General features: G+C 48.4%; 2 protein-coding genes across 5 annotated transcripts; one reads left to right on the top strand and one right to left on the bottom strand.

The window, feature by feature from the left end:
- Positions 1 to 18,455: 18,455 nt before the first annotated feature.
- Positions 18,456 to 22,094, top strand: LOC142251855 (uncharacterized). The gene is given in 1 exon segment (XM_075324902.1): positions 18,456 to 22,094. A coding segment is annotated over 1 exon segment (3,639 nt).
- A 13,230-nt stretch (positions 22,095 to 35,324) lies between these two features.
- LOC142250600 (uncharacterized) lies at positions 35,325 to 99,407 on the bottom strand. Of its 4 annotated transcripts, none has more exons than XM_075322783.1 (7): positions 99,330 to 99,407; positions 76,935 to 76,992; positions 62,930 to 63,118; positions 54,901 to 55,059; positions 48,405 to 48,532; positions 48,237 to 48,314; positions 35,325 to 36,738 (listed from the first exon to the last, which is right to left on the bottom strand). In XM_075322783.1, the coding sequence occupies exons 3-7, from the start codon at positions 63,105 to 63,107 to the stop codon at positions 36,568 to 36,570; spliced, it is 714 nt and encodes a 237-aa protein (XP_075178898.1). In that variant the 5' UTR covers positions 63,108 to 63,118; positions 76,935 to 76,992; positions 99,330 to 99,407; the 3' UTR covers positions 35,325 to 36,567. The 4 variants fall into 4 exon arrangements, with proteins under 4 accessions (XP_075178898.1, XP_075178902.1, XP_075178901.1 ...); XM_075322787.1 differs by having other exon boundaries at positions 62,960 to 63,118; XM_075322786.1 differs by lacking the exon at positions 76,935 to 76,992 and having other exon boundaries at positions 99,330 to 99,398.
- Between the last annotated feature and the right edge of the window lie 44,772 nt (positions 99,408 to 144,179).

Below are 144,179 nucleotides of genomic sequence, written 5' to 3'. Positions count from 1 at the left end.
TGCGCAAGCGCACTGCTGCTGACCTCACTTCGCCTCCTTCCCATCTTGCCCCGAGGCAGGAAATAGATGGGAAGAGCGCGGAGCAGTGACTACACCGAAAGCGCGGTCCCGCGATTATGGGCGGTTGCTTAGGAATAAACATCACAGCACCGCCCATAATCTTAACCCTGCGTGCACGTGACGCTGGGCACAGTGCTCATCCCCGAGAGATGGGCACTGGGCATGCGCGGGGATGGCTGGAGCAGTGGGCGGCGTCCAGAAGTATTGAAATCAGCGATGGGGGCGGCATACAGGACCAGGGGGCAGAATAACGGCCATCAGGCAGCCCGCCCCCGTGACGGATTTACAGAATCAGAAGCCAAAAAGGTACAACTTTATAAACACTTTTTTTCGGTCAGAAAGTGGGCACAATCATAACAGGGACCTTTATAGAATGCAGCCCAGGAGCTGCAGAGGGGGAATCTGTTGGGTTTTAGGGGACATTTCTGCTGACAGGTTCCCTTTAAGAACCTTCCCAAACTTGTGAACAGCACTCATACATGGTCAACATGGGAAAGACAAAGGAGCATTCCAAGGCCATCAGAGACAAGATCGTGGAGGGTCACAAGGCTGGCAAGGGGTACAAAACCCTTTCCAAGGAGTTGGGCCTACCTGTCTCCACTGTTGGGAGCATCATCCGGAAGTGGAAGGCTTATGGAACTACTGTTAGCCTTCCACGGCCTGGACAGCCTTTGAAAGTTTCCTCCCGTGCCGAGGCCAGGCTTGTCTGAAGAGTCAAGGCTAACCCAAGGACAACAAGGAAGGATCTCCGTGAAGATCTCATGGCAGTGGGGACATTGGTTTCAGTCAATATCATAAGTAACGTACTCCACCGCAATGGTCTCCGTTCCAGACGAGCCCGTAAGGTACCTTTACTTTCAAAGCGTCATGTCAAGGCTCGTCTACAGTTTGCTCATGATCACTTGGAGGACTCTGAGACAGACTGGTTCAAGGTTCTCTGGTCTGATGAGACCAAGATCGAGATCTTTGGTGCCAACCACACACGTGACGTTTGGAGACTGGATGGCACTGCATACGACCCCAAGAATACCATCAACAAGACAACGACCCAAAGCACACAGCCAAGAAAACCAAGGCCTGGTTCAAGAGGGAAAAAAATCAAGGTGTTGCAGTGGCCTAGTCAGTCTCCTGACCGTAACCCAATTGAAAACTTGTGGAAGGAGCTCAGGATTAAAGTCCACATGAGACACCAAAAGAACCTAGATAACTTGGAGAAGATCTGCATGGAGGAGTGGGCCAAGATAACTCCAGAGACCTGTGCCGGCCTGATCAGGTCTTATAAAAGACGATTATTAGCTGTTATTGCAAACAAGGGTTATTCCACAAAATATTAAACCTAGGGGTTGAATAATAATTGACCCACACTTTTATGTTGATAATTTATTAAAATGTAACTGAGCAACATAACTTGTTGGTTTGTAAGATTTATACATCTGCTAATAAATCCTGCTCTTGTTTGAAGTTTGCAGGCTCTAACTTATTTGCATCTTATCAAACCTGCTAAATCTGCAGGGGGTTGAATACTACTTGTAGGCACTGTATAGTTTAGTATGCCTTCAATTTTGAATAAATCCCCAACAGTGTCCCCAGCAAAGCACCCCCACACCATCACACCTCCTCCTCCATGCTTCACGGTGGGAACCAGCCATGTAGAGTCCATCCGTTCACCTTTTCTACAAAGACACGGTGGTTTGATCCAAAGATCTCAAATTTGTACTCATCAGACCAAAGCACAGATTTCCACTGGTCTAATGTCCATTCCTTGTGTTCTTTAGCCCAAACAAGTCTCTTATGCTTGTTGCCGGTCCTTAGCAGTGGTTTCCTAGCAGCTATTTTACCATGAAGGCCTGCTGCAGAAAGTCTCCTCTTAACAGTTGTTCTAGAGATGAGAAGGTGTCCAAACTTTTGGTCTGTACTGTAAATATATATATACATACATACATACATATACACACACACACACACACACACACACACACACTAGCTGTACTACCCGGCTTAATCTGCACACAAAAACCACAAAACAAATAGATAGAAATGTAATATAAGCTTCTTATACTATGAATGTCTTTTGTTCCTATAGCAACGAATCACAGCTCCTACTAATAACCTGTAGTTCCAGGCTCCATTTACTTTAATGGAGGCATGTTTTTTGGAGAGTAACTGTAAAGCGCGGGGTTGAATTTTCCTGTCAAAACATAGTCTACGATGTTCCCTGGGTCACATGAGGGGTCTGTGCAAAATTTCGGGATTGAAAATGCGACGGTGCGGATACACTTTATGTTTCACTTTATCCCTATTATGTAGATAGGGGCAAAATTGATTGGTAAATTGGAACACGCGGGGTTAAAATTTCACCTCAAAACATAGCCTATGATGCTCTCGGGGTCCAGACGTGTGAGTGTGCAAAGTTTTGTGGATGTAGCTGCGACGGTGCAGATGCCAATCCCGGACACACACACACACACACACACACACATACACACACACACACATATTCAGCTTTATATATTACTAGCTGTACTACCCGGCTTTGCCCGGGTTAATAACTGCTGTTAACAAAATAGAATGTATTAACAAAAATTTATTCTGCACACAAAACAAATAGAAGTGTAATTATTAAAAGGCAAATACTAAGCTAATAGAAGCATTTCACAACATATATTTCAACACCACAGATATTCCACACAGATTTAACTAAATTGGCCAAGTAATGTGCTGCGTTCTGCCTCTTTCCCGGTCTGTCTCTTTCCCGGTCTGTCTCTATCCGTCTCCCCACCGACATCTTATTACCTCACATATAAGCTTCATATACTATGAATGTCTTTTGTTCCTATAGCAACCAATCACAGCTCCTACTAATAACCTGTAGGTCCAGGCTCCATTTACTTTAATGGAGGCATGTTTTTTGGAGAGTAACTGTAAAGCGCGGGGTTAAATTTTCCTGTCAAAACATAGTCTACGACGTTCCCTGGGTCACATGAGGTGTCTGTGCAAAATGTTGTGATTGTAAATGCAACGGGGTGGATACACTTTTCGTTTCACTTTATCCCCATTATGTAGATAGAGGCAAAATTGATTGGTAAATTGGAACGCGCGGGGTTAAAATTTCGCCACACAACATAGCCTATGACGCTCTCGGGGTCCAGCACCTGGCGCTTCCCGGGATAGTAACTGTCTCTCTCCCATTCTCTGTCTGTCTCTTTCCCCGTCCTTCTCTCTCTTTCCCTCTGTCACTTTCCCTGTGTCTGTCTCTTACCCTGTCTTTGCCTGCCTCTTTCCCTGGCTATTATCCTCCTCTCTCCCCAGGACTCCTCCTCCTCCTATTATCCTCCTCTCTCCCCAGGATTCCTCCTCCTCCTATTATCCTCCTCTCTCCCCAGGACTCCTCCTCCTCCTCCTATCCTCCTCACTCCCCAGGACTCCTCCTCCTCCCATTATCCTCCTCTCTCCCCAGGACTCCTCCTCCTCTCTCCCCAGGACTCCTCCTCCTCCTATTATCCTCCTCTCTCCCCAGGACGTCTCCTCCTCCTATTATCCTCCTCTCCCCCCAGGACTACTCCACACACACACACACAAACCTCCCCCCAAAACACACACACCCCACACAAACCGCGCAACACACACAGCACCACACACACACACAAACAACGCTACACACAGCGCTCCAGAAACACAACACAACACACAAATAACACCGCTCTCACACACCACCACACCCAGACAGCACACAGAACATTTGCAGCGCCCTACTACACAAACACTTGGCAACTACACACAACGACATCTATCTATATATACACATCTAATATATCTATATATCTATATATATAATTGCCTTATTCTGTCTGTCTGTCTGTCTGTCATGCTTCAAAATTGTGTCCTTCCGGTGACATTGTGTCCTTACAGTGACACAAAGCTGATTGGCCGCTGGCCTCGCCATGGCCCCGCCCCCCCACACGGATTGGCCGCTCGCCCAGGCTGCGCCCCCACACAGATTGGCCAGCTGCTCGCCCAGGCTCCGCCCCCCCACTGACACGGTCACGGAGCCACGAATCCTAGGTGAGTACTGTACACCCCCCCCAAGCCCCCCCAAGCACCCCCCCCCCCGGGAGCCCACATCAGCGTGCGCCACCGCCGTATGCTGCTGTGGGCTCCCGTGCGAGCGGGGGACGGGATACGTTGGTAACTATTAGTTACCAGCACATCAAGGTCCTGCAGCGGCCGGAGATCCTCACGCAAACACATAACAGCACACACACACACATACACACACATCAGATCACACTCACTCTCACAAACACCTCACACACACCTCACACACACCTCACACACACATCGCATCCACATACTCACAGCATCCGGTGATATCGCTTGCTTCTCGGCGGCGATACTGTGCTGTGAGCTTCCAGGACCTGACGGAGGATCACATGGCCAGAAGCATGTGGTATCTCCGGATGTTGTGACTGTGAGCGCGTATGTGCGTTATCGTCAGTGTCTGTGTGTGTGAGTGTATGCGATCGGTCGGGTGTGTGTGAGTGTATGCGATCGGTCGGGTGTGTGTGAGTGTATGCGATCGGTCGGGTGTGTGTGAGTGTCGGGATCGGGTGTGTGAGTGTCGGCAGAGGAGCACGGCGTGCTGGAGGAGGCACGGAGCAGAGAGACTGATCTTGGGGAAGGCTAGGAGGGGGACGCTGATGCTGGGGGAGACTGGGAGAGGAAGGCTGAGCTGATGCTGGGGAAGGCTGGGAGGACGGAGGCTGGGAGGAGAGAGGCTGAACCTGGGGAAGGCTGAGCTGATGCTGGGGAAGGCTGGGAAGACGGAGGCTGGGAGGAGAGAGGCTGATCCTGGGGAAGGCTGAGCTGATGCTGGGGAAGGCTGGGAAGACGGAGGCTGGGAAGAGAGACGCTGATCCTGGGGAAGGCTGGGAGAGGGAGGCTGATGCTGAGAGAGGCTGGAAGGAGAGAGGCTGATGATGGGGAAGGCTGATGCTGAGGGAGGCTGGGAGGGGAAAGCTGATGCTGGGGAAGGCTAGGAGGACGGAGGCTGGGAGGAGAGAGGCTGATCCTGGGGAAGGCTGGGAGAGGGAGGCTGATGCTGAGGGACGCTGGAAGGAGAGAGGCTGATGATTGGGGAGGCTGGAAGGAGAGAGGCTGATGCTGGGGGAGGCTGATGCTGGGGGAGGCTGGGAGGAGATAGGCTGGGAGGAGAGAGGCTGATGCTGGGGAAGGCTGGGAGGAGAGAGGCTGATGTTGGGGACAGAGAGGAGAGGCTGATGCTGGGAGGAGAGAGGCTGATGCTGGGATGAGAGAGGCTGATGCTGGGAGGAGAGAGGTTGATGCTGGGGGAGGCTGGGAGGGGGAGGCTGATGCTGGGGGAGACTGGTATGAAGGAGGCTTGGAGGAGAGAGGCTGATGCTGGGGGAGGCTGATGCTGGGGGAGGCTGGAAGGAGAGAGGCTGATGCTGGTGGAAGCTGATGCTTGGGGAGGCTGATGCTTGGGGAGACTGGGAGGGGAAGGCTGATGCTGGGGGAGGCTGGAAGGAGAGAGGCTGAGGCTGGGAAGAGAGAGGCTGATGCTGGGGAAGGCTGATGCTGAGGGAGGCTGGGAGGGGAAAGCTGATGCTGGGGAAGGCTGGGAGGACGGAGGCTGGGAGGAGAGAGGCTGATGCTTGGGGAGGCTGGGAGAGGGAGGCTGATGCTGAGGGAGGCTGGGAGGGGTAGGCTGAGAGAAGAGAGGCTGATGCTGGGGAAGGCTGGGAGGAGAGAGGCTGATGCTGGGGACAGAGAGGAGAGGCTGATGCTGGGAGGAGAGAGGCTGATGCTAGGATGAGAGAGGCTGATGCTGGGAGGAGAGAGGCTGATGCTGGGAGGAGAGAGGCTGATGCTGGGAGGAGAGAGGCTGATGCTGGGAGGAGAGAGGCTGATGCTGGGAGGAGAGAGGCTGATGCTGGGGGCAGAGAAGCTGATGCTGGGGGCAGAGAGGCTGAGGCTGGTGCAGCATGGGGGATGGAGCACGATGGGGGGGTGCGCAGCATCGGGGATGGAGCACGATTGGGGGGGTGCGCAGCATCGGGGATGGAGCACGATGGGGGGGTGCGCAGCATCGGTGATGGAGCACGATGTGGAGTGCGCAGCATGGGGGATGGAGCACGTTTGGGAGTGCGCAGCATACGGGATGGAGCACGATGGGGAATGCGCAGCATGCGGGTGCACACAGCTACACAGCAAGAGATCAACAAGCAAAAAATAAACCACCACTGTCAATTTGCATAGTTAGCCAATTTGCACTCTGGTTAGCAGCTTAACGACTTACGCAGGTAACAATGGTATACAATCCTGTAACTATGCAAAGCATTTTCAAAAACCAAGTAACTTCAGCTCTCCCCTCTTCACTCCCAAATCTTACCTCCGGTGCACGGAAACACCCTGGACCTGGGTGAGAACACATGAAGAAAAGGAGAAATTCCATCAACTCCAGGAGAAAGTAGAATTTTCTTTAAAAATGGATTATTTATTAATAATAAAAATATTCCTTCTATGCAAAACAAAAATATTTTTAGTGAGGCAAGACAAAGGAGCCATTTCCTACGCGTTTCAACCTAGATAGGTCTTAATCATGGAATGCCATGATTCCAAGTAGAATTTTCTTTAAAAATGGATTATTTATTGATAGTAAAAATATTCCATCAAAGCAAAACAAAAATATTTTTAGTGAGGCAAGACAAAGGAGCCATTTCCTACGCGTTTCAACCTAGATAGGTCTTAATCATGGAATGCCATGATTCCAACCGATCTACGTTGAAACGCGTAGGAAACGACTCCTCTGTCTTGCCTCACTACTTTTTTTTTTTCTTGCTTAGATGGAATATTTTTATTATCAATAAAGAATCCATTTTTAAAGAAAATTCAACTTTCTCCTGGAGTTGCTGGAATTATGTCCCTTATAAAGCATGTTACCAGCTTACCCCTGGCTTACCAGGTACATCAGCTACGTCGTCGGTGACCGTCGGCCGTACGCTGGTAACTATGGTACACATTGGGTAAATAAGCAAAGCAATTTGCATAGTTATTCCATTGTGTACCATGGTTACCAGTCTACGACAGTTTCCTGCACATTTAGATCGATGGTCTTCTGCTGTCAAACACGCTGATGCGTGCTGCACAGCCGAAGACCATCGAGCAAAAAATGGAACATCATTATTCAAGACTTTAACTCACACACACACTGCTAAATACCTTGAACAAAAATCATACAAAAAAAAAAAAATACAGGCCGCTGAATACATACTTCTTGCCTGTAGTCTACCATATCATTTATCATCTCTTGCAATTTTCGTGTCTTTTTCAGATTACGTCTAGCACGATTTACACTGATTGCCTTATAATGGGGCCGAAGCGCAAGTACACCACCGACCAGGAACGAAAAGCAGCTGCAGCAAAAAGAAGGCAACTACAACGTCAAAAACAAAGGCAAATACAACAAGAGGTCAACAGACAACGATGTGATGCCAACGCTAGCACACAGCCTCCAGAACAAGACACACGTAAACAAACTGCCTGCACAATAACCCACGAGGGTACGGCTCACACACAACAGCTACACCAAGATAATCTTCAAAAAAAGGACAACAGACAAGCCTTGGAAGTATCACCTCCCGCACTTCCACCACAGCAGGAGACACCACAAGAAATTAGAAATGAAGAGGTAAGTCAAAAGAAGAAGAGAATGGACACACCCAAAATACACATAGTAACTACCAAAATCATCCCACATCACTAACATGTTTTGCCTCCATTGGCTCCAGTTTGCATCTGCCTGCGCAGATACATTAATGCCCCAATGCATTCTCTATAAGCCAACGCCCCCTTAGCAACAGGACAAGTACTGTCACATCAACTGCCTTATATTACAAATGGAATCAATTAACACCTCTAAAAAGTAACGAGATTTCAACCCATCTCATGCTTTGCTGTATCGTAGCCTCCAAAGAAGCTCACTACACAACGATAAACACTTCCACACCTCTAGCGTTTTGTGCTTTGCATACTTACCTGATCGTTTACCATACTTACCAGTTTATGCCGGTTCCATGCCCATTCAGATCGATGATCTTCCGCTGTCAAACACGCTGATGCGTGCTGCACAGCCGAAGACCATCGAGCAAAAAATGGAACATCATTATTCAAGACTTTAACTCACACACACTGCTAAATACCTTGAACAAAAATCAAACAAAAAAACAAAATTACAGGCTGCTGAATACATACTTCTTGCCTGTAGTCTACCATATCATTTACCATGTCTTGCAATTTTTGTGTCTTTTTCAGATTACGTCTAGCACGATTTACACTGATTGCCTTATAATAGGGCCGAAGCGCAAGTACACCACCGACCAGGAACGAAAAGCAGCTGCAGCAAAAAGAAGGCAACTACAACGTCAAAAACAAAGGCAAATACAACAAGAAGTTAACAGACATCGATGTGATGCCAACGCTAGCACACAGCCTCCAGAACAAGACACACGTAAACAAACTGCCTGCACAATAACCCACGAGGGTACGGCTCACACACAACAGCTACACCAAGATAATCTTCAAAAAAAGGACAACAGACAAGCCTTGGAAGTATCACCTCCCGCACTTCCACCACAGCAGGAGACACCACAAGAAATTAGAAATGAAGAGGTAAGTCAGAAGAAGAAGAGAATGGACACACCCAAAATACACATAGTAACTACCAAAATCATCCCACATCACTAACATGTTTTGCCTCCATTGGCTCCAGTTTGCATCTGCCTGCGCAGATAAATTAATGCCCCAATGCATTCTCTATAAGCCAACGCCCCCTTAGCAACAGGACAAGTACTGTCACATCAACTGCCTTATATTACAAATGGAAGCAATTAACACCTCTAAAAAGTAACGAGATTTCAACCCATCTCATGCCTTGCTGTATCGTAGCCCCCAATGAAGCTCACTACACAACGATAAACACTTCCACACTTTTAGCGTTTTGTGCTTTGCATACTTACCTGATCGTTTACCATAGTTACCAGTTTATGCCGGTTCCATGCCCATTCAGATCGATGATCTTCCGCTGTCAAACACGCTGATGCGTGCTGCACAGCCGAAGAACATCGAGCAAAAAATGGAACATCATTATTCAAGACTTTAACTCACACACACTGCTAAATACCTTGAACAAAAATCAAACAAAAAAAAAAAAAAAATACAGGCCGTTGAATACATACTTCTTGCCTGTAGTCTACCATATCATTTACCATGTCTTGCAATTTTCGTGTCTTTTTCAGATTACGTGTAGCACGATTTACACTGATTGCCTTATAATGGGGCCGAAGCGCAAGTACACCACCGACCAGGAACGAAAAGCAGCTGCAGCAAAAAGAAGGCAACTACAACGTCAAAAACAAAGGCAAATACAACAAGAAGTTAACAGACATCGATGTGATGCCAACGCTAGCACACAGCCTCCAGAACAAGACACACGTAAACAAACTGCCTGCACAATAACCCACGAGGGTACGGCTCACACACAACAGCTACACCAAGATAATCTTCAAAAAAAGGACAACAGACAAGCCTTGGAAGTATCACCTCCCGCACTTCCACCACAGCAGGAGACACCACAAGAAATTAGAAATGAAGAGGTAAGTCAGAAGAAGAGAATGGACACACCCAAAATACACATAGTAACTACCAAAATCATCCCACCTCACTAACATGTTTTGCCTCCATTGGCTCCAGTTTTCATCTGCCTGCGCAGATAAATTAATGCCCCAATGCATTCTCTGTAAGCCAACGCCCCCTTAGCAACAGGACAAGTACTGTCACATCAACTGCCTTATATTACAAATGGAATCAATTAACACCTCTAAAAACTAACGAGATTTCAACCCATCTCATGCTTTGCTGTATCGTAGCCCCCAAAGAAGCTCACTACACAACGATAAACACTTCCACACTTCTAGCGTTTTGTGCTTTGCATACTTACCTGATCGTTTACCATACTTACCAGTATATGCCGGTTTCATGCCCATTCAGATCGATGATCTTCCGCTGTTAAACACGCTGATGTGTGCTGCACAGCCGAAGACCATCGAGCAAAAAATGAACCATCATTATTCAAGACTTTACCTCATAACCACTGCTACATACCTTTGTCAAAATCCTTTAAAAAAAAAAAAAAATAACATGCTCCTGAATACATACTTTTTGCCTGTAGTCTACCATATCATTTGCTATGTCTTGCAATTTTCGTGTCTTTTTCAGATTACGTCTACCACAATTTACACTGATTGCCTTACAATGGGGCCTAAGCGCAACTACATCATCGACCAACAACGAAAAGCTGCAGCAGCAAAAAGAAAGCAAATACAACATCAAAAACAAAGGCAAATACAACAAGAGGTCAACAGACAAAAATCTGATGTGAACACTAGCACACAGCCTCCAGAACAAGACACATGTAAACAAACTGCCTGCACAATAACCCACGAGGGTACGGCTCACACACAACAGCTACAGCAAGATACTCTTCAAAAAAAAGTCAACAGACGAGCCTTAGAAGTACCACCTCCTGCACTTCCACCACAACAGGAGACACCACAATAAATTGAAAATGAACAGGTAAGCCAGAATAAGAAATAAATGGACACACACAAAAGACACATAGTACTTACCAAAATCATCCCATCTCACAAACATGTCTTGCCTCCACTAGCTCCAGTTTGCATCTGCTTGCGCAGAAAAATTGATGCCCCAATGCAACCTCCATAACCCAACGCCCCCTTAGCAATGGCACAAGTACTGTCACATCAACTGCCTTACATTACAAATGGAGGCAACTAACAACGCAAAAAACTAACAAGATTTCTACCCATCACATATCTTGCTGTATCGTAGCCCACAAAGAAGGTCACAACACAACGATAAACACTCCCACACTTCTACAGTTTTTCCACGTGGAACACACACATAATGTAAACCATGTAGTAACATACTTTCAGCAACATTTGTAAAGACCTGCTCACTAACACAGTGCAACATAGCTCTCACAAGTCAACTCAACACCTTCTCTCATGTACAGTACTCTAACAAAAAAATCCTTTACTTGACTCAACAATCTAACTGTATTATTTCGTCTATCTGTCTGCCTTTTACAGCTTCACTCAAGAACACTTGACGAGCTCTGTCTTACAAGGGGGCGTAAGCGAAAATACACCAGCAAACATAATAGAAAAATAGCAGCAGCATCAATGCGACAACAACGTCGCAACATCGAGACACTTCAACAAACTACTGAAAGACAAGCCAGAGAAGCTAATTCTCAAAGACTATGTCGACACAAAGCCTCACCTAAACAAACTTCCGATAGACAAGCCCATGATGCTCAAGCTCACACACAACGTCGAAAAAAAGAGACTCTTCAACAAACTGTGGACAGAAAAGCACAAGATGCCACAGCTCACACACAACGTAGAAAACAAGAGACTCTTCAACAAACTGTGGACAGACAAGCACAAGATGCCACAGCTCATAAACAAAGTCGCCTACAAGAGACACCACAACAAACTGCTGCAAGACAAGCTCAGGATGCAGAAGCCCACAGCCAACAACGGAGACAGGAATCCCCACCTTCCAAACTAAAAAGACAACAACATGATCGCTTAATTCATCACAAAAGAATGCTCTACCATCTCAGCCAAACTCAACACAATATTCAACTTTTTACAGCCAGCAGAACACATAATGAAAATACAATTATTCAGCATTACTGTGGAAAGATGAATTCACTCTGCTCCAAATGCAACTCGCACAATTTTACCGATGAAAAACCAGCAGACAATCTGTTCACTCAATGCTGCCAAAAAGGGAAAATTCAGTTGCCCATACCTCAATATTCAGATCTGTTAGAGCAATTGATGAAAGGAAGTCATCCACACAGTAAAAATTTTATGGACAATATCCGAAGCATCAACAGTTCACATGCATTTGCTTCATTTGGAGCCAATATTGCACCGCCGCCAGGATTTGGCCCGTATTGTTTTAAAATTCATGGTCAAATTTACCACCGCACAGGGACACTTCATCCAGAAATGGGCCAAACTCCAAAATATGCTCAATTATACATTTTGGATCCAAATGAAGCAACAGAACAACGGCTGACTGTTCACGAAAACAAAGAAGGGAATTTTGTTACTTACCGTAAATTCCTTTTCTTCTAGCTCTTATTGGGAGACCCAGACGATTGGGGTATAGCTACTGCCCTCCGGAGGCCACACAAAGCACTACACTAAAAAGTGCAAGGCCCCTCCCCCTCTGGCTATACCCCCCCGTGGTATCACGGGTTCTCCAGTTTTAGTGCCAAAGCAAGAAGGAGGAAGCCAATAACTGGTTTAAACAAATTAACTCCGAATAACGTCGGAGAACTGAAAAACCGTTCAACATGAACAACATGTGTACCCGCAAACAACCAAGAAATCCCGAAGGACAACAGGGCGGGTGCTGGGTCTCCCAATAAGAGCTAGAAGAAAAGGAATTTACGGTAAGTAACAAAATTCCCTTCTTCTTCAGCGCTCTATTGGGAGACCCAGACGATTGGGACGTCCAAAAGCTGTCCCTGGGTGGGTAAAGAGATACCTCATGTTAGAGCTGCAAAACAGCCCTCCCCTACGGGGATGTCACTGCCGCCTGCAGGACTCTTCTACCTAAGCTGGCATCCGCCGAAGCATAGGTATGCACCTGATAATGTTTGGTGAAAGTGTGCAGACTCGACCAGGTAGCTGCCTGGCACACCTGTTGAGCCGAAGCCTGGTGTCGTAGCGCCCAGGACGCACTCACGGCTCTGGTTGAATGGGCTTTCAGCCCTGAAAGAACCGGAAGCCCTGCAAAACGGTAGGCTTCCAGAATTGGTTCTTTGATCCATCGAGCCAGGGTGGCTTTAGAAGCCTGCAACCTCTTGCGCGTACCAGCGACAAGAGCATCGGAACGGCGTACGGGCGCCGTGCGTGAAATGTAGATTCTGAGTGCTCTCACCAGATCTAGCAAACGTAAATCATTCTCATACCGGTGAACCGGATGAGTGCAAAAGGACGGTAAGGAGATATCCTGATTAAGATGAAACGAGGATACTACCTTAGGGAGAAACTCCGGAATGATGCGCAGCACTACCTTGTCCTGGTGAAACACCAGGAAGGGAGCCTTGGATGACAGAGCTGCCAGCTCAGACACTCGCCGAAGCGATGTGATCGCAACGAGAAACGCCACCTTCTGTGACAGGCGAGAAAAGGAAACTTCCTTCAGAGGCTCGAAAGGCGGCTTCTGGAGAGCAACTAGAACCCTGTTCAGATCCCATGGATCCAACGGCCGCTTGTACGGGGGTACGATATGACAAACCCCCTACGGGAACGTGCGCACCTTAGAAAGACGTGCTAGACGCTTCTGAAAAAACACGGATAGTGCTGAGACTTGCCCTTTGAGGGAGTCTAGCGACAAGCCCTTTTCTAACTCCTATTGTAGGAAGGAAAGAAAGATAGGCAATGCAAATGGCCAGGGAGACACTCCCTGAGTAGAGCACCAGATTAAGAAAAACTTTCCACGTTCTGTGGTAGATCTTAGCAGACGTGGGCTTCCTAGCCTGTCTCATGGTGGCAACGACCTCTTGGGATAATCCTGAAGACGCTAGGATCCAGGACACACAAGCCACACAGTCAGGTTCAGGGCCGCAGAATTCCGATGGAGAAAACGGCCCTTGAGACAGTAAGTCTGGTCGGTCTGGTAGTGACCCCGGTCGGCCGACCGTGAGATGCCACAGATCCGGGTACCCCGATCTCCTCGGCCAGTCTGGTGCGACGAGTATGACGCGGCTGCAATCGGATCTGATTTTTGCGCAGTACTCTGGGCAAGAGTGCCAGAGGTGGAAACACATATGTGAGCCGGAACTGCGACCAATCTTGCACTAAGGCGTCTGCCGCCAGAGCTCTGTGATCGCGCGATCGTGCCATAAATGCCGGGACCTTGTTGGTGTGCCGAGACGCCATTAGGTCGACGTCCGGCCCCCCCCCCAGCGGCAACAGATTTCCTGAAACACGTCCGGGTGAAGGGACCATTCCCCCGCGTCCATGCCCTGGCGACTGAGGAAGCCTGCTTCCCAGTTTTCTACGCCCGGGATGTGAACTGCGGATATGGTGGATGCTGTGTCCTCCACCCACATGAGGATTCGCCGGACTTCCTGGAAGGCTGCTGACTGCGTGTCCCTCCTTGGTGGTTGATGTATGCCACCGCTGTGGAGATGTCCGACTGGATTCGGATCTGCTCCCTTCTAGCCACTTTTGGAAAGCTAATAGGGTAAGATACCCTGCCCCGATTTCCAGCACATCGAACTGAAGGGTGGACTCCTGCTGAGTCCACGTCCCCTGAGCCATGTGGCGGAGACAAACTGCTCCCCACCCTGACAGACTCGTATCTGTCGTGACCACTGCCCAGGATGGGGGCTATGGCAATGAGGTGGGAATAAGCCACTATTGCAGAGAGTCCTCGGCCGTCAGGGAAAGGGAGACTTCCCGTCCAGGGAGGTTGACTGCCCATCCCATTGGCGGAGAATGTCCGATTGCCGTTGGCGCAGATGAAACTGCGCAAAGAGAACTGCCTCGATGGCTGCCACCATCTTCCTTAGGAAGTGCATGAGGCGCCTTAAGGGGTGCGACTGGCCTTGAAGGAGAGACTGCACCTCTGTCCGCAGTGAACGCTGCTGGTTCAGCGGAAGCTTCACTATGGCTGATAGAGTATGAAACTCCATGCCGAGATACGTTAGTGATTGAGTCGGAGACAGATTTGACCTTGCCAAATTGATGATCCACCCGAAAGTCTGGAGAGTCTCCAGCGTAACATTCAGGCTGCGTTGGCATGCCTCGAGGGAGGTTGCTTTGACGAGTAGATCGTCCAAGTACGGAATCACCGGGTGTCCGTGAGAGTGCAAGACTGCTACCACTGCTGCCATGACCTTGGTGCCCACCCGTGGGGCTGTCGCCAGACTGAATGGCAGAGCTACGAACAGAAGATGTTCGTCTCCTATCACAAAACGTAGAAAACGTTGGTGCTCCGTAGCAATTGGCACGTGGAGATAGGCATCTTTGATGTCTGTTGAGGCAAGGAAGTCTCCTCGAGACATTGAGGCAATGACGGATCGGAGGGATCCCATCCGGAACCGCCTGGCGTTCGCATGCTCGTTGAGCAGTTTCAGAACCAGAACAGGACGGAAGGAACCGTCCATTTTTGGAGCCACAAAGAGATTGGAGTACAAACCCTCGCCCTCGTTCCTGAGGGGGGACAGGGATCACCACTCCTTCTGCTCTTAGAGCGTCCACCGCCTGCAGCAGGGCATCTGCTCGGTGGAGAGGTGGGGCCGTTCTGAAGAATGGAGTCGGAGGACGAGAACAGAACACTGTCCTGTGCACGTGAGCACAATGTCCGTCACCCACCGGTCTGTGACCTGTGGCAGCTAAATGTCGCCAAAGGCGGGGGAGTCTGCCATCAACCGCGGATGCGGAGAGAGAGAGAGAGCTGAGAGTCATGAGGAGACCGCCTTGGTAGCGGTTCCTCCGGCTGCCTTCCTTGGGCGTGATTGAGCCCGGCCGGAATCTGAGCCCGTCTGAGGTTTTGTAGCCCTTTTGCACGAGGACAATTGGGACCTGCCCGAGCTTGGGAAGGACCGAAACCTCGACTGTACTTTTAGGACAGCATTAATAGGGTAAGTCGCAGTGCAGACATTGCGGAGTTACGGACGGCTCTGCGGTACAGATGTACATGTGCTCAAGGCCAGCTGCGCAAGAACAGCTGAAAAGGTTAGGTTGCCTATACGGCTGTGAATGCCGGAGCAACCGACACGCCGATAGCCTCCTAGACAGATTTCAACCAGAGTCCATCTGTCTGTGAATGGCATCTTTAAGTGAAGCCCCATCTCCAGTGCAACTATGGCTCTATATGCAAGCCTGGAGATTGGAGAATCCACCTTTGGACCCTGGGTCCAGCGCTGACCACGTCAGGGGAAAAAAGGGATAACGTGTATCCTAAAAAACGTTTGGAGAAGACGCTTATCTGGTAAGCGTGGTGTTCCTGGACTGCTTCTCTGAAGTCAGCGTGGCCAGAAAAATACTCAATATCTGCGTGAGACACTGAAAAGGAACTTCTCCTGTTCGTCTCCTATCTCCACTGGGGGAGCTGAGGGAGGAAGATCCAACCTTCCATTGGTGGACGGTATAGGATCATTCCGTATGGCGTTACCACCCGGTGTATCCGGATTGAGAGCGATGTCAGTATCAAAGCCCTGAAGAGCTGCCTTTTGTTCAAGTAGATTGCCCATGGGTGCAAGTCTCTATATTATGACTACTCCGTCCCTGTCCATGGACAGGGTTGACAGGAGGTTTCTTTGGCCACAACTAGTAGAGCCCCGGCAGACGAAGTGCTAGAGACCCCGGCAGACGACGTGCTACAGGGGAGCATGCACACAATGGGACGGTGTCATGAACAGCATCCCATGTAGTAAAAACAGCACTGAAAACTGTGTTGCTTTTTTGCCGCTGCCGACTAGCTATCTAGAAGTATATAGCCAAGATTGGTGACCGTACATTGCAATGTATAGCATACAGGCATAAAGTACAAATGACCACTGCAGCACAAGCAATACAAGCAGCATAGAAGCCTGTGCCCTGGCACCCCTGCTCTTCTGCTGCTGTATACTAGTCATCTAGGGGAATATAGCCCAGAAGAGTGACCCTACAGTGCAATGTATAGCATACAAGCACAAGTACAAATGAACACTGCAGCACATGCAATCCAAGCAGCATAGAAGCCTGTGCCCTGGCACCTCTGCTCTTCTGCTGCTGTAGACTGGTCATCTAGGGGAATATAGCCCAGAAGAGTGACCATACAGTGCAATGTATAGCATACAAGCACAAGTACAAATGCACACTGCAGCCCATGCAATACAAGCAGCATAGAAAAAAACCTGTGCCCCAGCACCCTTGGTTTTCTGCTGCTGTAGTCTAGCTATTCCAGAAGAATATAGCTAAGACTAGCGACTGTACAGTGCAATGTATAGCATATCAGCATAAACACAAATGAACACCTCAGTCGTGCAAAACAAGCAGCCTAGAAAGCCTGTGCCTTAGCACACCTGCTTTCCTGCTGCTGATGTGTCGCTCCCCAAGCGGGCATATAGCGACCTATGTAGTTAAAAACAACACATGTATACACTGCAGTTATATCGTGGTCAGCACTATGTGTGCCTCTTACCGCCCGCCTATAAGCGGGTGTATGATCGCCACTGTCCTGCCTTGGTGCCCCGAGCTCTGCAGTAATGGCTGCCGGCTTCTTCCCCAGCTCATGTGAGGAGGGGCGGGCCGTGGGCGTGCCCCCAAGGCAGAGCGGGAATCCGGCGTCCGACAGTGTGCAGTGAGAGGGCTGGAGCATGTAAAAAGGCTCCAGCCCTCGGCGCTGCTGATTGCTCAGCGCCTGTCCCCTTCCCTGAGTGACAGGGAGGGGGCGGGAACGAAGCGGCACTAGGCCGCAGAAGCCGGGGACTGGAGTTATAAGCGCCGCCGCCGTAAAAGCGCGGTCGGCGCCCAGTCCCCGGCGAACTACAAGTCCCAGCCGCGCCGCCGCTCCCGGAGCGTCCGGCGCGGTAGTTCCCAAAACACAAAGTCACTCAGCAAGGCTGCAGTGACTGTAACCCTTTACTGTCCCCGGCGCACTAGCACACCCAGCAAGTCTGGAGTGTGCTGTGCCTGTGTGTACGGGGACACAGAGTACCTGTAATGGTGCAGGGCCATGTCCCTGAACGGTACTCCAGCTCCGTATCCAGCAGGTTCAAATGGGTCTGTGGATGGAGCCCGGCGTCAGAGCTTTGAGGCCGGCAGGATCCCACTTCCTCAGAGCCCCTCAGGGGGATGTGGAAGGAAAGCAGCATGTGGGCTCCAGCCTCCGTACCAGCAATAGGTACCTCAACCTTACAACACCATCCAGGGGTGAGAAGGGAGCATGCTGGGGACACTATATGTGTCCTCTTTTCTTCCATCCGAAATAGTCAGCAGCTACTGCTGACTAAAATCTGTGGAGCTATGCGTGGATGTCTGACCTCCTTCGCACACAAAGCTAAAACTGGAGAACCCGTGATACCACGGGGGGGTATAGCCAGAGGGGGAGGGGCCTTGCACTTTTTAGTGTAGTGCTTTGTGTGGCCTCCGGAGGGCAGTAGCTATACCCCAATCGTCTGGGTCTCCCAATAGAGCGCTGAAGAAAAGTGTAATACTGAAATGATGCATTAAATTGCACAACTTTTACAAGAAATCAATCCATTTGCAGCTGCATATCGCATGCTAAAAGACGTAGAAGCCGAAGAAGAACAGAAGGCTATCACATATGGAACTTCAATGCCTTCTATTGTCATGGCCATTAAACAAGAACGTGGACAAGATCCACGGCGATACAACAAACCACGCATTAGTGAGGTTGCAGTAGTTTTCCAAAATGATGATGGAGAGCCTCCTTTTAACAGGGATATATTAGTTCATCTTCACCCAGACAAAAACAACCCTTTACTTCCTAAAACACAGCGGATTAGCATTTTGCACAGCAACCTTGATGCTCTTCTATATCCGCTTTTCTTTCCAAGAGGTGATCAAGGCTGGCATGAAAACCTACAACAACAAGGTACTACTAGAAGAATAACAGAACTGCAATACTACAGTTTTCAACTCTCTGTCCGCAATCACTTTAATCCAATTTTAAACGGTGGAAAACTAACACAACAGTACTTAGTAGATGCATATGTTAAAATAGAAGCTAATCGCCTGAATTACATAAGACAAAATGAAAAAATCCTCAAAGTAGAAGACTACTGTATTCTTCAAGAACATTTGCTACAAAAATCAATTGAAAAGGGAATACCTATTGGCAAAACAGTTATTCTACCATCGTCATTTGAAGGAAGCCCCCGCAACATGCAATAACGTTATCAAGATGCAATGGCAATAGTCACTAAGTATGGAAAACCAGACATTTTTGTTACCATGACCTGTAATCCCAAATGGGTTGAAATCACAGAGCATCTGGAACCATGGCAACACGTAGAACATAGGCCTGACTTAGTTGCACGCATATTTCGGCTAAAACTAAAAAGCCTTTTACAAGACATCAAAAATGGCCTGTTTGGAACAGTCATAGCAATGGTTCATGTCATCGAGTTTCAAAAAAGAGGTCTACCACATGCACATATTCTCCTTATCTTAGACACCAATTCTAAGATTCACACTGAGGAAGACATCGACAACATAGTATGGGCTGAGATTCCTAACCAACAACAATATCCAGAGCTCTATGACATTGTAGTGTCTCATATGGTTCATGGTCCATGTGGAGTTTTTAATCCAGCAAGTCCATGCATGCAAAATGGAAAATGTACTAAAAAATTTCCAAAGGATTTAAAACAGCACACTGTTAAAGATTTAGATGGCTACCCATCATACCGACGACAAGATATTGAGAACATTGTTCACAAAAATAAACATATCAATAACTCATGGATAGTCCCATACAATCCATACCTACTAAAACGCTACAACTGTCACATCAACGTGGAAATCTGTGGTTCAATCAAAAGTGTAAAATATCTTTTTAAGTACATCTACAAAGGCCATGACAAAGCTAATGTCGAAATCCAACAGAAAACTCTGAACCATGATGAATCTTCAACTTTTGTAGACTCAAGATATGTCAGTGCTCCCGAAGCTGCGTGGCGAATATTTGCCTTTCCAATGCATTCACAGTCTCATGCCATTATACGATTAGCTATTCATTTACCACATCAACAACAACTTTATTTTTTTGAAGATGCTCAAGTCGAAGATGTGTCCAAAACTTTAACCACAACCTCAACATTACTAGAATGGTTTTTGCTAAACCAACGAGATGAAAATGCAAGGCAATATTTGTATCGAGAGATTCCAGAGCATTATGTTTGGAAAAAAACTTGGAATCCAAGACTACGTGGAGTAAGCATAATAATTGGACACATGTATACTGTTAGTCTCAAAGATCAAGAAAGATATTGCCTTCGCCTCTTACTACTGCATGTCAGAGGAGCTACAAGTTATAACCATTTAAAAACCGTTCATGGAGTAGTACATGATACATTTAAAGCTGCAGCTTTGGCTTTGGGACTTCTATTTGATGATACAGTTTGGAAACTTACTTTACAAGACGCAGTAACCCTACATATGCCTAAGCAACTTCGTGAATTGTTTGCCTACATCTGCGTGTTTGGCCCCCCTACAAACCCTGATCAACTTTGGATACTTTTCAAAGAAAATCTAATTGAAGATTACTGCTTACATCTTCACAACCAAACTGGTCATTGTTGCAAATGTGAAGCTTACGCCATACAAGATGTCCAAAATATTTTATTACTACATGGAAAAACGTATGCTGACTTTAATTTGCCACACCCTGAAATACAACTTCCACAAGCTCCGCAGTATAATGAATCTTCAGAATTATTGTTAGCAACAGAGCTGAGAATCTCCTTAAATGAACAACAACAAATTGCATATGACACCATTTTAAGTGCCATTCTTAACCAAGGAAATGCAAACCCTAAATGTTTCTTTATTGACGGTCCCGGAGGAAGCGGCAAAACATACCTTTATGATGTTTTAATACATCACGTTAGAGGGTTGGGAAAAAAAGTGTTGACTTCTGCTACAACAGGTATTGCAGCAAATCTATTAAACGAAGGTCGCACTATGCATTCACTATTTGGCATCCCAGTTCCAGTCAATGAAATATCTGTTTCACGAATCAAACAAGATACAGTTGCAGGAAAACTTTTACAAAATGCAAGTCTTTTAATAATTGACGAATGCACTATGGCCTCCAAATATGCTTTGACCTTAATTGACAGACTTCTACGTGAAGTAATGACCATAAAGGTAGCAGAAAAAAATTTAATTCCATTTGGTGGAAAAGTGTTTGTTATTGGGGGAGATTTTCGACAATGCCTTCCAGTTATACCAAGTGGAACAAGAACAGATATTATTGAGTCCAGCTTAAAAATGTCAGAACTTTGGAAAAACTTTACCAAACTCCAACTAATTAACAACATGCGATCTACTGATCCAGATTACAGCCAATGGCGTCTGAAACTTGGTAACGGTGAACTTACCAATCAATATAACCTTGGAGAAGACATTATAGAAATACCTGAAGACATGTTATGTAAAGACTGCATTGTAACTGAGGTTTTTGGACAACGTTTTAACATTGATATTAACGACAAAAACAATGTTAACAAAGCCTCTTCCTATGCAATTCTCTGTGCCAAAAATGAAGACGTTACTCTACTAAATTCCCGTGTAATGGATCGCATGCCAGGTGAATATAAGTTGTACAAAAGTGATGATTCAATCGATGTAGATAATGAAGATGAACGTGAACATTATCCCGTTGAATTTTTAAACAGTGTAACACCATCAGGAATGCCATCCCACATACTTCAACTTAAAATTGGAACCATTGTTATGTTGCTCCGGAATCTAAATACCAAACAAGGACTATGTAATGGAACGCGCCTTATTGTGACTGGAATGTATTCACACCTTATTCAAGCAAGAGTCATCACTGGATCAGCTAAAGAAAAGGAAGTGTTAATTCCACGCATTGATATATGTCCTTCAGACACTCGCCTTCCATTTAAACTTCGCCGTCGTCAGTTCCCCCTAAAACCTGCATTTGCCATGACAATAAACAAGTCACAAGGCCAAACTCTACACCGTGTTGGCATATATCTACCTGAACCTGTTTTTGGCCATGGACAACTGTACGTTGCGTTTTCAAGAGTGACAATGAGATGCAACGTCAAAGTACAAGTTCTTGACACACCTTTACAAGGAAAGTTACTTAAACAGAGTGAAAAGATCTTTACACAAAATGTGGTGTATAAAAATATTTTTAATTAACTTTACACTGTTCATAACCTTCTTTCATTACAAGCCATGGACATCATTTAACATTAGACTCATCTATTAAAACTGTTCATATTAATCACCGATCATAAAAATATTTAACATGAACTAAATAACCAGGAATGTTTCCACAACCTCTTTCCATAGTACCCACTTATCTCATTGTTCCCCTGCTTTCTCCCCTAATAAAATATTCTTACCCCTCTCATCCCTCCCATCCTTTCATTTTCCTCTCATACAAAAAAAATTGTAATCATTTATAGTATATGAAATATATGTTTTGAAAGTTTGAAACCAATTCATTATTTAATAAATTATTGAAAATAAAATTGTTTGTTCTATTTGTCATTCTTAAACCAATAAACTATTTTAAGAATACTAAATTAAAACTAACCCATCCAAACCATTTATTACATTATTATTCAATCTGCTAACCAACATACACATTCTAGAATACCCGATGCGTAGAATCGGGCCACCTTCTAGTATATCTATAATTGCCTTGTCTGTCTGTCTGTCTGTGTCTGTCTTGCTCCAAAATTGTGTCACCGTGACAGTGTCCTTACAGTGACAACTGTCGGACTGGCCGCTGGGCTCAGACTGGCCCCCCCGCCCCCACCGGATTGGCCGCTCACCTCGGCCTGGCCCCGCCCCCCGCATGGATTAGCCACTCGCCCCGGCCCTCCGCACGCATCGCCCGCTCCAGCGTACACCGGCTCCCGGTACACATGTGCAGGGAGCCGGCATACGCTGACGCCTCGCCCGCTCAGCCCCGCTCCAGCGTACATCGGCTCCCGGTACACATGTGCAGGGAGCCGACATACGCTGACGCCTCGCCCGCTCGCCCCCGCCACACGTTGGCACACTCGGCCCCGCCCCGGCAGACATAACCTTGCGATGCTGGGATCATGATGGAGCAGGTGTACGCTGGTAACCATGATCCTATAGTTACGCGATGTGTATCATGGTTACCAGCGTACACCGGCTCCCGGTACACATGTCCAGGGAGCCGGCATACGCTGACGCCTCGCCCCCTCAGCCCCGCTCCAGCGTACACCGGCTCCTGGTACACATGTGCAGGGAGCTGGCATACGCTGACGCCTCGCCAACTCAGCCCCGCCCCCGACACACGTTGCCACGCTCGGACCCGCCCCCGGCGACCCCAGCATGGGGGATGGAGCACGATGGGGGGTGTGCAGCATGGAGGATGGAGCATGATGGGGGGTGTGCAGCATGGAGCACGATGGGGGGGTGCGCAGCATGGGAGATGTAGCACGATGGGGGGTGCGCAGCATGGGGGATGGAGCACGATGGGGGTGCGCAGCATGGGAGATGTAGCATGATGGGGGGTGCACAGCATGGGGGATGGAGCACGATGGGGGTGCGCAGCATGGGAGATGTAGCACGATGGAGGGTGCGCAGCATGGGGGATGGAGCACGATGAGGGGTGCGCAGCATGGGGGATGGAGCACAATGGGGGGTGCGCAGCGTGGGAGATGTAGCACGATGGGGGGGGTGCAGCATGGGGGATGGAGCACGATGGGGGGTGCGCAGCATGGGGGACGATGGGGGGGTGCGCAGCATGGGAGATGTTGCACGATGGGGGGTGCGCAGCATGAGGGATGGAGCACGATGGGGGGTGTGCAGCATGGAGGATGGAGCATGATGGGGGGTGCGCAGCATGGGAGATGTAGCACGATGGGGGGTGCGCAGTATGAGAGATGTAGCACGATGAGGGGTGCGCAGCATGGGAGATGTAGCATGATGGGGGGTGCGCAGCATGGGAGATGTAGCACGATGGGGGGTGCGCAGCATGGGAGATGGAGCACGATGGGGGGTGCGCAGCATGGGGTATGGAGCACGATGAGGGGTGCACAGCATGGGGGATGGAGCATGATGGGGGGTGCACAGCATGGGGGATGGAGCACGATGGGGGGTGCGCAGCATGGAGGATGGAGCACAATGAGGGGTGCGCAGCATGGGGGATGGAGCACGATGGGGGGTGTGCAGCATGGAGGATGGAGCACAATGAGGGGTGCCCACCTCCCCCCCAAAACACACACACCGCCACACAGACAACGCCGCACACACACAACACCCAACACACAAACACCGCGGCATACATATACGCACATACCGCGCAACACACACACACTGCACAAAACATACCTCCCCCAAAACACAAACGCACTCCACACCCACACAAACCGTGCAACATACACAGCACAACACACACAGCACCACACACACAGAACACTGCAGACACACAGCGCTCCACAAACAACGCAACACACATGCAACACCGCTCTCACACACCCCCACACCCAGACAACACCCAGAACATTTACAGCGCCCTACACAAACACTGGCAACTACACACAACATCTATATTATTATAATATTATATTAATATATATATATATATAAAACAAAAATCATACATTAACTACACAATACGTCAATTCTAGAATACCCGATGCGTTAGAATCGGGCCACCTTCTAGTGTATATATATATATATATATATATATATATACACACAAACATACATATACATACATACAGTGCTTGCCAAAAGTATTGGCACCCCTGCAATTCTGTCAGAGAATACTCAGTTTCTTCCTGAAAATGATTGCAATCAAATTCTTTGGTATTATTACCTTCATTTATTTTGCTTGCAATGAAAACACACAAAAGAGAATGAAACAAAAATCAAATCATTGATCATTTCACACAAAACTCCAAAAATGGGCCAGACAAAAGTATTGGCACACTTAGCCTAATACTTGGTTGCACAACCTTTAGCCAAAATAATTGCGAACAACCGCTTCCGGTAACCATCAATGAGTTTCTTACAATGCTCTGCTGGAATTTTAGACCATTCTTTGGCAAACTGCTCCAGGTCCCTGAGATTTGAAGGGTGCCTTCTCCAAACTGCCATTTTGAGATCTCTCCACAGGTGTTCTATGGGATTCAGGTCTGGACTCATTGCTGGCCACTTTAGTAGTCTCCAGTGCTTTCTATCAAACCATTTTCTAGTGCTTTTTGAAGTGTATTTTGGGTCATTGTCCTGCTGGAAGACCCATGACCTCTGAGTAAGACCCAGCTTTCTCACCCTGGGCCCTACATTATGCTGAAAAATTTGTTGGTAGTCTTCAGACTTCATAATGCCATGCACACGGTCATGCAGTCCAGTGCCAGAGGCAGCAAAGCAACCCCACAACATTAGGGAACCTCCGCCATGTTTGACTGTAGGGACCGTGTTCTTTTCTTTGAATGCCTCTTTTTTTTTTCCTGTAAACTGTATGTTGATGGCTTTTCCCAAAAACCTCTACTTTTGTCTCATCTGACCAGAGAACATTCTTCCAAAACGTTTTAGGCTTTATCAGGTAAGTTTTGACAAACGCCAGCCTGGCTTTTTCATGTCTCGGGGTAAGAATTGGGGTCTTCCTGGGTATCCTACCATACAGTCCCTTTTCATTCAGACGTCGACGGATAGTATGGGTTGACATTGTTGTACCCTCGGACTGCAGGACAGCTTGAACTTGTTTGGATGTTAGTCGAGGTTCTTTATCCACCATCCCACAATGTTGCGTTGAAATCTCTCGTCAATTTTTCTTTTCCTTCCACATCTAGGGAGGTTTACCACAGTGCCATGGGCTTTAAACTTCTTGATGACACTGCGCACTGTAGACACAGGAACTTTCAGGTCTTTGGAGATGGACTTGTAGCCTTGAGATTGCTCATGCTTCCTTACAATTTGGATTCTCAAGTCCTCAGACAGTTCTTTGGTCTTCTTTCTTTTCTCCATGCTCAATGTGGTACACACAAGGACACAGGACAGAGGTTGAGTCAACTTTAATCCATGTCAACTGGCTGCAAGTGTGATTTAGTTATTGCCAACACCTGTTAAGTGCCACAGGTAAGTTACAGGTGCTGTTAATTACACAAATTAGAGAAGCATCACATGATTTTTCAAACAGTGCCAATACTTTTGTCCATCCCTTTTTAGGTTTGGTGTGGAATTATATCCAATTTGGCTTTATGACAGATTTTTTTATTTTTTTTCATTGAAGACAAATTAAATGAAGATAATAATACCAAAGAATTTGTGATTGCAATCATTTTCAGGAAGAAACTGAGTATTCTCTGACAGAATTGCAGGGGGTGCCAATACTTTTGGCCAGCACTGTACATACATACATATATCAGAAATCATACATTGATTACACAATACATTTTAGAATACCCGATGCGTTAGAATCGGGCCACCTTCTAATATTATACATATATATTATATATATATACATACACACACACACACACACTCACTATATACAGGCAGGATGGCAGTATATAGCAGGATGGCAGTATATAGCAGGATAAGGGCATATACCAGGATGGCGCTATATAGCAGGATGGGGGCTATACCAGGATGGGGTACATATACAAGGCAGGAGGATCATTACCAGGATGGGATACCTTAGTAGAGAATTTTAGGACAATACCCTCATAACAGTGTCAGCAGCAGATCTTCGCCCCATAAGTGTGTCATGACCACATTTTTTGTTAAAATTTTATTTTCCTATTTTATTTCTCTAAAACCAGGGTGCGTCTTATAGTCCGAAAAATACGGGTAATCTCTGAACTTGCAGTGGGTGCTCAGCTTTCTATTGAGAGCAGGGGTCCTGCTCAAATGTTTGAGGTTCGAGGTACCCATCATCTTAGTCATTAATCCCTTTGATAATTGAGAGAGGGAGCATGGAGGGCTAGAAAGCATGCTGTGTCATAGTAACAGAGAAGTCATTTGGGTGGGAGCCATTCATGTGAATAGTCATGCAGTCTGCGCTAAATAATTCCCTCTTGTGGCATGATGTCACCAGAGCTGCTCCAGAAATCCTGCACATACTCTAATGACTACTGTTAGTATAGTGTATGTAACATATACTATGAGAACCATCTCTGGCCTTATCTGCGCAGTGTATGTGTTACGGGGGGCTGTCTGATAATAACTGAAAGGAGTATCAGACAGTCAGGGTCCACCGTGCAAAGACTTTGCTGCAGATTATGGCAGAGTGCAATACCTCTGTTAACTCACAGAAGGATATAATAAGTAAGTAAAGCAATTCCTCCCTTACTTGGAGGGTGTGTGGAATGATCTCTGTTAATAATCACAGAGACAAAGGCAATGTGTGCGAAATGGCACCTACCTAGGTCCGCTCTTCTAGTGGTGCAAAAGAGACGAACAGCAGCGTAAGCCGCACAAAGCTCCTACCTGCGTTCGCTCCACTAGTGTGCGAGGACACGAACCACTAGATATGGCACCTGCCTAGGTCCGCTCTTCTAGTGGTGCAAAAGAGACGAACAGCAGCGTAAGCCGCACAAAGCTCCTACCTGCGTTCGCTCCACTAGTGTGCGAGGACACGAACCACTAGATATGGCACCTGCCTAGGTCCGCTCTTCTAGTGGTGCAAAAGAGACGAACAGCAGCGTAAGCCGCACAAAGCTCCTACCTCTGTTCGCTCCCCTAGTGTGCGAGGATACGAACAACTGCCAGACGCAGTATAAGGAACGTTACCCTAGCGGCAACGTCCACCTACGAGTAGAATCACAAGGCCCAGCCAGACCATGTGCCTCAGGCACCTGCCTATGTCCGCTCCCCTAAGAGAAAAGGATACGGACAGCAGCCGAAGCTGTAAGGTATAAGAACGCTACCCTGCCGGTAGCGCTCACCTAGCATAGACAGAGGAATGCCTAGAGGAACGCGCACAGAGCGTCTACTCATATGCATGAACCAAGAGGACTGAGCACCATGCGGCGTGTGTCAGGGTCTTATATAGACTCTGTGCCTCATCCAAGATGGAGGACACCAGAGCCAATCCGCTGCCAGAACGACAGGAGTGACGTCATGCTGGCCTATCACCGAGCAAGACGTCACAAGCACATGACCAGCGACCAATCGGCATAGAAGGTGTCAGAGACATGTGACCTCGTGTCAGCGATGATGTCACCCGCACATGTGCAATGGCTCCAAGATTGGACTTAGTCTCCGGCGCTCGCACATGTGCAGTAGCAAGAAATCTGGACTTAGTCTCCAGCGCTCGCACATGTGCAGTAGCAAGAAATCTGGACTTAGTCTCCAGCGCTCGCACATGTGCAGTAGCAAGAAATCTGGACATAGTCTCCAGTGCTCGCAGCAACCGTAACAGTACCTCCCCCTCAAGGGCCCCCCTCCCGGCGACGCAGGTAATCGGCAACTAAGTCGGGAGCATGGACAGCCTCCTCAGGCTCCCAAGAGCGATGTTCCGGGCCATAGCCCTCCCAATCTATCAAGAAGAACCTGCGCCCTCTAACCATCTTAGAACCAACTATGGCTCGTACCTCATAGCTAGAGCGAGAGGAATCAGAGGCAGGAGAGTGCACTTCACGAGCGTGAGGTAAAATAGCCGGCTTTAGCAGTGAGACATGGAATTTGTCATGAATCCTAAGATGGACAGGTAACTTCAATTGATAGACTACAGGATTTACCTGTCGAAGAACCTCATAAGGACCCAGGAAGCGAGGAGCAAATTTGACAGAGCTCACTCTAAGTCTCACGTGTTTTGCAGAGAGCCACACAAAGTCCCCTGGAGAAAAGACAGGAGCCGGGCGACGAAACCGATCGGACACCGTCTTCATACGGTCCTTAGCTGCTTGGATCGACTCTTGAGTCCGATCCCAAACCTCTCTGGCATTAGTTGCCCAGTCGGCCACAAGAGGAGGAGGTGCAGCAGCGGGAAACGGTACTGGTACCCTAGGGTGTTGCCCATTATTGAGTACGAACGGTGTCTGCCCAGTGGCCTCAGCCAGCGAATTGTTAAGGGCAAATTCTGCCCAGGGTAGGAGGGAGGACCAGTTATCGTGGTTCTCAGCAACAAAGTGTCGAAGGTATATAATCATAGATTGATTGGTACGTTCAACCAAACCATTAGTCTCCGGATGGTATGCCGAAGAGAGATTCAACTCAATTTGCAGAAGGCTACAAAGATCTCGCCAGAAACGGGAAGTAAATTGCGGGCCTCTATCACAAATGATACGATCTGGCATCCCGTGAAGCCTAAAGACATGCTTGAGGAATAGTTTGGCTAGTACCCTGGAAGATGGGATTCTCGATAACGGTACGAGATGAACCATCCGGGAGAAATGGTCCGTAATGACCCACACAAATCTATGTCCCTGTGAACATGGAAGATCACCCACAAAGTCCATGCCTACCACCTCCCATGGTCTATCTGGCACTGGTAAAGGATGCAAGAGCCCAGCCGGTCTCTGCCGTAATGGACGGTTGCGAGCACACGAGTAGCAGGAACCGACATATCTCTTGACGTGGCTGGCTAAGTGTGGCCACCAATACCACCTCTCCAGTAACTCTCGTGTCCGCCTAATACCAAAATGCCCACCCACCTTTGAGGTGTGGGCCCATGACAGTATATCATTCTGTCGATCAGGCGGAACAAAGGTCTTGCCCGGTGGGATTTGGTCTAACGTCACAGGGGAGAGCGTATGAAAAACCCTGGAGGGAAGGATAAGACGAGGTTCGTCAATCTCTTCCTGGGTAGAAAGCATAGAGCGCGACAGGACGTCTGCCTTGTTATTCTTACTCCCAGACAGATAGTTGATGGAGAAGTGAAAGCGGGAGAAAAACAAGGACCAGCGGGCTTGGCGAGGATTCAGACGCTGAGCGGTTTGTAAGTACGTCAGATTCTTATGGTCTGTATAGACCTGGAAAGGATGTTTCGCTCCTTCCAGCAAGTGACGCCACTCCTCCAAGGCTAATCTCAAGGCGAGCAGTTCCCTATCCCCAATGGTATAGTTTCTCTCTGCCGGTGAAAAGGTTTTAGCAAAGAAGAAACACGGCCTTTTTCTACCTGCACCGTTCTTTTGATACAAGACCGCACCAGCACCCACTGAAGAGGCATCAACCTCTAAGAGGAAGGGCTTATTCTCATCGGGTCTTTGAAGAACGGGAGCAGTTGAAAAGTGTCTTTTTACTGCCTCAAAAGCCTGAGATGTCTCAGTAGACCAGGCTTTGGGATTAGCACCTTTCTTAGTCAAGGCCACCAAAGGGGCCACCAAAGTAGAAAAATGGGGTATGAACTGCCTGTAATAATTTATGAATCCTAAGAAGCGTTGCACCGCCTTCAAGGAATGAGGTTCGGACCATTGCAGGACAGCAGAGAGCTTCGCAGGATCCATAGCCAGACCCTCTTGTGAGATAATGTAACCCAAAAAAGGCAATGAGGACTGCTCGAATACACATTTCTCGAGTTTAGCAAACAATGAGTGCTCCCTTAAACGGGAAAGGACACGAACGACATCCTGACGATGAGTCTCCAGATCAGGAGAAAAAATCAGGATGTCGTCCAGATACACCACTACTGAGGATAACAGTAAGTCCCTGAACACATCGTTTACGAAGTCCTGAAATACTGCGGGTGCATTACATAACCCAAAAGGCATGACGAGGTATTCATAGTGACCGTCTCGGGTGTTAAAAGCGGTCTTCCATTCGTCACCCTTTCGAATTCGTACCAAGTTATACGCACCCCGCAGATCCAACTTCGTAAAAACTTGAGCTCCTCTCAGTCTGTCAAAGAGCTCCGAAATTAAAGGTAATGGGTATTTGTTCTTTATTGTGATTGCGTTGAGACCCCTGTAATCTATGCAGGGACGCAAATCACCCTCTTTCTTCCGAACAAAGAAAAACCCAGCTCCCGCGGGAGAGACAGACTTACGAATGAACCCCTTCTCTAAACTCTCTCTTATATAGGTCGACATGGCCTCCGACTCAGGTATCGACAGGGGGTAAACCCTGCCTTTAGGTGGAACCGAACCTGGGATAAGGTCTATGGCACAGTCATACGGCCTATGGGGTGGAAGAACCTCAGCACCCTGTTTGGAGAACACGTCAGCGAAATCCAAATAGGGTGTAGGTATGGGAGAGAGATCAGTTGATGCAACCGCAACGACCTTAGGTGGTAAGGGAAGACATCGGGACTGACATTTCGAACCCCAACTAATAATGCTGTCAGACTCCCAGTCAATGTGAGGAGCATGAGTCCGAAGCCATGGAAGACCCAGAAGGACGTCGTCTATACCCTCAGGCAAAACAAGAAAAGAAATCTCCTCTATGTGACCCTGAGACAGGGAAAGGCGCAAGGGAACTGTCCTCAATGTAATGGAGTCAGACAACATAGTTCCATTAACAACACGGACAGGAATAGGCGCCTCTAACATGATAGAGGGAATATTGTGTCCCTTTACAAATCCTGAGGACACAAAAATCCCGTCAGCTCCGGAATCCACAAAAGCCATAATAGGCCATGTATTCTCAGATAACGAGAGCTGACCTGGGATACAACACTTAGAGGGTGCAGAAGACGTCTCTAGTAACCCCCCTCTAATGGTTACTAGGCCAGGGAGTTTCCCTGACGACTAGGACACTTGTTGGCATAGTGCCCAGCCTGACGACATACGTAACATATAGGAGGACCAGACTTGCGTAGTCTGGAGGACGTATGACCTAACTCCATAGGAGTGGGAGATGTTTCAGATGCTGAGGAAGATGGTAGTGGACCCTCAACAACTGGAATAGCCCGATGCTTAGGGCGTGAGGAAGAGACCTCGAGTCTACGTTCCTTATGGCGTATATCGATCCTCGTTGCTACTGTGATCAAGTCCTCCAGAGAAGCAGGGACCTCACGAGTAGCAAGGGCATCCTTGACATAGCCTGCCAACCCTCTCCAGAAGATAGGAATCAACACCTTCTCTGGCCAATCTAGTTCTGCCACCAGGGTTCTAAAAGCAATGGCATAAGAACTAGTGGATAACGAACCCTGAGATAGATCTAACAGTCTCAGGGCCGCATCATGGGTAACCTGCGGACCCATGAATACCGCCTTAAGAGCATCAAGAAAGTCTTGATGTCTCAGAGTAACCACATCAGAGCGCTCCCATAGGGGAGTCGCCCATTCTAAGGCTTTGTCCTGAAGTAAGGAGATGATAAAGCCTACTCTGGACCTCTCCGTAGAGAAGCGAGAAGAGTTGACCTCTAGGTGTATCTGACACTGACTAATGAAACCACGACATGATCTGGCATCGCCAGAATATCTGTTTGGCAGAGCAAGTCGAGGATCATGTGCAGATGTCACCATGGTCTGAGGTTTATCCTCTATACTCTTGAGCCGTGACTCAAGTACTTGTATGTAACGGTGTAACTGCTGATATTCTGCCATAACTGCCAGACCCTTGGCTCAGTCCTAATGTTACGGGGGGCTGTCTGATAATAACTGAAAGGAGTATCAGACAGTCAGGGTCCACCGTGCAAAGACTTTGCTGCAGATTATGGCAGAGTGCAATACCTCTGTTAACTCACAGAAGGATATAATAAGTAAGTAAAGCAATTCCTCCCTTACTTGGAGGGTGTGTGGAATGATCTCTGTTAATAATCACAGAGACAAAGGCAATGTGTGCGAAATGGCACCTACCTAGGTCCGCTCTTCTAGTGGTGCAAAAGAGACGAACAGCAGCGTAAGCCGCACAAAGCTCCTACCTGCGTTCGCTCCACTAGTGTGCGAGGACACGAACCACTAGATATGGCACCTGCCTAGGTCCGCTCTTCTAGTGGTGCAAAAGAGACGAACAGCAGCGTAAGCCGCACAAAGCTCCTACCTGCGTTCGCTCCACTAGTGTGCGAGGACACGAACCACTAGATATGGCACCTGCCTAGGTCCGCTCTTCTAGTGGTGCAAAAGAGACGAACAGCAGCGTAAGCCGCACAAAGCTCCTACCTCTGTTCGCTCCCCTAGTGTGCGAGGATACGAACAACTGCCAGACGCAGTATAAGGAACGTTACCCTAGCGGCAACGTCCACCTACGAGTAGAATCACAAGGCCCAGCCAGACCATGTGCCTCAGGCACCTGCCTATGTCCGCTCCCCTAAGAGAAAAGGATACGGACAGCAGCCGAAGCTGTAAGGTATAAGAACGCTACCCTGCCGGTAGCGCTCACCTAGCATAGACAGAGGAATGCCTAGAGGAACGCGCACAGAGCGTCTACTCATATGCATGAACCAAGAGGACTGAGCACCATGCGGCGTGTGTCAGGGTCTTATATAGACTCTGTGCCTCATCCAAGATGGAGGACACCAGAGCCAATCCGCTGCCAGAACGACAGGAGTGACGTCATGCTGGCCTATCACCGAGCAAGACGTCACAAGCACATGACCAGCGACCAATCGGCATAGAAGGTGTCAGAGACATGTGACCTCGTGTCAGCGATGATGTCACCCGCACATGTGCAATGGCTCCAAGATTGGACTTAGTCTCCGGCGCTCGCACATGTGCAGTAGCAAGAAATCTGGACTTAGTCTCCAGCGCTCGCACATGTGCAGTAGCAAGAAATCTGGACTTAGTCTCCAGCGCTCGCACATGTGCAGTAGCAAGAAATCTGGACATAGTCTCCAGTGCTCGCAGCAACCGTAACAGTATGGCCATCAGTCTCACCGGGCATGCCCTGGACGTGGTGAAATCATTGGGACATCAATAATGTTGGCATAATTACAGCCTGGGCTACATGACTATGCACAGGGATGGCCCCGCACAGATGACCTCTTGGGGACATTTTGCATAATGCATGCTCGGGCTTCTAATTCATTTTTACAATATTCGTTTTCAGATTATATAAAGTATTCCTGTAAAGCTGTTCAGGAGCTGAAAAGCGTAGTGTTGGATTAGTGCAGTAATCTAAGACATGGGCTAATTTAAAATTTTGTTCAGATGGATTTTTGGAGGCATTTGAAAATTAGGAGGTCTTCCAACAGATACTGTTTTAGGAAATGCTCTTTTTTTATAGGAAACTGTTGGAGTTTTTCTTCTCCTAAAGCGTTTTTTCCCCAGCCTTTTCATTTGACAATGCAGAGTATGGAGTGGATTTCGGCTGCAGTATTGACTGTAGAATTATACAATACAACACAGAGAAAGGTCCGCCTGTGCAGGCCGGGAATGGCCCTGCAAGTGTCCGAGAAAAATTTAAAAAAAACAAAAAACGATTAAAGGGGTACTCCAGGGAGAGAAGACATTTTAATACTGTTCCTGTACACAAACTATAAAGATGAGATGCCCAGTGCAGCTCTATAGTCCTCACAATACCTGTAATTCAATGTGACAGCAGCCGCTCTTCACTGCTCCTCCTCCCCTCTGGGACGTTACATCACACATCAGTGTGAAGCTCCCTGCTGTCACTGTCAGCCAGACTCCTGATATCTGCTTCCCACAGTCAGAGAAGGGACATGGCTGCCTCCCCCTGTTCCCTGCAGAGAAGCAACTATTATCAGGGGATTGGCTGGTAGTGACAGCAGGGAGCGTCACACTCCTGTGACATAACGTCCCAGAGGGCAGGGGGAGCATGAAGAGCGGCTCCTGTCACACTTAATTAGGCTATGTTCACATGATGCATCTTTTCTTAAACCACAAAGATGCTGTGTTTTTGGCCCCCAAAAAAATGCACCCACCGCAAAAACGCATAAAAAAATGCATGCGTTTTGCCCAATGTGTTTTTTTTTTTAAAGTCAAATCTATTGACTAGAAGGGCTCAAAAACACAAAAGAATTGACATGCTGCATCTTAGCGGGATCTTCAAAACCGCAGCCAAAAAAAGATGCACTGTGCGGACAGCAAAATAGAAATCTGATAGACTTTGCTGGGGTAAAGAAATGCATTTAATTAGGTGAATCTTTGCAACCTCAAAAATGCACCAAAAACACAGCAAAAGATGCTGTGTGTGAACATAGCCTTACAAGTGTCTGAAGAATAATAGAACTATACTAGGCATCTCAACTTCATAGGTCAGGAGCAAAGGGACAGTACAACATCTGTTTTTATCTCCTGGAGTAAGTCTTTAAGGTTTCTGTACATTACTATGGGGATCATGGAGAACTGGAGGTAGAAATTTGTTGTATTGTATAATCATAATCTCTACTGCAACCAAAATCAGCTCTGCAGCTACTGACCTCAATAAACAGAATCTGAAAAAGCAAAGAGGCAGTGTAAAGCATAAGGGATGGAAAGAGCAAAAGCCTGAAATCGCTCAGTAGGTGGATTTCAGACTACCTGCTGCTCCACTGGACAATGCAGCTAAGCTCGAGTTAATCACAGCTGTGTCGAAAGAGAGAAGTCCAACAACAAAATTGCAAAGTGATAAAACATCTTTATTTTTATCAATATAAAAAAACTCAACGAGAGCATTAAATTATAAAAAAAATAATTTTTTATGAAGAAACAACTTTCCAACGGGTATAAGAGGCCAACAAACTATAACTCCTCATTGCTACTGACAATGAACACATTTTAAACACTGGAAACACCGGCTTTAGTGCCCCCTTTTGTCTCTAGGACAGAGCTGGCATAACCTCAGACTTAGGCTTTTCTGTTAACAAATGTTTTTTTTAACAAGTTGCATAAAATAACATAAGACCTTAATACAGTTTAAACCAGAAGTTTACTACACAGTATACACTATCTAAAAAAAGACACATCTGCAGTTTTTTCTCACTGACATGAAATTCAGAATAAACCTCTTATTTTAGGTCAAAATTATTTATATTTGCCAAATGCCAGAATAATGAAAGAGGTTTAAAAGGCATTTATATATAAATTCTGCAAAGTCAAAAGTTTACATACTCTAAGAGTACTATGCTTTTAAACAAAATGGGACAGCCCATATGATGGTGTCATGTCTTTGGAAGCTTCTAATAGGTTTATTGGCAACATGTGAGTTTGAGACACACCTTTGGATGTATTTTAATGCACACCTGTAACACACTGCTTCTTTGTGTAGCATCATGGGAAAGTCAAAAAGGAATCGGCCAAGATGTCAGAAAGAGAATCTGCACAAGTCTGAATAATCCTTGGGTGCAATTTCCAGATACCTGAAGGGGCCTCGTTCATCTGTACAAACAATTATACACAAGTACAAACAAGATGGGAATGTCCAGCCACCATACCGCTCAGGAAGGTGTTGGGATCTTTGTACCAGAGATAAACGTGCTTTGGTCAGATCAATCCTATTGAAAATTTATGGGCAAAGCTAAAGGCCGGTGCGAGCAAGGTGAGCTACAAACATGGCTCAGTTACACCAGTTCTGTCAGGAGGAATATGCCCAAATTCCTACCAACTATTGTGAGAAACTTGTGGAAAGATATCCAAAACGTTTGACTCAAGTCATACTAATGAAATGTATGTAAACTTTTGACTTTGCAGAAAGTAAAAAAAAAGAAAAAAAAGCCTTAAAACTGTCATTATTCTGGCAAATATAAATAATTTTGGTTCCTAATAGACCGAAAATGGGAAAGGTTTTTTTCTGATTTCATGTCAGATCATGAGAAAAACCTGCAGATGTGTCTTTTTAGTTAGTGTACATAAACTTCTGGTTTATGATGTTTTATCCCAGCCCATCCTGGAAGCCACGGATTTTTCGGGCAAGCTGCAGCCACGGATTTTTTGGGCAAGCTCCATGTCCTTTGGAATAATTGTTATTCGTTTAGCATGGATGCTGCATAAGTTGGAGTCTTCAAACAGCCGTGCAAGGAAGGCCTCGGCAGACTGCGGAGAGAGGAAATGTATGAGAGTTAAAATATCTGCCATAGACGTGACTGCTAATAATCACATGTCCGGTGTATGTGCAGCAAAAACACTATTTCAGGCCATTATAATAATAATAAAGTTGATTTTTATAGCGCCAACAAATTCCATAGCACTTTACAATCAGGTGGGGGCTTGTACAGACAAAAACAAAATAGCACATAGTTCAGCAGATACAGTAGGAATGAGGGCCCTGCTCAAAAACATACAATCCATGGGAAAATAGGGGGGCACAAAAAGTTGAACTGCAGTTTGACACTTGTGAAACGGACGTCGTCTCGATGTACCCCGCTCCAACCTTACCTGCACCCCGTTCCCCGGTGATTTTATGGATCTTCAATAAAGGACACTTGGACATTACTGGTGAGTGCGGCTGCTTCTTTTCTTCTGATGTTGTATGGAACTTTGCTTGTTGCAGCGCATCACTTCATAGTCCTATCCTGAATGCTTCAGTATCATTGTTACTTGAGTGGAGTTTTCAGTAAGCGGGTGGTGCTAAACCTCTACATTGTAACAGGTCTATCTATCCTGCAATTTCCATAAATCCAAGACTTTTCTTTTTTGTGCTACAGTTTCACGGTTGAGTGTCTAGTGGTTATATTACAAAGCTTTCCATATACACTGTTATTTTGGATTTATGCAAAGGTTGTTGAAATTACCATTTCAGAACAGATTTTATTTGTTGCGGTTATGACTCTTGAAAGAAAAGGAGGGGCAATATAACTTTTTTTATTTTTCCTTCAACATAGCCATAGGAAGGCTTCTTTTTATGTGGGACGGGTTATAATTTTGAATGACACCATTCACTCTACCATTTATTGTACTGAAGAAAAAAAAATCCAAGAAATAAAATTATGAAAATAAAAATCTGCCATTTTTTTAACTCTACAGTTATAATGGCCGGCTACATGAGTCAATGTGTCAGTGCGATTACTAGAATACCAAATTTGTATTTTTATTGTTTTTTTAACCCAAGTTGCAGGAAACCTTCAAGGGAACCCGTTATGTGGAAAAAGCCATTACTCTGCAGATCTGGGGTAAATCTGCAGGATAATAGCACTTGGATCCTGAACATTGGACTTCAATCCTCACAGCAGCGTTCAGGTTTCATTCACAAGGGTGGCGCCGCTGCGGCTTCAGCCTCCGTTCCGTGTATGGAGACTGTAACTGTGTTCCCTGACTGCCAGTTCCAATGATGAGCAGTTGTCAGCCAGTGCGGAGGGGCGGGTGGTGGGAAACAGTTGCCTCTCAGGAAACAGAACGGTGACTGCCAGTCCCCCCATCCTCCCCCGTGACTGAAGTTAATTTCCTCCTGGCCTCAAGTTAGATGTGAAAGCGCGTGGCAGGTACCACGCGCTATTAACCTGTAGATTAACCCCATATAAGCAAGTCAATAGCATTTTATTTCACGTGACAGGTTCCCTTTAACCCCTTCACGACCTTGGACGGATGGATCCGTCATGGTGCCCTGGTACTTAAAGGCCCATGACGGATCTATCCGTCATGGCGAAATCGCAGCACCAGAGCCCCGGTGACTGCGATCGGTTCACACAAACCGCAGATTCGAGAAGGAGGGGACCTGTGCCTGACCTCAGAAGGGGTGGTGCCTCCTCCCCGGACCTACGGAGGCTGTGATTGGCTGACGAACGCCACTCAGTTAATCACAGCCACTGTAATGTTTCAACCATTGAAAGTGGCTGAAACATTGAAATCCATCCCTGATCAGTGCAGCTGTAGCCCTGACCATTGGCTGGAGTTGGGTGACCTCAGCTGGATCACCCTCCCCCTGCTCCAGCAGCTCTGATTGGAGAGACCGGCCTTGTGACCGATCTCTCCAATCACTGTGGACCTGTTGCCGGTGACCGCCCCCCTCAGCTTCACTTCTCGGCCCTGAGCACGCCATTACAGTGAGTGTATACAGTGCAATGGCAGGGCGACAAGCTCCGGTCCCATGCTGTTATGTGACCAGAGCATGGGACCCGGAAGTTGCTGCGCTGCCATTGTACTGTATCAAACCGGCAAAAGCCTCCCGATCCCGCCACCGCCCTCCTCCATCTGCCACTCCTCTCCCCGATCTGCTGCCCGCACCCCCACCTGTCACCCCCGTGATGTGTGCTCCCTCACCTGTCACCCCCCATGATGTGTGCTCCCTCACCTGTCACCCCCGTGATCTGCTGTCCGCTCTCCCCCCACCTCTCACCCCCATGATCTGTGCTCCCTCACCTGTCACCCCCGTGATCTGTGCTCCCTCACCTATCACCCCCGTGATCTGTGCTCCGTCACCTGTCACTCCCGTGATCTACTGTCCGCTCTCACCCCCATGATCTGTGCTCCCTCACCTGTCACCCCCCGTGATCTGTGCTCCCTCACCTATCACCCCCGTGATCTGTGCTCTGTCACCTGTCACTCCCGTGATCTGCTGTCCGCTCTCCCCCACCTCTCACCCCCATGATCTGTGCTCCCTCACCTGTCATCCCCGTGATCTGCGCTCCCTCCCCCACCTCTCACCCTCCCCGATCTGCTGCCTCCTTCATCTCCTGTGATCCTGCTGCCTAGATCCATCCTGTAAGGTAACTATCCTCAATCTCACCTCCCACTCCCCAATTTTGTTGTAAAAATGAGAAATTGCTCATAAACTTTGAACCCCTATAACTTCCTCAAATTTTTTTTTTTCCCCCCCAAAATTGTTCTGATGTAAAGTAGACATGTGGGAAATGTTATTTATTAATTATTTTGTGTCATATATCTAGTTAGTTTTAGAGCATAAAAATTAAAAGTTTGAAAATTACAACATTTTTGCGGAATTAGTTTTTTTTCACAAAGAAACACAAAACATATCGGCCTAAATTTACCACTAACATGAAGCCCAATATGTCACGAAAAAACAATCTCAGAATCACCGGGATCCGTTGAAGCGTTCCAGTTATAACCTCATAAAGTGACACGGGTCAAAATTGCAAAAAGTGGCCGGGTCTTTAGGGTTAAAATAGGCTGGGGGCTGAAGGGGTTAAAAGAAAAAAAAAGAAAAATATGACATTTGCCATTTTCAGAGCTTTTCTTACTTCGATGGCACTGAGCGAGGACTTGCTTTGTGAGTGAACGGCTCTTCTTCTTGGTACCACTTTGGTGAAGGCACAGTGACAAAATATGACAATGCTGCATTTTTTTTTACTTTTCTTTATGGGAATATATATATATATATATATATATATATATATATATATATATATATATATATATATATATATACATATAACATTTTTTTTTTTCCAAGTATTTCTACAGATCCTTTATCATATGCTAATAAGCGTGGGGACTAGTACCAAGGGTGTTACATCCCCCGCCTAGCCGCCCTCTTAGCATGTTCGTACACCCACAGGGGCGTACTAACATGTTAGTCAATTCTGCATCACCAGCGGTGCCGCTCGTATCTGTGTTTGCGGTGACCGCTCTTCTGAATGCCGGGCACTTCCGGTCATGCACAATAGACCTCTCTGATGGCGGGTCGCGTACTGCACATGACTGAAAGTGCCGGGCATTCAGAAGCGCGGTCACAGCGAACACAGGTACGCGCTACACCACTGGTGATACTGAATTGAATAACATGTTAGTACGCCCCTGTGGGCATGCTAAGAGGGCGGCTAGTCTGGGGATATAAGGCCCTTAGGACTAGTCCCCATGCTCATTAGCATAAGATAAAGGATCTTTAGAAATACTTTTTCTAAAGATCCCTTTATCTATGCTAGTGTATACAGGGACGGTTAGGCAGGGATTAGCAATATGCACGTGGTTCGGGGTGCATATTGCACCTGACAGGTTCCCTTTAAGAGACCAGACTTTTACAAGACATGATGTGAAGATATTTAATACACTGAACTTTTCAAAATTCTAATTTTTTTCTTTGAAAAATAAAATATATTTTTTTTTATTCCCCTTAGAAGATATGAACCTGCAATGGTTTGTTCTTTTTACCATAAGATATTGTAGTATATAATAAAACCATTAATCTCCAATGAAGTAACAAATCGCTGCCACTGAACCCCTTAAAGGGAATCTGTCAGCAGGTTTTTGCTACCACATTATAGAGCAGCATAATGTAGACAAATAGACCCTGCATCCAACAATGTGTCACTTATTTACTGGGTACAGCGCTTCTGACACAATCAGAGATGTTTAGATTTAGCAATCCAGCAGAGCTCAGATCGGTCCTGCCCACACCAGGCTCTCTGTATACAATGTCAATAGACAGTGAGCAGATAATCACAAAAGGGGCGGAGTCGGAAAAGTGCCCCCACACCATCTAGTCACAGCAATGATAATCAACAGGTGCTAAAGAAGGGAATTTTGTTACTTACCGTAAATTCCTTTTCTTCTAGCTCTTATTGGGAGACCCAGACAATTGGGTGTATAGCTACTGCCTCCGGAGGCCACACAAAGTATTACACTAAAAAGTGTAAGGCCCCTCCCCTTCTGGCTATACACCCCCCGTGGAATCACGGGTTCTCCAGTTTTAGTGCCAAAGCAAGAAGGAGGAAAGCCAATAACTGGTTTAAACAAATTAACTCCGAATAACATCGGAGAACTGACAAACCGTTCAACATGAACAACATGTGTACCCGCAAACAAAACCAAAAATCCCGAAGGACAACAGGGCGGGTGCTGGGTCTCCCAATAAGAGCTAGAAGAAAAGGAATTTACGGTAAGTAACAAAATTCCCTTCTTCTTCAGCGCTCTATTGGGAGACCCAGACAATTGGGACGTTCAAAAGCTGTCCCTGGGTGGGTAAAGAAATACCTCTTGTCAGAGCTGCAAGACAGCGCCCCCCTACTGGGAAGCCACCGCCGCCTGCAGGACTCTTCTACCTAGGCTGGCATCCGCCGAAGCATAGGTATGCACCTGATAATGTTTGGTGAAAGTGTGCAGACTGGACCAGGTAGCTGCCTGGCACACCTGTTGAGCCGTAGCCTGGTGGCGTAATGCCCAGGACGCACCCACGGCTCTGGTTGAATGGGCCTTCAGCCCTGATGGAACCGGAAGTCCAGCCGAACGGTAGGCTTCCAGAATTGGTTCTTTGATCCATCGAGCCAGGGTGGCTTTAGAAGCCTGCAATCCCTTGCGCGGACCAGCGACAAGGACAAAAAGTGCCTCGGAGCGGCGCAAGGGCGCCGTGCGGGAGATGTAGATTCTGATTGCTCTGACCAGATCTAACAAATGCAAATCCTTTTCATACCGGTAAACCGGATGAGGACAGAAAGAAGGTAAGCAAATGTCCTGATTTAGATGGAAATCAGAAACTACTTTAGGAAGAAATTCTGGAGTGGGGCGCAAAACCACCTTGTCCTGGTGGACCACCAGGAAAGGAGCCTTGGATGACAGTGCTGCCAGCTCAGACACTCTCCGAAGAGACGTGATCGCCACTAGAAACACCACTTTCTGTGACAGGCGAGAAAAGGAAACCTCTTTCAAAGGCTCGAAAGGCGGCTTCTGTAGAGCAACTAGTACCCTATTCAGATCCCATGGATCTAACGGCCGCCTGTACGGGGGTACAATATGACAAACCCCCTGTAGAAACGTGCGCACCTTAGACAGACGTGCCAGATGCTTCTGAAAAAACACTGATAGTGCCGAGACTTGCCCTTTAAGTGAGCCAAGCGACAAGCCTTTTTCTAACCCCGATTGTAGGAAGGAAAGAAGAGTAGGCAATGCAAATGGCCAGGGAGACACTCCCTGAGCAGAGCACCATGATAAGAAAATCTTCCACGTCCTGTGGTAGATCTTGGCAGACGTGGGCTTCCTAGCCTGCCTCATGGTAGCAACAACTCCTTGAGACAATCCTGCACACGCTAGGATCCAGGATTCAATGGCCACACAGTCAGGTTCAGGGCAGCAGAATTCTGATGGAAAAACGGCCCTTGGGACAGTAAGTCTGGCCGGTCTGGAAGTGACCACGGTCGGCCGACCGTGAGATGCCACAGATCCGGGTACCACGATCTCCTCGGCCAGTCTGGGGCGACGAGTATGACGCGGGTGCAATCGGATCTGATCTTGCGCAACACTCTGGGCAAGAGTGCCAGAGGCGGGAATACATATGGGAGTCGGAACTGCGACCAATCTTGGACCAAGGCGTCTGCCGCCAGAGCCCTTTGATCGCGCGACCGCGCCATGAATGCCGGGACCTTGTGGTTGTGCCGAGACGCCATGAGGTCGACGTCCGGCACCCCCCACCGGCGACAGATTTCCTGAAACACGTCCGGGTGAAGGGACCATTCCCCTGCGTCTATCCCTTGGCGACTGAGGAAGTCTGCTTCCCAGTTTTCTACGCCCGGGATGTGTACCGCGGATATGGTGGATGCTGTGTCCTCCACCCACGTCAGAATCCGCCTGACTTCCTGGAAGGCTTGCCGACTGCGCGTCCCTCCTTGGTGGTTGATGTATGCCACCGCTGTGGAGTTGTCCGACTGGATTCGGATCTGCCTTCCTTCCAGCCACTGCTGGAAGGCTAGAAGTGCCAGATACACTGCTCTGATCTCCAGAACATTGATCTGCAGGGTGGACTCTTGCTGAGTCCACGTCCCCTGAGCCCTGTGGTGGAGAAAGACTGCTCCCCACCCTGACAGACTCGCGTCTGTCGTGACCACTGCCCAGGATGGAGGTAGGAAGGATCTTCCCTGTGACAATGAGTTGGGCAGAAGCCACCATTGCAGAGAGTCCTTGGCCGCCTGAGAAAGGAAGACTTCTCTGTCCAGGGATGTCGACTTCCCGTCCCATTGGCGAAGAATGTCCCATTGAAGAGGACGCAGATGAAACTGCGCAAAGGGAACTGCTTCCATGGCTGCCACCATCTTCCCTAGGAAGTGCATGAGGCGCCTCAAGGAGTGCGACTGGCCCTGAAGAAGCGACCGCACCCCTATCTGTAGTGACCTCTGCTTGGTCAGCGGAAGCTTCACTATCGCTGATAGAGTATGGAACTCCATGCCAAGAAACGTTAGAGACTGAGTTGGTGACAGATTTGACTTTGCAAAGTTGATGATCCACCCGAAAGACTGGAGAGTCTCCAGCGTAACATTCAGGCTGAGTTGGCATGCCTCCTGAGAGGGTGCCTTGACAAGTAGATCGTCCAGATAAGGGATCACGGAGTGTCCCTGGGAGTGCAAGACTGCTACCACTGCCGCCATGACTTTGGTGAAAACCCGTGGGGCTGTCGCCAGACCGAATGGCAGAGCTACGAACTGAAGATGTTCGTCTCCTATTACCAAACGTAGAAAACGTTGGTGCTCTGTAGCAATTGGTACGTGGAGATACGCATCCTTGATGTCTATTGATGCCAGAAAATCTCCTTGAGACATTGACGCAATGACAGACCGGAGGGATTCCATCCGGAACCTCCTGGCGTTCACATGCTTGTTGAGCCTTTTTAGGTCCAGAACAGGACGGAAGGAGCCGTCCTTTTTTGGAACCACAAAGAGATTGGAGTAAAACCCTCGCCCTCGTTCCTGAGGGGGGACAGGGATTACCACTCCTTCTGCTCTTAGTGAGCTCACCGCCTGCAGAAGGGCATCCGCTCGGTCGGGATGTGGGGAGGTTCTGAAGAACCGAGGTGGAGGACGGGAACTGAACTCGATTCTGTACCCGCGCGACAAAATGTCTGTCACCCACCGGTCTTTGACCAGTGACAGCCAAATGCCGCAAAAACGGGAAAGCCTGCCACCGACCGAGGATGCGGAGGGAGGCGGCTGAAAGTCATGAGGAAGCCGCTTTGGAAACGGTTCCTCCGTTTGCTTTCTTGGGTCGTGAGTGAGCCCGCCATGAATCAGAGCTCCTTTGTTCTTTCTGCGTCCCTTTGAATGAGGAAAATTGGGCCTTGCCTGAGCCTCGAAAGGGCCGAGACCTCGGCTGCCACTTTTTCTGCTGAGGTTTGTTTGATCTGGGCTGGGGTAAGGACGAGTCTTTACCCTTGGACTGTTTGATGATTTCAGCGAGCTGCTCGCCAAACAGTCTATCTCCAGATAATGGCAAGTTGGTTAAACATTTTTTGGAACTAGCGTCTGCTTTCCAGTCCTTTAACCACAATGCTCTGCGCAACACTACGGAGTTGGCGGACGCCAACGACGTACGGCTCGTAGATTCCAGAACCGCGTTGATAGCGTAGGTCGCAAACGCAGACATTTGTGAGGTTAGGGTCGACACCTTTGGCACTGCTGGCTGCATGACAGCCTCTACCTGTGCCAACCCAGCTGAAATAGCTTGGAGTGCCCACACGGCCGCGAATGCAGGGGCAAACGACGCGCCGATAGTTTCATAGATAGACTTCAACCAAAGGTCCATCTGTCTGTCGTTGGCGTCTTTAAGTGAAGCGCCATCCTCTACCGCGACTATAGATTTTGCCGCAAGCTTGGCAATAGGGGGATCCACTTTTGGACACTGGGTCCAGCGTTTGATCACGTCAGGGGAAAACGGATAACGTGTATCCCTAGCGCGTCTGGAAAAACGCTTGTATGGCTGAGCGTGGTGTTTCTGGATAGATTCTCTGAAGTCAGAGTGGTCTAAAAAGGCACTCAATTTACGCTTGGGATACAAGAAATGGAATTTCTCCTGCTGTGCAGCAGCTTCCTCTGCTGAGGGAGCTGGGGGAGAAATATCCAACGCACTATTGATGGCCGAAATAAGGTCATTGACCATAGCGTCACCATCAGGGGTATCCAAATTGAGAGTGGTCTCATGGTCCGAAACCTGACCACTTTCTTCAGTCTCATCATAGAGAGACTCATCCCTGTGAGACCCTGAACAATGTGATGATGTGGAGGGTCTGTCTAAGCGAGCTTGCTTGGGCTGGCTGGGGCCGTCATCTGAGTCAGAGCCATCAGCCTGTGATACATGAGAGCCCCTTGAAGTACAGACTCGCTCCAATTGAGGGGGACCAGGGGGCAAGGACACAGCCGTGTCCGGAGCCTGAGTAATTGGCCTGGTTTGCAAGGCCTCAAGGATTTTTGTCATAGTGACAGCCATCTGACCAGCCAAAACTGCAAAATCTGTCCCTGTTACTGGGGCAGGACTTACAGGCGTCTCTGCCTGGGTTACTACTGCCACCTCCGGCTGACGAAGCGTTACAGGCACGGAACATTGCACACAATGGTGGTCAGTGGAGCCTGCCGGTAGATCAGTCCCACAAACAGTACAGACAGTGTACACAGCCCGCGCCTTGGGACCCTTGCGTTTTGTGGAGGACATGTTGCTGTCTCCTCAGCGCAATATGGGGTCTATAGCCAAGAAGCGCCCTACAGTGCAAATATATATACAATATCTATATGGCACCAGAAGAAAGTACACAAATAGAATCACTGTGGCACAAGAGGGGCTTTCAGCCTGCTTACCGCCCGCCTCAGAGCGGGTGTGTGGCCGCCAGACGCCCTGTCTGAGTCTCCCAGAGCCTGCCTGCCTGTCCCCAGCCGGACCGCATGAATAATGGCTGCCGGCGTCCTGTGAGGAAGAGGGGCGGCTCTGGGCGTTCCTAAACGAAGAGCGGGAAAGCGTGCTCTCACTGTGCCTCGTGAGGGGGCTGGAGCATGTAAATCAAGCTCCAGCCCCCGGCGCTGGCCATTGCACAGCGTCTCTCCTCCGCCCTGATTGACAGGGCGGAGGCGGGAACGAAGCGGCGCTAGGCCGCAAAAGCCGGGAAGTAAAGTTAGGAGCGCCGCCGCCGTAAAAGCGCGGTCGGCGCTCTGTCCCCGGCGCCCTGCATGTCGCAGTTGCGCCCCGCCGCAGGAGCGGTCGGCGCTAGTTCCCAAACACATAACCCGTCACCCAGCCATAACTAAGGTGACACAACCCCATTGCTTATGTCCCCGGCGCACTATAACGCCCAGCAAGTCTGGAGCGTTCTGTGCCTGCCGGGGACACCGAGTACCTGACAGATGCAGGGCCATGTCCCTGACTGTACCAATGCTCGACATCCATCAGGTTCGTTCTGGGTCTGTGGATGGAGCCCGGCCTCAGGGCTTTGTGGCCGGAAGGATCCCACTTCCACAGAGCCCTCCAGGGGGATGTGGAAGGAAAAACAGCATGTGGGGCTCCAGCCTCTGTACCAGCAATAGGTACCTCAACCTTTCAAGCACCATCTGGTGAGAAGGGAGCATGCTGGGGGCGCTATATGTGCCCACTTTTCTTCCATCCGAGTAGTTAGCAGCTACTGCTGACTACACACCGTGGAGCTATGCGTGGATGTATGACCTCCTTCACACACAAAGCTAAAACTGGAGAACCCGTGATTCCACGGGGGGTGTATAGCCAGAAGGGGAGGGGCCTTACACTTTTTAGTGTAATACTTTGTGTGGCCTCCGGAGGCAGTAGCTATACACCCAATTGTCTGGGTCTCCCAATAGAGCGCTGAAGAAAGAAACATTGCAAGTAAACACCACAAGATACCTTGATAAGAGACACATAGCTGAATTTTGTGTGTTATCCACTACATCAGATTACATTGAAAAATCTGCTAACAAATTCCCTTTAAACCTGTCCAGGATTATCAGGAGTACTATGATGGCAGACATGGGGATTTTCAACAGGCCACCCGACTTCTGTGTCAATTAGTGTCTTAAGGCTGCTTTACACGCTTCAATTTCTCGTGCGTTCGCATGTGCAATCGCACCCGCCCCCATCGTTTGTGCGATACGGGCAATTTGTTGCCCGTGTCGCACAAACTCTGTAACCCCCGTCACACGTACTTACCTCCCGAATGACCTTGCTGTGGGTGGAGAACATCCTCTTCCTGAAGGGGGAGGGACGTTTGGCGTCACAGCGAAGTCACACACCAGCCGGCCAATAGAAGTGGAGGGGCGGAGATGAGCAGGACGTAAACATCCCGCCCACCTCCTTCCGCATTACCGGCGGCCGCAGGTAAGCTGCAGTTCATCGTTGCCGGAGTGTCACACGGAGTAACGTGTGCTGCCACGGGAACGATGAACAACCGGAGCACAGACGGACGTTCGATTTTTAGAAAATGAGCGACGTGTCAACGAGCAACGATAAGGTGAGTATTTTTGCTCGTTCACAGTCGCTCATTTGTGTTACACGCTACGATATGTCAAACGAGGCCGGATGTGCGTTACTAACGACGTGACCCCGACGACATATCGTTAGATATATCCTAGCGTGTAAAGCCCGCTTTAAAGGGCTCAATGGGTGCACGTAATGGCACGTCCCCACCTCCCCTTGGATCGCGAGCCTTAAATGAAGCAATCAGCTAATAAGCTGTCTCCATACACCAGCACCCGATATAGGACAGACTAGCACATCCAATGTCAGGAAAGGGTTAAATATTTCCTCATTTTCACTATACAGGTGTGTGCAGGTCTGGTCTCTGGACACCCAACCATATCTATAGGCACGATGGCAAAATAGAGATGTGTCCCACTCAGCCCCCCATTACTCAGCATGTCCTAATATTAGGATAGGATACTGACCTCCTGTAAGGCCATGATGGCCGAGCTCTGCCACGAATACGGCACGCCCTTAGCATATTTCAAACATACTTCTCGGACCTACAAGAATGAAAGGATATAAGATTTTTCCTACTGGTTGCTAAAAACAGAAATCCCAGAGGAACAGTCATCAAAACTAAATCCACTCACAAGTCTAGCAAATGGGGCCTTCTTTATCAAGAGCTCTGTTGACTTTTGATATTTCCGGATTTCTCTCAACGCTACTGTTCCTGGCCGGTAGCGTTTTCTCTTTGGTTCCTCCGGTGTCTTCTTCTTATCTAGTTTGTTTGGGAAAAAGAAGGGAATTTTGTTTACTTACCGTAAATTCCTTTTCTTCTAGCTCCTATTGGGAGACCCAGACAATTGGGTGTATAGCTTCTGCCTCCGGAGGCCACACAAAGTATTACACTTTAAAAAGTGTAACCCCTCCCCTCTGCCTATACACCCTCCCGTGCATCACGGGCCCATCAGTTTTGGTGCCAAAGCAGGAAGGAGGAAACTTATAAATTGGTCTAAGGTAAATTCAATCCGAAGGATGTTCGGAGAACTGAAACCATGAACCAAAAGAACAATTCAACATGAACAACATGTGTACACAAAAGAACAACAGCCCGAAGGGAACAGTGGCGGGTGCTGGGTCTCCCAATAGGAGCTAGAAGAAAAGGAATTTACGGTAAGTAAACAAAATTCCCTTCTTCTTTGTCGCTCCATTGGGAGACCCAGACAATTGGGACGTCCAAAAGCAGTCCCTGGGTGGGTAAAAGAATACCTCGATAAAAAGAGCCGAAAAAACGGCCACTTCTTACAGGTGAGCAACCGCCGCTTGAAGGACTCGCCTACCTAGGCTGGCATCTGCCGAAGCATAGGCATGCACCTGATAGTGTTTTGTGAAAGTGTGCAGACTCGACCAGGTAGCTGCCTGACACACCTGCTGAGCCGTAGCCTGGTGCCGCAATGCCCAGGACGCACCTACGGCTCTGGTAGAATGGGCCTTCAGCCCTGAAGGAATCGGAAGCCCAGACGAACGGTAGGCTTCAAGAATCGGCTCCTTGATCCACCGAGCCAAGGTTGACTTGGAAGCCTGCGACCCCTTACGCTGGCCAGCGACAAGGACAAAGAGCGCATCAGAACGGCGCAGGGGCGCCGTGCGAGAAATGTAGAGCCTGAGTGCTCTCACGAGATCTAACAAGTGCAAATCCTTTTCACATTGGTGAACTGGATGAGGGCAAAAAGAAGGTAAGGAGATATCCTGATTGAGATGAAAAGGGGATACCACCTTAGGGAGAAATTCCGGGACCGGACGCAGAACCACCTTATCCTGGTGAAACACCAGGAAGGGGGCTTTGCATGACAGCGCTGCTAGCTCAGACACTCTCCTAAGTGATGTGACTGCCACTAGGAAGGCCACCTTCTGCGAAAGGCGTGATAGAGAGACATCCCGCATCGGCTCGAAAGGTGGCTTCTGGAGAGCCGTCAGCACCCTGTTAAGATCCCAGGGTTCTAGCGGACGCTTGTAAGGTGGGACTATGTGGCAAACCCCCTGCAGGAACGTGCGGACCTGCGGAAGCCTGGCTAGACGCTTTTGAAAAAACACGGAAAGCGCCGATACTTGTCCCTTGAGAGAGCCGAGAGACAAACCCTTGTCCATTCCGGATTGAAGGAAAGAAAGAAAAGTGGGTAAGGCAAACGGCCAGGGAGTAAAACCCTGATCAGAGCACCAGGATAAGAAGATCCTCCAAGTACTGTGATAGATCTTGGCGGACGTTGGTTTCCTAGCCTGTCTCATAGTGGCAATGACATCTTGAGATAACCCTGAGGACGCTAGGAGCCAGGACTCAATGGCCACACAGTCAGGTTGAGGGCCGCAGAATTCAGATGGAAAAATGGCCCTTGAGATAGCAAGTCTGGTCGGTCTGGGAGTGCCCACGGTTGACCCACCGTGAGGTGCCACAGATCCGGGTACCACGACCTCCTCGGCCAGTCTGGAGCGATGAGGATGGCGCGGCGGCAGTCGGACCTGATCTTGCGTAACACTCTGGGCAGCAGTGCCAGAGGAGGAAATACATAAGGCAGTCGAAACTGCGACCAATCCTGAACTAATGCGTCTGCCGCCAGAGCTCTGTGATCTTGAGACCGTGCCATGAATGCCGGGACTTTGTTGTTGTGCCGAGACGCCATTAGGTCGACGTCCGGCGTTCCCCAGCGGCAACAGATCTCTTGAAACACGTCCGGGTGAAGAGACCATTCCCCTGCGTCCATGCCCTGGCGACTGAGAAAGTCTGCTTCCCAGTTTTCTACGCCCGAGATGTGAACTGCGGAGATGGTGGAGTCTGTGGCTTCCGCCCACAGCAGAATCCGCCGAACTTCTTGAAAAGCTTGACGACTGCGTGTGCCGCCCTGGTGGTTGATGTACGCAACCGCCGTGGCGTTGTCCGACTGAATTCGGATCTGCCTGCCCTCCAGCCACCGCTGGAATGCCTTTAGGGCTAGATACACTGCCCTTATCTCCAGAACATTGATCTGAAGGGAGGACTCTGTCGGAGTCCAGGTTCCCTGAGCCCTGTGGTGGAGGAAGACCGCTCCCCACCCTGACAGACTCGCGTCCGTCGTGACCACAGCCCAGGATGGGGGCAGGAAGGATTTTCCTTTTGACAAAGAAGTGGTAAGAAGCCACCACTGAAGAGAGGTCTTGGCTGCCCGTGAAAGGGAGACGTTCCTGTCTAGGGACGTCGACCTCCTGTCCCATTTGCGGAGAATGTCCCATTGAAGTGGACGCAGATGAAACTGCGCAAAGGGAACTGCCTCCATTGCTGCCACCATCTTCCCTAGGAAGTGCATGAGGCGCCTCAAGGGGTGTGATTGGGCTTGAAGGAGAGAGTGCACCCCTGTCTGTAGTGAACGCTGTTTGTCCAGCGGTAGCTTCACCATCGCTGAGAGAGTATGAAACTCCATCCCGAGGTAAGTCAGCGATTGGGTCGGTGTCAATTTTGACTTTGGGAAATTGATGATCCACCCGAACCTCTGGAGAGTCTCCAGAGCAATGGTCAGGCTGTGTTGGCATGCCACCCGAGAGGGTGCCTTGACTAGAAGATCGTCTAAGTAAGGGATCACCGAGTGGCCCTGAGAGTGTAGGACCGCCACTACTGCTGCCATGACCTTGGTGAAGACCCGTGGGGCTGTCGCCAGGCCGAAAAGCAGTGCTACGAACTGAAGGTGTTCGTCTTTGATGGCGAAACGCAGGAAGCGTTGATGCTCTGGTGCAATCGGCACATGGAGATAAGCATCCCTGATGTCGATTGATGCTAGGAAGTCTCCTTGGGACATCGAGGCGATGACAGAGCGGAGAGATTCCATCCGGAACCGTCTGGTTCTCACGTGTCTGTTGAGCAGTTTGAGGTCCAGAACGGGACGGAATGATCCCTCCTTTTTTGGCACCACAAACAAGTTGGAGTAGAAGCCGTGACCATGTTCCTGAGGGGGAACGGGAATCACCACTCCTTCTGCCTTCAGAGTGTTCACTGCCTGAAAAAGTGCATCGGCTCGCTCGGGGGGCGGAGATGTTCTGAAGAAACGAGTCGGAGGACGAGAACTGAGCTCTATCCTGTAACCGTGAGACAGAATGTCTCTCACCCATCGGTCTTGGACATGTGGCCACCAGGCGTCGCAAAAGCGGGAGAGCCTGCCACCGACCGAGGATGCGGTGTGGGGAGGCCGAAAGTCATGAGGAGGCCGCCTTGGGGGCGGTTCCTCCGGCGGTCTTTTTAGGACGTGACTTAGACCGCCATGCAGAAGAGTTCCTCTGGCCCTTCTGTGACCTGTTGGACGTGGAGGAATGGGACCTGGCTGAGGGCCGAAAGGACCGAAACCTCGGTTGAATCTTTCGCTGCTGAGGTCTGTTTGGTTTGGACTGGGGTAAGGACGAGTCCTTTCCCTTGGATTGTTTAATAATTTCGTCCAATTGCTCGCCAAACAAACGGTCTCCAGAAAATGGCAAACCGGTTAAGAACTTCTTGGAAGCAGAGTCTGCCTTCCATTCGCGTAGCCACATGGCCCTGCGGACTGCCACCGAATTGGCGGATGCTACCGCTGTACGGCTCGCAGAGTCTAGGACGGCGTTCATGGCGTAGGACGAAAAAGCCGACGCCTGAGAAGTCAAAGACACAACCTGCGGAGTAGAGGTACGTGTGACCGCATTAATCTCAGACAGACAAGCTGAGATAGCTTGGAGTGCCCACACAGCTGCGAATGCCGGAGCAAAAGACGCGCCTATGGCTTCATAGATGGATTTCATCAGGAGCTCTATTTGCCTGTCAGTGGCATCCTTGAGCGATGAGCCATCTGCCACTGATACTACAGATCTAGCCGCCAGTCTAGAGACTGGAGGATCCACTTTGGGACACTGAGCCCAACCCTTAACTACGTCAGGGGGGAAGGGGTAACGTGTGTCATTAAGACGCTTAGTAAAGCGCTTGTCCGGAAATGCTCGGTGCTTCTGGACAGCATCTCTGAAGTTAGAGTGATCGAAAAACGCACTCCGTGTACGTTTGGGAAACCTAAACTGGTGTTTCTCCTGCTGTGACGCCGACTCCTCTATAGGTGGAGTTGGAGGAGAAAGTTCTAGCACCTGGTTGATGGACGCTATAAGGTCATTTACTATGGCGTCCCCTTCAGGTGTATCAAGATTGAGAGCAACGTCAGGGTCAGAGCCCTGAGCTGCGACCTCCGCTTCATCCTCCAGAGAGTCCTCATGCTGAGACCCTGAGCAGCGTGATGAAGTCGAGGAAGGTCCCCAGCGAGCCCGCTTAGCCGGTCTGGGACTGCGGTCCGTGTCGGAGTCCTCACCGTGGGACCTAGGTGTCACCTCAGGAGCACTTTGCTGCGCCGACCGAGGGGGGCCTGGGGGCGATGAACGCCCAGTGCCCTGGGCCTGTGTTACCGGTCTGGACTGCAACGCTTCTAGTATCTTAGCAGACCATTTGTCCATAGACTGAGCCATGGATTGTGAAAGCGACTCAGAGAGTTTCTCAGCCAAAACTGCAAACTCTGTCCCTGCCACCTGGACAGTGGAAGCCGGTGGTTCTACCTGAGCCGAGGGTCCCACCAGTGCATGAGGCTCCGGCTGAGTGAGTGCCACAGGGGCCGAGCATTGCACACAATGAGGGTAGGTGGAACCTGCAGGTAACATAGCCGCACAAGAGGTACAGGTTGCAAAATAAGCCTGTGCCTTGGCACCCTTGCTCTTTGCGGACGACATGCTGTTGTCTCCTCTTAGAGTAATCAGTGAGGGTATATAGCCAAGGGCAAATAATGCGGCCGAACAGAGAAAATGTATACAATATATATATATATATATATATATATATACACTTCGGCACCCAAGGGGGCCAGCACCTGGTAACCGGTGCGGCTTACCGACCGCCCAAAGCGGTTGTGTGTCCACCAGATTCCCTGCCTGGGCCTCCCAGCGTTACAGAGCTCGTTCTGTATTCCTCCACCGGCAGAAGTGATTATAACAATGGCTGCCGGCGTTCTCAGAGGAGGAGGGAGCCGTGGGCGTGACTGATAAAGTGCGGGAATCTGGTGCCCCGCAGTGCTCAGTGAGGGGGGAGGAGGATACCTAAGTATGCTCCAGCCCTCACTGCCGACGTCCAGTCGAGCGTCCCGCCCTTACCCCTGACTGGCAGGCCCGGGGGCGGGAGTTATTGTACTAGGCCGCAGAAGCCGGGGACTAAATTTAATAACGCCGGCCGGCTAACAGGCACGGTCGGCGCGGTAGTCCCGGCGTCACAAAAAACACAGCAGCCGCTGCAGTGTCTGTTACACAGGCGCTCCATGCGCCGTCCCCAAGGGGACACAGAGTACCTCTTAGAAGCAGGGCCTGTCCCTGACGATACCCAGTCTCCTGTCCGTCAGATTCCCCCAGGGGCTGCGGAGGGAGCCCGGTCCCATGCATAGTGACCGGTTAGGATCCCACTTCTCCCAGAGCCTCTAAGGGATGGGGAAGGAAAACGGCATGTGGCTCCAGCCTTTGTACCCGCAATGGGTACCTCAACCTTAACAGCACCGCCGACATTAGTGGGGTGAGAAGGAAGCATGCCGGGGGCCCTGTGGGGGGCCCTCTTTTCTTCCATCCGATAAAATCATCAGCTGCTGCTGCTGACTAAAATGTGGAGCTTGCGTGCATGTGTGTCTCCTTCAACACAAAGCATAAAACTGATGGGCCCGTGATGCACGGGAGGGTGTATAGGCAGAGGGGAGGGGTTACACTTTTTAAAGTGTAATACTTTGTGTGGCCTCCGGAGGCAGAAGCTATACACCCAATTGTCTGGGTCTCCCAATGGAGCGACAAAGAAAAGTAATAAATAATACATCACAGCTTAAATGAACCTACCTGCCATGACCACTAGGTACAAAAAAAATAAAATAAAAATGTATAAAAAGTCATGCAGGAGCGCAGTCATCCTGTATACATCAGCATACAGTGTGCTCCCCCTAGTGGCTGGACAGGGCTGCAGAAATGGGTGTATTTGCCTGCATACACATGAGGATTTAATACAAATGTGCACATTTTTCAATCCTCGCCAGGTAAAATAAGTTGATGGCTCTTCAAATTTACCTGATGTATGGAATGACGTACGCATCTTACCCTGCGGAGACCGAGAAGGACCTGCTCCTTTGCTTCCAGGAGATTTTGAAGTTGAAGGCTGTGGGTTTTGCAATGGTTGAGAAGATGAAGGCTTCTTTTGTGGCTGCTTAGTCTTTCTGCGATGTTGAGAGGTCTGTGGCTTCCCCATGATGATAAAGGCTGAGTGACAAAATCAGAGCTTCAAACAAGAGACAACTCAGCAGGATCATGAATGACGTATATTACTATGTCTAAAGATTTGCAGGGCCCTGTCCAGTGGCTTTATCCAAAGCGGCCTCTGGACCATAGCCCTGCGAATTCTCTCCTACATATGACACTCTCTCCTGATTACTCTGCCCTGTGATATCATTACATTATGGTGTAACGTACATGTGACAATGAGGGGTTGTCAGGAATGTCATGAGTAATAGAAGGTTTGCTGCGACCTGGTGCTCACTATTGTGGCCTCTGGACCAGGGTGCCGTGAATCTCTCCAGAACGTCTGGCTCACGTACCTTTGCACAAGTTTTCCGTTCTCCTGTCTGGAGAAGTTGTCGAAAATCTTTGGATTTCCAGTTGGTCCTCTAATGGCAAGCACAGAAGAGGAGAGGAACTCAGGGCAATGTCACATGGGATTCCCTCACTGTAAGGCTGGGGCCACACGGGGATTACTGCGATCCCCTCGCATGACACTCTGCTCACGCTGGCAGTACAGCAGAGCCGAGTGTCATTGCGACTGAGGTCCGATCGTGCGAGCAGACCTCAGCTGCGGGGGCGGGCCGGCTCTGTGGAGGGGCGGGCCAGCGCTGAGGAGAGGAGGGATTTATCTCCCTTTCTCCTCCGTAGCCGGCTATTGCCATTCTCGCCCTGCACTTGTGGTACACCGGTGTACTGCGAGTGCAGTGCGATTTTTCTCTTGCCCCATACACTTGAATGGGTGCGAGTGAAACAATGATCACATTGCACCGCTGCATGCTGCGATTGTTTTCTCGGTCCGATTAGGGCTCAGAAAATAATCACACATGTGTGCTGACACATAGGGTAATATTGGTCCGAGTGGAATGCGATTTTTTTATCGCAATCCACTCGCACCGATTTTCATGCCGTGTGGCTTAGGCCTAATAGAGAACATGAAGTGAATGTGCGATTCTAATACCTGGGAGCCTAGGAGGCTAAATGGAGCACTCTAAAGTAGCCCATGTAAAGTATGGTTCCAGTCCATCTACAGAAATATAGTAAGCTATGTGCACACACTGCGTTTTTTTGACGCTGTGTTTTTGGCCGCTAAAAATGCACAAAAACGCACCCGCGGCAAAAAAACGCAGCAAAACACGCATGCGTTTTTACCGCGATTTGGTGCGTTTTTGGCTACGTTTTGCTGCGTTTTTGATCTCTGCGGTTTTCTGCGTTTTTCCAATGCATTCAATGGGGGGAAAACGCAGAAAAACGCAGGAAAGAATTGACATGTCCATATTTTTATTTTTTAGCTCAAAAACGCAGCTTAAAAAAAAAGTTGTGTGCAGACAGCAAAAATGAAAACTCATAGACTGTGCTGGGGAAGCAAAGTCCTGCAGTTTTGAAGCCAAAAACGCACCCGAAAAACGCGCAAAAACGCCGCGGAAAACGCACTGTGTGAACTTACCCTAAATATCACAAGGAGGAGGGGGATGCAGCTGCAGTTCTGGTTACCCTTGAGGCTACAGAAGCGGTGAGGTATCAGACCAGGTCAGGAGACCATGCGAATATGCAGGAAACTACAGTAATGTCAGAGCAAACTTATTTGAAGATCACCACAGAAATCTGAAGCCGCCACATCCAAGAAATACAGTAGTTCAAGCACTACACATGTCTGACTGTGATGAAGACATTAAAGGGAACCTGTCAGCAGAAATTTTGCTTTAAACCTAAAAGTTTCCCCTTCTGCAGCTCCTGGGCTGCATTCTAGCAAGGTTCCTATAGTTTTTGTGCCCCCTTTTAGACCAAATTAAATACTTTATAAAGTTGTACCTTTTGGTATGCAAATCTTCTAAATTATCCATGGGGGCGGGATGTCTGGTGTCCGTTACTGTCCCTCCTGCCGATTTACGCCGTCCCCCAACGCTCCATTTCGAACTTCAGGACGCCGCCTAGTGCGCCCGTGATCCCGCGCATGCGCTGTGCGACTGTACCGGGACTGTGCACTGTGTGACCGCTGGTGACGTGTTGTGCAGGCACGAGATTATGGGCGATGCCTGCCCATAATCTCGTGCCCGCCCTTTCCCCTCTGCCTCCAGTGTTCTGCGCAAGCGCTGGCCAGATGACCCGACGTCACCTCTTTCCCATCTTGCCCTGGAGCAGGAAATAGATGGGAGGAGCGGAGCAGGACACCACCGGTTACGAGAGGTGACGTCGGGTCATCTGGCTAGCGCTTGCGCAGAATGTTGGAGGCAGAGGGGAAAGGGCGGGCATGAGATTATGGGCGGGCACTTGCTGATGACAATCACAGCACCGCCCATAATCTCGTGCTTGCGCAACACGTCACCAGCGGGCACACTGCACACATTGCACAGTCCCGGTACAGTCGCACGGCGCTTGCGCGGGACCACGGAAGCACTCGGCGGCGTAAATCGGCAGTAGGGACAGTAACGGACACCAGACAGCCCGCCCCCATCCGTGCCTCCGGTACGCGTTTGGCAGTTTTTTCACGTACCGGCGTCACGGAGACATGTGGACCTGTTTTCATTATTGTTTGGACACATGTAAGTATTTTGGAACGGAACATGTGTCCGTTCCGTACTTACGTGCGTCCGTGATTTTCTCACGCTGACATGTCCACGTATTCTCCGGCAGCGCGGGTGTCACACGGCCCGCACCCGTACCACACGGATGTAGTGTGGATGCGGTTCCGTGTGAAACGCGCCGGAAAACACATGTCATTAATTTTAAAATAAAAAAACCCATACTCACCTCCACCAGCCCCGCAGATTCTTCCGCTGCATAATGTTCCTGCCGGCCGACGCTCGTTATGAGCGTGTAAAGGAGGGCGTGCTGTCACGGGCGCTAATCTCCGCCCCTCCGCTCGGCCGGAAGCAGCGTCAGCGGGGAGTGGGCGGCGCTGGAGCCGAAGATCAGAACCCTGGACAGCAGCGCGGACTTCGTGAGTATGCAAATTACCGGTTCTCCGTTTGTTATCGCGGATAGCACACGGAGAACACACCAGGGCTGTGGAGTCGGTAAGCCAAACCTTCGACTCCGACTCCTCAATTTCTCTTGCACCGACTCCGACTCCTACATATATTGCTTATAGTTAGGTGAAAAATGTATTGTAGTACATGAACATGTGTATGTGAACATCAGACATTTAATAATTTTTATGATACAATAATCAAGATATTTGGATAGAACATAAAATATATTTATTGGATACAACTTTAGAACACAAAAAACTGTAATAAATTGTAAATATGTAATACACTATGTAATATACAGTAGATTACATATATATCTTGTGTGTGTATTTATCTTGTGTGTATACAGTGCCTACAAGTAGTATTCAACCCCCTGCAGATTTAGCAGGTTTGATAAGATGCAAATAAGTTAGAGCCTGCAAACTTCAAACAAGAGCAGGATTAACAGATGCATAAATCTTACAAACCAACAAGTTATGTTGCTCAGTTAAATTTTCATAAATTTTCAACATAAAAGTGTGGGTCAATTATTATTCAACCCCTAGGTTTAATATTTTGTGGAATAACCCTTGTTTGCAATTACAGCTAATAATCGTCTTTTATAAGACCTGATCAGGCCAGCACAGGTCTCTGGAGTTATCTTGGCCCACTCCTCCATGCAGATCTTCTCCAAGTTATCTAGGTTCTTTGGGTGTCTCATATGGACTTTAATCTTGAGCTCCTTCCACAAGTTTTCAATTGGATTAAGGTCAGGAGACTGACTAGGCCACTGCAACACCTTGATTTTTTCCCTCTTGAACCAGGCCTTGGTTTTCTTGGCTGTGTGCTTTGGGTCGTTGTCTTGTTGGAAGATGAAATGACGACCCATCTTAAGATCCTTGATGGAGGAGCGGAGGTTCTTGGCCAAAATCTCCAGGTAGGCCGTGCTATCCATCTTCCCATGGATGCGGACCAGATGGCCAAGCCCCTTGGCTGAGAAACAGCCCCACAGCATGATGCTGCCACCACCATGCTTGACTGTAGGGATGGTATTCTTGGGGTCGTATGCAGTGCCATCCAGTCTCCAAACGTCACGTGTGTGGTTGGAACCAAAGATCTCGATCTTGGTCTCATCAGACCAGAGAACCTTGAACCAGTCTGTCTCAGAGTCCTCCAAGTGATCATGAGCAAACTGTAGACGAGCCTTGACATGACGCTTTGAAAGTAAAGGTACCTTACGGGCTCGTCTGGAACGGAGACCATTGCGGTGGAGTACGTTACTTATGGTATTGACTGAAACCAATGTCCCCACTGCCATGAGATCTTCCCGGAGCTCCTTCCTTGTTGTCCTTGGGTTAGCCTTGACTCTTCGGACAAGCCTGGCCTCGGCACGGGTGGAATCTTTCAAAGGCTGTCCAGGCCGTGGAAGGCTAACAGTAGTTCCATAAGCCTTCCACTTCCGGATGATGCTCCCAACAGTGGAGACAGGTAGGCCCAACTCCTTGGAAAGGGTTTTGTACCCCATGCCAGCCTTGTGACCCTCCACGATCTTGTCTCTGATGGCCTTGGAATGCTCCTTTGTCTTTCCCATGTTGACCAAGTATGAGTGCTGTTCACAAGTTTGGAGAGGGTCTTAATTAGTCAGAAAAGGCTGGAAAAAGAGATAATTAATCCAAACATGTGAAGCTCATTGTTCTTTGTGCCTGAAATACTTCTTAATACTTTAGGGGAACCAAACAGAATTCTGGTGGTTTGAGGGGTTGAATAATAAAAGACCCTCTGAATAAACTTTTCACAATTTAAAAAGAAGGGAATTTTGTTTACTTACCGTAAATTCCTTTTCTTCTAGCTCCAATTGGGAGACCCAGACAATTGGGTGTATAGCTTCTGCCTCCGGAGGCCACACAAAGTATTACACTCAAAAGTATAACCCCTCCCCTCTGCCTATACACCCTCCCGTGCCTCACAGGCTCCTCAGTTTTGGTGCAAGAGCAGGAAGGAGGAAACTTATAAATTGGTCTAAGGTAAATTCAATCCGAAGGATGTTTGGAGAACTGAAACCATGAACCAAGAAACAATTGAACATGAACAACATGTGTACACAACAGAACAACAAGCCCGAAGGGAACAGGGGCGGGTGCTGGGTCTCCCAATTGGAGCTAGAAGAAAAGGAATTTACGGTAAGTAAACAAAATTCCCTTCTTCTTTGTCGCTCCATTGGGAGACCCAGACAATTGGGACGTCCAAAAGCAGTCCCTGGGTGGGTAAAAGAATACCTCGATAAATAGAGCCGACACGGCTCCCTCTTAGGCTATGTGTCCACGCTAGAATGTCCCTGCGGATTTTTCTGCCTGAAAATCCGCGACTTTCGCGGCAAATCCGCACCCGCGGATTTGCCGCGAATTTACCGCGGATTTACCGCGGATTTTGATGCGGATTTCATTTTTTTTTTCCCCCATTCAAAACCAAAAATCCGGACCAAATCTGCACCAAACAATTGACATGCTGCAGATTTTTCCGGATCAAAATCCGCGGCAAATCCGCAGCGGAAAAATCCGCAGCATGGACACAGCATTTCCAAAATGCCATTGAAATGGCTTGGAAGTGCTGCTGCTGCAGATTTTCGGGAAATCCGCGGCAAATCCGCGGCAAAATCCGCGCAAAATCCGCGCGAAATCCGCAGCGTGGGCACATAGCCTTACAGGTGGGCAACCGCCGCCTGAAGGACTCGCCTACCTAGACTGGCATCTGCCGAAGCATAGGTATGCACCTGATAGTGTTTCGTGAAAGTGTGCAGGCTAGACCAGGTAGCTGCCTGACACACCTGCTGAGCCGTCGCCCGGTGCCGCAATGCCCAGGACGCACCCACGGCTCTGGTAGAATGGGCTTTCAGCCCCGAAGGAAGCGGAAGCCCCGAAGAACGGTACGCTTCAAGAATCGGTTCCTTGATCCACCGAGCCAAGGTTGACTTGGAAGCCTGCGAACCCTTACGCTGACCGGCGACAAGTACAAAGAGTGCATCTGAACGGCGCAGGGGCGCTGTGCGAGACACGTAGTACCGGAGTGCTCTCACTAGATCTAATGAGTGCAAATCCTTTTCACATCGGTGAATTGGATTAGGGCAAAAAGAAGGTAAGGTGATATCCTGATTGAGATGAAAAGGAGATACCACCTTAGGGAGAAATTCCGGAACAGGACGCAGAACCACCTTATCCTGGTGAAAAACCAGGAAGGGGGCTTTGCATGACAGCGCTGCAAGATCCGACACTCTTCGGAGTGATGTGACTGCCACTAGAAATGCCACCTTCTGCGAAAGACGTGATAAGGAGACATCTCGCAGCGGCTCGAAAGGTGGTTTCTGAAGAGCCGTTAGCACCCTGTTAAGGTCCCAGGGCTCTAGTGGGCGCTTGTAAGGTGGGACTATGTGGCATACTCCTTGCAGGAACGTGCGGACCTGCGGGAGCCTGGCCAGGCGCCTTTGAAAAAATACTGAGAGCGCCGATACTTGTCCCTTGAGAGAGCTTACTGTGCTTTAGTGCCCTTGCTCCTTGTGGACGACATGCTGTAGTGTCCTAGGAGCGTGATCACTGAGGGTATATAGAAAAAAGGGTATACAGCCCGGCCGAACAGAAATAAGTATATATATACGTATCTATACCGGCACCCAGGGGGACCAACACCGAGTGACCGGTGCGGCTTACCGACCGCTAAAAAGCGGGGTGTGTGTGCTCCAGATTCCCTGCCTTGGTCTCCCAGAGCTGCAGAGCTGTTCTCTGTGATTCTCCACCGGCAGAATGTCCGAAAAATGGCTGCCGGAGCTCTCAGGGGAGGAGTGAAGCCGTGGGCGGCGTTAGGAAAAGTGCGGGAATCTGGGGTCCCCACAGTGATCAGTGAGGGGGGAGGGAGCATACAGGATGCCCCGGCCCTCACATCCGACGTCAGGTCGGCTGTCCCGCCCCTATCTCTGATAGACAGGCCTGGGGGCGGGAGTTTTGCCACTAGGCCGCGATGAAGCCGGGGACTAAATTTAATACCGCGGCCGACAAGCAGGCGCGGTCGGCGCGGTAGTCCCCGGTCTTCACAATTCAGCAGCCAGTTGCGGCGTCCGGGAACCAGGCGCTCCATACACATTCCCCATGGGGACACAGAGTACCTCGTGGATGCAGGGCCCTGTCCCTGAGGATAGATAAGCTCCTGTCCAGCAGATTCCCTCAGGGGCTGCGGAGGGAGCACGGTCCCAGAACCTGGATGACCGCTTTGGATCCCACTTCTACCAGAGCCCTAAGGGATGGAGAAGGAAACACGGCATGAGGCTCCGGCCGTCGTACCCGCAATGGGTACCTCAACCTTAACAGCACCGCCGACTTAGTGGGGTGAGAAGGGAGCATGCCGGGGGCCCCGTGGGGGCCCTCTTTTCTTCCAACCGATACAATCAGCAGCTGCTGCTGACTAAAATGGAGATGTGTGAGTGGATGTGTGCCTCCTTCCACACAAAGCATAAAAATGAGGAGCCCGTGAGGCACGGGAGGGTGTATAGGCAGAGGGGAGGGGTTACACTTTTGAGTGTAATACTTTGTGTGGCCTCCGGAGGCAGAAGCTATACACCCAATTGTCTGGGTCTCCCAATGGAGCGACAAAGAAAAGTAATAAATAATACATCACAGCTTAAATGAACCTACCTGCCATGACCACTAGGTACAAAAAAAATAAAATAAAAATGTATAAAAAGTCATGCAGGAGCGCAGTCATCCTGTATACATCAGCATACAGTGTGCTCCCCCTAGTGGCTGGACAGGGCTGCAGAAATGGGTGTATTTGCCTGCATACACATGAGGATTTAATACAAATGTGCACATTTTTCAATCCTCGCCAGGTAAAATAAGTTGATGGCTCTTCAAATTTACCTGATGTATGGAATGACGTACGCATCTTACCCTGCGGAGACCGAGAAGGACCTGCTCCTTTGCTTCCAGGAGATTTTGAAGTTGAAGGCTGTGGGTTTTGCAATGGTTGAGAAGATGAAGCCTTCTTTTGTGGCTGCTTAGTCTTTCTGCGATGTTGAGAGGTCTGTGGCTTCCCCATGATGATAAAGGCTGAGTGACAAAATCAGAGCTTCAAACAAGAGACAACTCAGCAGGATCATGAATGACGTATATTACTATGTCTACTGGAGCTCAGCAAAAAGATTTGCAGGGCCCTGTCCAGTGGCTTTATCCATAGCGGCCTCTGGACCATAGCCCTGCGAATTCTCTCCTACATATGACACTCTCTCCTGATTACTCTGCCCTGTGATATCATTACATTATGGTGTAACGTACATGTGACAATGAGGGGTTGTCAGGAATGTCATGAGTAATAGAAGGTTTGCTGCGCCCTGGTGCTCACTATTGTGGCCTCTGGACCAGGGTACCGTGAATCTCTCCAGAACGTCTGGCTCACGTACCTTTGCACAAGTTTTCCGTTCTCCTGTCTGGAGAAGTTGTCGAAAATCTTTGGATTTCCAGTTGGTCCTCTAATGGCAAGCACAGAAGAGGAGAGAGGAACTCAGGGCAATGTCACATGGGATTCCCTCACTGTAAGGCTGGGGCCACACGGGGATTACTGCGATCCCCTCGCATGACACTCTGCTCACGCTGGCAGTACAGCAGAGCCGAGTGTCATTGCGACTAAGGTCCGATCGTGCGAGCAGACCTCAGCTGCGGGGGCGGGCCGGCTCTGTGGAGGGGCGGGCCAGCGCTGAGGAGAGGAGGGATTTATCTCCCTTTCTCCTCCGTAGCCGGCTATTGCCATTCTCGCCCTGCACTTGTGGTACACCGGTGTACTGCGAGTGCAGTGCGATTTTTCTCTTGCCCCATACACTTGAATGGGTGCGAGTGAAACAATGATCACATTGCACCGCTGCATGCTGCGATTGTTTTCTCGGTCCGATTAGGGCTCAGAAAATAATCACACATGTGTGCTGACACATAGGGTAATATTGGTCCGAGTGGAATGCGATTTTTTTATCGCAATCCACTCGCACCGATTTTCATGCCGTGTGGCTTAGGCCTAATAGAGAACATGAAGTGAATGTGCGATTCTAATACCTGGGAGCCTAGGAGACTAAATGGAGCACTCTAAAGTAGCCCATGTAAAGTATGGTTCCAGTTCATCTACAGAAATATAGTAAGCTATGTGCACACACTGCGTTTTTTTGACGCTGTGTTTTTGGCTGCTAAAAATGCACAAAAACGCACCCGCGGCAAAAAAACGCAGCAAAACACGCATGCGGTTTTACCGCGATTTGGTGCGTTTTTGGCTACGTTTTGCTGCGTTTTTGATCTCTGCGGTTTTCTGCGTTTTTCCAATGCATTCAATGGGGGGAAAACGCAGAAAAACGCAGGAAAGAATTGACATGTCCATATTTTTATTTTTTAGCTCAAAAACGCAGCTTAAAAAAAAAGTTGTGTGCAGACAGCAAAAATGAAAACTCATAGACTGTGCTGGGGAAGCAAAGTCCTGCAGTTTTGAAGCCAAAAACGCACCCGAAAAACGCGCAAAAACGCCGCGGAAAACGCACTGTGTGAACTTACCCTAAATATCACAAGGAGGAGGGGGATGCAGCTGCAGTTCTGGTTACCCTTGAGGCTACAGAAGCGGTGAGGTATCAGACCAGGTCAGGAGACCATGCGAATATGCAGGAAACTACAGTAATGTCAGAGCAAACTTATTTGAAGATCACCACAGAAATCTGAAGCCGCCACATCCAAGAAATACAGTAGTTCAAGCACTACACATGTCTGACTGTGATGAAGACATTAAAGGGAACCTGTCAGCAGAAATTTTGTTTTAAACCTAAAAGTTTCCCCTTCTGCAGCTCCTGGGCTGCATTCTAGCAAGGTTCCTATAGTTTTTGTGCCCCCTTTTAGACCAAATTAAATACTTTATAAAGTTGTACCTTTTGGTATGCAAATCTTCTAAATTATCCATGGGGGCGGGATGTCTGGTGTCCGTTACTGTCCCTCCTGCCGATTTACGCCGTCCCCCAACGCTCCATTTCGAACTTCAGGACGCCGCCTAGTGATCCCGCGCATGCGCTGTGCGACTGTACCGGGACTGTGCACTGTGTGACCGCTGGTGACGTGTTGTCAGGGCTGTATTTTGCCTTCGTGCTGCCCTAGGCACTTTAAGTGGTCGCGCCCCTTAGTGACAACGTAAAACTGAGTTTTCGCACACGACATCTGTTTAAGGCAGATCTACTCTGTAGCACACTTTAAAAAGTATCAATAAGAAACTAACCCCACCAATGGGAATCACCACAGGCACATCAAAACATAGCATGAGTATAAAATATTCCCACCATCCCCAGTTATATACTGTGACTGTCACACTGCCCCTAATAAACTAAAACAGCACTCTGCCCTCCCTTATAAACTACTGTATATCCACCACACCTTCCTCGATTATGAAATATGATCTGTACATTGTGAGGAGGGAGCAGCATGATGTGAGGACAATGTCCCATGCATGCTGCCCCCTCCTCACAATGTCCCATGCATGCTGCCCCCTCCTCACAATGTCCCATGCATGCTGCCCCCTCCTCACAATGTTCCATGCATGCTGCCCCCTCCTCACAAAGTCCCATGCATGCTGCCCCCTCCTCACAATGTCCCATGCATGCTGCCCCCTCCTCACAATGTCCCATGCATGCTGCCCCCTCCTCACAATGTCCCATGCATGCTGCCCCCTCCTCACAATGTCCCATGCATGCTGCCCCCTCCTCACAATGTCCCATGCATGCTGCCCCCTCCTCACAATGTCCCATGCATGCTGCCCCCTCCTCACAATGTCCCATGCATGCTGCCCCCTCCTCACAGTGTCCCATGCATGCTTCCCCCTCCTCACAATGTCCCATGCATGCTGCCCCCTCCACACAATGTCCCATGCATGCTGCTCCCTCCTCACAATGTCCCATGCATGCTGCCCCCTCCTCACAATGTCCCATGCATGCTGCTCCCTCCTCACAATGTCCCATGCATGCTGCTCCCTCCTCACAATGTCTCATGCATGCTGCTCCCTCCTCACAATGTCTCATGTATGCTGCTCCCGCCTCACAATGTCCCATGCATGCTGCTCCCTCCTCACAATGTCCCATGCATGCTGCCCCCTCCTCACAATGTCCCATGCATGCTGCTCCCTCCTCACAATGTCCCATGCATGCTGCTCCCTCCTCACAATGTCTCATGCTTGATGCTCCCTCCTCACAATGTCCCATGCATGCTGCTCCCTCCTCACAATGTCTCATGCTTGATGCTCCCTCCTCACAATGTCTCATGCATGCTGCTCCCTCCTCACAATGTCTCATGCATGCCGCTCCCTCCTCACAATGTCTCATGCATGCCGCTCCCTCCTCACAATGTCTCATGCATGCTGTTCCCGCCTCACAATGTCCCATGCATGCTGCTCCCTCCTCACAATGTCCCATGCATGCTGCTCCCTCCTCACAATGTCTCATGCATGCTGCTCCCTCCTCACAATGTCCCATGCATGCTGCCCCCTCCTCACAGTGTCCCATGCATGCTGCCCCCTCCTCAGTGTCCCATGCATGCTGCCCCCTCCTCACAGTGTCCCATGCTTGCTGTCCCCTCCTCAGTGTCCCATGCATGCTGCTCCCTTCTCACAATGTCCCATGCATGCTGCCCCCTCCTCAGTGTCCCATGCATGCTGCCCCCTTCTCACAATGTCCCATGCATGCTGCCCCCTCCTCAGTGTCCCATGCATGCTGCCCCCTTCTCACAATGTCCCATGCATGCTGTCCCTCTCCATGAGCTCCTAATGCTGCCTTCCTCTTTTCCATAATGAGACCTTCATGTTGCCCCACTCATGCTAAGACCACCACACTAACGCTTATGCTGAGACCCCCCCACACACACTACCCCACTCTTGATATTGACTCCCCTACACTATCCCTCATCCCTTGTCCTCTGTCTCTAGCATTAGCCCCTCTCTCCCACTCCCCCAGCATCAGCCTCTCTCCCCCAGCATCAGCCTCTATCTTCCCTCAGCATCAGCCTCTCTCCCCCAGTCTCAGCCTTTGCCTCCCCCCAGCCTCAACCTCCCTCCAGCCTCCCTCCAGTCTCAGCCTCAGTCTCCCTCAAGTCTCAGCCTCAGCCTCCCTCCAGTCTCAGCCTCCCTACAGCCTCCCCCAGTCTCGGCCTCAGTCTCCCTCCAGCCTTCCCCCAGTCTCAGCCTCCCTCCAGTCTCAGCTTCTGCCTCCCTCCAGCCTCCCCCCAGTCTCAGCCTCCCTCCAGCCTCCCCCCAGTCTCAGCCTCCCTCCAGCCTCCCTCCAGTCTCAGCCTCCCTCCAGCCTCACCCCAGTCTCAGCCTCCCTCCAGCCTCACCCCAGTCTCAGCCTCCCTCCAGCCTCCCCTCAGTCCCAGCCTCTGCCTCCCTCCAGCCTCCCCCAAGTCTCAGCCTCTGCCTCCCTCCAGACTCCCCCCAGTCTCTGCCTCTGCCTCCCTCCAGCCTCCCCCCAGTCTCTGCCTCTGCCTCCCTCCAGCCTCCCCCAGTCTCTGCTTCTGCCTCCCTCCAGCCTCCCCCCAGTCTCTGCCTCCCTCCAGCCTCCCGCCAGTCTCTGCCTCTGCCTCCCTCCAGCCTCCCCCCAGTCTCTGCCTCTGCCTCCCTCCAGCCTCCCCCCAGTCTCAGCCTCTGCCTCTCTCCAGTCTCAGCCTCTGCCTCCCTCCAGCCTCCCCCCAGTCTCAGCCTCTGCCTCCCTCCAGTCTCAGCCTCTGCCTCCCTCCAGCCTCCCCCGTCTCAGCCTCTGCCTCCCTCCAGCCTCCCCCCAGTCTCAGCCTCCCTCCAGTCTCAGCTTCTGCCTCCCTCCAGCCTCCCCCCAGTCTCAGCCTCCCTCCAGCCTCCCCCCAGCCTCAGCCTCCCTCCAGTCTCAGCCTCCCTCCAGCCTCCCCTCAGTCCCAGCCTCTGCCTCCCTCCAGCCTCCCCCAAGTCTCAGCCTCTGCCTCCCTCCAGACTCCCCCCAGTCTCTGCCTCTGCCTCCCTCCAGCCTCCCCCAGTCTCTGCCTCTGCCTCCCTCCAGCCTCCCCCCAGTCTCTGCCTCCCTCCAGCCTCCCCCCAGTCTCTGCCTCTGCCTCACTCCAGCCGCCCCCCAGTCTCTGCCTCTGCCTCCCTCCAGCCTCCCCACAGTCTCAGCCTCTGCCTCCCTCCAGCCTCCCCCCAGTCTCAGCCTCTGCCTCCCTCCAGCCTCCCCCCAGTCTCAGCCTCTGCCTCCCTCCAGCCTCCCCCCAGTCTCTGCCTCTGCCTCCCTCCAGCCTCCCCCAGTCTCAGCCTCTGCCTCCCTCCAGCCTCCCCACAGTCTCAGCCTCTGCCTCCCTCCAGTCTCAGCCTCTGCCTCCCTCCAGCCTCCCCCCAGTCTCAGCCTCTGCCTCTCTCCAGTCTCAGCCTCTGCCTCCCTCCAGCCTCCCCCCAGTCTCAGCCTCTGCCTCCCTCCAGTCTCAGCCTCTGCCTCCCTCCAGCCTCCCCCCAGTCTCAGCCTCTGCCTCCCTCCAGCCTCCCCCCAGTCTCAGCCTCTACCTCCCTCCAGCCTCCCCCCAGTCTCAGCCTCTGCCTCTCTCCAGTCTCAGCCTCTGCCTCCCTCCAGCCTCCCTCCAGTCTCAGCCTCTGCCTCCCTCCAGTCTCAGCCTCTGCCTCCCTCCAGCCTCCCCCGAGTCTCAGCCTCCCTCCAGCCTCCCCCCAGCCTCAGCCTCCCTCCAGCCTCCCTCCAGTCTCAGCCTCCCTCCAGCCTCCCCTCAGTCCCAGCCTCTGCCTCCCTCCAGCCTCCCCCAAGTCTCAGCCTCTGCCTCCCTCCAGACTCCCCCCAGTCTCTGCCTCTGCCTCCCTCCAGCCTCCCCCAGTCTCTGCCTCTGCCTCCCTCCAGCCTCCCCCCAGTCTCTGCCTCCCTCCAGCCTCCCCCCAGTCTCTGCCTCCCTCCAGCCTCCCCCCAGTCTCTGCCTCTGCCTCACTCCAGCCGCCCCCCAGTCTCTAACTCTGCCTCCCTCCAGCCTCCCCACAGTCTCAGCCTCTGCCTCCCTCCAGCCTCCCCCCAGTCTCAGCCTCTGCCTCCCTCCAGCCTCCCCCCAGTCTCAGCCTCTGCCTCCCTCCAGCCTCCCCCCAGTCTCTGCCTCTGCCTCCCTCCAGCCTCCCCCAGTCTCAGCCTCTGCCTCCCTCCAGCCTCCCCACAGTCTCAGCCTCTGCCTCCCTCCAGTCTCAGCCTCTGCCTCCCTCCAGCCTCCCCCCAGTCTCAGCCTCTGCCTCTCTCCAGTCTCAGCCTCTGCCTCCCTCCAGCCTCCCCCCAGTCTCAGCCTCTGCCTCCCTCCAGTCTCAGCCTCTGCCTCCCTCCAGCCTCCCCCCAGTCTCAGCCTCTGCCTCCCTCCAGCCTCCCCCCAGTCTCAGCCTCTACCTCCCTCCAGCCTCCCCCCAGTCTCAGCCTCTGCCTCTCTCCAGTCTCAGCCTCTGCCTCCCTCCAGCCTCCCTCCAGTCTCAGCCTCTGCCTCCCTCCAGTCTCAGCCTCTGCCTCCCTCCAGCCTCCCCCGAGTCTCAGCCTCTGCCTTACTCCAGCCTCCCCCCAGTCTCAGCCTCTGCCTCCCTCCAGCCTCCCTCCAGTCTCAGCCTCTGCCTCCCTCCAGCCTCTCCCCAGTCTCAGCCTCTGCCTTCCTCCAGCCTCCCCCCAGCCTCAGCCTCTGCCTCCCTCAGTATCAGCCTTTGCCGCCTCCCCCCCGCATGCGCAGATCTCCGGTCTGCATTAGAGACACTCCCACGCTCCTTATGAATCCACTTATCTGCTCCAGTGCCCGCCACCATCTTCCTGGCTCACGTGAGTATCCTCTTCTGACACCAGCTTCCATCACGGCGTCATCCGCGGCGTCCTGCTGTGAGCTCTGCATGTGACGTCCACACAGCAGTGGATGCAGCACAGAGGAAGGAGCTGATTGACGCGCGCCTGTGACCCCGGAAGTGCAGGCGCCGGCAGTTCCGGGGTCAATCAGCTCCCTGTGCTCGGCAGCCACAAAAAAAAAAAAATGTAAAAAAAAAAAAAAAAAAAAAATTTTTTTTTTTTTTTTTTTTGCTGTTTGCTGCCAGAAGGTGCCGCCCCTCACAATCTGCCGCCCTAGGCACCGGACCACGGGTGCCTAATGGTAAATACGGCCCTGCGTGTTGTGCAGGCACGAGATTATGGGCGATGCCCGCCCATAATCTCGTGCCCGCCCTTTCCCCTCTGCCTCCAGTGTTCTGCGCAAGCGCTGGCCAGATGACCCGACGTCACCTCTTTCCCATCTTGCCCTGGAGCAGGAAATAGATGGGAGGAGCGGAGCAGGACACCACCGGTTACGAGAGGTGACGTCGGGTCATCTGGCTAGCGCTTGCGCAGAATGTTGGAGGCAGAGGGGAAAGGGCGGGCATGAGATTATGGGCGGGCACTTGCTGATGACAATCACAGCACCGCCCATAATCTCGTGCTTGCGCAACACGTCACCAGCGGGCACACTGCACACATTGCACAGTCCCGGTACAGTCGCACGGCGCATGCGCGGGACCACGGAAGCACTCGGCGGCGTATATCGGCAGTAGGGACAGTAACGGACACCAGACAGCCCGCCCCCATCCGTGCCTCCGGTACGCGTTTGGCAGTTTTTTCACGTACCGGCGTCACGGAGACATGTGGACCTGTTTTCATTATTGTTTGGACACATGTAAGTATTTTGGAACGGAACATGTGTCCGTTCCGTACTTACGTGCGTCCGTGATTTTCTCACGCTGACATGTCCACGTATTCTCCGGCAGCGCGGGTGTCACACGGCCCGCACCCGTACCACACGGATGTAGTGTGGATGCGGTTCCGTGTGAAACGCGCCGGAAAACACATGTCATTAATTTTAAAATAAAAAAACCCATACTCACCTCCACCAGCCCCGCAGATTCTTCCGCTGCATAATGTTCCTGCCGGCCGACGCTCGTTATGAGCGTGTAAAGGAGGGTGTGCTGTCACGGGCGCTAATCTCCGCCCCTCCGCTGGGCCGGAAGCAGCGTCAGCGGGGAGTGGGCGGCGCTGGAGCCGAAGATCAGAACCCTGGACAGCAGCGCGGACTTCGTGAGTATGCAAATTACCGGTTCTCCGTTTGTTATCGCGGATAGCACACGGAGAACACACCAGGGCTGTGGAGTCGGTAAGCCAAACCTTCGACTCCGACTCCTCAATTTCTCTTGCACCGACTCCGACTCCTACATATATTGCTTATAGTTAGGTGAAAAATGTATTGTAGTACATGAACATGTGTATGTGAACATCAGACATTTAATAATTTTTATGATACAATAATCAAGATATTTGGATAGAACATAAAATATATTTATTGGATACAACTTTAGAACACAAAAAACTGTAATAAATTGTAAATATGTAATACACTATGTAATATACAGTAGATTACATATATATCTTGTGTGTGTATTTATCTTGTGTGTATACAGTGCCTACAAGTAGTATTCAACCCCCTGCAGATTTAGCAGGTTTGATAAGATGCAAATAAGTTAGAGCCTGCAAACTTCAAACAAGAGCAGGATTAACAGATGCATAAATCTTACAAACCAACAAGTTATGTTGCTCAGTTAAATTTTCATAAATTTTCAACATAAAAGTGTGGGTCAATTATTATTCAACCCCTAGGTTTAATATTTTGTGGAATAACCCTTGTTTGCAATTACAGCTAATAATCGTCTTTTATAAGACCTGATCAGGCCGGCACAGGTCTCTGGAGTTATCTTGGCCCACTCCTCCATGCAGATCTTCTCCAAGTTATCTAGGTTCTTTGGGTGTCTCATATGGACTTTAATCTTGAGCTCCTTCCACAAGTTTTCAATTGGATTAAGGTCAGGAGACTGACTAGGCCACTGCAACACCTTGATTTTTTCCCTCTTGAACCAGGCCTTGGTTTTCTTGGCTGTGTGCTTTGGGTCGTTGTCTTGTTGGAAGATGAAATGACGACCCATCTTAAGATCCTTGATGGAGGAGCGGAGGTTCTTGGCCAAAATCTCCAGGTAGGCCGTGCTATCCATCTTCCCATGGATGCGGACCAGATGGCCAAGCCCCTTGGCTGAGAAACAGCCCCACAGCATGATGCTGCCACCACCATGCTTGACTGTAGGGATGGTATTCTTGGGGTCGTATGCAGTGCCATCCAGTCTCCAAACGTCACGTGTGTGGTTGGAACCAAAGATCTCGATCTTGGTCTCATCAGACCAGAGAACCTTGAACCAGTCTGTCTCAGAGTCCTCCAAGTGATCATGAGCAAACTGTAGACGAGCCTTGACATGACGCTTTGAAAGTAAAGGTACCTTACGGGCTCGTCTGGAACGGAGACCATTGCGGTGGAGTACGTTACTTATGGTATTGACTGAAACCAATGTCCCCACTGCCATGAGATCTTCCCGGAGCTCCTTCCTTGTTGTCCTTGGGATAGCCTTGACTCTTCGGACAAGCCTGGCCTCGGCACGGGTGGAATCTTTCAAAGGCTGTCCAGGCCGTGGAAGGCTAACAGTAGTTCCATAAGCCTTCCACTTCCGGATGATGCTCCCAACAGTGGAGACAGGTAGGCCCAACTCCTTGGAAAGGGTTTTGTACCCCATGCCAGCCTTGTGACCCTCCACGATCTTGTCTCTGATGGCCTTGGAATGCTCCTTTGTCTTTCCCATGTTGACCAAGTATGAGTGCTGTTCACAAGTTTGGAGAGGGTCTTAATTAGTCAGAAAAGGCTGGAAAAAGAGATAATTAATCCAAACATGTGAAGCTCATTGTTCTTTGTGCCTGAAATACTTCTTAATACTTTAGGGGAACCAAACAGAATTCTGGTGGTTTGAGGGGTTGAATAATAAAAGACCCTCTGAATAAACTTTTCACAATTTAAAAAGAAGGGAATTTTGTTTACTTACCGTAAATTCCTTTTCTTCTAGCTCCAATTGGGAGACCCAGACAATTGGGTGTATAGCTTCTGCCTCCGGAGGCCACACAAAGTATTACACTCAAAAGTGTAACCCCTCCCCTCTGCCTATACACCCTCCCGTGCATCACGGGCTCCTCAGTTTTGGTGCAAGAGCAGGAAGGAGGAAACTTATAAATTGGTCTAAGGTAAATTCAATCCGAAGGATGTTCGGAGAACTGAAACCATGAACCAAGAAACAATTGAACATGAACAACATGTGTACACAACAGAACAACAAGCCCGAAGGGAACAGGGGCGGGTGCTGGGTCTCCCAATTGGAGCTAGAAGAAAAGGAATTTATGGTAAGTAAACAAAATTCCCTTCTTCTTTGTCGCTCCATTGGGAGACCCAGACAATTGGGACGTCCAAAAGCAGTCCCTGGGTGGGTAAAAGAATACCTCGATAAATAGAGCCGACACGGCTCCCTCTTAGGCTATGTGTCCACGCTAGAATGTCCCTGCGGATTTTTCTGCCTGAAAATCCGCGACTTTCGCGGCAAATCCGCACCCGCGGATTTGCCGCGAATTTACCGCGGATTTGCCGCGGATTTTGATGCGGATTTCATTTTTTTTTTTCCCCCATTCAAAACCAAAAATCCGGACCAAATCTGCACCAAACAATTGACATGCTGCAGATTTTTCCGGATCAAAATCCGCGGCAAATCCGCAGCGGAAAAATCCGTAGCATGGACACAGCATTTCCAAAATGCCATTGAAATGGCTTGGAAGTGCTGCTGCTGCAGATTTTCGGGAAATCCACGGCAAATCCGCGGAAAATCCGCGCGAAATCCGCAGCGTGGGCACATAGCCTTACAGGTGGGCAACCGCCGCCTGAAGGACTCGCCTACCTAGACTGGCATCTGCCGAAGCATAGGTATGCACCTGATAGTGTTTCGTGAAAGTGTGCAGGCTAGACCAGGTAGCTGCCTGACACACCTGCTGAGCCGTCGCCCGGTGCCGCAATGCCCAGGACGCACCCACGGCTCTGGTAGAATGGGCTTTCAGCCCCGAAGGAAGCGGAAGCCCCGAAGAACGGTAAGCTTCAAGAATCGGTTCCTTGATCCACCGAGCCAAGGTTGACTTGGAAGCCTGCGAACCCTTACGCTGACCGGCGACAAGTACAAAGAGTGCATCTGAACGGCGCAGGGGCGCTGTGCGAGACACGTAGTACCGGAGTGCTCTCACTAGATCTAATGAGTGCAAATCCTTTTCACATCGGTGAATTGGATTAGGGCAAAAAGAAGGTAAGGTGATATCCTGATTGAGATGAAAAGGAGATACCACCTTAGGGAGAAATTCCGGAACAGGACGCAGAACCACCTTATCCTGGTGAAAAACCAGGAAGGGGGCTTTGCATGACAGCGCTGCAAGATCCGACACTCTTCGGAGTGATGTGACTGCCACTAGAAATGCCACCTTCTGCGAAAGACGTGATAAGGAGACATCTCGCAGCGGCTCGAAAGGTGGTTTCTGAAGAGCCGTTAGCACCCTGTTAAGGTCCCAGGGCTCTAGTGGGCGCTTGTAAGGTGGGACTATGTGGCATACTCCTTGCAGGAACGTGCGGACCTGCGGGAGCCTGGCCAGGCGCCTTTGAAAAAATACTGAGAGCGCCGATACTTGTCCCTTGAGAGAGCTTACTGTGCTTTAGTGCCCTTGCTCCTTGTGGACGACATGCTGTAGTGTCCTAGGAGCGTGATCACTGAGGGTATATAGAAAAAAGGGTATACAGCCCGGCCGAACAGAAATAAGTATATATATACGTATCTATACCGGCACCCAGGGGGACCAACACCGAGTGACCGGTGCGGCTTACCGACCGCTAAAAAGCGGGGTGTGTGTGCTCCAGATTCCCTGCCTTGGTCTCCCAGAGCTGCAGAGCTGTTCTCTGTGATTCTCCACCGGCAGAATGTCCGAAAAATGGCTGCCGGAGCTCTCAGGGGAGGAGTGAAGCCGTGGGCGGCGTTAGGAAAAGTGCGGGAATCTGGGGTCCCCACAGTGATCAGTGAGGGGGGAGGGAGCATACAGGATGCCCCGGCCCTCACATCCGACGTCAGGTCGGCTGTCCCGCCCCTATCTCTGATAGACAGGCCCGGGGGCGGGAGTTTTGCCACTAGGCCGCGATGAAGCCGGGGACTAAATTTAATACCGCGGCCGACAAGCAGGCGCAGTCGGCGCGGTAGTCCCCGGTCTTCACAATTCAGCAGCCAGTTGCGGCGTCCGGGAACCAGGCGCTCCATACACATTCCCCATGGGGACACAGAGTACCTCGTGGATGCAGGGCCCTGTCCCTGAGGATAGATAAGCTCCTGTCCAGCAGATTCCCTCAGGGGCTGCGGAGGGAGCACGGTCCCAGAACCTGGATGACCGCTTTGGATCCCACTTCTACCAGAGCCCTAAGGGATGGAGAAGGAAACATGGCATGAGGCTCCGGCCGTCGTACCCGCAATGGGTACCTCAACCTTAACAGCACCGCCGACTTAGTGGGGTGAGAAGGGAGCATGCCGGGGGCCCCTCTTTTCTTCCAACCGATACAATCAGCAGCTGCTGCTGACTAAAATGGAGATGTGTGAGTGGATGTGTGCCTCCTTCCACAAAAAGCATAAAAATGAGGAGCCCGTGAGGCACGGGAGGGTGTATAGGCAGAGGGGAGGGGTTACACTTTTGAGTGTAATACTTTGTGTGGCCTCCGGAGGCAGAAGCTATACACCCAATTGTCTGGGTCTCCCAATGGAGCGACAAAGAAAATAAAAAAAGAAATAACATTCTTTTTTGCTGCAGTGCATTTCACACTTCCAGGCTGATCTACAGTCCAAATGTCACAATGCCAAGTTAATTCCGAATGTGTAAACCTGCTAAATCTGCAGGGGGTTGAATACTACTTGTAGGCACTGTATATATATATATATATATATATATTGTATTACATATTTACAATTTATTAGTTTTTTGTGTTCTAGAGTTGTATTCTAATAAGTATATTTTATGTTCTATCTAAATATCTTGATTATTGTATCATACCAATTATTAAATGTCTGATGTTCACATTGTACTACAATAAATTTTTCACTTAAATATAAGCAATATACTAAATGTTATTATTTAGTAAAATATTCAGCACATTCTGCATTGCACTACTGTCCCCAATTTATTATATATTTTAGGAGTCGGTGCATTTTATACCAACTCCGACTCCACCAAAATGAGCTCCGACTCCGACTCCACAGCCCTGGAACACACGTGGACCGCACGTACCCGAGACACGTACTTACCACACGCAACACACAGGGAAAAAACGTGTTTCGCGGCACGTGCGTGTTTTTAACGGATGTGTGTTGGAGGCCAGAGAGATAGAGACAGACAAAGATAGACACAGAGACAGACAGCGACACACAGACAGGGACTGGGAAAGAGACAGAGAGACAGTTACTATCCCAGGTAACGCCGGGTACTACAGCTAGTTCTACATATTCCCAAGATGAATACTACAAAAATGCTAAGGAGAATAAAGGGCGATGCTGTAACCCTTTAATAAGCGTATTAACCCCCTCACAGCCAATTCCGTGTGCACCTTCCCTTCTTCCCAGAGCCATTACTCTTATTTTCCTGTCCACAGACATATCAGGGCTTATTTTTGTGGGGTGAGATGTACTTTTGAAAGGTGCCATTCATTTTGTCACATTGTGAACTAGAAATCTGGGAAAAAATTCAAAGTGTAGTGAAATTGTGACAAAGAAAAAAAAATGCAATTCTGAAACAGGTCTTCAGCAGACCCCAAGTTGTCATAAGCAATCCATCAGTACCCTACAATCACGTCACAGCGCCCAGATCAGCGCATGGAATGGCGCCCCCCCCCATGCCAGCGAGTGTTTAATGCTCTGTCAGAGGTTGACAATGACACTTACCAGATGCCACCCACAAACAATTGTTAGAGGCAGACCCTCACTGTCACACAGCCGTTACCTGCCGAGTATAGAGAGATCATCTGTGAGCCTTGTGCTGTATAAGTGCTGCAGGTCAATAGGAATATGGCAATATATAATCAGACTTTTATATATATTTTTTTTTTCTCTATTGAACTTGTGAAAGAAAACAAAAATTAGCTTTGTCAACATTTTCAAAGACCTGAAAGGTTTTCATTTTTCGGCTGGCGCAGTGAGAGGGCTTGTAGTTTGTGTGGCGAGCTCATGTTTTCATTAACGCCATTTTTGGGCAGATAAGACATTTTAATCATTGCTGCTTACAGAATATTTTCTGCCGTCTTCTTCCGGTTTCAGCCACGCTCTATAAGGCTACTTTCACACATCCGGCTTGAGCCCTGCGGCTCAATCCGGCTGTGCAAGCTATGCAACGGATGCGGTGAAAACACCGCATCCTTTGCATAAGTTTTTCCCATGCGGCCCGCCCGGTTTTTGCCGCTTGCGGCATGCTACTGAGCATGCGCAGTGGCAAAAAACGCATGCGGCGGCCGGATGCGGTATTTGCCGCATCGCGACGCATCCGGCCGCCATAGGCATGCATTGAGAGATGCGCCGCATCGGCCGAATGCGGCGCGATGCGTTTTTTTTGCCGCACGAAAAAACGTGCCAGGCAACGTTCCATCCGGCCGCCGCATCGGCTAAATCTGCCGCATGCGGCAAAAACCGGATGGAACGCAAGGCCATGCGGCACAATGCGGCACTAATTAAAGTCTATGCAGGAAAATCGCAACCGGCAGCAAAAAAAACCGGTTGCGATTTTCCTGCAAAGTGCCGGATTGTGCCGCAGAAGAAAAACCGGAGGTGTGAAAGTACCCTAAGCGGTCGGAGCAGTATGTGTAGTGGCAGTTACGCCTGACAATGTAAGTCGCCAAGTCTCCGAATGAGACTAGACAATCTCATAGACCTGCATAAAAACAAAATACTCCTTAGATCAAGCACTTGATATTGACAGCGGCATTTAAAGGAAAGGGGTCATTAAAAAAAAAAAAAAATTTCAATAACTGAAAAAATGTACAGTATTAATGTTTTGTTTAAATATTGATTTTTTTTAATTGAGCAAAATATAAAACATTTTTAAAAGTTTGATATTTTTTACACCGTTAAACACTAGGGGGATCAGCTGTTGAAATCACACTGAAATCCTACTGTAGAACTAGCTTACATTACAACTGCAGTAAAGTGGGCAGAATCTGCTCTCCTGTGTGTGATGTCACCTCCCCTCCCAATCTGGGGGTTTCCATAAAGGATAAAAGAGAATGAAGTTTAGGATCACAGTGCAGAGCCATTTTGTTGGTGACCAGAAATGTCTAAAGTGTCACCAAGGACAGACGGGGTATCACACAGGATAGGATAAGGCTCCTTTCACATTGCATTTTGCCTTACGTTCACAGGTCCCGTCGGGGCATCCGTCCAAACCGCCCCTCCGCAAAGCGTGTTTCGGACACACGCTAACGTAGTGTGCTCAATTACAGTGAATGGCCATGCCAGCGCATGCTTCTGAAACAAGCTTTGCGGGGTGGGGGAGGGGTGGTTCGGACGGGTGCCCCGACGGGACCTGTGAGCATAAGGCAATACGCAATGTGAAAGAAGCCTTAGATGCCGGTGGAGAGGTGAGTGAGATCATCCTCTGACGCTGCACATTCATTAGCATGTTAGCGCACCCCCACTGTGGCGTACTAACATGCTAATGGAGCCGACTAGCCAGGTGAACTAACGTCCAGGGGACTAGTCCCTGCACTCATTAGCATACAATAAAAGATCTTTAGAAATACTTTTTCTAAAGATTTCTTTATCTATGCTGGTGTATACAGGAACAATTAGGCAGGGATTAGCAATATGCACCCATAACATCGCGTGGTTCTGGGTGCATATTGGACCTGACAGGTTCCCTTTAAGGATAACAAAGTCAATGTTTTGGAGTGGCCATCATAATGCCCTGATCTCAAGCCAATTGAAAATGTATGGGCAAAGCGGAAAGGCCGATGCAAGCAAGGAGACCTACAAACATGGCTCAGTTACACTAGTTCTGCCAGAAGGAATGGGCCCAAATACTATTGTTAGAAGCTTGTGGAAGGAGATCCAAAACGTTTGACCCAAATCAGCAATGGTACCAAATACTAATGAAATGTAAACTTTTTACTCTGCAGAAAGTAAGGGGTACTTCACACATAGCGACATCGCTAGCGAGATCGTTGCTGAGTCACGGTTTTGGTGACGCAGCAGTGACCTCATTAGCGATCTCGCTGTGTGTGATACAAAGCAGCGATCTGGCCCCTGCTGTGAAATCGCTGATCGTTACACACAGTGCTGGTTCATTTTTTGGACGTTGCTCTCACGCTGTGAAGCACACATCGCTGTGTTTGACAGCGAGAGAGCAACGATCTGAATGTGCAGGAAGCCGGCGTCTGGAAGCTGCGGACGCTGGTAACCAAGGTACACATCAGGGAACCAAGTGAAGCGCTTTGCTTGGTTACCCGATATTTATCTTGGTTACTAGCGTACGCCACTCTCAGGCTGCCAGTCCTGGCTCCCTGCACATGTAGCCAGAGTACACATCGGGTAACTAAGCGAAGCGCTGTGCTAATTAACCTGATGTGTACCCTGGCTATGAGTGCAGGGAGCCAGCGCTAAGCGGTGTGCACTGGTAACCAGGGTAAATATTGGTTAACCAAGCAAAGAATTTTGCTTAGTTACCCGATATTTACCTTGGTTACTAAGCGCAGCATCGTTTCCACGAGTCGCTGCTGGCTGGTCACTGGTGAGATCTGCCTGATTGACCGCTCACCAGCGACCATGTAGCGACGCACCAGCGATCCTGACCAGGTCACATTGTGGTTGGAATCGCTGGTACGTCGTTTAGTGAGACGGTAGCCTAACAAAAAAAGCCTTAAAACATTCTCTCTCTCATTATTCTGGCATTTGTCAAATATAAATAATTTTGGTTCCTAATTGACCTAAAACGGGATTTATTCTGATTTCATGTCAGATAGTGATAAAAACATGCAGATGTGTCTTTATAGAGAGCGAAGGGAAACCTCTGGTTTTAACTGTATGAGGGAGTCATTCAGTCAGTCAAAATCAGGGAAATTGAGGAGTCGTTATCAGAGGTTTGGCTGACTCCACAGGCCTGTTTGCGACTAGTCCCTGGCCTCATTAGCATACATCTTCTAAAGATCTCTTTATCTATGCGACTAGACGCAGGGATTACTCATATGCTCCTAGAACTGCTCGTGGTTCTGGGTCCATATTGCACCTGACAGGTTCACTTCAAGGGGTTGTCCGGTCTAAATTCTCAAGTCTGCAGTCCCCCTATGTCTACTACGCGACTGCAGACTTGTGAGTCCTCACATCCCTTGCACTTTGAGGATTCTCCGGTATCAGAGGCTGGAACGTGGCATTAAGTATCCAATATACTAATTCAAACGCTGCACTCTCATTCTTGAATAAAGTAGAAAAAAAGAGACTGAACAGATTTGTTTTTTCTTTTGCAAAAAAGAGAATTTTGTTTACTTACCGTAAATTCTTTTTCTTATAGTTCCGTAATGGGAGACCCAGACCATGGGTGTATAGCTTCTGCCTCCGGAGGACACACAAAGTACTACACTCAAAAGTGTAGCCCCTCCCTCCGAGCATATACACCCCCTGGATAACCAAATATAGCCAGTTTAGTGCAAAAGCTGAAGGAGAGTAGCCACCCACAAGTAGAGATAGAGCAAGAACCGTAACAACCGGAACCTCTGTCTACAACAACAGCCGGTGACAACACGCGGAACAAGAAACTGCCAACAGGGAGGGTGCTGGGTCTCCCATTACGGAACTATAAGAAAAAGAATTTACGGTAAGTAAACAAAATTCTCTTTTTCTTCATCGTTCCTATGGGAGACCCAGACCATGGGACGTCTCAAAGCAGTCCATGCGTGGGAATAAACAGAAAACTGAGAAGTAGGCGAAACCTAACTTCGCAAATGGGCGACAGCCGCCTGAAGGGTGCGTCTGCCCCAGCTCGCATCTGCCGAAGCATGAGCATGCACTTGGTAGTGCTTCGAAAAGGCATGCAGACTAGTCCAAGTGGCAGTCTGACAGACCTGCTAAGCCGTAGCCTGGTGCCTGAAACCGAAGAGGCACCGACAGCTCTGGTCGAGTGTGCCTTGATCCCCGGCGGGGGAGGCACTCGAGTACACTGGTAGGCATCGGAAATGGCCGACCCAATCCAACGAGCTAGGGTCGGCTTAAAAGCCAAGAGGCCCTTACGCCGACCTGTGGTCAGCACCAAAAGAGAGGTGCACCGCCTAAGAACAGCGGTGCGAGACACATAGATCCGGAGCGCCCGCACCAGATCCAGAGTATGCAACGCTTCTTCAAAGCGATGAACAGGAGCTGGACAAAAGGAAGGCAGGGAAATGTCCTGGTTAAGGTGGAAAGGAGAGACCACCTTAGGGAGAAAGTCCGGAGTCGGACGGAGAACCACCTTGTCTTGATGAAAAACCAAAAAAAGGTGACTCCGAAGAGAGAGCAGCCAAATCAGAGACTCCCCTGAGGGAAGCTATGGCCACTAGAAAGACCACTGTCTGTGCAAGACGAGACAAAGAAACCTCCGTAAGAGGCTCAAAGGGGGGTTTCTGGAAAGCCGTGAGGACCAGATTAAGGTCCCAGGGATCCAAAGGCCGCCGGTAAGGCGGAATGATGTGGGAGGCGCCCTGCATGAAGGAGCGCACCTGAGCCAGCCAGGCGATACGCCGCTGGAACAACACTGACAGAGCCGAGACCTGTCCCTTGAGGGATAGTCCTAGCTGTAGACCGGACTGTAGAAAGGACGGGAGGGTCGGCAAGGAAAAAGGCCAAGAAGCATGGCCGGAAGGGCGACACCAGGACAGGAAAATTCTCCAGGTCCTGTGATAGATCTTGGCCAAGGAATACTTCCGAGCCCGAGTCATAGTGGAGATGACTTCAGGAGGGATACCAGAAGTCGTCAAGATCCAGGACTCAAGAACCACGCCGTCAATCTGAGAGCCGCAGAATTCTGGCGGAAAAACGGACCTTGTGAGAGAAGGTCTGGACGGTCCGGGAGATGCCACGGCGCCTCTACGGACAGATGGAGCAGGTCTGGGTACCAAGCTCGCCTGGGCCAGTCAGGAGCAATGAGAATGACCCGACGGCCCTCCATTATGATCTTGCGCAGGACTCTGGGCAAGAACTAGAGGGGGAAACACGTAAGACAGACGAAACTGGTACCAATCTTGAACCAGCGCGTCCGCTGCAAAGGCCTGAGGATCGTGGGAGCGAAGATCCACTTCCGGAGTGCCCCACTTGCGGCAGAGTGACCGAAACACTGCCGAATGCAGAGTCCGCTTGCCGCTGTCCACGGTATGACGGCTGAGATAATCTGCCTCCCAGCTTTCCACGCCTGGGCTGTGGACTGCGGATATGGTGGACTTGGAGTCCTCCGTCCACTGAAGGATGCGTTGAACCTCCAACATTGCCAGGCGGTGAGTGTCCCGCCCTGGTGGTTGATGTAGGCAACCGCTGTGGCGTTGTCTGACTGGACTCGAATGTGCTTGCCCGCCAACTTGGTGAAAGGCCAAGAGAGCTAGAAGCACAGCTCTGATTTCCAGCACATTGAACGAGAGGGCTGATTCGGACGGAGTCCAAGTGCCCTGTGCTCTGTGGAGGAGATATACTGCTCCCCAGCCGGATAGACTGGCATCCGTGGTGAGGATCACCCAGGACGGGGCCAGGAAGGAGCGTCCCTGAAGAGAGAGGGGCCGAAGCCACCACTGAAGGGAGCCCCTGGTCTGTGGCGACAGAGCCACTAACCTGTGCAAGGAAACCGCTTCCATTGACGCCACCATCTGACCCAGCACCTGCATTAGGTGCCTGATGGAATGACGGCGGGGCCTCAGCAAAGAGCGCACCACTAGTGAAGGGACTGCTGTTTGACTAAGGGCAGCTTCACAAGTGCCGGCAGAGTCTCGAATTGCATCCCTAGGTACGTGAGCTTTTGGGTCGGAGTCAGAGTGGACTTGGGAAAAAGACAAGCCACCCGAATTGGACTAGAGTGGCGAGAGTGAGCGAAGCACTCCGCTGACGGTCTGCACTGGATGAAGCCTTGACTAGAAGGCCGTCCAGGAAAAAGGGATGCCAACCCTTGGAGGTGCAGAACCGCAACCACAGCTGCCATGACCCTGATGAATACTCGAGGGGCCGTGGCTAACCCGAAGGGAAGAGCCACGAATCGGAAATGTTCCTCTCTGATTGCAAAACGTAGCCAACGCTGGTGTGAAACTGCAATTGGCACATGCAGATCGACATCTCTGACGTCGAGGATGCAAGGAATCTCCTTGGGTCATTGAGGCAATGACTGATCGCAGAGACTCCATGCGAAAAAGCCGCACCTGAACATGCTTGTTGAGAAGCCTGAGATCCAGGATGGGCCGGAAGGAACCGTCCCTTTAGGGGACTAGGAAGAGATTTGAGTAGAAACCTCTGAACCGTTCCCAGGCGGGAACCGGTACAATTACTCCGTTGGCCTGCAAGGATGCCACGGCCTGAGAGAAGGCGGCGGCCCTGAAGCAGGGGGGAGTTGACAGAAAAAATCTGTTTGGCGGGCTAGATAGAATTCAATCCTGTAGCCGTGGGAGATGATATCCCGCACCCACTGATCGGAGACGTGTTGAAACCACATGTCGCCAAGCGGGAGAGCCTGCCACCGACCAAGGACGTTACTGGCGCGGCCAGATAGTCAAGAGGAGGCTGCCTTAGTGGCAGCAGCTCCTGCGGTCTTCTGAGGACGCGGCTTCGTGCGCCAGTTGGGTTTTTGGTCCTTGGCCGAGTTAGTGGACGAGGCCGAGGGCTTAGAGAACGACCAGTTGGAGGAACGAAAGGAACGAAACCTCGACTGGTTCCTGCCCTGGACAGGTTCCTGGATTTGGTTTGTGGCATGGAAGTACTCTTCCCGCCAGTAGCTTCCTGAATAATTTCATCCAGTTGTTCACCAAACAGCCTGGGCCCAGCAAATGGGAGCCCAGCAAGGTACTTCTTTGAAGAAGCGTCTGCCTTCCACTCTCGAAGCCACAAGATCCTGTGGATAGCGAGAGAATTGGCCGAAGCCTCCGCAGTGCGGAGCCTCCAGCCAGACATGGCATAGGATGAAAAGGCTGAAGCCTGGAAGTTAAGGCAACCATCTCGGGCATAGAGTCCCTGGTGAGGGAATGCATCTCCTCTAGAGAAGCAGAGATGGCTTTGAAAGCCCACACTGCTGCAAAAGAGAGGGAGAACGAGGTCCCTGCCGCCTCATACGGTCAGTGGGATCCTTAAGAGAGTTGCCATCAGCCACTGATACAACTTTCCGGGCTGAGAGTCTAGACACCGGAGGGTCTACCTTTGGTGAATGAGCCCACTCCTTGACCACATCTGGTGGAAACGGAAAACGGTCATCAGAACCACGCTTTGGGAAGCGTCTGTCAGGACAGGCTCTGGGCTTGGTCACAGTGGCCTGAAAACTGGAGTGGTTAAGGAACACACTCCTTGTTCTCTTAGGCAAGGTATACTGATGCTTTTCTGCCAGAGAGGGGAGCTCCCCTGATACAGGCGGATTGAGGTCCAGTACAAAATTAATGGACGCAATCAAATCACTAGCATCTGCGTCACTTTCGGACAGATCCATGGGGTACATGGAGGTAGCGTCCGAGCCCCCAGTAAAGGCATCCTCCTTGTCCTGCGAGTCAGCTCGTGAATCAGAGCCACGGGACGAGGAAGGAGAGGAGGGAGAGGGGACCCTGCGTCTCCATTTTAGGAGGACGGGGTCTGAGCCAGATGAAGAATCCTCTGAGCTTTGCTGAGCGAGCCGTAGCAGCAGAAGCGCCCTAAGAAGAAGGGAATTTTGTTACTTACCGTAAATTCCTTTTCTTCTAGCTCTTATTGGGAGACCCAGACGATTGGGGTATAGCTACTGCCCTCTGGAGGCCACACAAAGCACTACATCAAAAGTGCAAGGCCCCTCCCCCTCTGGCTATACCCCCCCGTGGTATCACGGGTTCTCCAGTTTTAGTGCCAAAGCAAGAAGGAGGAAGCCAATAACTGGTTTAAACAAATTAACTCCGAATAACATCGGAGAACTGAAAAAAACGTTCAACATGAACAACATGTGTACCCGCAAACAACAAAAAAACATCCCGAAGGACAACAGGGCGGGTGCTGGGTCTCCCAATAAGAGCTAGAAGAAAAGGAATTTACGGTAAGTAACAAAATTCCCTTCTTCTTCAGCGCTCTATTGGGAGACCCAGACGATTGGGACGTCCAAAAGCTGTCCCTGGGTGGGTAAAGAAATACCTCATGTTAGAGCTGCAAAACAGCCCTCCCCTACAGGGGTGTCACTGCCGCCTGCAGGACTCTTCTACCTAAGCTGGCATCCGCCGAAGCATAGGTATGCACCTGATAATGCTTAGTGAAAGTGTGCAGACTGGACCAGGTAGCTGCCTGGCACACCTGTTGAGCCGAAGCCTGGTGACGAAATGCCCAGGACGCACCCACGGCTCTGGTTGAGTGGGCTTTTAGCCCTGAAGGAACCGGAAGCCCCGCAGAACGGTAGGCCTCTAGAATTGGTTCTTTGATCCATCGAGCCAGGGTGGCTTTAGAAGCCTGCAACCCCTTGCGCGGACCAGCGACAAGGACAAAAAGTGCATCGGCACGGCGCATGGGCGCCGTTCGGGAAATGTAGATTCTGAGTGCTCTCACCAGATCTAGCAAACGTAAGTCCTTTTCATACCGGTGAACCGGATGAGGACAAAAAGAAGGCAAGGATATATCCTGATTAAGATGAAAAGAGGATACGACCTTAGGGAGAAACTCCGGAATAGGGCGCAGCACTACCTTGTCCTGGTGGAACACCAGGAAGGGAGCCTTGGATGACAGAGCTGCCAGCTCAGACACTCGCCGAAGCGATGTGATCGCAACAAGAAACGCCACTTTCTGTGACAGCCGAGAAAAGGAAACTTCCTTCAGAGGCTCGAAGGGCGGCTTCTGGAGAGCAACTAGTACCCTGTTCAGATCCCATGGATCTAACGGCCGCTTGTACGGGGGCACAATATGACAGACCCCCTGCAGGAACGTGCGCACCTTAGGAAGACGTGCTAGACGCTTCTGAAAAAACACGGATAGTGCCGAAACTTGCCCTTTAAGGGAGCTGAGCGACAAGCCCTTTTCTAACCCCGATTGCAGGAAGGAAAGAAACTTGGGCAATGCAAATGGCCAGGGAGACACTCCCTGAGCAGAGCACCAGGACAAGAAAATCTTCCACGTTCTGTGGTAGATCTTAGCCGAATTCGACTTTCTAGCTTGTCTCATTGTGGCAACGACTCCCTGAGATAATCCAGCAGATGCTAGGATCCAGGACTCAATGGCCACACAGTCAGGTTCAGGGCCGCAGAATTCTGATGGAAAAACGGCCCTTGGGACAGTAAGTCTGGTCGGTCTGGCAGTGACCACGGTCGACCGATCGTGAGATGCCACAGATCCGGATACCACGACCTCCTCGGCCAGTCTGGAGCGACGAGTATGACGCGGCTGCACTCGGATCTGATCTTGCGTAGCACTCTGGGCAAGAGCGCCAGAGGCGGAAACACGTATGGGAGCTGAAACTGCGACCAATCTTGAACCAAGGCGTCTGCCGCCAGAGCTCTTTGATCGCGCGACCTCGCCATGAATGCCGGGACCTTGTTGTTGTGCCGGGATGCCATTAGGTCGACGTCCGGCACTCCCCAGCGGCGACAGATTTCCTGAAACACGTCCGGGTGAAGGGACCATTCCCCTGCGTCCATGCCCTGGCGACTGAGGAAGTCTGCTTCCCAGTTTTCTACGCCTGGGATGTGAACCGCGGATATGGTGGATGCTCTGTCCTCCACCCACATTAGAATGCGCCGGACTTCTTGGAAGGCTTGCCGACTGCGCGTCCCTCCTTGGTGGTTGATGTATGCCACCGCTGTGGAGTTGTCCGATTGGATTCGGATCTGCTTTCCTTCCAGCCACTGTTGGAAGGCCAGTAGAGCAAGATACACTGCTCTGATCTCCAGAACATTGATCTGAAGGGTGGACTCCTGCGGAGTCCACGTCCCCTGAGCCCTGTGGTGGAGAAATACTGCTCCCCACCCTGACAGACTCGCATCTGTCGTGACTACTGCCCAGGATGGGGGCAGGAAGGATCTTCCCTGAGACAATGAGGTGGGAAGGAGCCACCATTGTAGGGAGTCCTTGGCCGTCTGGGAAAGCGAGACTTTCCTGTCCAGGGACGTTGACTTCCCGTCCCATTGGCGGAGAATGTCCCATTGAAGTGGGCGCAGATGAAACTGCGCAAAGGGAACTGCTTCCATGGCTGCCACCATCTTCCCTAGGAAATGCATGAGGCGCCGCAAGGGATGCAACTGGCCCTGCAGAAGAGATTGCACCCCTGTCTGTAGTGACCGCTGCTTGTCCAGCGGAAGCTTCACTATCGCTGCTAGAGTATGAAACTCCATGCCAAGATACGTTAGTGATTGAGTCGGTGATAGGATCGACTTTGGAAAGTTGATGATCCATCCGAAAGACTGTAGGGTCTCCAGCGTAGCATTCAGGCTGTGCTGACATGCCTCTTGAGAGGGAGCTTTGACCAGTAAATCGTCTAGGTAAGGGATCACCGAGTGTCCCTGAGAGTGCAAGACTGCTACCACCGCCGCCATGACCTTGGTGAAGACCCGTGGGGCTGTTGCCAGACCAAATGGCAGAGCTACGAACTGAAAATGGTCGTCTCCTATCACAAAACGTAGAAAACGTTGATGTTCTGTAGCAATTGGCACGTGGAGATAAGCATCTTTGATGTCTATTGAGGCAAGGAAGTCTCCTCTGGACATTGAGGCAATGACAGAACGCAGGGTTTCCATCCGGAACTTCCTGGCGTGCACATGTTTGTTGAGCCGTTTTAGGTCCAGAACAGGACGGAACGAGCCGTCCTTTTTTGGAACCACAAAGAGATTGGAGTAAAACCCTTGCCCTTGTTCCTGAGGAGGGACTGGGATCACCACTCCTTCCGCTCTTAGGGAGTCCACCGCCTGCAGCAGAGCATCTGCTCGGTCTGGATGTGGGGAGGTTCTGAAGAACCGAGCTGGAGGACGAGAATTGAACTCGATTCTGTACCCGCGAGACAAAATGTCCGTCACCCACCGGTCTTTGACCTGTGACATCCAAATGCCGGAAAAGCGGGAGAGCCTGCCCCCGACCGGCGATGCGGAGGGGGGGGGCTGGAAGTCATGAGGTAGCCGCTTTGGAAGCGGTACCTCCATTTGCTTTCTTGGGGCGCGTGTGAGCCCGCCACGAATCTGAGTTTCTTTGCGTCCTCTGAGTCCCTTTGGACGAGGTAAATGGTGTCTTGCCCGAACCTCGAAAGGACTGAAACCTCTGCTGCCACTTTTTCTGCTGAGGTTTGGTTGTTCTGGGTTGTGGTAAAGAGGAGTCTTTACCCTTGGACTGCTTAATGATATCAGCCAATGGCTCGCCAAACAGTCTATCTCTAGATAAAGGCAAACTGGTTAAACATTTTTTGGAACCAGCATCTGCTTTCCAGTCCTTTAACCACAAGGCTCTGCGCAAAACTACCGAATTGGCGGACGCCATTGAGGTGCGACTGGTAGATTCTAGGACCGCATTGATAGCGTAAGACGCAAACGCCGACATCTGCGTGGTAAGGTGCGCCACTTGCGGCACTGCTGGATGTATGATAGCATCCACTTTTGCTAAGCCAGCTGAAATAGCCTGGAGTGCCCATACGGCTGCGAATGCCGGAGCAAACGACGCGCCGATAGCTTCATAGACAGATTTTAACCAAAGGTCCATCTGTCTGTCATTGGCATCTTTAAGTGAAGCGCCATCCTCCACTGCAACTATAGACCTAGCTGCGAGTTTGGAAATCGGGGGGTCTACCTTTGGACACTGTGTCCAGCGCTTGACCACCTCAGGGGGGAAAGGGAAACGCGTATCTTTAGATCGTTTAGAGAAACGCCTTTCTGGGTGAGCGTCGAGCTTCTGGATTGATTCTCTGAAGTCAGCGTGATCCCACAAAGCACTCAATTTGCGCTTGGGATAAAGAAAACGAAACTTCTCCTGCTCTGCAGCTGCCTCTTCTGCTGAAGGGGCTGGGGGAGAAATATCCAACAGCCTATTGATGGCTGAGATAAGGTCGTTTACCATGGCATCCCCATCAGGGGTATCCAGGTTGAGAGGGATTCCAGGAATGGATTCCTGATCACTCTCATCAGACACATCACAGGGAGACTGATTGCGCTGAGACCCTGAGCAGTGTGATGACGTCGAGGGTCTTTCCCAGCGAGCTCGCTTAGGGTGGCTGGGGCTATCATCTGAGTCATAATCCTCGGCCTGTGAAGCCGGGGACCCCCCTGTGGGCTGGATTAAATCCAAGTGAGGGGGACCTGAGGACAGAGGCCTCGCCGTGTCCAAAGACTGAGCCCCATGCATAGATTGCAAGGTTTCAAGGATTTTTGCCATAGACACAGACATATTATCCGCAAAAACTGCAAAGTCTGTCCCTGTCACCGGGGCAGAACTTACAAGCGTCTCAGCCTGGGTCACTACCCCTCCGGACTCCGGCTGGCGAAGCAGCACCGGGTCGGAGCATTGCACACAATGGGAGCCTGCTGGTAGATTAGCCCCACATGCAGCACACGCAGCACACACAGCCCTGGCCTTGGCAGCCTTGCGTTTTGAGGATGGCATGTTGCTGCTTCCACAGAGTGATCTGGGAGATGCAGCCAGAAGCGACCTCACAGTGCAAGAAATACAATATTTATATATCTGTACAGTACACCGATACACCGTGAGGCACTAGAGGGACCAGCACAGACAAATCGCTTACCGCCCGCTTAAAATGCGGGTGTGTGGTCGCCAGATAGCCCCTAGTCCAGGTCTCCCAGAGCCTTGCGTCCTTCCTCCAGCCAGACTGCATGTAATGGCTGCCGGCGTCTGAGAGAGAAGGGGGGCGGGCCCTGGGCGTTCCTGGCCAAGAGCGGGAAGCCTGCTTCCCTCTGTGCCTAGTGTGAGGGCTGGAGCATGTAAATCAGGCTCCAGCCCTCGTCGCTGCTAGCGAACAGCGTCTCTCCCCTACCCTGAATGACAGGGTGGGGGCGGGAACGAATCGGAGCTGCCGGCGTCCTAGGCCCAAAAAGCCGGGGACTCAATTTATAACCGCCGCCGCCGTAAAAGCGCGGACGGCGGATCCCCGGCGCACCACAAGTCACAGCAGCGCCGCCCGGTCCAGAGGGGGTCGGCGCTGCGTTCCCATACACAAAAAATCCCCCAGTAATCTGTAGGGACACTAACTCCAACGTTGCGGTCCCCGGCGCACTACAACACCCAGCCAGCCCGGAGTGTGTCTGTGCCTGCCGGGGACACAGAGTACCTGTATGATGCAGGGCCTGTCCCTGATCGTACTCCTGCTCCGTCTCCAACAGGTTCTAATGGGTCTGTGGATGGAGCCCGGCGTCAGAGCTGAGAGGCCGGCAGGATCCCACTTCCACAGAGCCCTACAAGGGGATGTGGAAGGAAAACAGCATGTCAGGCTCCAGCCCTGTACCAGCAATAGGTACCTCAACCTTACAACACCATCCAGGGGTGAGAAGGGAGCATGCTGGGGACACTATATGTGTCCTCTTTTCTTCCATCCGAAATAGTCAGCAGCTACTGCTGACTAAAATCTGTGGAGCTATGCATGGAATGTCTGACCTCCTTCGCACACAAAGCTAAAACTGGAGAACCCGTGATACCACGGGGGGGTATAGCCAGAGGGGGAGGGGCCTTGCACTTTTGATGTAGTGCTTTGTGTGGCCTCCAGAGGGCAGTAGCTATACCCCAATCGTCTGGGTCTCCCAATAGAGCGCTGAAGAAAGGGGCTGATGCATGCTCAGCAGAGTCCGGGACATCTGTCCCCTGGAGAGAGGGATTCTACCCAAGTCGGGGGTTCAGCCACCGGAGCCGGAGCAGCCGGTGGGACCACTGGGGATGAGCCTCCAGGCTGAGGCACCACCATGTTAGAGCAGGCATCACAATGTGGTTATGTGCTCAGTACAGGCAGTACGAGCCTACATGCAGTGCATATTAAGTACAGCCTTGCTCCTCGTGTGAGACATGCTGCTGAAGTGGGGGCTCTGAGCCAGAATGCCCCCCAGCAGAGTATATACTCAGAGTATATAAGCAGGTCCACAACCGGAGGTTGTGGCTTGCCAGACCGTTTGACATTGGGACATCTCTGTGCCCTCCAGATCCCACAGCCCGGACCCCCAGGGAGATGGCCAGCGCCGATCGCTGTCACAATGTGGTTTATGCAGACATGCATAAGAACGCTGATAAAATGGCGCCGGAGCGAGGAGAGGGGGCGGGGCCTACTCTAAGAGCGGGATCCGGAGGGCCAAGGAGATATACAGGGGAGGGAATATTACCTCAGAGAGGAGTGTCCCTCCCCTGTGCCGAACGGCCGCTGGGCGGAGCCGCACTGTCCCTCTGCATGATTAGCATGCAGGGGCAGTGAAAACGAAACTAGGCCTCAGGCGAAGCCGGGGCCTAAATTTAACGATGCGGCCGGCGAGCAGGCACCATCGGCGCGGTTCTCAGGTGAAAACCATTGAACCGGCCGGAAATGTCACAATAAATACACAGCACACTCTCCCCAACAATAAAGTACAAGGGACCCCCGATAATAACGTCTCAGATACTTAGCTTGTGAGACGCAGGGCCAGATCCCTGAGGGATGAGTGCTCCGTCCGGCAGGATCCTGAAAGGGCTGCGGATGGAGACCGGTCTCCTGCAAGGCAGTGAGAACCGTGCTGGCTCCCACTTCAAGCCAGAGCCCGAGGGATGGTGAAGGAGCGCGGCATGTAAGGCTCCAGCCCTGAAATCAACCTTAACAACACCGCCGACACAGTGAGGTGAGAAGGGACATGCCGGGAGTCCAGGCTTGGACCCGCTTTTCTTCAAACTCTTTCCAAAAATCAAAATCAGATGAGAATGCATGTGTGGATGTGTGCCTCCTGAACACAAAGCATTTAACTGGCTATATTTGGTTATCCAGGGGGTGTATATGCTCGGAGGGAGGGGCTACACTTTTGAGTGTAGTACTTTGTGTGTCCTACGGAGGCAGAAGCTATACACCCATGGTCTGGGTCTCCCATAGGAACGATGAAGAAAATCTTAGAATATTTTTATTTATTGTGCAACAGGGAAGGACTAGGGACGTTTCGGCCCAAATATAGGCCTTTTTCACGCCAAGTCACTAGAAAAGGATGAGAAAACAGTAATCACTATTTTACAATATTTTACAAGATTGCCATATTTATAAGAAATATACACATAAAATTAAAAAAGATCCCATGTTGATATTTGGTATATAGATACGTAGCTACAACAGCAAAAAGTACAGGCAACCACAGTGGGGGTATCTCTCTGAGGAACACATGAACAGCAGCAGCAACATAAAAATAAGATGCACATAGAAATAGCATACCTTCACAGAAGAAAATCTATTTTCTCAAGAGAATTTTTCATATAGGTTTCTGCAATTGCAGAGATAGAAATTGCAGAAACCTATATGAAAAATTCTCTTGAGAAAATAGATTTTCTTCTGTGAAGGTATGCTACTTCTATGTGCATCTTATTTTTATGTTGCTGCTGCTGTTCATGTGTTCCTCAGAGAGATACCCCCACTGTGGTTGCCTGTACTTTTTGCTGTTGTAGCTACGTATCTATATACCAAATCTCAACATGGGATCTTTTTTTAATTTTATGTGTATATTACTTGTAAATATGTCAATCTTGTAAAATATTGTAAAATAGAGATTACTGTTTTCTCATCCTTTTCTAATGAATTGGCGTGAAAAAGGCCTATATTTGGGCCGAAACGTCCCTAGTCCTTCCCTGTTGCACAATAAATAAAAATATACTAAGATTTTTGCAAAAGAAAAAAACAAATCTGTTCAGTCTCTTTTTTCTACTTTATTCAAGAATGAGAGTGCAGTGTCTGAATTAGTATACTGTTTGGACCTTGGTCCCCTCACTGGCACCTCAGAAAATTTCCCTATTTTTAGCAGTGTGCACACCATAAATCCTGACTTAAGTATCCGATATGCAGACTCCTGACCAGAATCCGTGCACTGAGCGAGGCTGACACCCTCTAGTCAGATTCTAGCGGGAAGTCTGTATATTGTATACATGTGACCGGCATTCCTAGCTCTGAAACGGACAAGTTCTCACAGTGCCCAGGATTCATAAGTCTGCAGTGACAGAGCGCACCGCACCACACCACACAGCAAACCCCCCACACACACAGCAGACCACACACATAGCAGAGCGCACCACACACACAGCAGAGCGGCCTCCACACACACACAGCAGAGCGCGCGCGCCACACACACACACACAGTAGAGCGCACCCCACACACACGAGCGCACCACACACACACGAGCGCACCACACACACGAGCGCACCACACACACAGCGCCCCACCCACACACACAGCAGAGCGCGCGCGCCACACACAGCGCACCACACACACACACACGAGCGCACCACACACACACACACAGCAGAGAGCACCACACACACACACACGAGCGCACCACACACAAACACGAGCGCACCACACACAAACACGAGCACGCCACACAAACGAGCGCGCCACACACACACACGAGCGCACCACACACATAAACACAGCAGTGCGCACCACACACACACAGCAGAGCGCACCACACACACAGCAGAGCGCACCACACACACACAGAAGAGCGCACCACACACACACAGCAGAGTGCACCACACACATACACAGCATTGCGCACCACACACAGCAGAGCGCACCACACACACAGCAGAGCGCACCACACACACAGCAGCGCGCACCACACACACAGCAGAGTGCACCACACACACACAGAAGAGCGCACCACACACACACAGCAGAGTGCACCACACACATACACAGCATTGCGCACCACACACAGCAGAGCGCACCACACACACAGCAGAGCGCACCACACACACAGCAGAGCGCACCACACACACAGCAGCGCGCACCACACACACAGCAGAGCGCACCACACACACAGCAGAGCGCACCACACACACAGCAGAGCGCACCACACACACACAGCAGAGCGCACCACACACACAGCAGAGCGCACCACACACACAGCAACGCGCACCACACACACAGCAGAGCGCACCACACACACAGCAGAGCGCACCACACACACAGCAGAGCGCACCACACACACACAAAACAGAGCGCACCACACACACACACACACAACAGAGCGCACCACACACACACACACAGCAGAGCGCAACACACACAACAGAGCGCACTACACACAGCAGAGCGCACCACACACACACACACACAACAGAGCGCACCACACACAACAGAGCGCACCACACACACAGCAGAGCACACCACACACACAGCAGAGCGCATCACACACACACTGCAGAGCGCGCCCCACACACACAACAGAGCGCACCACACACACACACACAGCAGAGCGCACCACACACACAGCAGAGCGCACCACACACACACACACACACAAACATGGACAGGAGACTTGTGGATCTATAGACAGGAGAACCATTTATGGTGTTAACAGTGGGTGTCGACTACCAGAAATGTCTCTGGAGCAGAGTCTGCATCACTGGACCCCACATTAGGCTGGTTTCAGACGTCCGTGTTTTAGGCCTACGACACACTCACGTGAAAATCACGCACGAGCCGAGAGACACGTATTTCCCCTGCGTGTTGCGTGCAGGTAAGTACGTGTCTCTGGTACGTGCGGGCAACGTGTGTTCTCCGCATGCTATCCGTGATAACATACGGAGAACAGGTTATTTACATACTCATGTGGTCCTTGCTGCTGTCCGTGGTGCTGATCTTCGGTCTCCAGCCCTCCCGTTTCCCGCTGCTGCCAGGCAGTGAAGTGAATATTAAATGAGAATAATGAGCGGCGGACGGCAGCAAGTGACAGCAGCGGCAGAGACAGGAGGGCTGGAGAAGGTGAGTTAAGGTTTTTTTTTCTTTCTCTGACACGTGTGTTTTCTCCGGCGCGTGTCACACGGGACCGCATCCACACTTCACCCGTGTGGTACGGGCCGTGTGACACCCGTGCTGCCGGAGCAAACACTGACATGTCAGCGTGTAGAAAAACGCACACACATACAAACGCACACGGACACACGTTCCGTTTTACGTGTATGTGCCTGCTACAATAGGGTAGCATTGCTGAACGTGTCTCCGTGCCGCCGGTACGTGCAAAAAATGGCAAACACGTACCGGCGGCACGGATGTGTGTCGGAGGCCTTAGGTACGTGTGACATCCGTTTTTAACACGGATGTCACACGTACCCATGTTATTCTATGATGTGCCTCACACGTCCGTGTTTGCACATGGACCGTGTGACCTTTCATGAACCCGCACACACACACGCAGGCATCTCCGGCAGCACGGATGTCACACGGATCGCACACTGATGTGATCCATGTGACATCAGTGTAAAACATACTGGAGAAAATATGGGTCTTTTTAATAAAAAGATTTTCTATATTTACCTCTCTCCAGCGCTGCTGTCTCCGGCTCTGCTGCCTCACGCTCCTTATCGCCGCTCATTATACTCACTGAATATTCAGTGCCCTTTGGAGCTGGAAGGGACAGCGCTGGAGACGTCAGTGCCGGGGACCGCATCGCTGAGTGAGTTTACAGGTGTGTGATGAGAACATAGAAGCCGGAACATTGCGGGGACAGCATCGGGGACTCGTCACAGTTCCCAATGAACTCTGATGAACCCGTGAAGCTGTAGCACGGGTGTCATCAGGATGTCATCAGAGTTCATTGGGAACTCCGATGACCTCCTGGATGTCACTCTGCTTTGTAAATACTCACCTGTCCCCGCGGTGCTGTCCTCGTGGGGCTGTACCCAGCGCTGTACCCACGATGCTCGGCTTCCTGATCCTGAGTGCGGCGAATAATGATGAAAATAATGAGCGGCAGTCAGGAGCGGCAGGCAGCAGAGCCGGAGAAAGCAGGCAAATATGAAAAATCTTTTAAGTTCATAGACCCGTGTTTTCTCCGGTACCTGTCACACGCATGCAAACACGGATGTCACAGGTGAGACGCACGTATGACACATGTATGACCATAACCATGCGTGTGACTGGTACCTGATTAAACACGGACGTTTGAAACCAGCCATAGGCCTCTTTCACACGTACGTGCCTCCGGTACGTCTTTGGCAGTTTTCTCACGTACCGGAGACACGTACACACGTAGACCTAGGTATTCCTATGGTTTTGGACACACGTAAGTATTTGCGCACAGAACGTGTGTCCGTTCCGTACTTACTTGTGTTTCTCACGCCGACATGTCAGTTTTCTCTTGGCATCACGGGTGTCACACGGAACACAAACGTGTCACACGTAATGCAAACGGACCACATGGATGTGTTCCGTGTGACACGCACCGGAGAGAAGACATGTGTCTGTGAGAAAAAAAAAAAACCTTTGCTCACCTTCTCCAGCCCTCTTGTCTCTGCCGCTGCTGTCACTTGCTGCCGACCGCCGCTCATTATGCTCATTGAATATTCACTTCACTGCGGCGGAAGCAGCAGTAGCGGGGAGTCTTGCAGGACCGAGACCGAAGATCAGCACCACGGACAGTGACGCCAGGGACAGGTGAGTAGAAAGTTCCCGTTCTCCGTGTGTTATCACGGATAACACACGGAGAACACACGTAGCCCATAAACACGGCTCACGGAGAGCAAAACGCACCTCTGACATGTCCGTAAAAATGTGCGTGGTTTTTCACGAATGTGTGAAAGAGTCCTTACACTGAGCCGGGAAGCACCAGACTCTGGTGACCGCACACGGTGGTGTCTGACGAGATATTCCATGTGGAATCACGCGCAGCTAAACTGACAAGAATGGGAGTCTCCTCCACACAACGCCATCACTCCCCGTGCACCCTGAGGCCTCCGACATACTCACGTGCCGCCGGTCCGTGTGTGCCATTTTTTACCAGGACCGGAGACACGTGCACACAGGGACCTAGGTAATCCCTATGGTTAGGAGACACGTATTTTGGAACGGAACGTGTGTCCGTTCCGTACTTACGTGTCGCCCTGTGTTAAAAACGTTGACATGTCCGTGTTGCTCCGGCAGCACGGGTGTCACACGGCCCGCACCCGTACCACACGGATGTAGTGTGGATGCGGTCCCGTGTGACATGCGCCGGAGAAAACACGTCAGAGTAAAAAAAAAAAAAAATCCTTACTCACCTTCTCCAGCCCTCTTGTCTCTGCCGCTGCTGTCACTTGCTGCCGACCGCCGCTCATTATGCTCATTGAATATTCACTTCACTGCGGCGGAAGCAGCAGTAGCGGGGAGTCTTGCAGGACCGAGACCGAAGATCAGCACCACGGACAGGTGAGTAGAAAGTTCCCGTTCTCCGTGTGTTATCACGGATAACACACTAAGAACACACGTAGCCCATAAACACGGCTCACGGAGGGCAAAACGCACCTCTGACATGTCCGTAAAAATGTGCGTGGTTTTTCACGAATGTGTGAAAGAGTTCTTACACTGAGCCGGGAAGCACCAGACTCCGGTGACCGCACACGGTGGTGTCTGACGAGATATTCCATGTGGAATCATGCGCAGCTAAACTGACAAGAATGGGAGTCTCCTCCACACAACGCCATCACTCCCCGTGCACCCTGAGGCCTCCGACATACTCACGTGCCGCCGGTCCGTGTGTGCCATTTTTTACACGGACCGGAGACACGTGCACACAGGGACCTAGGTAATCCCTATGGTTAGGAGACACGTAAGTATTTTGGAACGGAACGTGTGTCCGTTCCGTACTTACGTGTCGCCGTGTGTTAAAAACGTTGACATGTCCGTGTTGCTCCGGCAGCACGGGTGTCACACGGCCCGCACCCGTACCACACGTCAGAGTAAAAAAAAAAAAAAATCCTTACTCACCTTCTCCAGCCCTCCTGTCTCTGACGCTGCTGTCACTTGCTGCCGACCACCGCTCATTATACTCATTTAGGCTACTTTCACACATCCGGTTTGAGCCGTGCGGCTCAATCCGGCTGTGAAACCTATGCAACGGATGCGGCGAAAACACCGCATCATTTGCATAAGTTTTTACATGCGGCCGGTCCGTTTTTTTCCGGTTGCGGCATGCTACTGAGCATGCGCAGTGGAAAAAAACGCATGCGGCGGCCGGATGCGGTTTTTTCCGCATCGCACCGCATCCGGCGTCCATAGGCATGCATTGAAAATGCGCCGCAGCGGCCGGATGCGGCGCGATGCGGGTTTTTTTGCCGGAGCAAAAAACGTTGCAGGGGACGTTCTATCTGGCCGCAGCATCGGCTAAATCTGCCGCATGCGGCAAAAACCGGACCGAACGCAAGCCCCTGCGGCACAATACGGCACTAATGTAAGTCTATGCAAAAAAAACGCAACCGGTGTCACAAAAACCGGTTGCGTTTTTTCTGCAGAACGCCGTATTGTGCCGCAGAGCAAAATCCGGATGTGTGAAAGTAGCCTTAATATTCACCTCACTGCGGCGGCAGCAGGAGACGGCAGGGCTGGAGACCAAAGATCAGCACCACGGACAGCAGCAAGGACCACGTATGCAAATTACCGATTCTCCGTGTGTTATAGCGGACAGCACACGGAGAACACACGTAGCCCGCACGTACCAGAGACACGTATTTACCTACACGCAACACGCGGGGAAAATACGTGTCTCGCGGCACGTGCGTGATTTTCACGTGAGTGTGGTACAGGCCTGATGCAGTGTGCGGGATGTCACCCAGGAAACGGCACCAAAGACCTGCAGGAAGATTTTGGCGCCATTTTCCTGTGGAAACCCCTCAGCAGACATCTCCCCTCAGCCGTTAGGACGCGGCACAGCTCCACTCACTCACAGGGAATATCCTGCGGAGCAGCCCGTGCTCGGTGCAGGGGGAGCGGACACGGGTCTGGAAGTGCCGCCGGGGAGGGCAGCGCTACAGTGACGGCTGCTACACTGAGCGAGGATTCCTCCGCAGCTCCGGTAACCGAGAGGGATATATATATATATATATATATATATATATATATATATATATATATATATATATATATATATATATAAAGCGCCACTTCTCGGTGGCAGTTGTGGCCCCAGCAGCTGCGGGCTGTGGACCGTGTCGGGCACGTACAGGCCGCCCCTCCCGGGAATCCCCGTTACCTCAGAACGCGTCTACTCTCCTCGGCTCCGCGCTTTTAGTCTGAACAATCCAACGGTTTCCACCTTCATAGAGTGCTGTTACCTAGGAAACTGGGCGGGCATTACTGCCAGCCAATGGGCGATGGATTCTTTTCTTTTTTTTTTTCAAATATTAATAAACTTTATTGTACAGGACCTAGTACATTGAGAGACTACAAGTAATATGGTCACTAGGATGTAGGACGCCATGTTTGTGGAGGATGTGATGCTGCTCAGGGGAGTGGGGGCAGGAAGGTTCCAGCTGCTGCCACTGTATTAGGCCTCATTCACACATAAGTATTTGGTCAGTATTTTGCATCAGTGTTTGTATGCTAAAGAAAGGAGTTGGGCTTAGGGTATGTTCACACATCAGGTTTTTGCTGTGCGGCACAATCCGGTGATTTGCGGAAAAAACGCATTTTTTTTTTCCGCCGGGTGTGTTTTTTCCTCATAGACTTTTATTAGCGCCGGATTGTGCCGCATGTACTTGCGTTTGATCCGTTTTTTGTCGGATGCGGCAAAAATCGTCAGTCTGGCGTCCGCACAGTACGCAGAGAGGAACATTTTTTGCCAGCGGCTAAAAACTGCATAGCGCCGGGTGCGGCGCTGTGCGGAATGGTGCATAATGAAAGTCTATGCGCCCCGGATCCGGTGGCATGCATCAAACGCCGGAAGCATGTACCTGATCCGGGTTTTGCTTCTGAGCGTGCCCAGAAGTGATATAAAGTTATTGCTTGTCAGAAAATCAATCAATCACTCACTCACTCTCAGGCCTAAAACACACTTCCGTTAAAAACACGCACGTGCCGCGAGACACGTATTTACCCTAGTGTTGCATGTAGTAAGTACGTGTCTCGGGTACATGCGGTCCACGTGTGTTCTACATGTGCTATCCGCGATAGCACACGTAGAACCGATAATTTGCATACTCACGTGTTCCGTGCTGCTGTCCATGGTGCTGATCTTTGGTCTCCAGCCCTGCCGTCTCCCCGCTGCTGCTGCTGCCGGCCGCAGTGAAGTGAATATTAAATGAGCATAATGAGCGGCGGTCGGCAGCAGCGGCAGAGACAGGAGGGCTGGAGAAGGTAAGTAAATGTTTTGGGTTTTTTTCACTGACGTGTGTTTTCTCCGGCGCGTGTCACACGAGACCGCATCCACACTACATCCGTGTGGTACGGGTGCGGGCCGTGTGACACCCGTGCTGCCGGAGAAAACGTGGACATGTCAGCGTGTAGAAAAACGAACACACGTACAAACGCACACGGACACACGTTCCGTGTGGTTTTACGTGTGTGTGCCTGCTACAATAGGGTAGCATTGCTGAACATGTCTCCATGCCGCCGGTACGTGCAAAAATGGCAAACACGTACCGGCGGCACGGATCTGTGTCGGAGGCCTCAAACTCACTCACTCACTGACTCACTCACTCACCCTCACCCACTCACCGATCACGGGCGCGGTGCTGCACGGCTTTCACAAAGCTCTGGCGGCTTCTCCTGATTTGAAAATGCCGGCCGCCCATTATTCAATCTTGTATTCACTGCTTTCCCCGCCCACCGGTGCCTATGATTGGTTGCAGTCAGACACGCCCCCATGCTGTGTGACAGCTGTGTCACTGCAACCAATCACAGACGCCGGTGGGCGGGTCTATATCGTGCAGTAAAATAATAAATAAATAATTTAAAAAAACAGCGTGCGGTCCCTGCCAACTTTGATACCAGCAAAGATAAAGCCACACGGCTGAAGGCTGGTATTCTCAGGATGGGGAGCCCCACGTTATGGGGAGCCCCCTAGCCTAACAATACCAGCCAGCAGCCGCCCGAAATTGCCGCATCAATTAGATGCGACAGTCCCGGGACTCTACTCGTCTCATCCCGAATTGCCCTGGTGCGGTGGTAATCGGGGTAATAAGGGATTAATCATGGCAGGCGTCTATAAAACACCCCCAATGATTAACCTGTAAGTGAAAGTAAATAAACACATACACCCAAAAAAATACTTTATTTGGAATAAAAGACAAAAAATCACCCTCTTTCACCATTTTATTAAAATCCCCAAATACCCCTCCAGGTCCGACGTAATCCACAGAGGTCCCACGACGATTTCAGCTCTGCTACATGAAGATGACAGGAGAAGCAGTAGAACAACGCTGCTCACTGTGAGCTCCATGGAGCAACTGAAGTGAATCGCGCTGTCAGCGGAGACGTCACTGAGGTAGTGCCGGGACATGTGCGGTGATGATGCGTGCGAGAGTGCCTGCTTGTGCGGTGATGATGGTGGCTGTAGTGCCTGCATGTGCGATGATGATGCGTGCGATAGTGCCTGCTTGTGCGGTGATGATGCGTGCCGTAGTGCCGGAGTGTGTGCGGTGATGATGCGTGCAAGAGTGCCTGCTTGTGCGGTGATGATGCGTGCAAGAGTGCCTGCTTGTGCGGTGATGATGGGTGCGGGAGTGCCTGCTTGTGCGGTGATGATGGGGGCTGTAGTGCCTGCTTGTGCGGTGATGATGCGTGCGGTAGTGCCGGGGTGTGTGCAGTGATGATGCGTGCGAGAGTGCCTGCTTGTGCGGTGATGATGGGGGCTGTAGTGCCTGCTTGTGCGGTGATGATCCGTGTGGTAGTGCCGGGGTGTGTGCGGTAATGATGCGTGTGAGAGTGCCTGCGTGTGCGGTGATGATGCGTGCGATAGTGCCTGCTTGTGCGGTGATGATGGGGGCTGTAGTGCCTGCTTGTGCAGTGATGATGCGTGCGAGAGTGCCTACGTGTGCGGTGATGATGCGTGAGAGAGTGCCTGCGTGTGCGGTGATGATGCGTGAGAGAGTGCCTGCGTGTGCGGTGATGATGCGTGTGAGAGTGCCTGCGTGTGCGGTGATGATGGGGGCTGTAGTGCCTACGTGTGCGGTGATGATGCGTGCGAGAGTGCCTGCGTGTGCGGTGATGATGCGTGCGAGAGTGCCTGTGTGTGCGGTGATGATGCGTGCGAGAGTGCCTGCGTGTGCGGTGATGATGGGGGCTGTAGTGCCTGCGTGTGCTGTGATGATGCGTTTGATAGTGCCTGCTTGTGCGGTGATGATGGGGGCTGTAGTGCCTGCTTGTGCGGTGATGGTGCGTGCGAGAGTGCCTGCGTGTGCGGTGATGATGCGTGCGAGAGTGCCTGCGTGTGCGGTGATGATGCGTGCGGGAGTGCCTGCGTGTGTGGTGATGATGCGTGCGGTAGTGCCGGGGTGTGTGCGGTGATGCGTGCGAGAGTGCCTGCTTGTGCGGTGATGTTGGGGGCTGTAGTGCCTGCTTGTGGGGTGATGATGCGTGCAATAGTGCCTGCTTGTGCGGTGATGATGCGTGCAGTAGTGCCTGCGTGTGCGGTGATGATGCGTGCGGTAGTGCCTGCGTGTGCAGTGATGGTGGGGGCGGTAGTGACGGTGTTTGTGCGGTGATGATGGGGTGTCTCAGCATAGAAAAAAAAAAAAACGGATCAGTTTTTTTACCAGATCTGTCATATCAGTTTTTACACAATCTGAGACGGATCCGTTGCGTCAGGCACAAACCAGATTGTGCCTGATTGGAAAAAACTGATGTGTGCACTTAGCCTTACAGAGAAAAACTATAATTGGCAGACTGACGGCTGTCACTGATGAAATACTGACCAAAAGTCCTGATGTGTGACTGAGGCCTTCTGTGGGCCCCGTCAGTGCACGGTGCTTCTGCCTCTGCCTTATACCTCGAGCCGATGAGCAGGGGTGGGATTCAGCCATTTCTTCCCGGTTGTTAAAATAGTAGCAGCTTCACCGAACCAGGAAGAAGCGGTGCACCGATCCGGTTCCAAATGCCGGTGTGATGTCACCTCCGGGCAGCCGCGCTCTGCTCCTCCTCTCTCTATAAACAGTGAGGAGTAGAGCTGGGGCGGTGCGGAGAATCGGCCTCTGCAGGGCTCTGTAATCATGGCTGTACGAGGATGCTGGAGTCTCATTTCCTCTCACAGCGTCCAAGCTCCGCCGTCCTTACAGAACCTAACGTGTGAGTGTGCCGCTCTGTTTGTGTCTGTATTTTCCAGTGTGTGTGAGCGTGCGTGTATACTTTCCAGTGTGTGTGAGCGTGCAGGTGTATTTTCAGCGTCTGTTTGTAAGTCTATTAAGCAGCAGAATATGTATACATAAAAGAGAACCGCACAAATTCTTATAGAGAGCCTATCATGAAAATTGTATCCCTCAAACTAATTGCTTTCCTGAGAAATCCACCGGCCTCACCTGACCGAGATCTCTCACCAGCACGGTCGGTGCCTGGAGCGGAGCGTGCGCAGTGAGGGCCCCAGGATGGATCTAAACTCAGACACTGACTGTTGTCACAAGATCTTGGTAGGAAAGTCACTGAGAGACCTATCAGTCACACACAGGAGCCCGGCAGGGAACATGGAGGGAGGCAGGAGAGCTGCAAGTGCACGTCCTATCCCAAAGCACTTGCAGGTCATTTGCATATAATTTCCATTGCTGAATTTCTCAAAAACTGTAAAATGGAATTCTGCAAACGATGCAATCCGCATTAAAGCTCCTGCACATACGGTTTTGTTTTTCTCTATAGCACTTTTAGGGGACTTGAAGCCCGCACTGTCTGATCGTTTCTGCTGTTCAGAGCGGTGCTTCAGTGTCCCTCTGAACAGCAGAAATGCTGATGATCTGTGAATGCCGGCGCTCAGGAAATTCGTTATGACAGCGACAGGAGTCATAAGCTGAAAATTAAAGTAATGCGCCCCAACGTGGTACCAATAAGAAGACGCGCTCGTCACTTAAAAAGTAAGTCCTCACTCAGCGCAATCGAATTAAAAATAAATCACAGATGTCAAAAAATGGGAACACACAATTCCATTATTTATTTATTTATTTATGTAATTAATTAATCCTTTTAAATGGAACCTGTCGCGTTAAAACAGCGTTATTGACCTGCAGAAATGGGATTAATCTGCAGGCTAAGGCTACATGCGTACGCTGCCGTTTTTTTTCTGCACACAAACTGTAACCAACACTGCATGTTATCAGAGAGAGCCTGGAACTGTAAAAAAAAATGCTTGTAATGTAGGTGCATTTTTGGTGCATTTTTGATGCGTTTTTCGTGCGTTTTTGGTTCGTTTTTGTTAATGCGTTTTTTTAAAGGTAAATCAAAATACGATAGGATAGGATAATGGATAGACAGCTAGAATAGATGATAGAAAAAAAACAGAAAGATAGATGGATAGATAGATAGATAGATAGATAGATAGAACGAACATATAGATTAGATAATAAAAAAAGAACAGAATGCATAGAAAGAAATAACAGAATAGCTTGATAAAGCTATATCTAGCTTGGCTAGCCGTTTTTATTTTTAATTTTTGGAGGGTAAAAAAAAATAACGAGGGGTCCCCCCTTTTTCATATCCAGCACAAGAACAGCTGCAGGCTGCAACATTCAGCTCTCTGCTGTACCTTGGCTGGTTATGAAAATTAGTGGAGATTCAACGCTTTTTTTATTTTAATGATTTGATTTATTTAGAAAAAAAAAAAAATATATATATGATGTGGGGTACCATCTGTTTTTCTAATACCAGCCAAGGTACAGCAGACAATTGGGGGCTGATATTATTAGGGTGGGAAGGCCCATCGTTATTTGGCCCTTTCCAGCCTAACAATAGCAGCCCAAAGCCTCCCCAGAAGTGGCGCATCCATAAGATGCGCCAATTCTGTCACTGGACCCAGCTCTTCCCGATTGCCCTGGTGTGGTTGCAATCGGGGCAATAAGGGGTTAATGGCAGCCCATAGCTGCCACTAAGCCCTAAGTTAGTGATGTCAGGCGTCTATGAGATACCCCCCACTACTAATCTGTAAGTGAAAGTAAATAAACACAAACTCCCAAAAAAATCCTTTATTTGAAATAAAATAAAAAGCCCTCTCTTTCACCACTTTATTAACCCTCAAACACCTTACCAGGTCCGAAATAATCCACATGAGGTCCCACGGCGATTCAGCTCTACTACATCCCTGTCCTGTCACAGTGAACGTCATAGAATATGACTGCCAGCTGTGAGTGCAGATAGAGAACAGCGATCAGAATGAACTCGGGTGAATCCCTGACGTCACAACTATGTGTACCGCAGTACGGCGTGTGTCGCAGCAGTGACGTCACGGGTTCACCGCTGTGAGGTTTAGGCCGCTACTGAAGTGAGCCGCGCAATTGGCGGTGCTGTAACGCACGTGAGTCCTCCAGCTGCGGCTCACTTCAGTCACGGCCTGATTTGTGCACACAGGTGGAGGTCTCCAGCTGTGACCGCAAATCACTTGAGTGACTGCACCGCTGATCGTCCAGCTCACTTCAGTCACTCGGGTGATTTGCTGTCACAGGTGAAGGACTCCAGCTGTGACAGCGGCTAACCTTAGTGACGTCAGTGCTGATAGGAGCCACTTACTTCAGTTGTGCTGTACGATCTAGACAAGCCCACCGGCGGCTGTGATAAGTTGCAGTCAGACAGCTGTCACTCAACATGGGGGCGTGTCTGACTGCAACTAATCACAGACGGTGGGAGGAGTGAATAGTATGAGCCTAATAAGCGGGTGCAGTGAATATGTTATGAGGCTAATGAGTGGTAGGGAAGAAGAATGAGAGGCCGCGGGAGCAGTGTAACAGCCGTGCGCGCCGGTGATCGGTGAGTATGAAGCGGAGAGAGAGACACAGACATGCCAAAATCACTCCAGCATTGATTTTGTCATTTTGGAACTAAGTTGGTGAGCTGTGTTTTTGTTGACAAAACTGCAGGTAAAACGCATGCAAAACGCACCGATTGGACAGCATCCGTTTTGATGCCCTCATTGATTTCAATGGGTGACAAATGTTGACAAAAACACAAGAAAGAATGAACATGCTGCTTCCTTTTTGTCACAAACTTTTGTAAAAAAAAACGCTGACAAATAAACTGCAACGTGTGCGTAGCAAATCTGACTTCTTATGGACTTTGCTGGGAAGTCAAATGGCAGAAGGTTCTGGCAACAAAACTGCACCACAAAACGTGACAACGCAGCGTGCGCATGTAGCCTAAGGCTATGTGCGCACGGTGCATTTTTCGGGGCATTTTTGCACGTTTTTCAGGTGCGTTTTTGGTCTTAAAACTGCATGACTTTGCTTCCCCAGCAAAATCTATGAGTTTTCATTTTTGCTGTCCGCACAGTGGAGTTTTGTTTTAGGTGCGTTTTTGTGGTGACCACAACAATGCAACATGTCAATACTTTCTGCATTTTTGCCAGCGTTTTTTACCCATGCAATGCATTGGAATAAACGCAGCAACAGAAATGCAGCAAAAATGCGGTAAAACACGCAAAAACGCATGCGTTTTTTTTATGTATTTTTACCGCAGGTGCGTTTTTGTGCATTTTTTTATTGCCCAAAAATGCACAAAAACGCTGCATCTTTGTGGTCACAAAAAAGGCAACATGCGCACATAGCTTAATAGCGTTTGGAACCTGCCTGGCACTTCCACATCAAACCCTGGTGCTGGGAACAAATGAGTTTCAATCCTTCCAGCAGCAATTGGATTTCAGTCACGGGGGTGACGCCGCTGCGGCTTCAGACACCGCTCTGTGTATCGAGAGTGGCGGCTGTAACTGTGCCCCTAACAGCCAGTTCTAATGATGAGCAGGTGTCAGTCACTGTGGGGGGCACGATTGCCGCTCCAGTGCTGCCCCATGACTGAAACCCGAACGCTACTGGGAGGATTGAAGTTCGATGTACCGGTTCCAAGTGCTATTATCCTGCAGATTAACCCTATATCTGCAGGGTAATAGAAGTCTCCACGTAACAGGTTCCCTTCAAGCTCTGCCTCCTGCCACTACTGGCATTTCGATAATCATACTGACCAATATAATCATGTTGCTGGTCATTTTTACTACATAATGAAAAAATTGCAAAATTGATTTTTGATCATTTTATCAGCAACAAAATGAAAAATCCGTTATGTCGTGGTAATTTCAACTAAATTTGCATAAACCAAAAATACCAGTGTATATGGAAAAACGTTGTAATTTATCTTATACAATACTCTCAACAGTGAAACCCCGCACTTAAGCCTTAGCTGGTATTAATAGTTGTCTGAGGAATGTTCTGCCATGCTGAATGCTCTTGGATAAATCATCAAGATCCGCTACTGGCAGCTCCCTGTGCAATTGCCGACCAAGGACATCCCAGATGTGAGACAAGACTGGAGATGCTGCAGGCCGTTTAGAACACTTGGTCTGCTCACTGTAGGATGAATAATGTGGCCTGGCATTGTGTTGAAAAACCGCTCCTGGGACAATTTCACGTTCCATGATGAAGGCCTCTTTATGGCATTGCCCACATCTCAGTCTCCAGGCCAGTCTCGAACTATCATTCCGTCCAAGACCAAACCGGGACTCATCACTGAAGAAGATAGCCCTCCGCTGTCATCTTGCTTTGGATAACAATTGAGAGCGGTGGAATGATATCAATGAGCATGTGGCTATCGCATGAAGAGGATTTCATGAGAGGAAGGTCCCACTGGTCCTATTCCCAGGATTATGGTGTGTGGTGGCATAATGTTCAGTAAGTGGACCTCTTTAGTTTTCATTTTAAGTAACTAATAGCTCAGCGTTACATTGATTTGGTTGTGGAACCAGTGGTACGGCCATTTCACTAAAGTTTCTGAGTAGACAATTTTCAACATAACGCAAGGTTTCAAGGCCTGAACATGCTGCATTGGTCTGCAGCGTCTCCGGACTTGTCTCCCATTGAGCTTATCTGGGCTGTCATTAGTTGGCAATTCAAAAGGGAGTTGCCAGCAGCAGATCTTGATGATTTATTCGTCCGAGTGCACTCCTCAGACCATTAATAACATTTCAAGACTAGAGATGAGCCACCCCCCTAGCGTTCGAGTTCGGAGGAAAAGTTCGTCGAACGTTCGACAAACCGTCGACGAACCAACATATAGAAACACATAGAAAACACCTTCTAGGGTGTCCAAAAGGTGACAAACAACTCCCAAGACACCAGAAACACATGGGAAAGTGACAAGGACATATACTCATGCGAAAACAAAAGTGCTAGACGAGTAAAAGGAGGAGGAGACATATATATACAGATATAGGCATGTCATGCCCTTCTAAAATCATGTAAATCACAGCAAGGGGACTCCAAGCAGAGTCTCCCTTTTCTCCAAAAATTGAGCCACACAAACACCACTTCAGTGGCATCACTTGTGCCCCAGTTGCAAACTTAGCTGTGGAGAGAAAAGGCGCAATAGGTATGACACAAGGGGTGAATGCAAGTAGAAGCACTCACCTGGTAGGGTTGTGCCAGTCACAACCCCTTAGCAAGCATATATGTAGCGTGGAAGGCAGCGGTCCCGCAACGAGGAGGTACAGTCAGGGCCAGAAATATTTGGACAGTGACACAAGTTTTGTTATTTTAGCTGTTTACAAAAACATGTTCAGAAATACAATTATATATATAATATGGGCTGAAAGTGCACACTCCCAGCTGCAATATGAGAGTTTTCACATCCAAATCGGAGAAAGGGTTTAGGAATCATAGCTCTGTAATGCATAGCCTCCTCTTTTTCAAGGGACCAAAAGTAATTGGACAAGGGACTCTAAGGGCTGCAATTAACTCTGAAGGCGTCTCCCTCGTTAACCTGTAATCAATGAAGTAGTTAAAAGGTCTGGGGTTGATTACAGGAGTATGGTTTTGCATTTGGAAGCTGTTGCTGTGACCAGACAACATGCGGTCTAAGGAACTCTCAATTGAGGTGAAGCAGAACATCCTGAGGCTGAAAAAAAAGAAAAAATCCATCAGAGAGATAGCAGACATGCTTGGAGTAGCAAAATCAACAGTCGGGTACATTCTGAGAAAAAAGGAATTGACTGGTGAGCTTGGGAACTCAAAAAGGCCTGGGCGTCCACGGATGACAACAGTGGTGGATGATCGCCGCATACTTTCTTTGGTGAAGAAGAACCCGTTCACAACATCAACTGAAGTCCAAAACACTCTCAGTGAAGTAGGTGTATCTGTCTCTAAGTCAACAGTAAAGAGAAGACTCCATGAAAGTAAATACAAAGGGTTCACATCTAGATGCAAACCATTCATCAATTCCAAAAATAGACAGGCCAGAGTTAAATTTGCTGAAAAACACCTCATGAAGCCAGCTCAGTTCTGGAAAAGTATTCTATGGACAGATGAGACAAAGATCAACCTGTATCAGAATGATGGGAAGAAAAAAGTTTGGAGAAGAAAGGGAACGGCACATGATCCAAGGCACACCACATCCTCTGTAAAACATGTTGAAGGCAACGTGATGGCATGGGCATGCATGGCTTTCAATGGCACTGGGTCACTTGTGTTTATTGATGACATAACAGCAGACAAGAGTAGCTGGATGAATTCTGAAGTGTGCCGGGATATACTTTCAGCCCAGATTCAGCCAAATGCCGCAAAGTTGATCGGACGGCGCTTCATAGTACAGATGGACAATGACCCCAAGCATACAGCCAAAGCTACCCAGGAGTTCATGAGTGCAAAAAAGTGGAACATTCTGCAATGGCCAAGTCAATCACCAGATCTTAACCCAATTGAGCATGCATTTCACTTGCTCAAATCCAGACTTAAGACGGAAAGACCCACAAACAAGCAAGACCTGAAGGCTGCGGCTGTAAAAGCCTGGCAAAGCATTAAGAAAGAGGAAACCCAGCGTTTGGTGATGTCCATGGGTTCTAGACTTAAGGCAGTGATTGCCTCCAAAGGATTCGCAACAAAATATTGAAAATAAAAATATTTTGTTTGGGTTTGGTTTATTTGTCCAATTACTTTTGACCTCCTAAAATGTGGAGTGTTTGTAAAGAAATGTGTACAATTCCTACAATTTCTATCAGATATTTTTGTTCAAACCTTCAAATTAAACGTTACAATCTGCACTTGAATTCTGTTGTAGAGGTTTCATTTCAAATCCAATGTGGTGGCATGCAGAGCCCAACTCGCGAAAATTGTGTTACTGTCCAAATATTTCTGGACCTAACTGTATATCAGACAGCAGGAGAAAAGCAGGTTTAAATACCGCGCCAAACCACAGGAGTCCAGATGGTGTTAGTAAAATTCTTCCCTTTATTTTCACAGGTCTACGCGTTTCGAGGACATGTCCGTCCTCTTCTTCAGGACAATGTACAGAGAATACTATAGCAGAGAGGGGGGCCGCAGGCTCCCATATATATGTTACAAACAAGCCACGTATTCACTACTTGTGTCATCATCCTCCTCGTGACTCACGAACACGTGAGGAGTGGATAAAGTTCTGAATGTTGAAAAAAAGGAAAAAGGAGAAAAAAAGGAGAAAAAAAGGAAAAAGGAGAAAAAAAGGGAGAAAGACAAGAAAAGGGAAAAAAAAACGCCGTGATGGGATTGTACTGATATAAAGGCAAAAAATATATATATGTGGTGGTAGATGCAAGGAAATTGGAAAAATGAGCAGACATGGTAGAAAAGGATAATATGTAAATATGTATGTGAGTGTTTATAAAATGAAATAAAGTAATAAAATAAAACAAAGTTTGGTGATTATTTATATTATGGATATTTGTATTGTCCTGCTTGAAATAGAAACAAAGAAAGGAATTTCATTTAGATTCAATTGAACCCTTGCCATAATATTGGTGGAGGCAAAGGAAGTGTGGAAATGCTGTGATAAATGGACAGATGCAGACATGTAGTGAAGAAACATGATGGGGAAAAAAGGGTATATAGCGGGAGCAGTGACAACCCGCAGGGAGGGTTATTGGAGGTTGACAGCATGGGAAAAAAGTGTGTGTGCCTGCGCGAGGGGTGATCTAAGGTGAATGCTGTGTCAGACCAGAGTGAAAAGCGCCTGCGCAAGTGGGTAACTGGAGGTTGCTACCGTGCGAAAAAAATGTCAAAATGCTAGCGTGCAAGGGGAATAAGGCCGTGTCAGCGGCTGGGGAAGTAGATGTAATTAGAAGTGTAAAAATTTAGAAAACAATGGGAAAAAGGGATTTTAAAGCAAAATGGGCAAGGTTGAGGAAAAATATATAAATATGTGGTGGTGGATAAAAAGAAAATTGTAAAAATGAGCAAACATGGTAGAAAAAAATGATATGTAAATCTGTATGTGAGTTTTTATAAGATAAAGGAAAAATAATGAAATAAACGATCGAGTGAAAAAGCAAGGTTTGTTGGTTATTTGTATTATGGATATTTATATCACCCTGCTAGAAATAGAAACAAGGAAAGGGATTTTAATTAAATACAATTAAACCCTTGCCATCATATGGAAGGAAGCAAGGGAAGTGTGGAAATAATGTGATAAATGAAAAAATGCAGACATGTAGTGAACAAACACGATGGGAAAAAGGGAACAGAGCGGGAGCGGTGACAACCGGCAGGGAGGGTTATTGGAGGTTGACAGCGTGGGAAAAAGGGGTGTGCGCCTGCAAGAGGGGTGAACTTGAGGTGAAAGCCGTGTCACAGCTCCCGCTCTGTGCCCTTTTTCCCATCGTGTTTGTTCACTACATGTCTGCATTTTTTCATTTATCACATTATTTCCACACTTCCCTTGCTTCCTTCCATATTATGGCAAGGGTTTAATTGTATTTAATTAAAATCCCTTTCCTTGTTTTTATTTCTAGCAGGGTAATATAAATATCCATAATACAAATAACCACAAAACCTTGCTTTTTCACTCGATCGTTTATTTCATTATTTTATTATTTTTCCTTTATCTTATAAACACTCACATACAGATTTACATATCATTTTTTTCTACCATGTCTGCTCATTTTTCCAATTTTCTTTTTATCCACCACCACACTGCGACAGACATAAGGTCTCGAAAATCCTCTGTGTCTACCAGGCGGAAAGGCAGCATTTCGGTAGCCAAGAGCTTACAGAGGGATAAAGTCAAACTCTTAGCTTTGTCATGGCTCAGAGGAAATGGCCTTTTATTTGTCCACATCTGAGGGACAGAGATCTGGCTGCTGTGTGGAGACGGTGTTGAGTAGGGTGTCCCTGGAAAACTGCAGGTCTGTGAGGAAAGTGCAGGCAGAGACATGATGTTGCCTTCATCCAAAGTTGGTGCTCTCGATGTCTGAGAGAGCTCTACACCAGCACTTGTTTCCCCTTCCAAACCAACTGACGACCTGCCAAGCAAACTGCCTGTTGTGGTTAAAGTGGTGGAAGGTCTGCGTGGAAAAACAGGTGTGACAGCTGTCCCCACAGTCATAGAAGATGAAGAGCACGTGGAAGAACTTGAAGGGGCAGACGGTGTTTGGCCCGCTCCGCTAGGCCACATTGCAGCACGGTGAGCTTCCCATTGGGACTTATGCTTGTTATTCATGTGACGATTCATGGAAGAAGTTGTCAAAATGGTGAGGTTTTGGCCTCTACTTATAGATTGCCGACAAATTTTACAGATCACATGATTTGGAGATCCTTTGCAAGGTCAAAAAAGGACCAGGCTAGGCACGGCTTAGAGGCCATGCGACCTGCAGAGCCACCCTGACTTGTGCTCAGAGACAGAGTTGTGGCTGAGGATGCAGTTGTAGACGTGCTTCCAGTACTCCGACTCTGTCCAGGAAGGCACAAGGTAACTTCGTCGTCAGTTGCATCCTACTCCACCGCCTCTGGTGACCTCCTCGAGTGCCTGACTGTGGGTTGACAGTAAGTGGGATCTAGAACTTCATCATCAAGCATTGTGTTTGCACTCCCCTCGCCCTCAGATCTAACCTCTTCCTGCCCTGACTGAATAGCTAAGTTGTCATCCCAATCTGGTATCTGCGTCTCATCGTCATCAGTATGTTCCTCATTGTCTCCACCAACAGGTGTTACAGTTTGGCAATGAGGGTCTACACTATGCTCAGAAACCTGGTCATCAGGGCCTGAATCTGACTCAAAAAGCTTCTGGGCATCACTGCAGACCAATTCCTGGTCTGTACTTACTGTAGCTTGGGAGCAGACCTCTGATTCCCAGGCTATAGTGTGACTGAACAGCTCTGCAGACTCGCCATCTCTGTTACACCATACTCTGGAGGGCGGCTGGAGACTTGAGAGCTGGGAGAAAGCAAGTGCGATTGGGGTGACAACTCAGAGGACTGTTGTTTTTTGGATGTTGAAGTTGAGGTGGAGGAAAGGGCACTTGTTGGAGCACTTGAGAGCCATTCAAGCATGTTCTTTTTTTGTGCATCATCTACCTTTGTTAGAGTTGTTCGGTTCCGTTAAACAGGGATCCTATCAGATTGTCCACGGAAAGTAGTAGACATCTTACTTTTGCTGGAAGATGGCCTTTCTTCAGCAGATGTTACTGTAGCTTTACCACCTACCCCATGGACACAAACTTTTTTTCCCTTTCCAACACGCCTGTTCCCCTTTCCACCAGCATCTGACCTTTTGCCACTCATTTTTTTTGTGACCAAATTGGACACTTAATATGTCGTAGCAAAAATGGAGAGGTGGTGTACAATGCAGAGGTGGTCTAGCTTTATTGACAGCTGAAGAACCAACACTGACTATCCCTGACAATGAAACTATGGCCCTAAAAATGGCAGCACTATTTGCAATTTAAAATAGCGTAGCAAAAATGGAGATGTGGTGTATAATGCAGAGGTGGTCTAGCATTATTGACAACTGAAGAACTAACACTGACTATCCCTGACAATGCTGGAGAAGGGGAAACAAAAGGCGCAATATGGTCTTACCCGGTAATAACCGTATGAAGATATAGATAGGTACACTCACCTGGTGAGGTTGTGCCAGTCACAACCCCTTATTGAGCATGTGAGTGCCCGCGTGGTTCAAGCAGCGGCCCCGTGGAGACGTAGTAAAAATATATATATATATATATATATATATATATATATATAGGAGAACGGGTTTTAGCCGCGCTAAAAAAACACTGTTGTCAGGATATTAATAAAAAATCACTTTTATTTCAGCATTACAACGCGTTTCAGAGACAAGGACCGTCTCCTTCTTCAGGGAAAAGAGAAAATATCCCTGACAATGAAACTATGGCCATAAAACTGGCAGCACTTTTGGCAATTAAAATTGCGTAGCAAAAATGGGCAGGTGTGTAGAATGCACAGGTGCTGTAGGTAGCTGGACAGCAGAGGAACACTAAGTTAGTATCCCAGACCATTTTAGTATGCCAATTAAAGTGTCAGCACTGTTTGCAATTAAAATTGAGTAGCAAAAATGGGCAGGTGTGTAGAATGCACAGGTGCTGTAGGTAGCTGGACAGCAGAGGAACACTAAGTTAGTATCCCAGACCATTTTAGTATGCCAATTAAAGTGTCAGCACTGTTTGCAATTAAAATTGAGTAGCAAAAATGGGCAGGTGTGTTAAATGCACAGGTGCTGTAGGTAGCTGGACAGCAAAGACACACTAACTTAGTATCCCAGACACTTTTAGTATGCACACCTCAATCAGGCATGAGGACGGTCTGCGGACTGTGTCTTGGTTTTTAAATGCTAGTGATATGGACGCATCCACTTCTGGTCTCCTGCTAACATTGCTGGAATACATTTTGTATCATAATTTTTTCACATTTAATGGTCGAATTTATTTACAGCAACTGGGTACAGCAATGGGGGCGGCGTGTGACCCCTCATATGCTAATTTATTTTTGGGTTATTGGAAGCGACAGATATTTTTTGGGTGATTTTTTTACCAGCAATGTCGGGAGTCCAGGAGTGGATGCGGTACATAGATGATATTTGGTTTTTGTGGTCAGGGTCCTTGATTGAATTGGAGAAATTAATGGCTGACCTGAATAATAATGAGTTCAATATCAAGCTTACATATAAGTTTGGTAAGCAACTCGATTTTTTGGATGTTAAGATCACAGCTTTGGACAATGTCGATATAGCTACAGACATGTTCCGAAAATCTACGGCAACAAATTCCTTGCTTCACGCAACCTCGTCCCATTTGCCATCAACAATTAACAGGATCCCTATTGGCCAATTTTTAAGAGCCAGGAGGATATGTACACAAGATGAAGATTTTCAGGTGCAGGCCAGGGATATTGCTCGTAGATTTGAGGACCGTGGATACAGCCGTAGATGTATTAAACGTGGCTATAAAAGAGCCCAACACTCTAATAGGGATGATCTCCTTTTTGGCATGAAAAACAGTAGGGAAAAAGACTCTAGAAAACAATGCCTTAAAAAATCTAATCCCATGTCTTGGGGATTTTTTCCGTGTGGCCTTTGCAAGGCATGTGGTAATTGCATTAAGGCTAAAACTTTCAAACATTTTGATGGATCTGTGACATATGACATCCGTAAAACTCTCACCTGTTCCTCCATGGGGATTGTATATGTGGCCGAATGCCCCTGTTCTAAAATCTATGTGGGCCTTACGACACGGGAGATGAAGGTACGACTCCTTGAACATCTTAGGGACATCAAAAATGCTAGCACTGTAGAGGATAACACCTTTCTTAAAAGTATACCTAGACATTTTAAAATGTTTCATCAGTGCAACCCTAATGGCCTGAAATTTAAGGCAATTGATCAGGTCAATTTAGGACCAAGAGGGGGCAATATGGGTCAGGCCTTAGCAAAGGTGGAATGTAAGTGGATTTACCATCTTGGTTCAATGCCCCCATTCGGCTTAAAGGAAAGCCATGGGTATGGGTCTTTTCTGAAGGATTGAAGATGGCAGTCAATATCCTTCACAGTTTTGTTCTCTAAATAAACTAAGTTTCATTAATATTTGATAGATCTTGTAGATTTAGGAAGTTTTTTATGGGTGGGTTGATTTTAATTATTTGTTGTTTGTCTTGTTTTTTATGAGCACTAATATCAATTATTTTTATTCCTAGAAAATTTTCTAATATCGGGTCTGTAGTCACCAACTAGTTAAAGGGATGATGAGAGGATTAGTGAAGAAAAAGTTCGTGATTATAAAATCGTCACACTATTATGAAGAAATTCCGTGGCATTTGGGCCAGAAATTCCTTAAATCATGGAAAGAAATGAAGACTCTGGAATAATATTGTTATTTTATTCATATTTATATATTTATATGTGTATTTATATTTAATCTGTGTTAACATCTGGCGAATAGAAACTGCTTCATGCCTGTTTGATGTCGCTGGTGGTCCAGCGGGCGGTGTGATATGCTCGGTCACTGATGCGACCTGCGGGATCGCACACCTAATAGCCGCTTTAAAAGCGACTTATGTGCGGACCTTATGGATCACTTCTGTGGCCTCGCGTGTCGCGGGTGGCTCACCGGCGATGTTTTGACACTGGTTGGCTCATATGTTTATGGGATGTTACTGCACTGGCAATTTGACATTTTATATAATCAATTTTGATTTAGGGCAGCATATAATTTTGTGACAGTTATGAATATTATTCTGCATTTATGCCCTCAGTTCTAATATGATGGTCATTACCATGTGGTATGAAAATATGTGACAATACCGGCAGGCATGCGGGTGAATTGATCGATACTTTGGATGATATGATAATCCTTTATGAATTTGCCTCTATTTAAATATATTTTGTGCATGTTACAAACTTCCTATATATTCCGGTAATTTTTTTATATATTTGTCTATATAATAGTGAGAATCATCAGCTACGTCTTCATATCAATTTGTATGTGGGTGATGCGCATGCGTGATTCCCGCTCCTCGGACTTTCGACGTGCATGCATTACGGGTTCACGTGTGTTCCACGTATGCATCTCAGCGCGCGCAGTTAGGAAGTTCATTTAGGAGGTAGGCGGTAACACAGTCATGCGCTGTAGGAGCCCTAATACAAAAGTGACGTGTAATTACACGCCTCCATTGTAATACTGGCGTATAACAATACGCCCCCCTGTCACAATATGATTAAACTATTGGTCGCAGACCTGTATATTAGCGGCAACATCCTCCCTACCTGACACGCCCCTCTTGAAAAAGCAGGCGCGAAACGTACATCGGGGAAGAGGAGAGGTTCATTCACCGCCCAGGTAATGTGTCGTCTTTTTGAAGTAATTTTACTTAAGTTTTGAACTGTCACATTTTTTCATTGGTTTAGTGTGTGCCACCAGCCTCCTGCTATTGCGGGTTACTGCCGTGACGGCAACCTTTGATCTGCTACTAATGTCAGTGAATTATTTTGGTGTACGAATCCATCAGCTGATCAGTGAGTTGGAACTGGTCTATCTTTCATTTGTGAAATATACATTTTAAATTCAACCCAATTAGGGGAATTTCTTGGACCCTACTCATTTACTGGCTGATGGGACCAATATCACTGATTTTTGGATATTTTTTCATTCTGCGAATTTTTGGTTGCAGACTTGGCATTTTTTCAATAGAATTATAAGTGGTTATTAGTGATGAGCGAGTACTAAAAAGCTCGGGTGCTCGAAGCTCGGGCCGAGCATCCCAAGATACTCGTGTACTCGGGCCGAGCAACGAGCCCAATGTTATCCTATGGGAGACCCGAGTATTTTTGTGAAATGACCCGCCGGCAGCATGGAGAAACCCTAAAAATGTCACAAAAGTCTCAGAAGAGTGCTCAAATGACATGGCAACAGCATGGGGAAGACCCCTTGAAGCATTTATCACTCAAAAGTCACAGCTGTGAACAATTTTGTCCGCGTTTCACGCCATTTTTACGGACTCACCAGAAAACCTTCCAAAATGACCCCAAAATGATTTTTCATGGCAGAAATGTTAAGGGCACATACCCAATAGTGAGATAGAGCTGGTGTATGTTACTTTTTGAGATTAATACATGAAAGATTTTACGTGAAAACATTGTGTGGCACTCCGATGTCCCTGAGAAGAGACGTACATGAAGGCCTCTTGAGTCTAATGTGCCCATTTTGAGGAAGTGAGTCTTTGTAGTATTTTCCTTTGCCAGGGCAGTCCAAAATTGTGAGGTTCACCAATGCCCCTGCATAGAGACGTGCATGAGGGCCTGTAAACTTGAAGTGCCCATTGTAAGGAAGTGGGTGTATTATAGTATAGCCCTTTGGCAGGGCAGCCAAAAATTGGGAGGCTCCACGTTGTCCCTGGGTAGAGACGTGCATGAGGGCCTGTAAACTTGAAGTGCCCATTGTAAGGAAGTGGGTCTATTGTAGTATAGCCCTTTGGCAGGGCAGGCAAAAATTGGGAGGCTCCACGTTGTCCCTGTATAGAGACGTGCATGAGGGCCTGGAAACCTGAAGTGCCCATTGTAAGGAAGTGGGTCTATTGTAGTATAGCCCTTTGGCAGGGCAGCCAAAAATTGGGAGGCTCCACGTTGTCCCTGGATAGAGACGTGCATGAGGGCCTGTAAACCTGAAGTGCCCATTGTAAGGAAGTGGGTCTATTGTAGTATAGCCCTTAGGCAGGGCAGCCAAAAATTGGGAGGCTCCACGTTGTCCCTGGATAGAGACCTGTTAGGTTCTTAGTGCCTCCGTGCTTGCATTTAAAAACCGCACGTGTGTGCCTGTTGGTGGCAGCTTTCCGCTGCACTTGTGTGCATTTTGCAAAAACTTGGATATAACGCACAAGTCTAGTGAATACACATCAGCACAGCATTGCAAAATGCGCAAGGGCGTTGTCAACGAACAAGGAAGTGGACGTGATGGTGGTGCAGGCAGAGACCGAGGTCGTGTGCAAGCTCTAATTTCGCCACAACAAAGGGCCACATCTACTCGCTCGCACGTCCTGTCCCAAATTCTTGGGGACCGCAGCAGTACACCGCTCTTGAACCAAGACCAGTGTCAACAGGTTGTTAGTTGGATAGCGGATAATGCTTCCAGTCAGATTGGCACCACCACAAACACTCTGTCTTCCACACGGTCAAGTGTCAGTAGCCGTGATACTGCACCGCACATTTTGGAACCTGATCCTCCTTCCTACCACCAGGCCGAATACACGTCCACGGACATTACTGATCCCACACTTGGACACTCGGAAGAGCTGTTCGTTCACGTTTCCATTCACACATTCTGGCCTCTCGCCAGCTCCTGTTGAAGTGGGTCATGAGGAGATCGTATGTACAGATGCCCAAATATTTCAGCAGCCATTTTCTCACGAAGTTGGCAACGTGTCTCAACAAGGGGTGGACGATGATGAGACACAATTGTCAGGAAGTCAGGAGGAGCAGGGTGCGGAAGATGAAGACGACGTGGTGGCTGATCCAGTAACTGACCCAACCTGGCAGGAGGATATGCAGAGCGAGGACAGCAGTGCACAGGGGGAGGGAGGCGTAGCATCCCAACAGGCAGTAAGAAGCAGGGTGGTGGCCCCAGGCAGACGTCAGGCAACTGTTCCCCAGAACAACACGACACAAGGTGCCTGTACAAATGTTAGGTCTTCCCGAGTCTGGCAGTTTTTTAAGTTGGCTCCAGATGATTCTAAAAAGGCCATTTGCAACACCTGCCGTGCCAGCATCAGCAGGGGTACCAAAACTAGCAGCCTGACCACCACCAGAATGATCAGGCACATGTCAGCCAAGCACCCGACTTTGTGGGATGTACAACAGAGTCGAGGAGCAGTGCTTGCTGATGTCACTGCTACATCTTCGCTTGTTGTGCATGCGAGCCAATCCCCTGTCCATGCTGCCCGCGAACAAGCCTCCTCCAGCCCTGCACCTCTGCGTTGCCCACGCAGAAATAACACCATCATCAAGCACGTCCTTGTCCCAGCGCAGCGTTCAGTTATCCATTCAGCAAACCTTTGAACGCAGGCGCAAATACACTGACAACGCCCCACATGCCACACTTCTAAATGCTAACATTTCGCGACTGCTTACGCTGGAAATGTTGCCTTTTAGGCTGGTTGAGACAGAAGCATTCCGCGACCTGATGGTGGCAGCTGTCCCACGTTACTCGGTCCCCAGCCGCCACTATTTCTCCCGGTGTGCCGTCCCCGCATTGCATAACCACGTGTCACAAAACATCACACGTGCCCTGAACAACGCTGTTTCACCCAAAGTCCACCTAACCACAGGCACGTGGACAAGTGCATGTGGGCAAGGCCGCTACATCTCGTTGACGTCACACTGGGTTAATATTGTGGAAGCTGGGACCCAGTCTGAGCGAGGGACGTAACACGTCCTTCCCACACCAAGGTTTGCAGGCCCTACCTCAGTCAGTGTTTCACCCACACTCTACAGCTCCGGAATGTCATGCTCCTCAGCCTCCTCCTCCTCCTGCGCATCCTCATCCACTTTACCCTCCACACCAGTCCCAAGCTGGAATTGTCGCGGGCGGAGGAGGGGACGCTGCGCTCTCCCACTGCTCGGGTCCGGCTGCCGCTGCTCTACGGCTGCTGCTGCTCGGTGGCTCAAGCGATGGCCGGATCCCGGAGGCTCGAGCGGCGCTCCTCGCCCGTGAGTGAAAAGGGGTGGTTTGGGTTTTGGGGATATTGTCCGTGACGCCACCCACGGTTGTGGTGATTGTGTGGACACCACCGCTGCTCTGGACGGGTATCCCGGGAGCCTGTGACAGGGAGCAGCTTTGTTGTTATTTCTCCCCTCCGTGGGTAGGGGGGTTGGTTGTCCCGGGGCCCGGTGATGGGGTAGAGATGGATGACAGGCGGGTAGCGGGGCCTGATGAGGTGCAGGGTCGCAGGGGCAGCGCTGTGCCGCACGGCACGGAGGTACTCACTCAGCCCAATGATGATGACACAGTTCACTGTAAAACAAGTGGCTGGATGGACGGGTCCCTCGGACGGCTGCGGTTGTTCCTCCCTGCAGGTTAGTGATGACTGTCTCTCCCTGCACCTAAGTTCAGTGTTGGTAGTGATGGTTTCCCACCGGTAACCCGCTCCCCGACCTGGATATGGGCCGGAGGAGACCCTTTTGCCCACAGGCGCTGGCCCTGGGAGACGGTTGCCCTTGGCGGTGTCTCCCCTTCACGGTTGGACGGTTGCCTTCTATCGTGACTTGGCTGTTTGGAAACCCTGAGGTCCCCTTCACTAACGGATTTGGCAAATTCACGGCGACACCAAGCCTTGCCGGGATCCGAAAGGCCCCTGCCAATGGTGCTGTCTTCTCTTTGTATACCGGTCCGGTACGGCCGGGTCACCACCCGTCCACGGTCCTTACGGCAGACTCCAATCGGCCTCCACTGCAGACGGTCACCACATCCTGCCAACCTTGCTGTCCTGTCCGGGCCACACACCCGGACCAACTTCAGGCTCTTTGCTGTCACTTTTCTCCTCTCTACTACTTTCCTCCTTCCACTTCCTTAGCTTAACTCTCACTGCCTGTGTTTTCCCTCCTCCTTGGTGAGTGGAGACCAACCGCCTGGCTCCACCCCCTGGTGTGGACAACAGCCCCTGGGGAAGGCAACAAGGATTTTGTGTTTTGACTATGATATGCCTGCAGGGAGTGTGGGGTGTGTAAGTGTTGTGCTCTGTGGCCCCTGGCTTGTCCAGGGCGACACAGAAGCACTGCAGCACTGCCTCGGCGAAGCGGCAACAGGCTGTGCTGAAGCTAATCTGCATAGGTGACAAACCCCACAATGCAGAAGAGGTGTGTACAGCTCTGAAACAGCAGGCAGATCACTGGCTCACACCTCTGAACCTAAAGCCAGGAAAGGTTGTGTGTGACAATGGCCGGAACCTGGTGGCGGCTTTGAGGCGAGGCCAGCTGACACATGTTCCATGCGTGGCCCATGTGCTCAACCTCGTGGTTCAGCGGTTTCTAAAGTCATACCCAGAGCTGTCTGATCTGCTGGTAAAAGTTCGCCGCCTGTCTGTACATTTTCGAAAGTCACCTACTGCTTCAGCCGGCCTTGCCGGCTTTCAGCGCCTTTTGCATCTTCCGGCTCACAGACTGGTGTGTGATGTCCCCACGCGTTGGAATTCAACTCTGCACATGTTGGTCAGGATATGTGAGCAGAAGAGGGCAGTTGTTGAGTACCTGCATCACCTAAGCCGTAGGGAAATGGGTCAAACTCCACACATAACACCTGAGGAGTGGAGATGGATGTCCGACCTATGTACCATCCGCCAAAACTTTGAGGACTCCACCAAGATGGTGAGCGGCGATGACGACATTATTAGCATCACCATACCGCTTCTCTGCCTTCTAAAATGGTCTCTGCTCAAAAAACAACCATGATGCATTTCAGGCGGAGCGCGATGAGTTTGAGCAAGAAACAGTAGTGGGTGTGGGTGATAACACACAGCCCAGCCTCGTCTCATCACAACGTGCAGTGGAGGACTATGACGAGGAGGAGGATGAAGACATGGAGCAACTCTCTGGCCAAATTGAGGATATGACATGCAGTCATATCCTCGGTTCAGCGTGGCTGGCCAGAGGACAGGGTAGATGAGGAGGAGGAGGAGGAGGAGGAGGAGGACAGCATGTTCAGTCATCGTGTTGGTCAGGATACTGAAGTGATGGCTGTTAAGAGTCTGGCACACATGGCTGACTTTATGGTAAGCTGCCTGTCTCGTGACCCTCGCGTTAAGAACATCTTTGCCGACAATCATTACTGGTTGGTAACACTGTTACACCCACGCTACAAGGAGAACTTTATGTCTCTTATTCCCGAGGCGAAGAGGTCAGGCAAAATGCAGCAGTTCCAGAAGGCCATAGTCACGGAAGTAGGCAAAGCATTCCCCTCACAAAACGCTAGCGGCATAGGTCAGGAATCAGTGGACAACCAAGGCGTACAGCCGAGAGGGGCACAAGTCCAATACGCCAGAGGTAGGGGAACAGTCTTTAAGATGTGGGACAGTTTTCTCAGGCCCTCACATACCACAGCCCCTGAGGTGCGGGGTAGTGCCACAAAAAATCCTAAGTTTGCCCAGATGCTCAAGGAGTACCTTACAGATCAAACAACTGTACTCCGACATTCCTCTGTGCCTTACAATTAATGAGTATCCAAGCTGGACACGTGGCATGAATTGGCTCTCTACGCCTTCGAAGTCCTGGCATGCCCTGCCGCTAGCGTTTTGTCAGAGCGTGTTTTTAGTGCTGCAGGTGGAATCATTACAGATAAACGCACCTGCCTGTCAACTGTAAATGTTGACAGGCTGACTCTGATCAAGATGAACAAGGGTTGGATTGGGCCAGACTTCACCACACCACCAGCAAATGAGAGCGGAATTTAAAGTTTGCCATGTACCTACACTCACCCATGGGTACACACTTCTGGACTTTGGCTAATCGCTGGACTGCTCCTCCTTCTCCTCATGCGCCATCATGATGACCGTTACAATAGTTAGGCCGTTGTTTCAGGTATACCCCCAGTGGTAAATTTTTTCGACCATTCTTTCAGAATGGACATTACAACGACAGGCGACCCGCTCCTTTGCAATGGGAACAATGTTTTGAGGCCCTTATGCACATCTCTATCCAGGGACAATGTGGAGCCTGACGCTGCCACCGACTGCAACACACACGTGCGGTTTTTAAATGCAAGCACGGACGCAATAAGAACCTAACAGGTTTTTAGGAGCGACAATTACTGAGAAGTCTGACACTATCAGCCACTGCTGACTGACGTGTATTATACAGTAGACTTGTGCGTTATATAATAGTTTGTGCAAAACGTGCACCTGTACGCTGCCACCGACAGACACACACGTGCGGTTTTTAAATGCAAGCACGGACGCAATAAGAACCTAACTGGTTTTTAGGAGCGACAATTACTGAGAAGTCTGACACTATCAGCCACTGCTGACTGACGTGTATTATACACTAGACTTGTGCGTTATATAATAGTTTGTGCAAAACGTGCACCTGTACGCTGCCACCGACAGACACACACGTGCTGTTTTTAAATGCAAGCACGGACGCAATAAGAACCTAACTGGTTTTTAGGAGCGACAATTACTGAGAAGTCTGACACTATCTGGACTGTTTTAGACTGTGTACACCAGCCCCAGATATGATGAAGGCTGGTATACGGTCACCACTAGGAATGGCTATATACCCTGCCTGCCTGCCTGCCTGTATACTGCTACAATAGTCCTGACAAGGACTCTTCTGGTCACTAAAAACCTATAAAGATGTGAGTGAAAAAGCCAGATAAAAATATGTAGTCTTTATTGAAAGTTGATTAAAACAAACATATAAGAACAAACAATTATTTTAATTTGTATGTTCTTATAATAAACATGTTTTTAATTCCCCCTGTTTTTGTTTGTTTTTTCAGTTTCATCCCTGCTGACATCTTCACAAGTGGATTTCTACTAATCACAATTTGCACTTTTGTATCTTTTTGTATTGTAACTTTTATTGTAATATCTCTGGCACACTTTTATCTTAATTATGTGACCATCTTTTCTATGTGTGTATGTGTATGTTGATATGCACGTATGTGTGTGTATATATATGTATATACATATGTGTACGTATGTCTATGTATGTGTATTTCTATGTATGTGTATTTCTATTTCTTATTCCTACTATATCATTGATCTCTCGATTCCCTCTTTTTTTATGAAATAATAAAGATATCATGTTTTTATATGCCCTTCTGTATCTCTTTATCTGTCTCTCTTTTTCTTTTATATATATTTATATCTTTTTGGCATTGTCCTTATATTGGTTTCGAACACTCTTTTTTGCACAATATGCACCAAGCATTAGTATGGCTGACTTATGTTGTGCGCCACTACACATCACTTTTTATATTCATTTTATTAACAATGTTGAGTCACTTTTGCACTTTATACTTCTACTATCTTGCATTTTTGTGTTAGTATTATATTGCACTATGCACTTTTGTATCGTTATTCTAAATTACAGTATTCTTGATACTATGTTTGCACTGCTATATTCATATTTTAATACATAGGTTATTTTATATTATACTTACGTGAAGAATCCTTGTAAGGACATGCGCGTGTATGCTCACGCATGCATGCTAGTATTAAGATATATATGTGTTTATGTATTGAGATATTTATATATCTGGTCTTTTCTTTTTCATTCACACCTTTTTATATATCTTTTTCTTTCACCTCTATTTTTTAAAAAAAACTATCAAGTCCTTTTAAATAATTAGTGAGAGTTCTTTTCTCTTTATCTTTGTATATTTTTTAGTCTGGAACCTTGCGTGTATTTCTGTGGCTCTTGTTAGCATGGATGGTCTCTAAGTTGCGTGCCACTGACATATTGTTGTTTTTGCTCTGCTTCAATGGTAACATCTCTGTATCTCCCAGTGTGTGTGGAGCGCTCTGTTCTCCGCCCACCTTCTGCGCTGTGGGGCGACGTGTCTTTCTTTTCTCGCCATGCTCCTCCCATGTTATGACGCGTCTGACATGGGCGGACCATGGTGACGTCAGACGCCGGTCCCCATGTGCGCGATAGTGGAGCTGTGATTGAGCGCCGCTGTCACACATCACGCTGGTGAGTGGGGGTATATATACCTGGGTATTGACTATCATTAGCACCCCTTGGAAGAAGCTTTCTGCGAAACACGTGTTGGGGTATTTTCTACCCTTAGGTTAACATCTTGTAGGCGTGTGTCTTTTGTGGGCTTATCACCCAGTGTTAAGGTTGGTTCCTATGGCTGGCTTGGTTTCCTTGTAAAGGCTTAACATTGTTGATATTGCAGCCATGGCCCCTCGTTGGCTTGTTATAACCTTTTCATATATTGCAGCACTGGGAATAAGACTTTTATAGTCTAAGCCCTGATGTTGAAGTGTTATATTCTGGCACCATTTTTGTCTTTATTTCCATATGTCTGGTTGAGATCCCGTTCCTCCTTTTTTAGGATTGTTGGTACTTGGGAAGCATTTTGTGGCTATACCACTTGATCTATTCATGATTGATTTTTATAACCATTATGGTCACATTTTATAGGATTATAATCCTGTTGATATTATAGATATGCTCCTTTTGGTTTCCCTCGATACATGCCACATGTTGTGGCAATAGGAATGTGGCTCTCACACACTTAGCCTCCAGTGAAGGAAAAAGCTTTGTTTGGCATGAATTGATCATATATACTCCATCTTTATATGTGTCAATTGGGACATACTTTCATCTAGCTAAAGACTATTGGTGTCCTAAAGAAATTTTGAAAGCATCTTTTTTTTTTTTTTTTTTGGTGCACCATTATATATGGTGTTTTGACACACGGCTACTACGCACTTGTGCTATTCATTGTTCTTATACTTTGTCTACCTGAGGATAATTGATTGTGTCCTTATCATTGTTTGTTCTTGTATGTTTGTTTTAATCAACTTTCAATAAAGACTACATATTTTTATCTGGCTTTTTCACTCACATCTTTATAGGTTTTTATTATTGAATGAGTGTAGCTACCTTTACATTTTTTGGTCATTTAATTGGTTTTTTTCTTCTGGTCACTAGCCTGTATTCCGACCTGGCTATACCCTGCCTGTATATAGCAACAATAGTCCTGAGAAGGACTCTGCTACTGTACTCCGACCTGGCTATACCCTGCCTGCCTGTATACAACTATAATAGTCCTGAGAAGGACTTCTGGTCACACTGTTTGCAGCCCTGCTCCGGAACTAACTATAAAGGGCCGCAAAGCTTTCCCTGAATCAGCGACACTCTCCCTGCACTGACTGTCTGGATAGCTGTGAGCAGAGCACAGCGCGCCGGCCGATATAAAGGCTCGGTCACGCTGTGCAGGCCGGCCAATCACTGCAATTCCACAACTAACAGGGCTGTGGCATTGCAGTGGTCTGCCAGCCAATCCCTGCATGAGGGCTGGCTCTCAAAAGAGCGCCAACATGCAGGGATGAAGACCACGAGTACAGCACGAGTATCGCGAGATTACTCGGTCCCCGCCGAGCAGCCCGAGTACAGCGATACTCGTGCGAGTACCGAGTAGTTACAAGCATGCTCGCTCATCACTAGTGGTTATATCTCCTCAATTATGAGATGATTGAGGAAAATTTTTTTATTTTTCTATATCCAATGAAAAAAATTATTTTTTTTTGTAATTTTTGGGACGAACTAATAGCGTTTATGCAACCTGAGCGTTCCTTATAGATGTAATACCGACTGTCTGGGATGAATTCCATTATTAGACGACACTTTTGTTGTAGGATCCCTGAGAACTGAGGTGGAAATAAAGCATTCTGGGAGGGAGCGTCCCGGCCCATCCCGGCTCAGGCGTGGGAAAGAGGGCCGCACACATAAGCCTATTATCCCGGGAGGCCGCGGTCCGTGGGACGGCTTCATGTCCAGTCTCAGATGAAAGAAGACGGAACCACACGCCGGAGGGAAAGGGAATATTAGCTTTCATATTTCCCAATATTTCCATTCAAATTTCATCACTGATTTTCTCCACTTTTCTAGAGTATTATCCTTTTTTAGGGGTTTAAGTATTTGCCCCTTATTTAATATATAGTTTTCGGCACCTTTTACGTTGTCTTTAAAGAGATTTACTATTTTTTTTTATCAAATATTGCATTTTTAGGGGCCCCATAAACTACACCTGGGCATGGGAAAATGGCTCACCCCTAATCTATACACACGATGAGAAAATACAGGGCAGGAATAATTGTGTTCAATATTCAATGGCACGTCTTCCCAAAAGAGCAGCTCCCGGCCCCCCATGTGTCTGCCCCGACCCTCCTATGTACAAGAATATAACCACTATAATACTGCCCCCTATGTACAAGAATATAACTACTATAATACTGCTCCTTTGTACAAGAATATAACTACTATAATACTGCCCCTATGTACAAGACTATAACTACTATAATACTGCCCCCTATGTACAGGAATATAACTACTATAATACTGCTCCTTTGTACAAGAATATAACTACTATAATACTGTCCCCTATGTACAAGAATATAACTGCTATAATACTGCCCCTATGTACAAGAATATAACTACTATAATACTGCCCCTATGTACAAGAATATAACTACTATAATACTGCTCCTATGTACAAGAATATAACCACTATAATACTGCCCCCTATGTACAAGAATATAACTACTATAACACTGCTCCTATGTACAAGAATATAGCTACTATAATACTACCCCTATGTACAAGAATATAACTACTATAATACTGCCCCCTATTTACAAGAATATAACTACTAGAATACTACTCCTATGTACAAGAATATAACTACTATAATACTGCCCCTATGTACAAGAATATAACTACTATAATACTGCTCCTATGTACAAGAATATAACTACTATAATACTGCTCCTATGTACAAGAATATAACTACTATAATACTGCTCCTATGTACAAGAATATAACTACTATAATACTGCTCCTATGTACAAGAATATAACTACTATAATACTGCTCCTATGTACAAGAATATAACTACTATAATACTGCCCCTATGTACAAGAATATAACTACTATAATACTGCTCCTATGTACAAGAATATAACTACTATAATACTGCTCCTATGTACAAGAATATAACTACTATAATACTGCTCCTATGTACAAGAATATAACTACTATAATACTGCCCCTATGTACAAGAATATAACTACTATAATTCTGCCCCTATGTACAAGAATATAACTACCATAATACTACCCCTATGTACAATAATATAACTGCTATAATACTGCCCCTATGTTCAAGAATATTACTACTATAATACTGCCTCTATGTACAAGAATATAACTACTATAATACTGCTCCTATGTACAAGAATATAACTACTATAATACTGCCCCTATGTACAAGAATATAACTACTATAATACTGCCCTTATGTAAAAGAATATAACTACTATAATACTGCTCCTATGTACAAGAATATAACTACTATAATACTGCTCCTATGTACAAGAATATAACTACTATAATACTGCCCCTATGTAGAAGAATATAACTACTATAATACTGCCCCTATGTACAAGAATATAGCTACTATAATACTGCCTCTATGTACAAGAATATAACTACTATAATACTGCCCCCATGTACGAGAATATAACTACTATAATACTGCTCATATGTACAAGAATATAACTACTATAATACTGCCCTATGTATAAAAATATAACTACTATAATACTGCTCCTATGTATAAGAATATAACTACTATAATACTGCTCCTGTGTACAAGAATATAACTACCGTAATACTGCCCCTATGTACAAGAATATAACTACTATAATACTGCCCCTATGTACAAGAATATAACTACTATAATACTGCTCCCTATATACAAGAATATAACTACTATAATACTGCCCCTATATACAAAGAATATAGCTACTGTAGTAGGAAGTATTTTACTTGTAGTACTTCTTTGTATACATACAGGTGAGTGTAGTGTCGTGTATCTCAGCCCGTGATTATAGCACCGTCCTTGTTACCTCATCCCTGTGATGTGTCAGATATGTAATTATCTTTCCTGTGAAATATCTAGAAATTTTCCAGCGGCTTCAGTGTTTCTTGTTATAAAGCTCTAATGACAGTGACATCATTATCCTGGCCACGGTCGCACCCTTGCACTGAAAATAGACCCACGCCCTACATGTAGTGAGGGAGAGTCCTCCATGTTTGTTTCCATGGTAACCAAACTCCCCTGATCTACAGTATTCAGGAATGTGTTGAGCGGAGAACAGCGCGGCGTGATGTCAGCACCATGGCGGGAACTACAGGAAGAAAAGCGTATCCTACACAGCTCAGCAGAGCGTATCACACATGATAAGATTAGATACACAGCTCAGCAGACAGTATCACACAGGATAGGATTAGATACACAGCTCAGGAGACAGTATCACACAGGATAGGATTAGATACACAGCTCAGCAACATTATCACACATGATAAAATTAGATACACAGATCAGCAGGCAGTATCACACTTGATGGGATCAGATACAGTGTCTCAGCAGACAGTATCACACGGGATAGGATTAGATACACAGCTCAGCAGACAGTATCACACATGTTAGATACACAGCTCAGCAGACAGTATCACACATGTTAGATACACAGCTCAGCAGACAGTATCACACATGATAGGATTAGATACACAGCTCAGCAGACAGTATCACACAGGATAGGATTAGATACACAGCTCAGGAACATTATCACACATGATAAAATTAGATACACAGATCAGCAGGCAGTATCACACTTGATGGGATCAGATACAGCGTCTCAGCAGACAGTATCACACGGGATAGGATTAGATGCACAGCTCAGCAGACAGTATCACACGTTAGATACACAGCTCAGGAGACAGTATCACACATAATAGGATTAGATACATAGCTCAGCAGACAGTATCACACAGGATAGGATTAGATACACAGCTCAGGAACATTATCACACGGGATAGGATTAGATACATAGCTCAGCAGACAGTATCACACATGTTAGATACACAGCTCAGCAGACAGTATCACACATGTTAGATACACAGCTCAGCAGACAGTATCACACTTGTTAGATACACAGCTCAGCAGACAGTATCACACATGTTAGATACACAGCTCAGCAGACAGTATCACACATGTTAGATACACAGCTCAGCAGACAGTATCACACTTGTTAGATACACAGCTCAGCAGACAGTATCACACATGTTAGATACACAGCTCACCAGACAGTATCACACGTTAGATACACAGCTCAGCAGACAGTATCACACATGTTAGATACACAGGAAAGATGAATAGCGGAGCGCACCACTACTACTGGAACAAAATCATTTGGGTGCACACTGGTGCGGAAAAGAGAATCAAGTGGAACAAGGAAGGGAAAGATTCCGCACAATCAATCAGGGGCACACCAGTAGCAGTAGTATAATATATAAAAGAAAACACCTTTATTTATTGCACAAGAAAGACATCTTAAAACTTATTTAAAAACATACATGGAGACAAAAAACCCACTGAGCGGGACCGAAACCCCAATGTCATAATAGTGGATATGGCAGTACAAATATGAGATACGGTACACTATCAAAAGGAATATGACAGACCAAGACCCATAGATGGTGCAATATCAGATATCAAGTGTCAGGTATTAATCAGTAGATATGTCTAAATCATGAAAATACCTGAAAAGTATCAATCACTGGTACTAGCATGTGTTAGTGCACATATCCCTTGCAGGGACATATTAACTCTGTGATATGTGCACTAACACATGCTAGTACCAGTGATTGATACTTTTCAGGTATTTTCATGATTTAGACATATCTACTGATTAATACCTGACACTTGATATCTGATATTGCACCATCTATGGGTCTTGGTCTGTCATATTCCTTTTGATAGTGTACCGTATCTCATATTTGTACTGCCATATCCACTATTATGACATTGGGGTTTCGGTCCCGCTCAGTGGGTTTTTTGTCTCCATGTATGTTTTTAAATAAGTTTTAAGATGTCTTTCTTGTGCAATAAATAAAGGTGTTTTCTTTTATATATTATACTACTGCTACTGGTGTGCCCCTGATTGATTGTGCGGAATCTTTCCCTTCCTTGTTCCACATGTTAGATACACATCTCAGCAGACATTATCAAACATGTTAGATACACAGCTCAGCAGACAGTATCACACGTTAGATACACATCTCAGCAGATATTATCACACGTAAGATACACAGCTCAGCAGACAGTAGCACACATGTTAGATATACATCTCAGCAGACAGTATAACACTTGTTAGATACACAGCTCAGCAGACAGTATCACACTTGTTAGATACACAGCTCAGCAGACAGTATAACACTTGTTAGATACACAGCTCAGCAGACAGTATCACACATGATAGGATTAGATACAGAGGCTCAGAAGACAGTATCACACATGATAGGATTAGATACACAGCTCAGGAGACAGTATTACACAGGATAGGATTAGATACACAGCTCAGCAGACAGTATCACACAGGATAGGATTAGATACACAGCTCAGCAGACAGTATCACACAGGATAGGATTAGATACACAGCTTAGCAGACAGTATCACACAGGATAGGATTAGATGCACAGCTCAGCAGACAGTATCACACATGATAGGATTAGATACACAGCTCAGCAGACAGTATCACACATGATAGGATTAGATACACAGCTCAGCAGACAGTATCACACGTTAGATACACATCTCAGCAGATATTATCACACGTAAGATACACAGCTCAGCAGACAGTAGCACACATGTTAGATATACATCTCAGCAGACAGTATCACACATGATAGGATTAGATACACAGCTCAGCAGACAGTATCACACATGATAGGATTAGATACACAGCTCAGCAGACAGTATCACACGTTAGATACACATCTCAGCAGATATTATCACACGTAAGATACACAGCTCAGCAGACAGTAGCACACATGTTAGATATACATCTCAGCAGACAGTATAACACTTGTTAGATACACAGCTCAGCAGACAGTATCACACTTGTTAGATACACAGCTCAGCAGACAGTATAACACTTGTTAGATACACAGCTCAGCAGACAGTATCACACATGATAGGATTAGATACAGAGGCTCAGAAGACAGTATCACACATGATAGGATTAGATACACAGCTCAGGAGACAGTATTACACAGGATAGGATTAGATACACAGCTCAGCAGACAGTATCACACAGGATAGGATTAGATACACAGCTCAGCAGACAGTATCACACAGGATAGGATTAGATACACAGCTTAGCAGACAGTATCACACAGGATAGGATTAGATGCACAGCTCAGCAGACAGTATCACACATGATAGGATTAGATACACAGCTCAGCAGACAGTATCACACATGATAGGATTAGATACACAGCTCAGCAGACAGTATCACACGTTAGATACACAGCTCAGCAGACAGTATCACACATGTTAGATACACAGCTCAGCAGACAGTATCACACATGTTAGATACACAGCTCAGCAGACAGTAGCACACAGGATAGGATTAGATACACAGCTCAGCAGTGTAGTGTCAGAGATGCTTGGCCTCGGTGCAGAGCTGTGTTGGCTGCGCGCTTCCTCCGCAGTCCTAATAACTACAATTAGGGGTCTGTCACCTCCCTCCGCACTTGTCTCTTCCAGCACAATACTCAGTTATATTCACACACCCTTTGAGCTTAGTGTGTAACATGGTCACCATTGTGTGCACTTTCCCCTTTTTCTGTTTTTGGGGTTTGCAGTTCGATAGTATAAGTGAAATAACAGATCACAGGAGCCATTATCATGGAGAGCAGCTGGAGGTGCTGAACACTGAGCCACGAGGACACCACCAAACTCCCAATATTATTTGGCTATATAAATGCTGCATGACTCTCTATCGCCCCCTTGTGGAGGAACTATGTACATCCTGCAGCCTAATCTTGTAGAAGATTGCTCATCACTGCCACCTTGTGGTTATATGCTGCACTCACAGTCCTTTTTTTCTGCATTTCTCACAAAATAACAATTCTGAAGCATCTTTTCCCAGAATTGTGTCATCCTACTCTTCTTGGAAATGTAAGAATTAATAGCCATTCGTCCCATGAGTCGGATGTGCCATAGAACAGTCTGACGCTTTCAGCGCCCATTGGACAGAGTCAGAATGAGTAGGGGCACACCACATAGAAAAGGGGAAATGTAACACCAAATGGTGATTTACAAGTACATCTCAATAAATAAGAATATCATCAAAAAGTTAATTTATTTCACTAATTCAATTCAAAATTGAAAAATTCAAAAAGGGAAACACATATATTATATAGAGTCATTACACACAGAGTGATCTATTCCTATATATTATATAGAGTCATTACACACAGAGTGATCTATTCCTATATATTATATAGAGTCATTACACACAGAGTGATCTATTCCTATATATTATATAGAGTCATTACACACAGAGTGATCTATTCCTATATATTATATAGAGTCATTACACAGAGAGATCTATTTCTATATATTATATAGAGTCATTACATACAGAGTGATCTATTTCAATGTATTATATAGAGTCATTACACACAGAGGGATCTATTCCTATATATTATAGAGAGTCATTACACACAGAGGCATCTATTTCTATATATTATATAGAGTCATTACACACAGAGGGATCTATTCCTATATTTTATATAGAGTCATTACACACAGAGGTGTCTATTTCACGTGTTTATTCCTGTTTAGGCCCCTTTCACACGTCAGTGATTCTAGTACGCTTGTACTTTTTTTTCTACGTACCAGAGTAACTGACATACGCAGACCCATTATAATCAATGGGTCTGCGCACATATGACGCCCTGGACTAGCCAGGTAGTCACAGACAAAACAACATACACACCCCCCAGACAGTTACATTAGTCAGACAAACATCCTTGTTGCCTCCCTCCAGAGTCTGATGTCCACACCAGGTGGGCCGGAGCCAGGCGGTTGGCCCCACCCACCGAGGAGTTCACAGGCCTGGAGGCGGGAAAAGCAGGAGATCAGTTTAGGAGGTGAAAGTGAAAGGTCACGAACTGCGAGTGTCTGGGTCGGAGCCCAGGCACTGACAGCAAGGTTGGCAGACGGTGGTGGCCGTCTGCAGGAGTTAGCGGAACTCTGTGGAACCGTAGGACCGGGGCTGGGCGGTGGCCCACCGGTACCGAACCGGGGAGCGGAGTGAAGCTAAGCACACAGGCAGGGCCATCGGACCCCGACCAGGCTTGGAGCCGCCGTCAATAGTCAAATCCGAATGTGACAGGAAGCCCCGGGGTTCCCTAACTACCCAAGTCCCGTCAGAAGGCAACCGTCTGCACCGTGAGGATATACAGCCACCGCCACAGGCTAGAGATCCAAGGGCCAGTGCCTGCGGGCAAACGGGCTCCTCTAGCACCTATACACCGGGGAGCGGACTACCGTTGGGAAGCCATCGGAGTCAACACAGTACACAAAGGTGCAGGGAAAGACAGCCACCATCACCTGTCCGGGGAGAGACACTGCAGCCGGCTGCGGGACCCGTCCAACCAGCCGTTTGGTGCCATCCTGCACCGCGCCGCGCTGTCCCTGCAACCCTGCACCTCACCGACCCTGCCTCCCCGTCACACCACCGGGCCCCGGGACCACCAACCCCTGCCCACGGAGGGGGAAAACAACATCCCAGCTGCTCCCTACCATCACTCCCGGCATCCCCGTCACCAGCAGCGGTGGTGCCCATCTTCACCACAACCCGTGGGTGGCGTCACGGACTAAATCCCCCAAACCAACCACCCCTTTCACTCACGGGCGAGGAGCGCCGCTCGAGTCCCCGGATCCAGCCCATCGCTTGAGCCATCGAGCAGCAGCGCCGGACCCGAGCGATAGCTAGCGCAGTGCCCCGCCGCCCGCGACACACACATCAGTGATTTTTTACTGAACGTGTCTCCGTGTGGCGTACCCGCGTGTCCGTGATTGCCGCACGGAGACATGTCCATTTTTTTCTGGCATCACTGATGTCCCATGGACCACGCAGTGGTGTGGTCCGTGAAACACGTGCCAGAAAAAAACGTGCATATAAAATAAAAATCATTTTTACTCACCCGGCTTCAGCCGCGCTCTCTGCAGCCCGTGCTGCCTGCTGCTTCTGAGCCGGCTCATTACTGTCGTGCATATTCATGAATGCACGACACAGCCGACCCGGAAGCAGCTGCTGCGGGGGTCAGCGCCGGCCGGATGCTGCACCGCGGGAGCGTTCAGCACCATGGAGAGCGGGAGCGCGCACAGGTGAGTTAATCTCTAAGTGCAATCACGGACCACGGAAAACGGAGCCCGGATTGCACTTAGACAACCCACGTGTGCCGTGAATCATGTGTGTGTTTTACACATCAGTGAAGAACGGCAGTGTTTTTCACTGACGTGTGAAACGGGCCTTATGTTGATGATTATGACTTACAGCCAATGAAAACCCAAAAGTCATTATCTCAGAAAATTAGAATATTATATAAGACCAACTGAAAAATGATTTTATACTCGGAAATATTGGCGCCTACTGAAAAGTCTGTAAAGTAAATGCCTCATTATTGGTCCGGACTCCTTTAGCATGAATTACTGCATCAATGCGGCGTGGCATGGAGGTGATCAGCCTGTGGCACTGCTGAGGTGTTATGGAAGTCCAGGTTGCTTTGATAGCAGCCTTCAGCTCGTCTGCATTGTTGCGTCTGGTGTCTCTCATCTTTCTCTTGACAATACTCCATAGATTCTCTATGGGGTTTAGGTCAGGCGAGTTTGCTGGCCAATCAAGCACAGTGATACTGTGGTTAGTAAACCAGGTATTGGTGTTTTTGGCAGTGTGGACAGGGGCCAAGTCCTGCTGGAAAATTAAATTTCCATTTCCAAAAAGCTTGTCGGCCGAGGGAAGCATGAATATTTCCTGGTAGACGACTGCGCTGACTTTGGTCTTGATAACACATAGTGGACCACGCCAGCAGATGACATGGCTCCCCAAACCATCACTGATTGTGGAGACTTCACACTAGACCTCAAGCAGCTTGGATTGTGGCCTCCACTCTTCCTCCAGACTCTGGGACCGCGATTTCCTAATGAAATGCAAAATTTTCTTTCATCTGTAAAGAACACCTTTGACACTGAGCAGCAGTCCAGTTTTTTTTCTCTTTGGCCCAGGTAAGACACTTCTGGCGTTGTCTATTGGTCATGAGCGGCTTGACACAAGGAATGCGACAGTTGTAGCCCATGTCCTGGATACGTCTGTGAGTGATGGCTCCTGAATCACTGACTCCAGCAGCAGTACACCCCTTGTGAATCTCCGCCAAATTTTTTAATGGCCTTTTCTTAACAATCCTTTCAAAGCTGCGGTTATCCCAGTTGCTTGTGCACCTTTTTCTACCACACTTTTTCCTTCCACTCAACTTTCCATTAGTATGCTTGGATACAGCACTGTGAACGGTCAGCTTCTTTAGCAATGACCTTTTGTGGCTTACCCTCCTTGGGGAGTGTGTCAATGACTGCCTTCTGGACATCTGTCAAGTCAGCAGTCTTCCCAATGATTGTGTAGCCTACTGAACCAGACTAAGGGACCATTTTAAATGCTTAGGAAACCTTTGCAGGTGTTTTGTGGTATTTTTCTGAGATAATGACTTCTGGGTTTTCATTGGCTGTAAGCCATAATAATCAACATTAACAGAAATAAACACATGAAATAGATCCTTCTGTGTGTAATGACTCTATATAATATATAGGAATAGATCCCTCTGTGTGTAATGACTCTATAAAATATATAGGTATTGATCCCTCTGTGTGTAATGACTCTATGTAATATATAGGAATAGATCCCTCTGTGTGTAATGACTCTATAAAATATATAGGAATAGATCACTCTGTGTGTAATGACTATATATAATATATAGGAATAGATCCCTCTCTGTGTAATGACTCTATAAAATATATAGGTATAGATCACTCTGTGTGTAATGACTCTATAAAATATATAGGAATAGATCACTCTGTGTGTAATGACTATATAATATATAGGACTAGATCACTCTGTGTGTAATGACGCTGTATAATATATAGAAATAGATCACTCTGTGTGTAATGACTCTATAAAATATATAGGTATAGATCCATCTGTGTGTAATGACTCTATGTAATATATAGGAATAGATCCCTCTGTGTGTAATGACTCTATAAAATATATAGGAATAGATCACTCTGTGTGTAATGACTCTGTATAATATATAGGAATAGATCCCTCTGTGTATAATGACTCTATAAAATATATAGGTATAGATCACTCTGTGTGTAATGACTCTATATAATATATGAATAGATCCCTCTGTGTGTAATGACTCTATAAAATATATAGGTATAGATCCCTCTGTGTGTAATGACTCTATAAAATATATAGGAATAGATCACTCTGTGTGTAATGACTCTATATAATATATAGGAATAGATCACTCTGTGTGTAATGACTCTATATATTATATAGGAATAGATCACTCTATGTGTAATGACTCTATCTAATATATAGGAATAGATCCCTCTGTGTGTAATGACTCTATAAAATATATAGGTATAGATCCCTCTGTGTGTAATGACTCTATATGATATATAGGAATAGATCCCTCTGTGTGTAATGACTCTATAAAATATATAGGAATATATCACTCTGTGTGTAATGACTCTATATAATATATAGGAATAGATCACTCTGTGTGTAATGACTCTATATAATATATAGGAATAGATCACTCTGTGTGTAATGACTCTATATAATATATAGGAATATGTGACGCCCTGGCAAAACCAGGTAGTCACACAGTTTTAGGCCCTCGCATAACACCGCTCCCACACAGGGTTAAATCAGCCGACAAAACCCCAGTCACACCCCCCCAGGGAAGGACAGACACACCAGTGGGGGTTCCAGGCGGAAAGGGAACTCCCACCTAGGGGTCTGGAGAGTCCGGGGCGGGAAAACAATAGATATGTTTTGAGGTTCAAGTTGAGAGGAGTGTGGAGGAGAAGCTGACAGGTGTCAGGGTTGGAGCCCTGACACATTGGCTAGGTGGCAGACGGTGGTCACCGCCAGCAGGAAACGAGAAGACGGCTCGGCAGATCCGAGGTGGACCGGGGCAGGTTTGTAGCCTGCCGGTACCGACACCGGAGAACCGTCCCGGAAACCATGCACACAAGGGGATACTCGGACCCTGAAGCCAGGACCGGCACCGATGGCCTAGCTAATTAACCGATTGAGGGCAGGATTCCAGGTCCTGTCCCAACCTAAGTCCCGAAAAGTAGACAATCACCCACAGAGAAGGATAGGGCATCCACCAGGGCCCCGTAGATCCCACGGGTCAGCGTCTGACGAGCACGGCTCCCAACCGGAGGACCGGGAGCGGACTCCTGTGTTACACACCGGGAAGTCTACACATGAAAACACGAAGTGCAGAGGAAAAGGGCATTGACCACCAGCCCGGGTGTGGGACCAGATACACCCGTCTGCGGCAGCCGGCTACCATCACCTGGGTTTACCAAAATACTTGTGTGATTGATTCAATAGTGAGTAACATCCCCGGCCTGACCGGGTGCGCCGGCCCCTGCCGTTATCATCCCCTGCACAGAGAAATTGGGCCCCGGGGCATCCATCCCTACCCACGGAGGGGTTAACATCCAGCTGCTAGCCCATCGCCCTGGAAGCCCCACAACAGCAGCGGTGGTGCTACATCTCACCACACACCATAGGTATAGTCCCTCGAGCCATATCGCAGATCCGGATCCGAGCAGCACGGCTGCTGGCACGGGGGCGGCACAAATAAATCACTCTGTGTGTAACGACTCTATATAATATATAGGAATAGATCCCTCTGTGTGTAATGACTCTATATAATATATAGGAATAGATCCCTCTGTGTAATGACTCTATATAATATATAGAAATAGATCCCTCTGTGTGTAATGACTCTATATAATATATAGGAATAGACCACTCTGTGTGTAATGACTCTATATAATATATAGGAATAGATCCCTCTGTGTGTAATGACTCTATATAATATATAGGAATAGATCCCTCTGTGTGTAATGACGCTATATAATATATAGGAATAGATCCCTCTGTGTGTAATGACTCTATATAATATATAGGAATAGATCCATCTGTGTGTAATGACGCTATATAATATATAGGAATAGATATCTCTGTGTGTAAATGACTCTATATAATACAGTGCCTACAAGTAGTATTCAACCCCCTGCAGATTTAGAAGGTTTACACATTCGGAATTAAGTTGGCATTGTGACATTTGGACTGTAGATCAGCCTGGAAGTGTGAAATGCACTGCAGCAAAAAAGAATGTTATTTCTCTTTTTTTTTTTTTTTTTTTTTAAATTGTGAAAAGTTTATTCAGAAGGTCATTTATTATTCAACCCCTCAATCCACAAGAATTCTGTTTGGTTCCCCTAAAGTATTAAGAAGTATTTCAGGCACAAAGAACAATGAGCTTCACATGTTTGGATTAATTATCTCTTTTTCCAGCCTTTTCTGACTAATTAAGACCCTCCCCAAACTTGTGAACAGCACTCATACTTGGTCAACATGGGAAAGACAAAGGAGCATTCAAAGGCCATCAGAGACAAGATCGTGGAGGGTCAAAAGGCTGGCAAGGGGTACAAAACCCTTTACAAGGAGTTGGGCCTACCTGTCTCCACTGTTGGGAGCATCATCCGGAAGTGGAAGGCTTATGGAACTACTTTTAGCCTTCCACGGCTTGGACAGCCTTTGAAAGTTTCCACCCGTGCTGAGGCCAGGCTTGTCCGAAGAATCAAGGCTAACCCAAGGACAACAAGGAAGGAGCTCCGGGAAGATCTCATGGCAGTGGGGACATTGGTTTCAGTCAATACCATAAGTAACGTACTCCACCGCAATGGTCTCCGTTCCAGACGAGCCCGTAAAGTACCTTTACTTTCAAAGCGTCATGTCAAGGCTCGTCTACAGTTTGCTCATGATCACTTGGAGGACTCTCAGACAGACTGGTTCAAGGTTCTCTGGTCTGATGAGACCAAGATCGAGATCTTTGGTGCCAACCACACACGTGACGTTTGGAGACTGGATGGCACTGCATACGACCCCAATAATACCATCCCTACAGTCAAGCATGGTGGTGGCAGCATCATGCTGTGGGGCTGTTTCTCAGCCAAGGGGCCTGGCCATCTGGTCCGCATCCATGGGAAGATGGATAGCACGGCCTACCTGGAGATTTTGGCCAAGAACCTCCGCTCCTCCATCAAGGATCTTAAGATGGGTCGTTATTTCATCTTACAACAAGACAACGACCCAAAGCACACAGCCAAGAAAACCAAGGCCTGGTTCAAGAGGGAAAAAATCAAGGTGTTGCAGTGGCCTAGTCAGTCTCCTGACCTTAACCCAATTGAAAACTTGTGGAAGGAGCTCAAGATTAAAGTCCACATGAGACACCCAAAGAACCTAGATAACTTGGAGAAGATCTGCATGGAGGAGTGGGCCAAGATAACTCCAGAGGCCTGTGCCGGCCTGATCAGGTCTTATAAAAGACGATTATTAGCTGTAATTGCAAACAAGGGTTATTCCACAAAATATTAAACCTAGGGGTTGAATAATTATTGACCCACACTTTTATGTTGAAAATTTATTAAAATTTAACTGAGCAACATAACTTGTTGGTTTGTAAGATTTATGCATCTGTTAATAAATCCTGCTGTTGTTTGACGTTTGCAGGCTCTAACTTATTTGCATCTTATCAAACCTGCTAAATCTGCAGGGGGTTGAATACTACTTGTAGGCACTGTATATATGTTTCCCTTTTTGTATTGAATTACTGAAAATCAATTTTTTGATGATATTCTAATTTATTGAGAAGCTCTTGTAGATAGCATACATTTCCTGGAAGACTAAAAGAGGGATGGCACAATGTGAGAACGGTGACTTTGTTGCAAACTGTGCGGATGAATCGAGGACGGGAGAAGTCAACGTGATGGTCAGGGTCAGATGGAAAAGACAGCAAAAATTATTGACTCCAATCAGAAATAATGTCACCTGTGGATTTTATAGTTAGTGACGTCACTTTTAGAATCTGCAGAGAGATATCTACCACTATACAGTCACTCTATCACAAAATTATTGTTAATAATGGTTATTGCATAGTGAGTTTTGTAGAAGTATGGTTGTTGCGGTAATAGTTTTAGTCACAGTGTGGTGGTATCATTTCGGCCTTGTATAGTGATATTATTGGTAATTGTCTTTGTATAGTGTTTTTGTTCTGTAGAAATACAGTAATATTACTTATTCATTATGTAGTGGTAATGTTAGTAGTCACAGTATAGCGGTATTATATTGGCCTTGTTTACTGTGGTTATTGATAATAAGGGTTATTGTACAGTATTTTTGTCCTGTAGAGGTGTGGTAATATTATTTATTCACAATATAGTAGAAATAGTGGTGATCATGGTGTGGCGGTATTATTTGGCATAATTGGTCATAGTGGTTTGTGATGTGATATTATTATTAATTCACTATGTAGTGGTAATGATAGTGACCACGGTATGGCGGTATTATTATAATAATGTTTTTTGTACAGTGTTTTTGTTCTGTAGACGTATGGTAATTTCTTTTACTATGTAGTGGTGATGATAGTGGTCACTATATGTCGGTATTATTTTGGCCTTGTATATTTGTGCTATTGATAAAAAGGGTAATTGAATAGTATTTTTGATCAGCTGTGATATAGTAATAGTTATTCACTATGTAGTGTATGTAATGATCACAGTGTGGCGGTATTATTTCGGTCTTGTAGAATGGTACTACTGGTAGTGATTGTCTTTGTATTGTATCTTTTTGTTCTGCCGAAGTTTGGTAATATTACTTATTCACTATGTAGTGGCATTAGTAGTGACCACAGTGTGGCGGTATTATTGGCAATAATAGTCTTTTTACAGGGTATTTTGATTTGTAAAAGATTTCTAATATTATTTATTCACTATGTAGTGGTAATGTTAGTAATCACGGTGTGGCGGTATCATTGATATTAATGGCCTTTGTATAGAGTTTTTGTTTTGTAGAAGTATGGGATTTTTTTTGTACTATGTAGTGGTAATACTAGTAGTCACGCTATGTCGGTATTATTTTGGCCTTGTATATTAGTGTTATTGATAATAAATAGTGTTTTTGATCAGGAGATATATGGTAATATTTATTCACTATGTAGTGTATGTAGTGATCACAGTATGGCGGTATTATTTTGGCCTTGTAGAATTATATCTTTGTCACTTAATGTCCTTGTACTGTATATTTTGTTCTGTAGAAGTACGATAATATTACATATTCATGATGTAGTGGTAATAGTAGTGATCACAGTGTGGCGGTAATATTAGTAATAATGGTCTTTGTATAGAGTTTTAGTTCTGTAGAAGTATGGTAATATTCGGCTTCTCCGCCGAAACGGCCGTTGGGAAGGACACGGACATTACCCTCTGACCACCAATCTCCCAGGTATAGTGCATTATCAATCCTCTAACCATATAGTTTGGAGGTCCCTCAATTCTACTTCTCTCCATGGATTATCATGGTGAGATTTTGGCCATGATATTGGCCATTGACTTTTGACCTAGGGACCTATGTGGATGAATACAGGATTATTCCCTCTCACACTATAGTGGTTTTACCCAACCTGATTGACACTTGTATTTTTGTCCTATATCTAGTAACTGCATACAATGTTTGGTTGTACATGACTTTTTCATATTATATGTGGACAGGGAATGTCAGCTCACAAATATGTGATTCTACAAGTATATTCATTATCTTTTTTCACATTACCCTAAATTAATTAAACTATTTTGTCATCCCTGAGTCTCATTGGGGACCCATATGGATGTGATCGATGGGAAATTATTCCCCGTGTATAATGTGAATGTCCATGCTTGTGGTTACTGACATTTGTGTCCATTTACTTATCATTATATGGCATACTCTGACATACTGTTATGTGGAATAAATGAATTTTTGCAGTATGCTATGTATGGACCTATACATCTACCACTTTGACAACTGTGTATTTGGCTATGATATTGGCCATTGATTTTTGACCTAGGGATCTATGTGGATGGGATTCAGGATTATTCCCTCTCACACTATAGTGGTTTTGCCCAACCTGGTTGATATTTGTACTTTTGTCCTATATCCAGTAACTGCGGACAATGTTTGTTGGTACATGACACTTCCATATTATATGTGGACAGGGAATGTCAGTTCACAAATATATGATTATACAAGCATATTCACTATCCTTTTTCACACTACTCTGATTTTATCAAACTTTTGCTATCCCTAAGTTTCATTGGGGACCCATATGGATGGGATTATTGGGAAATTATTCCCTGTTTACAATGTGAATGGTTATGCTTGTGGTCACTGACATTTTGTGTCCATTTATCTATCATTA

The sequence above is a fragment of the Anomaloglossus baeobatrachus genome, chromosome 9 (assembly GCF_048569485.1).
Source record: "Anomaloglossus baeobatrachus isolate aAnoBae1 chromosome 9, aAnoBae1.hap1, whole genome shotgun sequence".
NCBI classification, from domain to species: Eukaryota; Metazoa; Chordata; class Amphibia; order Anura; family Aromobatidae; genus Anomaloglossus; species Anomaloglossus baeobatrachus.
The sequence above is the reverse complement of the archived record's forward strand: the minus strand, read 5'-3'. Positions and strand labels throughout refer to the sequence as shown.

Excerpts from the sequence above, each read along its gene's own strand:
- LOC142250600 (XM_075322783.1), bottom strand. The coding sequence starts at position 63,107 with ATGGGGAAGCCACAGACCTCTCAACATCGCAGAAAGACTAAGCAGCCA. Across the intron at positions 55,060-62,929 it reads TACGTCATTCCATACATCAG|CCTTTATCATCATGGGGAAG; the intron begins GTAAATTTGAAG and ends TTTGTCACTCAG. Across the intron at positions 48,533-54,900 it reads TCCTTCTCGGTCTCCGCAGG|ATAAGAAGAAGACACCGGAG; the intron begins GTAAGATGCGTA and ends CAAACAAACTAG.